The sequence below is a fragment of the Mustela lutreola genome, chromosome 13 (assembly GCF_030435805.1).
Source record: "Mustela lutreola isolate mMusLut2 chromosome 13, mMusLut2.pri, whole genome shotgun sequence".
Lineage (NCBI taxonomy): Eukaryota > Metazoa > Chordata > Mammalia > Carnivora > Mustelidae > Mustela > Mustela lutreola.
The window spans coordinates 23,307,483-23,451,661 of record NC_081302.1 but is presented as its reverse complement, the minus strand read 5'-3'; positions in this window follow the sequence as shown (position 1 = coordinate 23,451,661).

Sequence of the window (144,179 nt, the reverse complement as noted above, 5' to 3'; positions counted from 1 at the left end):
TGAGAAACTTGGCAGAAAGTTAAACTGCCTACAGATGCAGACAATCATTTTCTAAAAGCCTCGAGTGTCAATTCTACTTTGGTTTCAGTGTGGCACAGAGTCTGTCTCTGTTATTTGATGGATCTACAGCTTTCATATCCAGTAGCCTTCTCACCTGTACAAAGTGTGTACAGTGAATCCTGTTTAAAAGCATAAACTTGGGCGCCTGGGTGGCTCAGGTCATGATCTCAGGGTCTTGAGATCAAGGCCCGCATCGGGCTCTCTGCTCAGCAGGGAGCCTGCTTCCTCCTCTCTCTCTGCCTGCCTCTCTGCCTGCTTGTGATCTCTCTCTGTCAAATAAATAAATAAAATCTTAAAAAAAATTAAAAAATAAAAGCATAAACTTATCATAAGTTGATTTTGCCATATTTGTCATAATCCGGGTCCTGGGATCGAGTCCCGCGTCAGGTTCTCTGCTCGGTGGGGAGCCTGCTTCCTTCTTTCTCTCTCTGCCTGCCTCTCTGCCTACTTGTGATCTCTACCTGTCAAATAAATAAATAAATAAAATCCTTAAAAAAATAAAAAGAATTATGAGTCTTACTTGATGAATAAATGAGACATACAAATAGGTGTAATATAAAGTGAAAATATAGAACTATAATTAAGAGAAATAAGGTTCAGGAACATGACTATGTAATATATTTATTTCTTTCTGTTAATCCCCAAGTGAACTCCTTATCAGCAGGTAAGGAAGTAGAAGCATATTCGGTAGACATTTGGAGAAGGTAACTCTTAAACTATAAATCCTCTATCTTTACCTTATCCTACTTTTTATTTCTCTCTAACATCTTCTTTGAGCATCTTTGAAAAATTATAGTTGTAATTGAGAGGAGTGATTCTACACAAACATAGAAAAATGCAGATTATGCTAAAGTCAAAAGTCATTTTTAAACATGGATTATCTTTTGACTTCACAGTTTAAATAACATTTTATTTATTTAAGCAAAAAGAGAAAATTATCTAAGTCTTATACAGCCTCTTGATTTTTGTATTATTCATGTTATTAGGATATTTGAGATAATAACCCATTGTCTCAAAAATTTCATGGAAGCCATTTTTAGAAAAAAACACACCGAGTAATTTTTAGTACTCAATATTTATATTCTAAAATCTACTCTTTACCTGATGATACCTCGTGTTCAGTCGTACTTCATTTTTAACACTTTATCTCTAGGTTGGTAGACTGTACCAAGTGATGAGATAGTAAGCACCATAGAAGGTATTTAAAATTATGCTTAATTTGCCGCTGCCTTCAGCTCAGGTAATGATCTCAGGGTCCTGGGATCGAGTCCCGCATCCGGCTCTCTGCTCAGCAGGGAGCCTGCTTCCCTTACTCTCTCTCTGCCTGCCTCTCTGCCTACTTGTGATCTCTGTCTGTCAAATAAATAAATAAAATCTTTAAAATAAATAAATAAATAGATAAATAAATAAATAAAATTGTGCTTAATTTGAAAATACTTGCTTTTATAAACCTTAGAAGAAATAATAGAACATTTCTATGGCTGTTGAAGTGCTCATCGTTGACTTAGTCTTTGTAATAAAGACTAATAAAGTAGAAGTATTGTTTAAAGTTTGCTTAATATTTTACTTTTCTAGATTTTATAACATTATCTGTGGAAAAGATACATACTGCATGTTCTGTTAATACATATGAAAACAAAAATTCTTGAAAATGATAGTTCATAAAACTACTATTTATATATGAACTTTAATTTCCTTACATTATACTTATTCAACAAGTGCCAATGATATGGATGCAGCCTCAGGATACGTTAATTTTAAATAAATAATGTAATTTTCTCTAAATTAACTTATTTTTAAATGTTATTTTAAACATACTTCTGTAACAAAAAATATCCTAGGGCCTTAATGAACGACAGACTTTGGGAAATAAAAGATTTTAAGGCATTCTACAAATAGAATTAAAAACAAACCTATATCTATTAAAATAAAATAAAATGACATAGGGTCATTTTAATGACTTAGATAATTATAAAATGCTATAGTATACTTACTGTTTAAGGGCAGAGAGTACTGATTTAGACAAGAATGGTTTCAAATTCTTTTTCTTCACCTCCTAGTATGTAACATTCAACATTTTTAATAACCTCTGTATGCTTGAGCGTTCGCATTGATAAAATGAAAAATTTAGTATTTTCTAGGACATAAAACTTTTTCCGGATAAAATATGATTATCTGTTTTTTTTATCAACCTATCTACTTACCTACCTCTTGCTGTCTCTCTCTCCCTCCAAGTACAATGTGGTAAAGACTGCTAGCCTCTTCCAATATCTGTTCCTCCCTTTACTCATGGTAACAGGAATTCCAGCTTTCAGCTAGGTATATTCATTCAGGATAGAGATAAAATTTCCAAAATGCCTTTCAATGAATTTTGGTCATATGACTGGGTTCTGAATAATGGAATGCAAGTTGAGTGCCAAGTAGGAACTTCTGGAAGCTTTCCATAAAATATAGTTAATGCACAAGTTTTGTCTCTTTTATTCCTTAGTCTTTATTCTGTTCTCTTACCTAGAATGTGGATGTGATATTGGATCTTGTTCCTCTACTTTGGAAGAGGGTAATTAAGGTCATTATCTAGGATTAGTGGGACAGTCTAGAAAGAGTCTACATCCTTGAGGATTTATAGAACAAAAAGAAACACAATCCTGGATTTCCTACTTCTGGATTTTTATGTGAAGTAGAGAAAATTTTCTATTTTTTATAAGACTCCCTTATATCTGATTACTATTACTTACGGGTATTATATATAGTAATATTCCAGAGCTTAAACAGAGACATGAGTGTTTTGTGTAAAAGAATTATGATAAGCACAGGAGTGTTAAAGTGAAAACTCAGTTTCTCTTTCCATACAAGGCAGAGGTGGGCAATGAGCTGAAAAGACAAGAAAACTGTTCAACAAGTTTTGGATTTAGGATTTAAGGTGTTGTCTTTTATTTTCTGGCATTTCATATGTCATTTACTAATAATTATTTCTGCCATATTTGAAAACTGGGAAATGTGCTCAAGAAATGACTGAATTAGAGGTTACTGAGCTTGCTGAATTGGGCAGGGATACCAAACTGAACTTAGCAGTAAGGAATGTGGTTGCCTGGAGTTAGCTCATTGATATTCAGAGATATTAAAAAAAAATGGGGTGACTTTTGAAAATATTTATGCTTTAAGTTTCTTGGTAAGATCTTTTGAAGTTCTTGAAAAGATAAATATCTATAGCTTATATATCTAGTTTTTGGTGTTGTATATGTTTCGCACATGTTAACAGTGTATAATGACTCTGATCACATACCCTGTAGATTAAAAGTAGCAGTCTAGAGTGAAGCACTTAAGAAGGATTTTGTTTGTCCAGTGACCCAGGGATGATGGTGAGTTAATTTTCTGTTGCTAAGGTAACAAATTAGCACAAATTCAGTGATTTAAAGGTAAGGTAACAAATTAGCACAAATTCAGTGATTTAAAGCATCACACATTTATTGTATTACAGCTCTGGATGTCAGAAGTCTGACAGGTCTCACTCCTTGGGCTAAAATCAAGGTGTCGGCAGGTCTGTGCAGGTCTGCACTTCTTTCTGGAAGAATTCTCTTGCCTTGTTTAACTTCTAGTGGATGCCTGTGTTTCTTGACTTGTAATACCCTTACTCCATCTCCAAAGCTGACAAATCATTAGAGATACTCTCCCCAAATCAAGGTCTTTAACTTAATCACATCTACAGTATTTTATTGCCATGTAAGGTAATAGATACACAGGTTACCAAGATTGGGCGTAAATATCTTTATTAGGCATGAGTACTAAAGAGATTCATGAAACATTGCATTATTATCTCTAAGTTTCTTTCCGTGTATATATATTCTGATACACTATATATGACTCAGGGACCATTAAGTTTTGAATAATTATATATTTTCACTGCTTACTTTGAGGGCTTTAAAAAAAAAAGATTTTATTTATTTATTTGACAGACAGAGATCACAAGTAAGCAGAGAGGCAGGTGGCGGGGGCGAGGGGGTGGGGAAGCAGGCCCCCAGCACAACAGAGAGCCCAATGCAGGGCTTGATCCCACAATCCTGGGACCCATGATCTGTGACAAAGAAAAAGGCTTATCCAAACTGAGCCACCCAGGCACCCGGAGGGCTGTTTTTGCTACCAGGGAAATAGAACCATTCTTATCTAAAAACTGACTCTAAGAAGTTGATTGATACCTATTGAGTGATAATCAGAGATGATGAAAAAAAAATTCGAATGGTGGAGACTCTTCTCAAGCAAGAAGGATCATCTATAAATTCTGGAGCCCTAATAATTAGACTCTCCATTCACATTAACTTCACATTCCATATTCATATTTTTTTAAAGATTTTTTCTTTATTTATCTGACAGAGATCACAAGTAGGCAGAGAAGCAGGCAGAGAGAGAGGAGGAAGCAGGCTACCTGCAGAGCAGAAAGCCCGATGTGGGGCTCGATCCCAGGACCCCGGGATCATGACCTGAGCCGAAGGCAGCGGCTTAACCCACTGAGCCACCCAGGTGCCCCTCCATATTCATTTTTATAGCATTAAATAAACACATTTACATATGCTTGTAATTGCACTTAAGAATATCTATACATATGAATAACTATATATTTGTCACATCCAATTTCTTTTTAGGATCAACTTTATTTAAAATACATAAAACTGGCAAATTTATGTTTTTGAAATTTAGGATTCACTTTTATGGCTTACATACTAAAGGAATATTTGTGATTGCTATTACTGGTAGAAACATGTAATTATATATTAGAACATTTTACCAAACTATAGAGGGTAGTTAGAGTTATATGACTATATGTATAAAATGAAATGAAAGTATATAAAATGAATATATAAATGAAATATATATATAAAATGAAATGAAAGAAAAAGAAAACTTGGATGCTTTTGTTATTCATAATATAGTCACAAATGCAATAAAACTTGAAAGCAATTCAAGTGTTTTTTTTTTTTATTTTTTATTTTTTATAAACATATATTTTTATCCCCAGGGGTACAGGTCTGTGAATCACCAGATTTACACACTTCACAGCACACACCAAATCACATACCCTCCCCAATGTCCATAATCCCACCCCCTTCTCCCAAACCCCCTCCCCCCGGCAACCCTCAGTTTGTTTTGTGAGATTAAGAGTCACTTATGGTTTGTCTCCCTCCCAATCCCATCTTGTTTCATTTATTCTTCTTCTACCCACTTAAGCCTCCATGTTGTATCACCACTTCCTCATATCAGGGAGATCATATGATAGTTGTCTTTCTTTGCTTGACTTATTTCGCTAAGCATGATACGCTCTAGTTCCATCCATGTTGTTGCAAATGGCAAGATTTCATTTCTTTTGATGGCTGCATAGTATTCCATTGTGTATATATACCACATCTTCTTGATCCATTCATCTGTTGATGGACATCTAGGTTCTTTCCATAGTTTGGCTATTGTGGACATTGCTGCTATAAACATTCGGGTGCATGTGCCCCTTTGGATCACTACATTTGTATCTTTAGGGTAAATACCCAATAGTGCAATTGCTGGGTCATAGGGCAGTTCTATTTTCAACATTTTGAGGAACCTCCATGCTGTTTTCCAGAGAGCTATAGACCGATATCCTTGATGAACACAGATGCGAAAATACTCAACAAAATACTAGCCAATAGGATTCAACAGTACATTAAAAGGATTATTCACCACGACCAAGTGGGATTTATTCCAGGGCTGCAAGGTTGGTTCAACATCCGCAAATCAGTCAATGTGATACAACACATCAATAAAAGAAAGAACAAGAACCATATGATACTCTCAATAGATGCTGAAAAAGCATTTGACAAAGTACAACATCCCTTCCTGATCAAAACTCTTCAAAGTGTAGGGATAGAGGGCACATACCTCAATATCATCAAAGCCATCTATGAAAAACCCACCGCAAATATCATTCTCAATGGAGAAAAACTGAAAGCTTTTCCGCTAAGGTCAGGAACACGGCAGGGATGTCCATTATCACCACTGCTATTCAACATCGTACTAGAGGTCCTAGCCTCAGCAATCAGACAACAAAAGGAAATTAAAGGCATCCAAATCGGCAAAGAAGAAGTCAAATTATCACTCTTCGCAGATGATATGATACTATATGTGGAAAACCCAAAAGACTCCACTCCAAAACTGCTAGAACTTATACAGGAATTCAGTAAAGTGTCAGGATATAAAATCAATGCACAGAAATCAGTTGCATTTCTCTACACCAACAGCAAGACAGAAGAAAGAGATATTAAGGAGTCAATCCCATTTACAATTGCATCCAAAACCATAAGATACCTAGGAATAAACCTAACCAAAGAGACACAGAATCTATACTCAGAAAACTATAAAGTACTCATGAAAGAAATTGAGGAAGACACAAAGAAATGGAAAAATGTTCCATGCTCTTGGATTGGAAGAATAAATATTGTGAAAATGTCTATGCTACCTAAAGCAATCTACACATTTAATGCAATTCCTATCAAAGTACCATCCATCTTTTTCAAAGAAATGGAACAAATAATGCTAAAATTTATATGGAACCAGAAAAGACCTCGAATAGCCAAAGGGATATTGAAAAAGAAAGCCAACGTTGGTGGCATCACAATTCCGGACTTCAAGTGTTTTTTTTTTAACTTCTGTTATAATTTAATCAAGGAATCAGTAGATAGTCACTATATGATTAAAAAAGATTCCAAAAGAAAAAAGGGAAGTCATATGGTTGCATAAGCCTGTGGGTTCAAATGTTTACTCTTGTATACATTTCCAACAGATCCTTTATTTATTTTCTCTGGGTTCACTATCTGATGGCTCACAACTCATCTCTTTCCCAAATGTTACAATCGCTTTCAAATAATTGTTTTTGCTATCGTCTCAAAATTTGAACATATATATGATTTATTTTGATAAGACCAGTAATTAAAAATACTTTTCTTAAGCCAAATAAGAAGTGTTCACCCATTCCTAAGAATTGTACCTACACCTGTGCCTGGCCTTTGCCCTTTTTGGTGATCACTTTTTTATACAAATGTTTAATCAATCAAACAAAAAGGGACAGTCTCTCTTTGAAACTAAATTCTGTTGTTCTACAACGCACAAAGTTATTTTCCACACAAGATGTAACTATTTACAGAAGAACTATATAAATCAACATGCTTCTCATGTAGGCTTAGGTGTATTCATTTTATTTTTCATGCTTTTAAAAATATTGATGAGGGCACCTGGGTGGCTCAGTGGGTTAAGCCTCTGCCTTTAGCTCAGGTCATGATCTCAGGGTCCTGGGATCGAGCCCTGTATCCCCAGCAGGAAGCCTGCTTCCCCCCTTCCCTGACTCTGCCTACCTCTCTGTCTACTTGTGATTTCTGTCAAATAAATAAAGTCTTAAAAAAATAAAAATATTCATGAAATATAAGTCATTAAATATCATCTACTAACTAATTGATCTGTATTCTTATGTTTTAAAACCTATATGCAGAGGAGAATTGTGTTCCCCTCCTGTTTCTGAATTAGAGGCTTTTGGAAGATTCTTATTAAAATATGGAAAAGCAAGAAGAAAGATACCTTTCAGAGAGAAAGGTGCTTTATTGATCGCTAGATGACTTTTAGTTAGTTTACATTATATTTAGAATCCACTTATTTTTATAGGAAGCACTAAGCACATTATTTTCGATAGTAGTTGCCTCCTGTATTCATTGGGTGGTTTCCATGCCTACCTAGCATATTTGAAGAGGCAGCTGTAAAGCTCTTATGATCTTTCAGAGACAAATTACTTCAAAAGAAACATACTGTGTATGTTTAAGTGCACACAATAAGCCCATGTAGGAAGTCAGGTAATCTGCAAGAGAAGAGATATAACACACTCCCTGTGTTTGAGGTATATATTATGACCTAGTATGCTACTAAATCTTAAAATATCATCAAGAAAGACAACAGGATCAACTTGGGAGATACAGAAACAGCACATCATATGACTACAGAAAGATAAAGACCAGTATTATTTCTGTATGCATGAATTTGTACATGTATGTATGCATATTTATTTCTGTTTTATGTCTTTTGCCTATCCACCTTGGGTTTTTTACCACTATCTTCTGGAAAATTCATTATTCATTCTATGTCCTGTTGGGGTGGCTTATCATGTTTTCCAGGTTCTTGTGCTTTTGGAGTGGGTCAAGCGTATTTCTGTATACTTTTGGCCTTAGTGGTTGAGTTAAATTGCAGACATATATTTCAATCAACAAGAACATGATGTAATCAAAGCCAAATGGTGTTTTCTGATATTTTACTTGTTGGAAATGGAAATATAAAGTCCTCTTTCTTTTAAAATTGAAGTTATAAGAATGTGTCTGTTTTCTTGACAAATAGAAAATCTACATCATAATGAAGTAAAAGCAAAACTCAGGGAGAAGCACAGACAAGCAGGAAAGAGAAATTGAAAGTGCAAAGAGAATCCTGGTGTCGTCGTTTGGGGGCTCAACCTTCAGCAATAACTGAAAATCTACCCCCATTTCTTTCTTGTCAAATAGCCAATGTATTTGCCTTTAAAAATTAGGTTATCATGTGCTGTCACCAGAAGCCCAAAACGTCTTCACTAATATAGGACTTCTTATTAGCAGTGAAATGTCCAATTGCTTTACTGTAAATTATAGAATGAGCTGAATTAAATTAGGATGGATTGTAAGGGTTATACTGTTCCTTGCTGAGAAGTTACAATCACTGCAAAACAGCTGGTTAGTATATCAATCAGTTGTGCCTTGTAATTTAGACTGCATGCCTACCAAATGTGGAGCTCTTGGCATTTAATAGAACAATAGCAAGATGCTAAATTTTGTTGTTCATAACTAGGGACCTTCAGAAAGTTCAAATAAGTATGGGAAAAAATTAGATTCACGCTGGTCTATTTTTTAAACAAAAAAGGTAAAGCATATAATTCTGTTGTGAGAGATCATTACATTTTGTAGCCTAGGCAGCATACCAGAACAGCTAATGTGTTTAAAAAAAAAAAAATGTTCATCATCAAATGACTAAAAACTTAATAATTAGTAAAATCGGGACTCAAACATTTTCAGGGTAATAAAATTTTGTCATATGAGAACATTTATGAAATAATTTGATTTCTTCCTGAATAACAACAACAACAAAATAAGCCAAACAAACAAAAAAAACTTTGTTGAAAAGTTTAATGCAATGGAGCACGTCTTTGTGTTATCGGGAAATTTAGCTCTAATTTAGAGCCACCCAAACAAAGATGGAAAGAGTACCAAGTTCTGCTGGTCAGAGATATATACCACAAGGATGGGCTCTGGTTCACACAGGATTATATTTGTAAGAACTCTTTTACGTTGTTCACTACCCCATAAATTGTCCAGGAGTTAAAAATACCAGAAGCTGGGGCACCTGGGTGGCTCAGCGGGTTAAAGCCTCTGCCTTTGGCTCAGGTCATGATCCCAGGGTCCTGGGATCCAGCCCCGCATCGGGCTCTCTGCTCGTGGGGAGCCTGCTTCCTCCTCTTTCTCTGCCTGCCTCTCTGCCTACTTGTGATCTCTGTCTGTCAAATAAATCAATAAAATCTTAAAAAAAAAAATACCAGAAGCTACCTTAGATATTAATGTGTTTTAGTTGCTAGTTAAATCCCCAAACTAGCAATCAAGTTCCTATTATTTTTAAGGGTTTTTTTTTTTGTTGTTGTTGTTGTTGTTGTTTTGTTTTGTTTTAGAAAAACAAACAGCCCCCATTGCTGTGACAGCAAATATTGGGATGGTTATATAGCATCTTGCTCTAAAGAGAAATCTTTCTTTACCTCCCCTTTACCTCCCCTCCACAGTGAATAAAGAGAGATCCTCCCAGAGGAAGTACAGTTAGAAGCCACTTCTTGTTATTGTCCTATCCTCTGTCACATAATGATGATCCTAGACTTCTACTCCAATTTCTAGAAGAGGGAAGCAAGGTTGACATGTTGCCTAGCCCCCTGAATAAGACATGGAGTTTTCAAAAAAGAGGATTCCACCACCAAAGTAAGAGGAGTGGTAAACAATGTTAGCAAAATTAACAACAGCAACAAAAGCTGCTTATATCTACTGCTTTCTTTATCTTGGCTCTTTGTTATAAAGAGTATGGTTTCCCATACTATCCAAAAGTAGAGGATTCTTAGGAAATCTTCTGTGAGCCAAAATCAACCAAAGGGAAGAAGCAATCACCATTAATTTATATGGAAAAAAACCCGAGCTTTCCCAGACCCAAAAAATAACCTCTGTTAGGCTTTTGTGATACCTTCATGCACATCTTGCCAACAGATGTGCAAAATAAACTGAGATTAAGCACAGATGCTCAGAGACACAGTTCTGGAAGCTGAGATAATGAGTGTAATTCCAAGGGCAGAAGTTTGGTGGGCCATTCTGTCTGCTCAAGATGCGTGCTACCTCTACAAAGGCTAACTGCAAAATGAAGGCTAATTGCTCTTTTCACTTTTTATCTTTTTGTGTACAAGCAAAAGTCCTCAGGTCACCTGGGTGGCTCAGTCAGTTAAACATCCAGCTCTCGATTTCAGCTCAGGTCATGATCTCAGGGTCATGGCATCAAGCCCCTCACTGAGCTCTGAGCCCAGTGGCGAGTCTGCTTAGGATTCTCTCTCCCTCCGTCCCTCCCAAACTCCCTGCTCACACTTTCTCTCTCTCTTTCTCACCCTCCTCTTTCTCAAATAAATAAGTAAATCTTTAAAAAAAAAAATTCTCTTCAGATTGCTCTCAGTGAACAAAAACAGATACTAACATAGTTCTTTCATAAAAACGAAGTGCCGTAACACTAACTTCTGAAGAGTGGCATATGCCTGTATGTGTACCTTTATTTCTAGTTTCAATAAATACATTTTGATGAATATGTTTTGATACAAAAAAAATCAAACAACAGTTTAGAATATGGAATCTTTTTTGTTTGTTTTGTTTTTGGCACATGAGATAATTCTGATGGTAAAAAGCTCTGGCTGATTTTTAGCAGCTCTATGATAGCAGGTCGAGCACATATAATTTTATCAATTTTGATAATTTTTAAAACTTCAAATTGAGCTGATATTGAAGCAAGTTGGAATAAAAAGAGTACCTAAATTCAGGTTTAAAATATTATTTCCCACAGAGAGTTGTATATGATTGACAGGGAGAATTAAACCTTTTATTTTATTTTCATTTTTCCTTAATTAAGAAATAATACAGAGAGATTCTATGTACCATTTACTCAGTTTTCCTCAATGCCATATGTTACAAAGCTGTACTACATAATCACAACCAGAATATTGACATTGCTAAAGTCAAGATAAACTATAGTGTGGATTTGTTGATATTTGTTATGTTATAGTTTAACTTTGCAAGAAGAACAGGGAAAATACAACTACTTCATCTTCCTGGGAAAGAAACTTCCATCCCTAGGATTTTTAAACTTTTTTTTTTTTGATAGCCAACCAGCAAACAATGACTGGAATGTATGGTTTATTTATAGCCAGTATATGCATGAATCTCTAAATATTATAAAATAAAATGATTTTTTTAGCTTATCCATGATTTTAATTAGATATACTCTCTTTTCTGTAAATGCTAGATAGGAATGGATAATACTGGTATTTCTGTATTTGACAGTTTTTTTTCTGTATAAATTAGCAAAATTTGAAGGAAGATATTAAAGGTTGCCAAAATAACCTTACCATCCTCTTATTTTGAAAAGAAAGAAATAATAAAATCAAGATAAATATCTACTCTCTATTGTCATAATAATTTATTTCTGAATAAAAGGTACTTGTGTTTATCACCAAAATGTATATAGTCTATATGCAGAATAAATAACTGATATCTAGGATCTAGGATTTGTCTTGAGAACATGTATGAAATGACTCCTAATCTTCTTGGCTATATAAAAGGGTAAAATTTTTTCTCCTTTTATAATATCTTATATTAAAATCATGCAGACAAAATATTTCTTATATGTGATGCATTTAATGTTTCAAATAAAAAATCACAACATAAAATTTTATTTTATGATGGATCCCTGATATAGTAGCTATCTTGGCCCAAGTTGTTAAATATGGTGATCCATTTATTGCAATGCAATGCAAATAGAAGACACCACTCAACTTGTTTATATATTTCATTTTTATGGGCACTATAAAAACTCAATTTCACATAGATATTTTGAAAAATTTTAAGTACTACTCTGAGATTTATCAATTCAGAATATTTTGAGAAAACTAAAACAATGTAAGATTCAATACCCTCCAGTCTACCCATGCCATCATTTGATGATGCTAACCCAGGCATCTAGCTTGTGAAGGTGCTAGTCAAGGTGATTCTGTGTGTAGTGTACTAGGTGGCAAGTTATACTTTGGCTGGGCAGCACAGGGCTGTGACTCTTCCACAGGATCAACTAGGAGTTAAATTGAAAGTCAGATCATGGAGCTTTTAAAATTTCACTAAAAATGATTATTTGCATTTGCTAACTCAAGACCCATGCACATGAGAGAAAGAGAACTTGAGCCAGGTTGGAAAGGTTAAGAGGTAGTGATATACAAAGCAGAAATAGGGAAAAAAAAGACACTGACATTTAATAGGTTCTGAAGTATTTTAAACATACTGGCTTATCAATGATCACTGTTAGAAGTGAATATAGACTATAATTCAATTGCATATAATTCCTTTTAAAGATTGGCTCACAAATAAGCATTGTGGTGAAAATGCACATCTATGAAGAAGATAATAACATAGTAAAATACCACAAATTTTAAGGATGCGGTCTTAGGAGATAAAATTGTCCTGATTATTGTGGCTATCCTTTCAGTGATAATAGAGGTAACCTCAGAAGTGTACTTAAAAACTACCCTGATTCCCCTTTTCCATTGCAATATCACATGGGAACACTATTTAGTCATTGATATATCATTTAAAATGTATTATCATCCTTGATAAATGCCTTAAGACTTGAAGATATGAAAAATTCAATTTCCTGGCTAAATATTTATAGCATCTAGTAGTGTACATAAACTCCAATTGAACCAAATTAAGCATTTGTGATTCTGAACTAAATTTATAGATGTGATATTTTTAAATTCCTGGTGTGTCTTAAAATAATGACTATTATTGAAAATTGTTTATATTTTCAATGAAATTAATACAGCAGCATATTGATTATTTTGCACTAGAATTTAGAGATTATATAAACATTATTATAGTTTCAACATAAAATTTTCACTCTATAAAGACCATTATCACATTTTCAAGAATTATATAACAATATTTTTATTTAGTCACCAGAAAATCTGTAAAGGATGTAATGTTAAATAAGCCTAAGTCAATGATAAAGACTACTTAAATAGATATATCAAGAACAATGTTTAGGAGTCTTCTCACTGTAGACTGAATTAATAAAAGCCATACTTACCAATGTAGCTGTGAGTTTTCCTGGCCAAATACTAGAACACGAGTAAATATACAGATAGAACATGGCTATTTGGATTTCAGGTGTTTTTCAGCTGTTGCAGGGAAAGTATAAGGAGACAGTCAGCACTGAAATTTTCCTCCCAACATTAATTATTTCAAAGTGTTACCTTGGTGTAAAAGAATGATCAGAAATCATGAATAAAATTTTTTGTTGAGGGGCACCTGGGTGGCTCAGCGGGTTAAAGCCTCTGCCTTCAGCTCAGGTCATGATCCAGGGTCCTGGAATCGAGCCCCGTGTCCGGCTCTCTGCTCAGTGGGGAGCCTGCTTCCTCCTCTCTCTCTGCCTGCCTCTCTGCCTACTTGTGATCTCTCTCTCTCTGTCGAATAAATAAATAAAATCTTAAAAAAATTTTTTTAAAAATGAAAATTATTTGTTGAAATGCAGTGATACTCCTCAAATTTCTTGCCTAGTTTCCAGGTTAGTTTATTAGGATAGGGAACGGTCTTTTTTATTTATTTATTTATTTTTTTAAGATTTTATTTATTTATTTAAGAGAGAGCTAGAGCAAGTGAGAGAGAGCACAAGCAGGGAGCAGCAGGCAGGGGGAGAAGCAGTCTCCGGGCTGAGCAGGAAGCACGATGTGGGGTTCAATCCCAGGACCCTGGGATCATGAATTGAGTGGAAGGCTGACACTTAATTGAGCCACCCAGGTGCTCTGAGCATTCTTGAATGGAGCTAATAAACAATCTGCAGACTGAAGAGCTTACACTTTACATGCCAGTGGAGCCTATAAGTTAATAAACAATCATAATAAAGTGCACTATTTGTGACTTAGAAGTCTGAAAAGCACGTTAGAAAAGCAGAAATGGACTTGTAACAAAATTCATGGTAATAGATGCTCTAGGCTATAAACTCAAATTCTGTATACTTTGGATGAGAATACTTACTGATAATAGCTCATCAGTGTTTTATTTCCTTTCTTTGAAACTCCTATCTAAATAATTATTAATAATATATATTTTTACTCAATCATATACTTAAACTATAGGGTATTTTCCCCACAAAATTAACTGGAAGCTGAGAACAGAAGTCACTTCTTATATTTTTTTTTCCTTCTACCCTCAGATACCATGAATATTTAATAGGAATTACTCAATGATTTTAATGGGTGAATTAATCAGATGATGTATAAATGGGGTAATATACACTATAAAGTTATTTTTATGAAATAGTGTTAATCAAAAATCATATTTTCTAAACATTTATTTTTAATATTAGAAATTTTACCTAAGCTAACTTGTCTTCTATTATACCTGAATCTTTGTTAAAATAATCTGAAAATTGATAAATTTCTTGTAATAGATTTTTTTGACATTTGTTGTCACTGCTGATTTGTAACATTGTTTCCTATACTGTCACACTTATAAATGTTGGTGTTTTATCATCTATATGTCTTATCTATATATACATACATATTTATGTATGCATTCATATATGCCTATATAAATGCATATATGCACATATTTCTTAAAATTCTAAAATTCTAGCAATTGGTACTAGTTTCTCTAAAACAGTATACTCAAATATAACGTTATTTTTTACAATAAGACTTTTCCTAAACATTGTTCAAAATCATTGGTTTTGGGACACTGAGAATGTAAAAAATGTCAACAGCATAGAGCAACAAACATTTATTTCTCATTCATGAACTACAGATTGAGTGGAGTGGCCTGCTTTGTGTTTCAGATCTGCTTTACCCATCCTTCATTTTGGATTCAGTGACTTTCTTCCTCTGACAGGCTAAAGTAATACAAAAGTACAGTACAATTTTTCGCCAAGTTTACACCTTCTGCATGCCAGATGACTGGGTGGCTCAGTCAGTTAACCCTGCTCCTTGCACTTTACAAGCTAACATTGCAATGGCAAAAGAAAGTCTTGGTGAAAGGGAACACCAATGGGACAAAGACATATACCCTCGAAACTACTAAAAAGTCTCAAGACAAAGGAAACTGATTCACAAATCAGCAAAAAGATGGAGTGAAGAATAAGGAAGAATAATTAGATCTATCACAGCAACCTACAAAAACTTTTTAATACTGATTTTAAAATAGAGCTATAATTAACCCTCAACCCTGATACTTTTTTTTAAGATTTTATTTATTTATTTATTTATTTATTTATTTGAGAGAGAGAGAGAGAATGAGCAGAGGGAAGAGCAGAGGGAGAGGGACAAGCACACTCTACCCTGAGCATGGAGCCTGACTAAGGGTTTGATCCCGTGACCCTGAGATCATGACCTGAACTGAAATCAAGAGTCCAGCACTCAACCAACAAAGCCACCAGGCACCCCGCCTGATCCATTTTCAAATCACAAATCCCACCAATTAAAAAGAAGAAGAAGAAGAAGAATCATCAATGACCCAGTGCAGTGAAATTGCTTGACAATAAGCTTTTTAAAAATGTAACATAAGTGCCTGACATCAACTGTTTAATTGCCAAGACACTTGTTTCAAATACCTCCATCTTAAGTAAACATATTGCTAGCTACACAACTACATGGAGGTCCATGATGACCCACCATGAAATTCTTTTTTAAAAGCCCTATTTGACCAAGGTAACTGACCACTTGACCCTGTTTTTACTTTTTCATGCTTTCATTCCTGCTTTTATGTTTTAGATTCACCAATAAAGAGTGAACTCATGAAACTCTAGGTACCTCACACTTGACCCCAGTTCCTCCCCATCCTCCACCTCCTATGACATCACCCTGTAGCTCTGGGAGTCGACCAACTGTATCCTCCAGGACTTGTGAATAATAAACCTTGTCTTTTTGAATTTCACTGCACTGGGCCATTGATAATTTGCAATTCCTAAGTCTCATTGCTAACTTCTAAACACATTTGTAAACTATTCCCTCACCACCTTTCCTTGTGCTACTGTTGTGGTGTAGGCACTAACCATATCTTCTGGATTGCTGAAATAGTGAGCTGTTCCTCTCTGGTCCTTCATAACCCTGCCAGAACCCACCATTCAGTAAGGTGAGGATGACCATATCACACTTGCACACAATTCAGAACTTTGTGCATACCATACAGAACTCTTTATCATTTGATCTTTGCTACCTTTCCAACATAATTTCTCACCTCTATAAATGCAAAGGATTGTGAAAAAAAAGAAAAAACAAAAACAAAACCATAGGGTCCAAATGGAACCATTGTGGTAGGTCCAGTTACCAAACTGGATTTAGTACCTAACCCAATGCAATTTTCAAATTCCCCCAGAAATACAGTCTTAACTCTTTAGTGAGGAATTTTCTGGTTAATAACAATGAGATAACCTAACTCTCGGCCTGGTCTACCCCACCCCTGTGAGATGAGGTAATCCACCTAATAAATACCATAGCTCTTCCCCATTAGAGGAGGTGATCTCTCCTCAAATAATCCACCTTTTTTTTTTTTTTTTTTTGTAAATCACTTCCTTGCCCCACACTCCCTCCTATAAAAATCTTTTGTTTTGTTCAGCTCCCAGGAGCCCCTCTCTACTTGCTACATGGAATGTTACCTTCTTCATTAATCTATTAGTAAAGCCAATTAGATCTTCACATTTACTTGTTTGAATTTTGATTTTTAACATGATAATTTCCAATTGGTCAGAACTATTACTACTTTATAAGTTTTCTCAAACTCTCTCACATATATAATTCATTTTTCCCATCTGCTTAGAATTCCATTATTCTTATTCTTTATTTAATTAAATGTTATTTATCCTTCACCTCTTTCAAGGCTTAATACAGGTGTTATCCTTCTTATGAAGTATTTCTAACTACTGTACAGTACTCAAATCCAACTTATTGCACTGCATATTTTTAAAGCTCATCTGTTTCCTTTGTTTGAATTCCTACTGACCAAAATTGCACTGTCTAACTTGATTCCTGGAATATGGCACATGATAAATGTCAGTAGGATAATGAATGTTAAGTTTGAAATGTCTTTAGTTTTCCATTTTAAAATAGACTTACATTTTCCTAAAAGTAATTAAATTATCAGAAAAGTTTAAGTCTACACTGGCTTATATATAGTTGAGAAATTATTTTCTGAAAGTTAGGTAAAGACTTTTCTCAAAATAAAAATAACTTACATAAATATAGTTCTAGTTTTTTCTTTTAAAAAATAAGTTCTTATTTTAAAAATTAAGTTTGGCTTATTACAGGATGTAATTTTTTTGTTTGCTTGTGTTTACATTAGACATACCATACTTGGTTTATAGAAAGTACAATGTACAAATTAGGAATAATCAATTCTTTACATGTGGTGTTTAGAGCAAAGATGAGGGAAACCTCACAGAGCTACAGGATTAAAAGTTAACTAAGATGAAATCACATAATTAATGACAGTCTCAGTAATTATATAAATACCTTCTGTGTTTTAGGATAACATAACACAAATTTCTTAAATCTCTTTTGTAATTAGCTTTGTGGAATGAATAAACTGTGTTTTGGGAAATTTTATACAGAGTATTTTAATCTTTTTTTTTCTCTTATTAAAAATATATTTAAGAATAAAGGGAGCATGATGGCGGAGAAGCAGGAGACCCTGTTTCAACTGGTACTCTAAAGTGAGCTAATTATCTAGAAGAACACTCTGAACTCCCATGAAATCTGCCTGAGATGTAAGTTTATACACTTATGAATCTCTATGGGGGCAGAAGGCTCCAGTGAAGAAGTAAGACATACTGGGAATGATCGGACTGATATCAGAGGATAAACAGAAGGGGGAGGGAGCTACCAGAAGCTACCCATTGGAAAGTAATACCCCAATATGAGAGTGCCCTGTATTTGGAGACCAGAATTAACTTAGAATCTGGTTAAAAGCACTCAAAAAGAGTGAAAGATCTTAAGGGGCAACTGGTGGAATTGGACGGACATGGATATGGGCCTAAGTCCGTGGACCCAAGATGGCTACCACCCATGACTACCCATGCCAGAAAGAGTATGGTGAAGCCTCCAGGCCATGGCCACTGAACCCCCAGCTTTCCACTGCTTGCAACACCACTGGGTGAGGTGCACTCCCACCGGTGTGTGTGAGGGAGTCTGGGTGGATGCCTGTCAGCACTCTCTAGATCCCCAGCCTTTTGCACTCTGTACACACACTTTGCAGCTGGAGACTGAACCTTGCTCTCCATCTGCACTTGAGAGAACTCCATGTGGGCATTAGCCAGTGGTCTCTAGGACTGGCCAAGAGTCTGAACACTCCAAGCCTGGGCTTGAAAGTCTCAGCATGCTGTCTCTGGTTGGGATCTTTTGGGCAGTCTGGACCTCAGACAGCAGTCCCAGCAAAGGCAGCCACTGAAAGCGGGCTCCCTCTGATGAAGCTCTAGAACCTAGGTGAGGTTTGGTGGACTGAGGTCCAGAGCCAATGACCAAGAAAGAATTCTTGAGACATCTTTGGTGTAAAATGGTGGTTTATTAAAGCATGGGGACAGGACCCATGGGCAGGAAGAGCTGCTGCCCTGGGTTGTGAGGGATGGCAGGTTCTGTACCTTGCGACTGTGGGAAAGTGAGGGGAAGGGAGGTTTCACGGAACTTTCATATGCGAAAGAAGGCCTATAAAGTGCAGGGATACCAGAGGCCTTGAGGATTGATCAGTGTTGTCTTTTGGCAAGCCATTCACATTTCTGCTATCAAGCGTCTTTGTTAGTGAGATTTGGGTTTAGAAGCTATGGTCCATATATACAATGGAGTATTATGCCTTGATTAGAAAAGATGAATATCCAACTTTTGTATCAACATGGATGGGACTGGAAGAGATTATGCTGAGTGAAATAAGTCAAGCAGAGAGAGTCAATTATCATATGGTTTCACTTACTTGTGGAGCATAAGGAATAACACGGAGGACATTGGGAGATGGAGAAGAGAAGTGAGTTGGGGAAATAGGAGTGGGAGTTGAACCATGAGAGACTGTGGACCCTGAGAAACGAACTGAGGGTTTTGGAGGGGAGTTGGGTGGATGGTTGGGTGAGATTGGTGGTGGGTATTATCAGGGCATGTACTGCATGGAGCACTGGGTGTGGTGCATAAACAATGAATTCTAGAACACTGAAAGGAAACAAAATAAAATGAAAGAATATTTAAAAATCATATTGGATATTTTTAAACTTAAGATAATTAGCGTGTTTTGCCTTCAGCTTTATCATATATAGCATTGCCCTTGTTAATACTACATGGCCTAAAGAATGATTTAACATATTAAATACTGTTAAGATAAATTGTGGAGCCGGTTTTAAGTATAAGAATAGATCTCTTCAATCCAGAATTTAGGAAACTATATTCCAATAAAAGAAAGCTTCAAGTCCTATGGAATCAACTCTGAGAGAAGAGAGGATAATGATTTAGTCATAGTCTGTTTCAGGAGTTGGAGTTGAGTTGGAGGTTATGAACTCTGTTCCATGTTGAACTGGTTTCTTCAAACCCAACCTTGCCCTTCTACCAGGTGCCTTGGCAGGAGGGAAGGCCAGCTGGGTCATACTCCAGAATGAGCCATTAACACTTCATCTGTCATGAACTACTTCCATTCTCAGGAGAAAATGCTCTGATGTAAAAACACCATGTGACTCAAGATAGCAAATGACACTGCTGACTTGATACCTGATACTTGTTCATCTTATGGTTTATCACATTCAACTAAAAGGATCTCTCTCTCCCTTTCTCTTTCTCAAGTTAAAAGAAAGAAAGAAACAAACAAATAAACAAACAAAAACCTTGATTGTATTTAACTATAAAGAAGGCTGCAAAGACATAATTACTATACTTAAATAATCCAACAATATCAAAAACCCTTCTGCAATATACACATTTGCACAGATATTGTTTCTTTATTGTGATTACCTATCAACAAATGTGTTTTCATTTACCTAGTTTAAAACTTTCAAATAAACAGTGAAAACAGGTACATCAAAATCATCTTAAAGGAGTGGCAAAAAAATTGTAAACTAGACATCACACAGAATCTTAGAATTTAAATATATTTATCCCAAATACAAATATAAGTATAATGAAGTATTACATTAAAATAGTACATTGTGGAACAAAGGAAAACATTGGAAGAAGAGAGATAATTTTGATGGTTTTATAGGTTCAATATGTCTTTTACAGAAAATGTAGATGATTAAAATGACAAATTACCTTCTTAGGTCACATCCATTTCATGGCTTCAATATATAAGTGAAAATTGCTAAAGAAAAACGCAACCATTTTCATAGCAACTATAAACCTTTGTTGTATAGAAATAGCTATGAAATCTACTAAACAGAGAGAGCACTTAATGTTTAATAACATACTTTTCCAAGACCCTGGGTGGCTCAGTCAGTTAAGTGTCTTGTCTTTGACTCAGGTCATGATCCTAGAGTCCTAGGATCAAGTCCCACATCGGGCCCTCTGCTCAGCAGGAGTCTGTTTCTCCCTCTCCCTCTAAGTTTTCCCTCTCTCTCTCTCTCTCCTACTCCCCTCTCAAATAAGTAAATAAAATCTTTAAAAAAATGCACTTTTCCCTTTGGAACCAACCTTTTATTAAGATGTTTATATATATTTTATACAGTAATGTATAATTTTGGTTAAAGAAAATGAATATTCATCCTTTGTATTAGCTTAATAAGTTTGGTTTACAATGTGTATCTCAGAATCAAAGGGGTAATAAATTAATGTAGGTATTTTCAGAAAACATACTTTGCTAGAGTTAGATTTCTAGGATGTCAAATGAAATGTTAAAATCTCTAAAATTTAGTAAATGTTTTATTATATAATATTTAATGTAAATACTATTTCAAATAATTCATGTAAATGTAGTTTAATTGATACATTGATCTCTATGTAAAAAATGAAGTATGAACTTATACAAGGAACTCATAAGAAAAATGTCCACAATAAACATCAGAAATGCATACTTACATTATAATAATAAACTGCATGAAATGAGAATAAAGTAGTGATAATAAAATATTTTTTATGAAAGTCAGTAAGCAAAGTAAAAATGCTCAGGACGTCTTCAAGTCAAGGACAGCAGTACTTTCTACTACTAGGTGAATTTTAAAACATAGTAATATCAGTTCCTTATGTCAAGACATAGAGAAAAGACATTTTTGAAAAGCCTCGATATGTGATCATTAATTTTCCTTGTCATAAGGAATTGATGAATGCAAAACACTTCTGGATTTCTCCTTCCTATCTTAAGCCTTTCCAATTTCAATCGATTCAGTAAATGCTGAATATTGGGCAGAGATATTTAACCTAAATCATTAAACTTTTTAAGACTCATCTATCATAAAAGATATATCTCAAATAGTTTCTTCTGTCACAGATGTACTAAATGTGCTAGACAATTCAAAACCATATTGTCAATCTTGAAAACAATCTCACCACTCTGCAGTAGGAATGCCTTGGGAAATTACTTTCTCTAAAGCTTTCTTAGCCCAAACAGTTGCCCTGTGATCTAAGAGATGTATGAAAGGTCCCGTATGCTTTGTTTAGCAGAACTCATAGAACAAGCTGATGAGCACATTGTAACCTTCCCATAATCAGATTTTTCAATTTTCTGTAAGACCCCTTGCCATACATCACTTCCTTGAGAAACAGAGTAACAAAGATTAATAATTAACCTGAAGCACCAATAAAGGTGACAGCAAAAGCAGAACAAAGTGTGTTCATCTTGGAGCCTTGACCCTCTTGTCTTCTTTCACAGAAAAGTCTGGAATAATCTTTCATCTATCCATAAAGAGATTGCTGGTCATTCCTGGCAAAAGGGCATGTACAAATTAAAACTAAACTGGAATTTCATCTTTCACCTATCAGATCAGCAAAAAATTCATAAATTTGGAAACATATACAGGAAGAATCCTGACTAATGCAATGTGTATGTGTGTGTGTGTATGTGTGTGTGTGTGTGTGTGTGTGTGTGTGTGTGTGTGTGTGACTTGCTTGTTTTTTTTTATGTTCAGTTAGCCAACATCTAGTGAATCATTAGTTTTCGATGTAGTGTTCAACAATTCATTTGTTGTGTATAACACCCAGTGCTCCTCACGACATGCACATAATGCAATTTTTGAAACAAAATGTGAATAATTCATTTATAACTTGAATATAAGCTTTCAAATATTTTCAAATCTATAATTGTTAAAAGTCTAGACCTTGTAACTATGCCCCAGTCATCTCCTGCTTGTATAATTTGTGATTGTATTGAACCAATATTAGTTAAACCTCTGCCTTCAGCTCAGGTCATGATCTCAGGGTCCTGGGATTGAGCCCTGCATGGGATGGGGGGCGGTCTCTGCTCAGCAGGGAGCCTGCTTCTCTCTCTTCTCTACCTGCCTCTCTGCCTACTTGTGATCTCTCTTTCTGTCAAATAAATCAATAAAATCTTAAAAAAAAAAAAAAAGATTCAAGACATAAAATTCCAAGCACCCAACCTTCTGCCCAGGCTGGTTTCTGCCCACCCATTCATTGGTTTTGCAGATAGAGAAACAAATATATCACATGTGTTGTGTTTTACACATGGGAAGATGACTGGTATTAAAAAATCACGTAAGCTTAAAAAAAATCATGTAAGATTTAGTTCAGGAAACATATTAATGTCAACTGAGAGGCTTTCAAATGTAGTGGAATAAAAAATATTTCTAGTATTCTAGAGTGTATACATATTATAAATAGGCAGAAAATAAATGATTCAGTAAATTTATAAATTTGCCTATTGCTACATTCTTATTAAGTGATATATAAAATGAAGTACAATGGTAAAATAATAAGAATTATTCTTTTATGAATTTGGCCAAATTATGGATCTTTCTTCATTAAAGGTATTGTTCTAGAAAGTAAATACCAACAAATAGAAATACAGTAGATTTAATACGGGTAACTTCTATGAAAAGCTAAACAGAAGATAGAGTGGGAGTTAGCAGAGAAAGCCCTCATCAATCATGCAAGCCTGACATCTTTGCAAGGAATGGGGAAGGATGGACAACTGGATGGCTGAGTACGGGAGCATCAGATGACAACACAGCTCTGTGAAAGTCTTGGCCAGTCCAACTGCAATACAGATGCAAAGTTGGCCCATACTGGAATCACGGATTGAACAGAATTGGTCACCCAGAGACGGGAGCTACCTCAGGAAAGCATGGCCTCTGATCAAATGTGCTGGCAAATCCTGAAGACACCACAATTGGAAAGTTATTGGCTGAATTTGGTTCTCAATGTTTATTTGCCATTTCTTACTTAGAATTGCATGGCATGGTACCATGGCTGCCCCTGGGCCATTTACTTACTAATATGTAGAAACATAAAGAGATACATGATGAGTGCTGCATTTTACCCTGACTTCAGCAGAGGTGTTTAAAGATTTTAACTATTTAATTTTCTCCATTTGTTGTTTGGTTGTTTGGTGGATTGGTTTTTAATTTTATAGACCACCTTAAAAGAGCAATAGATTCCATGAGCGACTAGAGATGCATTACATTTTGCAATATTTATGACAATGAAACGATCTTTCCAACTTTAAGAAATATCTTTTTTTGAGAAGACAACTGGTTTAGTATGACTTGTTTATATTAAATATCTGAAGTCTATTATTAGCTCCTTCAGTTCCTTCAGTGAGGAATCATGTGTAAAGTATTGATATTAGCCTGCAGATCACCCGGCAAATCCTTTTCTTAAAAATTGTTAAGAGTTCTTGCATGGAGCACTGGGTGTGGTGCATAAACAATGAATTTTGGAACACTGAAAAAAAATAAAATAAAAAAAGGAAAAAGAAAAAAAAAAGAGTTCTCTTTTAAAAGCATTTTTCCCAAATCGTGTTTTTCAACCATCGAGTAGGCTATCAATAATACAAACTCACAGGTCAGAGCCAGGCTAATTTTTACTTTTCATTAAAAAATTCATAGTTAGGGTGCACCTGGGTGGCTCAGTGGGTTGGGTCTCTGCCTTCGGCTAAGGTCATGATCCCGGGGTCCTGGGATTGAGCCCCGCATCATCGGGCTCTCTGCTCAGCGGTGAGCCTGCTTCCTCCTCTCTCTCTCTGACTGCCTCTCTGCCTACTTGTGATCTCTCTCTCTCTCAAATAAATAAAATCTTTAAAAAAAATTTATAGTTAAGGTGTATCTAAGTGGCTCAGTTGTTTAAGCATCAGACTCTTGACTAACTCAGCAAATTAATAAATTTAAACATAAGGTAAGAGGACTATTTAAATCCTATAGTGTTAAGAACTGAATGTCTATGTTCATCCTTCCAAATTCATATGTTGAAGTCCTAATCCCCAATGTGACTGTGTTTAGACATGAGTCCCTTGAGAAAATGATAAGGGCTAAAGGCTAAAGGCTAAAAGGGGTTATAAGGATAGGATTCAGCACCTTGATCTTGGACTTCCCAGTTTTCAAAACTAAGAGAAAATACATTTCTTTTGTTTAAGCTGCTCAGTTTATAGTTTTTGTTATGGTGGCTCAAGAACACTAACACATGTAGTGAATTATTATCTAACTTACTTAGATATAATCTAATAAGATTTATTGTCCCTGACAAAGTGTTTATATTTTTTAACCTTAAAATTTTTCTAAATAGGGACTAGCATTATAATCATTATGTGATCTTCATAGCTTTTCTGTTTACCTTTAAGCTAATGAATATTTGTAATGTTTTTGCATATTATATTCAATACTTAAGTTTTACCATAATTTCATTTGCTTTTTTAAAATATCAAAATATCAGAACAAAGCATAAAACATCTATCTCATTTTGCTTGTTTGAAATGTTCAGGGCTCTTCACTGAACTAAAGCAGATACTCAGTTTAGCTCAAATTGCTCAGGCTTTTTTCTGAGCTACTTCTCTTAGAATTTAGGTTTGTATTATGTAATTCTATACACTAATAAAAATAAATGTTCCTGGAATGTGAAGTATTAAAATCATCTGATTTTTCTTTTAAAAAGTTAACATTTTGAGAAGTAACTGGATTCTCCTTGAGTCACTTTCTATACTTTTTTATTATGTGTAATATTTTATATGTATTTATATAAAATACACAATTAGTATATATTATTAGTACCATAATATATATTCATTTCATATGTATGTATTCAATATATATACATCTTATTTTTTAAATAAAAATTTATGGATTTAAGGAGTACATGATGCTTTAATATACTTAATATAATAATTACTATAGTCCACCTAATTAATGTATCATCTCCTCACAAAGTTACCTTTTGTGTGTGTGTGTGTGTGTGTGTGTGTGTGTGTGTGATAAGGGCACCTGAAATCTGCCGTTTTAGCAAATTTCCAGTATTGAATACCACATTATTAACAATAAAAATCATGTTACACATTAAACGTCTAGACTTACTCATCCTGTATAACTACAACTTTGTATCCATTGATCAGCATCTCTTTCCCCATCTCTCAGCCCCTGGTGACCATCATTCTATTCTCTTCCTGTATGTACTTGATTCTAAGATTTGAAATATAGTGAGGTTATGGAGTCTTACTCTCTCACAACTGGCCTATTTCACTTCATGTAATGTCCTCCAGGATGTTTCAACAAAGAAGATCTTTTGCCTTTAATTCTAACATTCATGTTTATTCCTAAATATTTCACTGACTGCTTTTATGTTCATTTTTGGAGATGAACTTCAAACATATGGAATTCATTTGGATGTTTACTAGTGTTTATTTTTTATTTTTTTAAATTTTTTTATTTACTAGTGTTTAAAAAGTGTTAAGTACCCATTAATATTCCAGAAGTATTAATCTCAATCTTTGGAAAAGAACTGCTGTCCAAAATTATTCATCTTTGATAAATAATATTAACTGCTCTGTTGTGTATTAACCAAGTAGCATTTTAATGCATAGAGTCTTCAGCAACTTGTGGGCAATTTCTGAGGTCTCCTGTACTAGCTAAGTGGCCTTATACATTTGATTTTTCTTTTCCCTGAAGTCTCCACCAAATCACTGTCTCCACTTCCATCCACATCTTCGAAAAACACTCCACTCTTCCCTCTTTTTTTAATGTAAACTCCTGGTTGTCCTTTGAGACTCATTTTTAATAACTAATAACTGATAACTAAAAACTGATAAAAAATGTCCATCATTCTTTGATCCAGTTAACTATTTCTTTTATCCAATCACTGAGTTATATACATTCTTTAATTTTATCATTATCACACTGTATTTGTATCTGTTTTTCCTAGATACATGAAAATTTCCGAGGTGGACATGAGATATTGTTATTTTGAAATCTCAGGGTATAGAATAATTAAGTTCTTGAATGCAAAAAAAAAAAAAAAAAAAAAGGAAAAAAAGGAAACTTCCGTGTATCCTCAAAGTGATTATCTCTTATAAAATATATCAAGAGGGGTTTCCAAGATTAGCAATAGAGATGACCTTTTCCACCAGCATCATTGTAGGAACAATATCTCATTGTAGATGAAATCTTTTATTTCTAACCACACATGAGAGTCAATAACCATTGCAGTGAAAGTACCCCTTGTCATTTGGGGAAATCAGTCTCAACACAGTGGTTGATTACAACATTATTGCGTGATCAGAAGCAAGTCTTTGATTTTGGATAAGCTGTATTTCAACATTTCTTTGAACCATGTTTCAAAAGAGAGAGGGTAGTAATTACTTACCTTCTCCTATCCTGGAGTAAGCTTTCTCTATGGTACAGTTGATATATTTCACAAATCTTTATCATTATAAAGGCCTCCACTCAGTTAGCCTCATACTTATACCAGCATTGCAACTTATTTTTAGGTGATGACAAAAAATATATATTGTATCAGTTTTATCTGGAAAAATATTCTGGCATTTCTAAGAATGCCTTTTAAATACTTTTACTGTCCGAGTCATTAAGTAGGGAATATTAGATATAGACTGAACCTTAGAAGTAACATAAAGTAATAAAAAATCTTGATACTGAATTTGAGTTAAAAAAGGTGAAATGGATTATTCCACATCTTTTGTTTTAATTTTTTTTTATTTTCTAAAGATTTTATTTATTTATTTGACAGAGAGAGAAATCACAAGTAGGCAGAGAGGCAGGCAGAGAGAGAGGGGGAAGTAGACTCCCTGCTGAGAAGAGAACCCAATGTGGGGCTCGATCCCTGGACCCTGAGATCATGACCTAAGCTGAAGTCAGAGGTTTAACTCACTGAGCCACCCAGGCGCCCTACATCTTTTGTTTTTTTTTTTTTTTTTATAGTAGAGAGTGACACAGAGACTTAGGACTGATTAAAAAAAAAAATTCTCAAAGAAAGTTCATTGCATGCTGAGGTAGAAGTTACTATGGCATGTGTGTGGGTTTGTTCTAATTATCACTTACTTATATATGACATATACCTCCAAAACACAGAATATTAAAAGTAGAAAAGAAAAACTAAAAAGTCTTCCAATTTTTGACTAAATTAAAATAAATTCTGAAAAGTAGGTATTTTAATAAATGCAAAGGCTAGCGTACTTTTTGTACACTTACTACATGCCAGACATTGACATTTTAGGTGGATTACCTTGGTTAAACCTGACAAGGGTACAATAAGCTGGACTTTACTTTTATTTCCATTGTGTTGTTAAGGGAATTTTCAAAAGCTTACATTATTTTCCACTCCCACAGCAGAATTAGGACCTATTATTGCTTACATGGAATAATATAAATAATATAATTTATTAAATATTTTTAAGGTGATGGGTGCAAGTCCTAAAATTGATTTCTGTGGGGAATTTTTTTTTAAGATTTTATTTATTTGTTTGTTTGAGAGAGAGAGAGAGAGAGAGTACAAGTTGCAGGGGAAGGAGAGGGGTAAGCAAATTCCATGCTAAGAGCAGAGCCCACACAAGGCTTGATCTCCTCACCTTAAGATCAGGACTTAAGCCAAAATCAACAGTTGGACACAAATCCCCCCCCTGGGGAGGTCTTTTTAAATCAATGCACTACGCAATCTTTATTTCATAGTCCTATCATCTTAGAGTTGTGTTTTAAGAGGAGTATCATGTGGAAATCGGCATTTGGAATGGTGCCTAAAACAAGATTGGATCTGTTTGCAACGCAAAAATCTCAAAGAATGTTTAGGGTGCTTGATACCATTTATACGAAGTTGTTTTCTACTGAGGGCACCTGGGTGGTTCAGTCAGTCCAAGTGTCTGACTTTAGCTTATCATGATCCCAGAGTACTGGGATGAAGCCTCTTGCTGGGCTCCCTGCTCAGTGGGGACTCTGCCTCTCCCTCTCCCTGATTGTGCTTGCTCTCTCTTTCTCTCTCTCAAATAAATAAATAAAATCCTTACAAAAAGAAAGTTTCTACTGCCTATATTAATACCAAGTCATTTAAAAAAGTTGTTTCAAAAAATTTAATTACAAAAAGTTGTTTCAAAGTATTTCAGTTATTAGAGATGAATTTAAACTGACAGAGTATGAAGATAGGAGTCATCTTTTCTCACTACTCAGACATTTTGGCATATCTGGAATGGCTGTTGGGAGAGTGTTGACCCTCCAGAGATACCTTGGTACTTATTTCTATTTAATTAAAACTGATACTCCACTTCACATGAATCCTACTTAAGACAGTGTTAATCACATAACAGACCACCCTCTTCTACCTTACCAGCTGTCCTCTGTACCATCTTTTTCTTTACAAAATTTATAATATCTTGAAATTATTTCATTGTTTTTGTTTGTCATTTATTTATTCCCACAGGAATGTAAGTTCTGTAATTTCAAGGACCATACCTATATCCTTAATGCCGTGGCCTGATATACAGTAGGCACTCAATAATGACACAGCAGAAACCTATTCGATATCATACAGCTGGTAAGTGGCTGAGAAAGGATTGTAAAGGCAGATGCTCAGTTAGGTTCATTGGGTAATTGATGAAAAACACTAATTTGTATCCCATACTATATCGAGAGCATTTGAGGATACCTCACATTTCATAATTTAAACTTAATCATTTTCTAACTGCATTCATTTTGAAATTTATATTATCATTTTTTCTCTTTTGTCTTTCTCTTTCCACTTTTCTTCAAATTCTACTGAGTTCCTTAAGGGATTCAAAGAAGCTATTTCTACATTTTCCAGTTCTGGCAAAGTTTTACTCTGATGTGTCTATCACATGCTTCTAACAAGTACTCTATTATCTATTCATGAAATTGGGTGACAATGTATTTACTTGAGTCTAGACAGGGTTGTTACCCAATTTTGAGTTATTGTTGTTTTCCCAAAGAATGTCTGTAAGTGCAGTTTTATTTTAATGTAGAGCAAGTGGCAGATATTAAACAATCTTCAATTCTAATATGTGTAATAAATATATCAACCTTCATACCAGATTTGTTTGAATTGATGTTTATGGAGAAGATAGAATACACTTAAACACACAATTTTTATGTTAGGCCATGTTTATGTGATCTCCAAAGCATCCCACTTCAAAGAATCAAAAGAGTTCTTTGTAAGTAAAGGCAGGCAAATCATTTCATTATCAGGCTATTACATCAACACATCAGGATTCCTTCTGAATGCAGACTGTTGATATCCTTCTGTCTCCTTTCCAGCTGGCAATTTTGGACACTCCACTGAATTTTTCAGTTTTTCATCACTTCAACAATACAGTCCATTTACCATCTCACATTTTTTAAATCTTTCCTGTATTACAGGCCCAAATGCCAAACACACAGGCAAATTCTCTCAATCTTACACTTCAATAGTATCTTTGGCTTTTCATTAAAGATAACTAAAAATGTTACATTATAAAAAATAAAAATAAAGATGTTATATTATCATTGTAATACTGTTATTCCACTGTAACATTCCAGCAAAAAGGCATTTTCTCTCTTAGGTAAAGAAGGATTATCATTAATACTTAGTTTGAAACACTGGCAAGGTGTTGGACACAGATTTTGCCTCTTTTACAATAGACACATTATAAGAGGAATAGCGTATTATCTCATCAGACTAGTAATAAAGAACCTGATGTCTATCTCAGCTATACTTAATGTTTTGTTACAAAATCAAAAGTATTGGAAAGACAACTGACTAAAAAAATATGGTGCTTTAAGCTTTGATTCTAGATGACGATATAGGATCCTATATTTTTGCATTGTCTTGTTGTGTTTGTATTTTATTTATCTCGTTTAGAAGAGGAAAGAACATTTTCTAGAAACAGATGTCAAATAATGAGGATTTTGGATAACAAAACATATTATACTGCATGGTCTTTCAGTGACAGCCCAATTCAACTATTTCAGTGCACATTTCATGTAGAGATTACATAGAGCAATGTTAAGATTTTGGTGTCTTTGAGTTTGAAACCATGCTCCCAACCCATTAAGTACAGTTGTGTTACATAAATTTAGACATATTTAATGTAAAAAATACAATGGAAAATAGTGATTATTCTCCTTCCAATTGAGTATTTATAACTCTTCAGAAAGCTCCATTATCAGTCATTATTTTTCACTATTCCTTCAGTTATTTCTTTAGTATCTAGCTTATTTCAATGTTGCATTAGTTGTCAGTTATTTAGTTGTAGAACACAAATATCCTGCCTGCATTGAATTTACATTACTTTATTGAAAAGTGATTGCAGAATGCCTTATAATGGGACTCTTGATTAGATGTTTGGATTTAGTAACTGTCGTGATTATTGGCATTTGTTTCACTATTCTGAACTCCTATGACATTAAGTAACCATCATGTATATATATGTATGTGTTTTGAATCTTATACCCTTGATTATGTGTAGCTTATACTTTTAATACTGATTTCCAAATATGAATTTCATGAATGTGTAAAATGGAGAAGTTTAAGTTTAAGCTATAATAAACAGTTAGCATCATTATAAAATGCATTATTGAAGTTAAGTCCTAGTATTTATTTTAAACCATCTGTTTTTTGGACAATAAGATATTTATAAATACATTAAACATAATTTTATTATTTCAGTTTAGAACTTCTTAAGTCCTATACCCTTGAGACCTTAACACATTTTCTAGTCAGTGAGATTAATGTATAACTTGACTTATAGGTAATAATGAGTTAGTTTCCAGATAATTTCTGTCTTCAGATGTTGACTCTCCATTGTAACAATTGAATTTCTAACTATTGTCAAGTTGTTTAATATTAGGTGATATATTAATATATTTGCATTTTTTAAACAATGCCATATTTTTCTGCTTATGGAGAGCAAGAACATTTCTTTCATTTCATTGAAAACTCATTCAATATTTTTTAATATGCTTGGACTCCTGAACATGTTTATCATCTGAATGAAAATGGACTGAAAAATATTTTTAAACCAGATGATATATACCATCTTTTCAAAGTATCAAGAAATTATGTCTGCATTGAAAGTTTTACAAATACCTCACATGTTATCAGAAAGTTTTAGCATGTAAAAGGGCTAAAATGTAAACAAGATGGGAATTTATAACATTCCTAAGAATGACATGTAAACCAAATTTATTTTTATTTTTTTTTTTTTAAAGATTTTATTTATTTATTTGACAGAGAGAAATCACGAGTAGATGGAGAGGCAGGCAGAGAGAGAGAGAGAGGGAAGCAGGCTCTCCGCCGAGCAGAGAGCCCGATGCGGGACTCGATCCCAGGACCTGAGATCATGACCTGAGCCGAAGGCAGCGGCTTAACCCACTGAGCCACCCAGGCGCCCTAAACCAAATTTAATTTAAGGTTTGAAAGTCCCAATGATAAATATGTGCCAGATTGAAATTGGAAAAAGATGTGGGACAAAGATCCAAAAAAAACAACTCCGTATGAATTTAATATTTTAGGAATCTGAAAGAATATATGACAAAATTGTTTAGTTAAAAATTAAAGTCATGCAAATGTGCACAAGGCATAGGTTAATGTGATTTTGAGTAAAAATCATATTAGAATTGATAGCTGTGGTCAAAATTAATTTATTATTTGATCAAATCACTCATTCTTTATTAAATACATGTTGTACACATATACAGCGTAATAATTTCTGTGATGAATGTTGTTAGAGATGCTAAGAAGAACAAACAGTGCTCATATCATCCAGTCTTAAAATATGAAAAGTGAAATAAGGCAAGTTCAAACCCTAATCCAACACTACATGTTGAGAGGACTAATCATTCTCTTGTCCTCTGGACTTCATGGGATCTTTTTCTTGTTGCCTTTCACACAAAACTCTATACATGTCATAATCAAGTTATCTAAATAGTGAATTTGGAGGGTGTCTATTTTACATGCTCTTTTTCTCTTTTGGGCTGTCTTTCCATCTTAAAAATGTACAAGTTTTCTCTCTCTTTAAAGGGTAGACCTGTGATTGTTCTACTCTGCTCATGAATGCACAGGTGATTTTATTTCAGAGTTTGGAGTTAGGAAGAGGGAAAGAGGAAAGCTCTCAGTGAGAAACAAAATAGAGAGGTCAAGAGGTATTGTCACATAAGACTTGGAATGCCATGTATAAAGTATTAAAGTGGGAAAATGTATGTGAAATTCAGAGAAAGTAATAGTCAAATTCACAGCCTCAAGTATGAAGCAGGATTGCAATATTTGAAAGTGATGTAAATAAAGTAGCTGTTACATATTTGAAATTTATTAATAAATGTTATATACATAATAGAAGTTATATATATATATATATATAAAACATATATGTATATATGTTTTATTTTTTAGATTATATACACTTTAAGGCTGTAAGCAAATCTGTCCTTAATTTTAGTAGGAAACATTGTATCTTTCAAGGCTATTTAATATGCAAACATTCTGTAAGATTCAAAAGTAGTCTGGAGTAAAATTCTTTAGTGCCTCTGTTGCAACTTGTGTGGAGATATGAGAAGCCCATGGATAATTGTCTCCCAGTAGATGATAGGGTCAGGGCAGCCATAGTAAATAGAATGGCCAGTGAGAGACCTCACTGGGAAGAAGATATTTTAGTGAAGACCTAGAGAAAGTGGAAGGGGGAGCCATGTAATATCTTGGGCACATCAACATGGAATAAAAAAGCATATACAGAGATATTGATGGGGTAGTGGGTTTTGCATGTTTGTGGAACAGCAAGAAGGCAAGCATGACTGGAAAGGAATGAGGGAGCTAAAGACTAATGTTAGATTAGTTCTAAAAGGAGTTTTGAATATAAATATTACCTTTCTGAACTCTCTTACTGTTTCTCATTTTTCCCCCTGTGGTTTATCTTGTCCTATTTATGTGAACAAATATTCTTCAGATTCTGAGGTTTTTTTCACTTTCTAATCCATAAGCTTTTATTCTTTTTCTCTTATTTTATTGCACTTACAGGAAATTCAGTATAATGTTAAATGGGCTTGGTAGTAAATCAGTTTCTTTTCCTTTTTTCCTGATTATAAAGAGATTGAGTCTATCATTTTGTCATTTAGAATTATGTTCTTAATATGTTTATTGTTGTTAGCATTTACTGGATAAAGAAGGCTCTATTTAATTCTTAATTTATAAAGTTTTTGTCATGCAATTATTTTAAGTATTGTCAAATATCTTCTCTGTATTTTTGAGAGCATATGACATATTCCTTTAAAAAAGTAATTACGGCAACATTTTTCAGAATTTATTGTATTATCATTGACTGACAAGAAGAAACTTAATTTTGTTAAAGTAATTATCTTTTTAATATACACTTGGATTTGCTTTTCCAATAATTCTTTAAACATTTATCCATATTAAAAGCAACACTGAATTTAATTTCCCTTTTTCATGTCATACTTGGCATTTTTAGGATCAAAATTATATTGTCTTTGGTGAAGGAGTTGGGTAGTATCCTTTATTTTTCTGTTAGAAGTATTTCTGGAAAATGCTTCTAAAAAGCATTCAGTAAGATGGGAATAATAAGATCTTGACAGTGAGACAGAACTTGCTTAGAAAACCACACAGTCTCAATGTTTTCTTTGGGTCAATATTTTTAAAAACAGCCCTACTGTTTTAATTTATTGATTTATGGGACTATTTATACTTTTTCTTTGTATTTGAGACAAATTTGGTTAAGTTAAAAAAAAATTGGAATGTGTCCATTTTTAATTTACTGACATTTATTTTTATAGTATTTTGTTTTAAATGTCTTCAGATGTATCTATGTTCCTTTTTATTCTTAACACTATATATTTCTGCCCCCTCTTCTTTTCTTGTTTAGGCTTATCAGAGGTATGGTTCTTTTGTTAAATTTTTCTAAGAAAAAAAATTAGATTCATTGACATTTTCTTTATATTTTGTTTCCCCACTTCACTAATTTCAGATTTTTAAAAATATTTTATTTATTTATTCATGAGAGATAAACACAGAGAGAGGCAAAGGCAGAGGGAGAAGCAGTCTGCTCATAGAGCAAGAAGTCTAAAGCAGAACTTGATCTCAGGACTCTGGGATCATAATCTGAGCCAAAGGCAGACACTTAACCAACTGAGCCACCCAGGTACCCTGCAGATTTTGTTTTTATTAACACCTTTACACATTTTGGGGTTTGTTTTTTTTATTCTTTTTGTCATCAAAATTTGCATAATTAGCTTTAAATTTTGTCATTTTTTTTAAATTACTCTTTTGAAATCTATAAATGTCTGTTGTTATCATCTCATTTTAATTTCTACACACATGGTTAAGAAATTATTTTACACAGTGGTCCAAACAATACTAAAGCCAAAATACCTCACACATTGAGGTTGGTTGATCCCAGGACAATTAATCTATATTCCTTATCCTGATCATGGTCTATCTAAGGAGATGTGTGTTTAAGAAATGAATATATATATTGGATGAGTATTACGGCATAAATAAGCAAATGATAAGGTGAAACTAGAAATACACACCAACACCCACTGGCTCAAAATAGGAAGCATGTCGGCTTACCAGAAAAGTCAACATCTGAAGAGCATTTTACACCAATAAAAGATGTTTTCCAGGTAAGCAAAATGATGTAGAAGGGAAATCCCAGAAGATTGAGATGGTAATTTATATCAAGAGCAGGGTCAAGGGGTAGAGCATTTCCAATATCAGGAAATGTAAATAATTCAGTGTGAACAGATGGTGGATACTGGGTTGAAGATGTAATACCAAGACAGAACGATTATGGATTAAATAGACTAAGACCAAAATGTATGGGTTTTTTAAAAATACTTTTTAGAGATTTTATTTATTTATTTATTTATTTATTTATTTATTTGAGAGAGAGAGAGTGAGAGAGAGAGCATAAGATGGGAGAAGGTCAGAGGGAAAAACAGACTTCCTGCAGAGTTGGGAGTGCCATATGGGACTCCATCCCAGGACTCCAGGATCATGACTTGAGCAGAAGACAGTTGCTTAACCAACTGAGCCACCCAGGCACCCAGCATATGGATCTTAAATGTCAAGTTCATCGGTTAGATTTATTCTGAAACTATAGACATACTACCAAAACATTTCGAGCAAGTGAGTTACATACTGAAAATTATATTTAAGAAAATTCTGGTAGATGTGTAGAAAATATTGGATGGAAGATATTTCAATAATCTAACCTAAATTTATTTATACACATAATTAGACTGTAACAGAGGGATGAAATAAATGTTATGCAGACATAACATCAGTCATACTCAGAACATGAGTATGTATGAGGGATTAAGGAGGGATGACAGAGAAGTAAAGTCTGTTTCAAGACCTTATTTAGGTTTGTGGCTAATGAATTATGAAATAAACAGTTGTAGAAGAGTCAGGTTTTACTATTAAAATGACGAGATTCATTTAGCCTTGGAAGTCAGTTGTCCTGGAATAGTAAACTGATGGTTGACACCACTGAAACTAACGGAGAAGAGAGTTTCATAAATGATGAACATAATATAATGACTAATATTAGGTCACTTTTTTTTTACTTATATGATATGGTTTGGGCAGGGTGGATTCCATAGCATGTGAATTGGAAGCAATGCTGCTGTGGATTGAAAAGTGAATAGCAGTGAGGGAAAAGCACCAAGGACACTTTCAAGAAGACTGGCTCCCCTGTTGACTGTCACTGTTTCGGTTATGTAAGATTAGTAAGTCCCAAGAGATACTGTTACAATGTAGTGACTATCATGAATAATGCTGCTCCACTTCTTAAGAAGATAAGTCTTATGTTAAATGTTTTTGTCACAAAATAATAACAAAAAAGAAGGTAGGAGGAAATTTGGGGAAGTGGTGAATGTCTTTATGGCATAGATTGTGGTGATGGTTTCCCTTTTCCCAAAATTCATCAAGTTGTGTATATTAAATACGTAAACAGTTTGTATGTCAATGACACCATGATTAAGTGGCTTTAAAAAGGATTGGATTTAAAGGAGTGAAAGAAAGGATGCGTAAGAATGAGGAGGACACTTTGGATTTCTGTTATTTTTTTAAATGGTAGAATATATTTGTTTGATGGTGAAAAAAAATAAGCAAAAATTAAGGCAAAATAAGTTAATATTTGATAATTCAAATAAATGTGATGAAGGCTAGGTTCTATATATCACTATTGTAGATTAATTCATGGATGAGAAAACTTAGGTCTTACAAATATGAGAAGATTTTAGAAAGTCCTTAAAATACCAAATTTGTGTTCAGAAAAAATCAAATAATATTGCACATGAAGTCTGGAGCATAATATTGATTGTGTATATAAGTAGATGAATAAAAAGGAACTAAATCTCATAGCCATACAGCTTATTTTTAGGTAATTCATTAGGGCATAGAACAATGATTGATACCAAACATTTTGTTTTGGTACATGAGATTTATTTTTCTGCAGCCATACTCTTTGGTTTTAATTCCACTCAGCTGCTTTACACTGGGAAAATTACTTAAATTTTACCATCTGCCTTCTCACCTGTAAGATACAAATAATACTTGCACTTCCCTCACAGATCATTGGGAAAGGTAAATGACATAAGACCTTATACAGTGTAAGATCTTAGTATATTGTGGCAGTTTAATAGTTATTACATGGTTTCCCAGATCTGTTTCAGTCCATTTTTTCCTTTTATATGGCTCTACAAATTGTCTTTATTGGTTCTCATAAACTGACTGTTGTCTTCTTAAGCAGACTTCATATTTCCAGTGCTTTATTACTACTTATGTAAGAAAATTATGTTTTACAGTTTTATTATGCTACCAGATAATGTATTATGCTTATGATAGGGTGTTGCAAAGTTTTTATTCCCTTCTTGAGTTCTTCTTGAGTTCACAAATAATGAGAAATGGTATTTGCTTACTGAGGAGCATTCCAGTCTCCCTCTCAGGGATCTTGATGCAAGAGTGGAGAGTAAGAACACAAATCATGAATCATCACACTACAAAGAATCTTCCAGCCACACCAGCTTTAAGCATCTTATCTGGCCAGCTGAAAAATTGAGAAATTAAAATTTTAGAACTGGTAGGACACTGTTTCCCACACTGAGCTTGCAATGTTGTAGTCTTGATGCTAGGCATTAAGGAGATTCAGCTCTTTGATTGTTTTTTTTTTTTTTTTCCAAATTAATTTCCTGTACAAGTGCTGTCCATTAGAATTTTCTGAGATGATGGAGATGTTCTCTATCCCTGCTGCCCTATGTGGTAGCCACTATGTACATGTGAATATTGAGCCGTTGCAGTGTGACTAGTATAACTGAGGAATTAAGTTTTAAATTTCATTTAATTTTAATTTAAAAAATAAGTTGAAAAGCCACACATGGCTAGAGGCTAGTAGGACTGCAAAGTTCTAGATCTATTTTCAAGTTTCTGAACTTTACTTCTAACAGTCATGTCATTTTTATAAACATGCCAGAAAGGAGGATTATTCTCTAAACTAAGAACCTTTATACCTTATATTTAAAGTCATGGTTACTGATTCTATGCAAGATAACTGATATGATTTTCAATCTTTTACACCCCAGTAAGGCCTTGGAATTTTATTGATGATATTAACTTTGTACATGAGCCCATCTATATCATAAGGAGCTCTCAATTTCTATGTCCACATTTGACATTTTTAAATGATCTTGGCCATTCTGTTGTCTGTGTATGTGTGTTCAGGGAATGTTAGGGGACTTAGCGATGTGGAGATCCAGGAAATCAACTACTGTTAAGACTGAATTTGTCTACGGAGATTTCACTGTCAAGAAATTGACAAAGAAAGTCGATGATTATCTAGGCTGTAAGAATATCAATTTCATGTTCTTTTAACATTTTATTAGTTATTTTTGTAAGGTCCCTTGTTCTTTTCTAGATCAAAGAGAAGTTTGTGAATTTATCTCTGGGAAAATAAGTCACAGAGTTTGTTAGAGTTAAAATTTATTATTAAATATTTTTGAATATTTTTCATTTTCAGAAATGTGAAATTTATTTATATGCTAACTCTCTAAAATTAAAACAATCAGAAGAGAATGTTCTGTCTGTTCCTTGAGGTCATTTCCTCTTTTGGTTTTGCTATTGCTTGTGCTTTACTCTGTAGCCAACTGCTCATTTACATTGCACCTTGCAGAGACAGACCTATCGAATTCTATACTTGAGGGTGTTTGATCTACGTGGTTGTGAGAAAATTGTCCATAGTCAGCATAGAAGGAACTACAACAGTGGAAGCCCTAGCACTTGGCTCTTTAACGTCAGTTTTGATTATTGTATGACCCAGCCTGATCTACAAGAGTGGGGGGACAGCAACCTAATTTCTCTTGAAAGCAGTAAATCCATAATTATTGCATCTGATTTGGGGTCATTGTAGGGAGAGTTAACCAATTAAAGTAAGCTAGATAGCCATTTGGCTTGTTAATTGAGAATATGGTCAGTAAAATCAGTTTAGAAGGAACTAATTAAGGTAATTCCTCTAAGGAGGTCTTTGCCCTGGCTTTGGCTTATAGAACTGGAGATCACAGAATGGTGGTAGAAACAAAAAGTAATTAAAAAAATAAGTAATTAAACCAACAAATGTAAAACTATAAGAGTGCTGGATAGAATAAAATAGTTTTGTGGGTGGGGAATTGCTGATGTTTTATAACCCTGAGGATGAAACCCTAAACGACTATAGGCTCTTGTCACATTCTAAATTAGATACTAGAATAATTTAGTATTTATATTTTCTATTTTAAATTTCTAACTTTTAACAACAAAAAATAAATGGTACATGGTAAGAAAAAGCTGATTGATAAAGGACACTGATTATAGTGATTTGGTGGGTGACTAGAATGCACCAAAAATTAGCAGAATCAGACTAAGGAGCACCAATAAAGAGCAGAATAGTGACAGGTCTTTGTCAGGGGGCAGAGGCCAATTTATTTAACCTTGTGTTCTTGCATGAAGTAGACTTTAAACAAATATTGAATTTGCATGAATGAAGATGCATAAATTGGCCTCTTTTGAGAAATGATAGATGGGTTTCTTTCATTTTCTTTGGTCTACTTTTGACATGACTGCATTTAGGCAACTGAATATATTTGAAAAAGACTTCTGATACTCTTTGGTGTGTTTATTTACAAAGATTCCATAAATATTCTCTGCAAGTGGAAAATATACCACGGGGATTGCATCAATTTAGCATTTTGCCTTTTACTCTCCTCCTGTCATCTCCCTTCTCATTTCAAGACTAAATTTTCATTGATTACAATTTTCCATAGCAGAAAATTATAGAAAAATACTGTAAATAGTACTATTCTTACATGGTGCTTAATTCTTTATGTACCAATGGAATATTCCATACTATGTAGGAGAGAAATAAAATATAATATGCCCTTGGCAGCCTTAAGAAGAAAATAAGAGAGCTATTATCCATCCGGTTCCATTGTTTCTCGTATCAGAATAATGTCTTTTGCACACGGTTATTTGATCATTATTCTTTTTGAGGTGTTTAACTCTGTTTTCTTCATGTGCAAAACCTGAAATATGAGCGTGTTTTTCCCAGAAAATAAGTTGCCAAATAAAGAAGAATATTTACGTTTGAAAACTCTTCTAAATTCTTTTAAAGTTGCTGAAATTCAGGAAACTCTGGTAAGTAGCAGCAGGAGGTGTACCCATTAGGATTAATACATCAAATAATGCCTAATTCGGACATATCTCCAGGCCTATACTTTTCTCTGACATGTCAAATCAATTATTTGAGACATGTCAAACCAATTATTTGAGGCAGGGCAGGAATCTTTTTCTTTACAAGTGTCTGTGCTACTCAAAATAAAATGTTAACTGACATATACAAAAAATATTTTAATTCATTGAGTGTAGTTAGAAAATTGAGCACAGAAGAAAATATTAAGAGGTGGGTTACCTGACAGAAAAGCACTTTGCAGTTCCTCATTTCACTGTGAATAATGTTCATTGATCTGAAATATTTCTACACAAGGAAGTGTAAGGTATTATGTAAAACAGCTGTGACTTTTCATAGAGGGAAGCAATAGTAAAGGGAATTTCATTATACAATTCATTAGTCTGTACTTGAACATTTACATTGTTATGTAGTTTGTGTCATATGATTTTCCTTTCCTTTCTACACTTATTCAAAGCTCTGGAAAGCAAACACACTGGAAGGGAATGAAACAAAGGTGACTTTAATTGAATTGGGGAATCCTTTTTGAATTCTCAAATACTTCCCATTCAGCTCAACCTGTCTGATGCAGTTTCAGAGTTTAAAGCCTATGGGGCAAAATTCTCCTCTGGTCTCAACTTTCTAAATACTTAAACACTTTAAAGGAGACAAATTGAAACACAAAGATATACATGAGTCAATCATAATTTCTGTTTTATCTTCATTATAAAACAAAAGTTAATAGATATGAATATTTATTTACACATCACTTGGGAAAGAGATAAGAAATTAAAATAATACCATGCCACCCATTCATATAGAAATAAACCTTGCTAAAATTGAGTACTTCAGGTAAGGAAATAAGTATTGATTCACCCGATATTTTCCCATTGTAGATACTGAAATTTGGCTCTTACATTGAGTAATTATGCACATTCCAGATAGCTGTAGAGTACAGTACATACAATGATAACTTTTATTCAGAAAAATAGAATGCTGATAAATATTCCTTATTGATAGTCTGAATATTTTATATATATTCCTATATATTCAAATATTATATATTCATATATTACTATATATGAATACTTATATATATTTGATATTGTAATATAATAATATAATGTACTATTATATAATATGTAAGCTATATATAATAGTAATAAGGAACTTGTGATATATAATTATAATATTTATTGTGAGTTCTTTCTTATAAAGGAATTAGGGAAACTTTTAATCCATGTGACTATAAAAAAGAATTTTTATTTCATCTAGATTCTCCTGTATGCTTTTCAAATTGCTTGTTTTAAACAGAGACTGGAAATTTTGCTTTTTGCTTCATGATCTGTGGTGGTGTTGTAATAGAATTAGCTTGAACTACATATCCCATAATCTTTTTGTCCATATGTCCTTTTGTTAATTTGGGCAACCAGAGAGATTCTTGCAGATTTGGGGTTTGGAAGTGAAGGAGAACCATTGGTAACATGAAGTGCTGGTTAGTCTTGTTATTGTAGGGCAGCAGCTGGGTGGCAATAGTTCTACATTCCCTCTGATCAGTGAGTTTTGGGCTAAGAGTGTGTTCAGCTCTGTGATGAAAGGACTGGGCTACTGAGGACCCCCCCCACCACCAATGCCAGAAGCAGTAATAATGGGCCTGAGTTTCAGGACTTCATGGTTTCAGCTTGTGCTTACTGGTTCCAACCTGCTCTTAATCTCTCCCTTTTTATAGCCATCTTCTCTTCTAAACTGATTGAGAACTTCAAACTCTAGCATCACATGTGAAGACAGCAGGCTTATTAGATTGTTTAACTAGCTCTCGTGATTGCACAAGTCCAAAAAGGTTGATTTTGGTAGCTGTCCTCTAAGAGAATCCTTAGTGTTCCCTGGTATTTGCACTTTTATGTGGGCCCATCCCACACTGCACCAGGATTTTTTTTTTTTTTTTTTTTTTTTTTTGACCAATAGAATGAGATAGGTGATGGTATATTACTTCCAAGAACAGGTTATCAAAGACTGCAACTTTTATCTTGGACAAGCTCATGTACTCTTTCTCACGGGTAATTCTCTTTGGGAAAACAAGCTACTATGCTGTAAGAAACCTTATAGAGACCCTGTGTATAAGGAACTAAAGTTCCTAGCTAGTAGCTATTGAGGGGCTAAGAGCTGACAACAACACCATGAATGAACTCATAAACAAATCTCTCCTAGCTGTGTCTTCAGATAGGACTTTAGCCCTGACCACCAATCTGACTACAATCTTATGAGATTCTCTGAGCTAGAACCACCCAATTAAGTTGCTGCCAACTCACAGAAACTGTGAGAAAATATATGTTTGTTCTTTTAAGTTGCTAAGTTTTGAGGTTATCACTAACACAGAATAATAAGTAACACAGGAATTTTTATCAACTTCAGCTCTCCACAAATGAATTTATCAGCACAACTTTTAAGGATTTGTTTTTATAGACGACTGATTTCTCTCTTGAATATACATTAATATTACACACACACACACACACACACACACACACACACACATACATATTTGTTATTGTCAGTTCCTAGTACTGAGCCTCTCCAAGACAAAAGCTGCAGTCTTTTATTACCTGTACTTGGGAGTACTATACCATCACCTATTTCATCACCCCAAGTTTATTTATTTCATAAGTCACTTCATCCTGTCTCAAAATTTTAAGCACCATCTATAAATTATCTTTCTCTAATATAAACCTTAGCTTATTCCATTTCTTTGATTACTAGATTTGTGGATATATAAGCTCTATATGAAATATCTAAAAAGATATCAAAGAGCCATCTCAAACTTAACATGTTCCAAATAGCCCGTATTCCATTGTACTTAACATCAAACAGTGAAAATAGGTTCTATTTATTCCTACAACTTCCATGCAATTATTTATTTTTCCTATTTGTGAAGGGGAAAAGATAGATATCATTAGCTTCTGAGCACAGAACTGTTTTTGATAATTAAGTCCCTTTTTTACCTCACTGCTTGCTGTTTCTGTTGCCCAAGAAGGTTATTAAAACATGAATTTCTTGCCTGCAATGTGCCATTCTTCAGCTTCATGAATGGGAACAAAGCGTGGAAATGCTAGCCGTGATGCCAATGGCTTCTCTGTCTGGCTTCCTAATCACTGCATTGTATCTATCTGCATCCATTCTCCAGCTTCTTTGGTATCTAGACACAGTAGCAGTATAGAATTAGTTGCAAATTTTTTTATTCCAAAGATGCCTTAAAAAAGAACTAGCAGCAGGGCGCCTGGGTGGCTCAGTGGGTTAAGCCTCTGCCTTCAGCTCAGTTCATGATCTCAGGGTCCTGGGATCGAGCCCCGCATTGGGCTCCCTGCTCCCTAGCAGGGAGCCTACTTCCTCCTCTTTCTCTCTCTGCCTGCCTCTCTGCCTACTTGTGATTTCTGTCTGTCAAATAAATAAATAAAATCTTAAAAAAAAAAAAAAAAGAACTAGCAGCAACCCTACTTAGATCATTTCTCAAAGGTTCTAGAAATTATTCATGGAGACCCAATCTAGAACTTGTTAATGAGGCTCTTTTATTGTACTTGCCTATATTCCTATTAAGTTCTTTACTGCCTAAGGTTCTATGGTAATTTCTGTGTGCTACTCTGAACTCAGACTTACTTTCACTTCCTCAGCCTATCCTTCATCCCAGTGTTCTTCATCTCAGGTGATTTCTTTTGTTCAATTGTTTAGTTATAAATCCTGAAGTCTTCCTGACTCCTACTTCTATCTCATCTTCATATGCAATACAACAATCAATCATGTTGACAATAACTCTCTGAAATTAATTCACTATTGCTATCTCCACTCCACCTCCAAAGTGAAAGCCAAACTCGCCACTATCCTTCATTATTGTATTGTCCCCTAACTGGTTCTCCTGCTTCTAATCATGCCTCCCTAAATCCCCCCTCCATATAGCATATAGGGTGGTCCAAAAATATCAATCATATCCCACAAACTTACACAAAACTGCAGCAACCTCTCACCACAGAGTTAAACTTCTAGCCATTTTATCTTACCTTATTTTTCTCCATAGCACTTATCACTTTCTAATATGAGAGTTGTTTACTCAGCATTGGTATATTTACTATCTAACCAATTTTTGCGCTCCTAAGCAAAAAAACCAAAACAAAAAGCAAACAAACAAACAAACAAAAAATCCCATAAGCCAAATGAGGAAAACATCTTTGTTTATTGCTCTTTCCCCATCATATAGAACAACGGCTGATACACATTAGGATGCTCAATACAACTTTGTTGAAGAAATGAACAGAAGCCCAACACTTAATTCTTCTAATAACTCCTCATCTCAAGAAGAATGAAATACATGACTTTTTTTTTTTTCCCCCCTGTTTGATGACCTACATGTTCTGGTCCTCTGCTAACTTTCTGACCTCATTACTGCCTTATTCACTCTGCTTCAGTCATAAAAACCTTACTATTTATACTTGAATAAGGCATGCAATGGTCACTTCTAAAATGTTCTTTCCGTAGGTATTCACGCACCTTACCCCACCCCCCTACATTTCTCTTTAATGGTTTCCATTAATGGAAGACAGTGCTTTAATATATTTTTTCAATCCTTAAGGAGTAGGCAGAGTAAATATATTCTGAATTTAAATATTGTTTTAATTGGAAACATATGAAATATCCTATATTATTTTCATACTGTGTAAGCATATAGAAACCCTCAGATAGGCTTAGAATGAGTGTCTCGGGCAATATATTCTGCAAAAAATGAAGACTATATATCAAATGGATTTTTAGTTTTGTGAAATGCCAAAGCAAGAGCTGAAACATTTGATAATTGCCAGAACCTTTCTCTGAAACCTCACCAGGACCATGAGTCATTGTTTAGGTGACAAGATATCAGGATATGACAAGATACTCCTGTTACATAACATGACAAGGAGTTTAACCCAGTTCTGATGCTGAAAAATACAAGTCAAAGTAAAAATAAAAATGAAATAGGTCTCCTTAGTTTCTTTGATGAAAAGATATCAAGGGACTTTATAAAGCACTTCTATTTTTAAAATGCACAAACTAAGAACCTGAGCCAAAAAGTAGGAGGCTTTATAAATGGAGATTCAAATGTTCCTTTAGTAGTGTATACAACAGTCTTAAGATAAACCTGGCAAAAGAACACAGGTCTGTCAGAGTGCCATATTAGCCATGAGGAAAAAGTGCCATATTGACCATGAGGAAATAGTTTTTATTAAAAACAGAACATTTTCATTGAATAAGAATTAAGAGTTAGGAGATATTGCATCTTTAATAGCTATACTGAATTTTTAAAAATTTATTTAAAACTATATTACTATGGGAGAGCTGTATTTTCCTGAAGTGAATAAGACAGTTTTTATATATAACTAGGCATACATGTTTAGACTGATTATATTTTTAAAAATATAAACCTTATTAGGAAAAATTCCAAGGAAGAGGGGTAGTCTTGTCAATGGAATCAACTACATGATTTGTGGAAAAAGAAATGACTTTGGTAAATCCATTCAGTTTGAAGATTTTCAAGCATCAATTTTGGCATAATGAATTAGTAAGAATATTCAAAGTTTACTGTCATTATTTTGTAGTAATTATTAGTTGAAAGGCATTTTCTGAATTTAAGTAGCAACTTCCATTGTAATTATCATAATTACAAATGAAGTAATTGAATAATTTACATTATACACAGAAAATTTCTCTGTTTATATGCTAGGATAATTCCAGATATTTATAGAAAAAAACTTTAAGTATATAGTAATAATCCATGTGAAAATAATGATCTATTAGATGAGTAAGTGAAAAGTTTAAAAAGCCTGAACATTTTCGTTGAATTCTGCAAGTATTCAATCTTATGAATTCAAAACTCATTCTCTGAAATACAATAATATTCTCAACATTTTGGAGTTTGAAGCTCATAGTGAATTTTTTCCAAACTTTTATCACCCATGGATAATATGGTTCTTCAAACACACATGAACAACCATATCATCCTCACAAATGTGGTCTTATTTGAGTGTCATGGGACAGACTCCTCATCCTCAAACATGGCCTTTCAAGAGGTCTGTGGTTCAATCATTAAAGATTTTTTTTTTTAAGTCCTTCCGTCAATAAAGATTTTATTTTATTTATTTATGTTGAAGTTTTAAAATATTTTTCCTTCAAGACATTTCCAGAGACCCTAAAAAAAAAAAAAATTACCTACCTACTGTAAGTACTCTCTTAAACTTTTTGCAACTGACACTTGATTTGGAAATAGTTTACAACTCGATGAGAGAAGGAAAGAGGGAAGGAAGTGGGGAGGAAGAAAGGGTGGGAGCAAAGAAGAAAAAAAAAATTTTTTTCTGCTTTCTTAGTTCACCCAGTAAAGATATTTCAGGACTCCCCTAAGCCTGCCCCCATGCTAGAAGCTAAATGATTCATGATACCTGCCTTCAGGGCCTGTGAGGAAAGGCAGATGTGTAGTATGATGACAGAAGTTACTTGAATGTGTGCACTAATGCCCTTTGCACACACGTTATCTTAAGTGTTCTCGCGATTTCCCTTTCTCTTGTATCATGTTCTTTCTATCCCTCTATCACCCCGTCAACACTCTGTGTTTAATGCTTTGTATTAGACTCTCAATACCTTTTGCTTTCATGCTATGACCAGCCCACTCAAAACTCCATTCCCATTTAGCTTCTCTGGTTTAAATATTAGAAAAATATCTGATAAAATCTACTAGAAATAAGTTATGAATAATCTAGAATATGTCTTAAAGTGTTAGATTTTTCCATAGTTGTATATATATATTAAAGGAGTTATTTGTTATAACAAAACAATGATGAAATTTCAGGGGATTTATCTAAAGAGTTAGTATTTCTACCTCATCCTTATAGTTCCGAAGCCTACTTCCCACCCTCCTTTCATTTCCACCTCAGAATTATGGACTCAACTCAGCCAGAGCATAGAGTCCCTTATCTAAAAGTTCTGTTCTCTAATTCACTGAGTATCTAAAATCTTTATTTCTGGATGTACTTACTTAGCACTGCAAATAAATAAGAATAGATTATATAAATATTTATTTATTATTGAATATATAGATTATATAAATATATAGATTATATAAATATTTATTTATATAATCTATATATTCAATATATATTGAATAATATATATACAATAATATTAAATATTAAATAAACATAGATTATATAAATAAAATATATGTAAATAAAAATAGATTAAATAATTCAAACTCTTTATGTAACCTAACAATAGTGTAAATGTTCTTTAAAAATACAGTAATAAAGGGGTACCTGGGTGGCTCAGTGGGTTAAAGCCTCTGCCTTCTGCTCAGGTCATGATCCCAGGGTCCTGGGATCTAGCCCCGCATTGGGCTCTCTGCTCAGCAGGGAGATTGCTTCCTCCTCTCTCTCTCTCTCTCTCTCTCTCTCTGCCTGCCTCTCTGCCTACTTGTGATCTCTGCCTGTCTAATAAATAAATAAAATCTTAAAAATATATATATAGTAATAAGGACAACAGCTGTTTAAAAAAAAAAAAAAGAAAAAAGATGGCAAATATGGTGAGACAATTAGCAACAGTCCAAGCTACTGCATGTACGGAACTCAGGATTCAAAGAGAGGTGTTGATGTTATCAGAATGCAGGAATCCTAGCCGCCTGGTAGATTCTAGAGTTAAATGGGGGTTTTTAAAAGGGACATGTAGTTACTATCAGAGTTGCCACCTGAAGTGGAGGGGGAGAAGTGTCTTGGCTTCTCCTCATGTTCTACCTTCACATCTCCTGCTATAATTTAACTGCAAGCTAGTTCACCAGGGGACCAGGAAATACAGTTTACAGGGGTCAGCCCCTGGCATAGAGCAGTGGTGGGAGAGCATTATGAAGTCTCAGAGCAAACAAGTGATTGACAAACTATCATTTTAAAAATGGTACTTTTTTCTTCTTGCTCCCTAAAATTGATTACAACGATTTTCATTTTGTTAAAACTGTCATAAATAGAGTCAACACATGCTCTGAAGTGAATTGTGTCTTGTTTCAAATTTAAAAAAAAAAATCTGTCAGCCTGATGAATTTATTAGCTGGTTTGGGACTACATACTCAAATTATTATAAATAGCACTCCATGTTGTTTACCCACGTAAAACTCAGAAATATTCCTCACTAAACTTAGAATGAAATAGAAAGCGGGTACCCTTTTCTACTGGGCCAAACATGGCTCCTCCTTGCCTTATGAAACCATGTCCTATTACTCTATCCTTAGACACTGGATCATCATACTTCTTCACCACAACATACTTATATCTATTTTTCATTCTGAATGGAATATTCTCTCCACATATATGCTATGGCTGGCTTAGCCTTCAGGCCTCTGTTGAACCTCCACGACCTCAGATTAGACTACATGTCTGGTCTACTTAAGGAAGTTCATCATTTACTCTTTTTTCTTAGCAAATCATTTTCTATGTAGCGCAAACCAATTTCTAATATTTTCTTGTTTAGTTATTTGTTGTTGTCTTCATTAGAGTTGAAAGTTCTTCAAAATAGAGGCTGCTTCTGTCTTGGCTTCAAAGGAATCTCTCCTCAATACTTAGGAAATGTTTGGCACATAAATATACTCCACAAATAATTATTAAATGGATAAATAAGTGAATGGATGAATAAGCTATTGTTGGATTTTAAGCTTCTACATTCCTTCCCACATCTGGTCTAGTTCAGCCTTCTCCCTTAAATGCCTACCACTTCCCCCCAGGGAAGTCAAGTTTTCAATTGATTGTTTCATTACTAGGCCACTAACTGGATCACATTTAATTGGTTCACTGATGATTCTTCCTTGAAGTCAATTATCTTGACCTCACCCTCTCCTTTTGCGTCTGAAATGGATAAATTCAGAAGATTCTTCACATCATACCTAGATTACCAAGATGAGTTCTATGGATCTTCTCCATAGAACTGGTAACTTAAATTCTGAGTAAATAGTAGTAAACCTCATGCAAGTATCTTGAACTCAGTCAGTTTTTAAAATAAAATAGTCTCCGAAACTGACACAAGTATTTAGGTGCTTGCTTGCTATCTCTAAATTGGTACTTGGTCTCTCCATTGGTCTTTTATCTGGATGTGTCTAACTTCTGAGGAACAGAATCTCCATTGTAAGGAAGGATAAGTGGTAAGATTAAAAACCTCTTTCCTCCCTTAAACTGATAATCCATTGAACTATATAATCCAGTATATTTTTACATTCTTTTCAAATTTAACCATAGTGATATTGCAGATTTAAAGATATAATCCATGTTGGTAAAATTGTTTGCTATTAAAAAAAAAAAAAGCCCAGAATGAGAAAATAAACATGAAATCATGATAATATTGAGACTAAAACTATGATAAATGAATGAACTATGAGGTTTCTTCTGTTTGGGCACTATATGCTTAGTTTGTATAACAATGGGAAGTCTGTTTTTTTTAATTTTTATGATATGTATCTTTAAGTTCTACTTATTGGGAACACGAAGCTCTTGTGGACTTAGTGTCAGGAGTTTATTATTTATTCACCCCTTCCCATGCCACATGTGGGTCCCATCTCTTTTGCCTTCCCAACTCTCTGAAACCTCCATTCTACTAACTTCCTAATAGTCTGGATTGTTTCCACTCCTCTTTTAGCTCTGGCTTGTGTCTTACTTTTCTTCTGGCTCCAAGCCCTGTTCCCACCAACTCAGTCCTTCAAACTTCAGCGCCTACAAGAATCCTCAGTACACTCTACCTCTAACTCCAAATTTATATTTTCTTCTGGCAAATATCTACACAAGTCTCTGCTCAATCCCAACTGTTTCATATTAGTGCCACTTAAATCTCAGAAACTAATCTCTAATTCTTTTAATTCTGCAGAGAATAAACCTTTCCAAATTATTTTTTATTACTGGAACTATTCTTAATATCACTTTGACTTCCACATGCATAGTTCTTTGGGAAACACACCCTATAACTACATATTGTTCCCCTTCCCTCCCATATCTTTCCTTTCTTTAAAAGATCCATTATTTTCTTGGCTTAGAGACTTCCAATTACTTCCAACAGTAAACTTTAAAACTTCTCAGACATATGTCTTACCAAAATTATTAGGCAAAATTGAATTTTTCCCAACACATATCTAGTCCAAATAGTACCTTGCTCCTTTCTATGTTCAAGTTCCCAAGTCCTAATAACAGATTTCCCCTTCCCACAAATACCATTCTTCCTACCATAGGTATTCTCTGTAACCTGGTAACTTCTTCCCTGTTATTCCCATTATTATTATTTTATTTGCACCATCCAACAAAAACAGCCACTCTTACTCTGTGGTTTCACAGAGAAGCTGCACTGTTCTTCTGCTTATTCATTTCTGTGCTAGTTTTATATTCCATAATAGAGAGGATTCAGTCCCACTTACAGAGTCTTCTTCAAGAATACCACATGCTTAATTATTACCCAAATTACAAATGTGTTTCATATGGGCTCCCACAGGGGTAAAAATAAGTCTTTCTCTTTGGAAATTCCTGTTCTACAGGATGGGGTCTAGTCAGGCAACCATCCTGCATAGATCTAAGAACAAGGAGCAAAACTCCTCATTCCAGAACAGAAGACTCTGCCTGAGGACATCTGTGGATCCAGGAATATGCCTGAATCTAATTGGGAGGTGCTGGAGAATTGCCACATGGGAACACTGATGGAATGAATTTAATAGACAGATAGTTAAGAGTCTTCACCTTTTATGTGAGACAGGACTAAGTTGGCTTTTATGTGCATTTCTGTAGAGAGATAGAGAGTTTCCTAGACAAGCAAAAACTAAAGGAGTTCATGACCACTATACCTGTCCTGCAAGAGATATTAAAGGGGACTTTCTAAGTGAGAAAGAACTTCCAAAAGTGACAAAGTCTAGAAAGCAACAGAGAAAATCTCCACAACAATGACAGAAGAAGTAATAAAATGCACTAAATTCATATTTATCAATAATTACTCTGAATGCAAATGGAATAAATGCTCTAATCAAAAGACATAGGGTGTCAGAATGGGTAAAAATACAAGATATATGTATATATTGCCTACAAGAGACTAATTTTAGACCTAAAGTCACCTGCAGATTGAAATTAAGGGGATGGAGAAACATTTATCATGCAAATGAGTGTTAAAAGAAAGCCAGTGTCAGTCCTTACTATCAGACAAATTAGATTTTAAACCAAAGACTATAACAAGATATGAAAAGGGGCACTATATCATAATAAATAAAATCTTGTCTATCCAACAAAAAGATTTAACAATTATAAATATTTATGTCCCCAACTTGGGAGTAGCCAAATATATGAAACAATGAATAACAAACTTAAAGCAACCCATTGATAATAATACAATAGTTGTAGTGGACATAAACACTCCCGTTTACATGAATTGTCAAATCATCTAAGTAGAAGATCAACAAGGAAACAATGACTTTGAATGACACACTGGACCAGATGGACTTAACAGATACATTCAGAACATTTCATCCTAAAGCAGCAGAACACATATACTTTTTCAATGCACATGGAACATTCTCCAGAATAGATCACATACCGGGTCACAAATCAGGTCTCAACAAGTACAAATAGACTAAGATCATCCCATGCATATTTTCTGATCACAACTCTATGAAAGTTGAAGTCAACCACAAGAAAAAATTTGGAAAGACCACAAATGCATGGAAGTTAAAGAACATTCTAAAAAAAAAAAAAAGAAAGAAAGAAAGGAAGAAAGAATGGGTCCAGTAGAAAATCAAAGAACAATAAAAGAATTAAAAAAAGAAAACATGGAAGCAAATGAAAATGAAAACACCACAGTACAAAACTTTGGGATGCAGCAAAAGTGGTAGTAAGGGGAAAGTGTATAAGAATGCATGCCTATTGCCTCAAGAAGCATGAAAAAAATTTCAAATATGCAATGTAACCTTATGTCTAAAGTAGTAAAAGAACAACAAATGAAGACTAACACCAGCAGAAGATAGAAAATAATAAACATCAGAACAGAAATAAATGACACAGAAACAAACAAACAAACAACAAACAAAAATTGGGATGAGAGGGGCGCCTGGGTGGCTCAGTTGGTTGGACGACTGCCTTCGGCTCAGGTCATGATCCTGGAGTCCCAGGATCAAGTCCCGCATCGGGCTCCCAGCTCCATGGGGAGTCTGCTTCTCCCTCTGACCTTCTCCTCGCTCATGTTCTCTCTCACTGTCTCTCTCTCAAATAAATAAATAAAATCTTTAAAAAAAAAAATTGGGATGAGATGGCTTCACAAGAAAATTCAACGAAACATTTAAAGAAGAGTTAGACCTATTCTTACAGTTCTCAAATATATAGTCCCCAAACTATATAGTTCTCAACTTTAAAAAAAAAAAAAAAAGAAAGAAAGAAAGGAAAACTTCCAGACACAGTTTACAAGTCCAGCAAAACCCTGATTGCAAAACCAGACAAGTAGTCCACTAAAAAAGAGAGCTATCCCGGATGAACGTGGATGCAAAAATTATCAACAAAATACTAGCAAACTGAATTCGACAGTACATTAAAAGAATCATTTACCACGATTAGGTAGGATTTATTCCTGGTTTGCAAGGGTGGTTCAATATTCACAAAGCAATCAACATCATATACCACATTAATAAGAAAAAAGATTAAAACAATGTGATCTTCCAATAGATACAAAGAAAACAGTTGACAGTATATAGCATCCACTCTTGATTAAAAAAAAAAACCTCAACAAAGTAGGGATAGTGGCAATATACCTCAACATCAAAAACACTGTATACAAAAAACACACAGCTAATATCATCCTTAACTGGGAAAACCAGGGAACTTTTCTTCTATGCTCAAGAGCAAGACAGGAATGTCCACACTCACTACCATTATTTAGCATAATACCAGAAATCCTAGCCTTACCAGACAGCAAAAAGAAATAAAGACATCCAAATTAGCAAGGAAAAAGTCAAAAAGAAATAAAGGCATCCAAATCAGCAAGGAAAAAGTCAAACTTTCACTCTTTTGCAGATGCCATGATACTTTATGTAGAAAACTCGAACAACTCCACCAAAAATTACTAGAACTGATTCATGATTCGTTAAGTCATATAAAACTAACAATTATAAGTCTGTTGCATTTCTCTACACCAATAATGAAACAGCAGACAGAGAAATCAAGGAGTTGATCCCCTTTAGAATTGCACCAAAACCCAAAAAGTACTGAGGAATAAACCTAGCCAAAGAGATAAAAGATCTGTATTCTGAGAACGATAGAACTCATATGAAATAAATTAAGAAGGACACAAAGAAATGTAAAAACATTCCATGCTCATGGATTGGAAAGACAAATAATGTTGAAATGTCTATACTACCCAAAGCAATCAACACATTTAATGCAATCCCTACCCACCTGTTCTTTTCACAGAGCTAGAACAAACAGTCTTAAAATTTGTATAGATACAGAAAAGATATCCAAATATCACCAGCAGTTTTCACAGAGCTAGGACAAATAATTCTAAAATTTATATGGACCCTAAATAGCCAAAGTAATGTTGAAAAAGAGAACCAAAGATGGTGGCATCACAATTCCAGAATTCAAGCTATAATCTTCAAGACAGTATGGTACTGGAACAAAAACAGACACATAGATCAATGGAACAGAACAGAAAACCCAGACATGGGCTCAAAACTATATGATCAACTGATCTTTGACAAAGCAGGAAAGAATATCCAATGGGAAAAAAAGATAGTCTCTTCTACAAATGGTGTTGGGAAAACTGGATAGTGACATGCAGAATGAAAGTGGATCACATTCTTAAACTATACCCCAAAATAAATTCAAAATGGATGAAAGACCTAAATGTGACACAGTACACCATCATATCCTAGAGAACATAGGTAGCAACCTCTCTGCCTTGGCCACAGCAATTTCTTCCTTGCTACATTTCTAGAGGCAAGAGAAACAAAAGCAAAAATGAAGAATTGGGACTTCAGCAAGATAAAACAAAGCAAAACAAAACAAAACAAATAAAACCCTTCTGCATAGTAAAGAAAACAATCAATAAAACCAAAAGGCAACTGATAGGTTGGGAGAAGATATTTGTAACTGGCATATGGATAAAGGTCTAGTCTCCAAAATCTGTAAAGAACTCCTCAAACTCAACAGCCAAAATATGAATAGTCCAGTTAAGAATGGGCAGAAGACAAAAATAGACATTTTTCCAAAGAAGACATCCAGACAGGAACAGACACACAAAAAAATGCTCAACATCACTCATCATCAAGGAAATGCAAATTAAAACTACAATAAGATATCACCTCATACATATCAGAATGGCTAAAATTAACAGCACAGGAAATAACAAGTTTGACAAGGATACAGAGAAAGGTGAGTCCTCTTGCACTGTTGGTGGGAATGCAAATTGCTGTAGCAACTCTGGAAAACAGTATGGAGGCTCCTCAAAAAGTTAAAAATAAATTGCACTGCTAGGTATTTACCCAAAGGATACAAAAACACTGAGTTGTAGGGATATATAGACCCTGGTGTTTATGGCAACAGTACCAACAATAGCCAAATTATGGAAATAGCTGAAATGTCCATGAGCTGATAAATGGATAAAGAGTTGGTATATATAAAGTGGTATAATATTATTCAGCCATAAAAATTTGAAAACTTGTCAATTTCATGACATGGATGGAGCTAGAGAGTATAATGCTAAGTGAAATAAGTCAGTCAGAGAAAGGCAAATACCATTTGATTTTGCTCATATGTGGTATTTTAGAAACAAAGCAGATGAACGTAGGGGGAAAAACAGAGAGAGGCAAACCATAAAACAGACTTAAAAGAACAACCACAGGTTGCTGGAGAGGAGGTGGGCGAGCAGATGATCGAAATGGATGATGGGTATTAAGAAGTATACTTGCTGTGATGAACACTGGGTGTTGTCTATAAATGGTGAATCACCAAATCCTATAACCTGAAACTAAAATAAATACATACATACATACACACACATGTATCAATGTATTTCCAGAAATCCCCAGTGAGATGGGGTTTCATTTAGCCTCAACAGTAACTTTCTCCCTACAGTGTGTTGTTTTGGACCCTTCCCTATTTTACTTCCCCATTTCTTTCCTGATGTTTCCTAATTCCAAAATAAATTGTCTGCACTCAAACTCTTGTTTCAGAGTTTGCTTCTGAATTCAGAGTCAGACTTCCATTTAGTTCCTGTCTTCCTCATTATTCTGTAACATACTGCTGCATCTTCAATAAGGCCACTATTGAAAGATTGGCTTAAAGTCTGGAAAATATCAGGCACAGTTAGAGACACATAATTGTACTAGTATATATATAAAGAAACAAATATTACTATTTTTCCTTCAAGGTTTGAAAACTTTACCCCTGGGACACCTGGGTGGCTCAGTGGGTTAAAGTCTCTACCTTCGGCTTGGGTCATGATCCCAGGGTCCTGGGATCGAGCCCTGCATCGGGCTTTCTGCTCAGCGGGGAGCCTGCTTCCTTCTCTCTCTCTCTCTCTGCCTGCCTCTCTGCCTACTTGTAATTTCTGTCTGTCAAATAAATAAATAAAATCTTAAAAAAAAAAAAAAACTTTACCCCTATTATATTTACCATTCTAAATTGCTCAGATCCACTGCTATTTATATTCATGGCCCTATTTATATCCAGCAGTCTGTAGATATTTATGGGCATGCTTACCATATTTGAAATCCATATTTGGAATCCAATATGGAATCCATTTTCCAGCATGAGAATTTGGTGTATGTATGGACCTTGTTTAATACAGATTTTCTCAGTAAATAGACACTTTGAGTACCTCATATGTACTGGCTGTTATTCTACAGGCTATATGCATATTTGCACATTCAATTCTCACACAATGCTATGGAATAGATATTATCATTATCCCAGTGGAGTCAACTAGGTGGAGTCAGCTAGGTGGACTCCAGCAGGTGGAGTCAACTAAAGCAAAAAGTTAATGAACAGTATGGTTCAAGGGGTTCCAGTCAGTAAATGACAAAGCCAAGAATTAACATCCCAACTCCCTACCTTTTTGCCTAGCAATTTCCCTTTAGTATTCATTTTCTTAACCATAGTGTTGTATACTATATGTTTTCTAATCAAATAAGCCCTAAGATATCCAGTAGAGTCATCGGAGTCATCCAAATAAAGAGATTTCTTATTAGTGTATTGGATAACATCAATAAAACTAATTTAGTTGTCATGTGTTCTCTCATCTATGTTTTTTGTTCCAAAATGCCCAGAATTTAGTCCTTACTGAGTTACATTAAGGAATGCCAACCCTGGGGCACCTGGACGGTACAGCTTGTTAAACATCTGACTCTTGGTTTTGGCTCAAATTTTGATCTCAGGATCCTGAGATCAAGATCCTAGTCAGGCTCCACACTTGGAGGAGCATGCTTTAGACTCTCTCCCTCCCTCCCTCTTTCATGAATTCCACTTATTTAAACCCCTTTTCTTCATGTAGTACCCATCCCCTGGATCTCCTTACCGAAGTATCTTTGAGGTCTCTAATTCTTCCCAGAAAACTTAGAGTAATGAATTTATAAAACCAATGATTCTTCCAAAGAAGATTGATTAAAAAATGATAAACAGAAGCAAAGCACAACAGCAATGATAACAAAACCCTCCAAGTTGTTACAGTTGGAATGAGAAGCAGAACAGTATAAATATAGTACCTACTATGTGCCACAGAATGTGCTGTTTATTTCACAGATACTATCCTACTCAGTCTATTTTTAAAGATTTTATTTATTTATTTCAGAGGGAAAGAGAGAGAGTGTGTGAGAGAGTGAGTGTACATGAACAGAAGGGGAGAGAAGCAGACTCCAGGAGGGAGAGAGAAGCAGATTCCTCACTGAGCAGGGAGCCTGAGACAGGGCTCAGTCCTAGAACCTAGGATCATGACCTGAGCCAAAGGCAAACACTTAACCTAAGGAAACTCCCAGATGCCTAATCAGTTCTGATTAAGTTCCTTTGAATTAACCAGCATTACTTCCATTTTCCAGAAAAGGAAATTGATGGACATCTAGGTTCTTTCCATAGTTTGGCTATTGTGGACATTGCTGCTATAAACATTCGGGTGCATGTGCCCCTTTGGATCACTACATTTGTATCTTTAGGGTAAATACCCAATAGTGCAATTGCTGGGTCATAGATGTCCATCAACAGATGAATGGATCAAGAAGATGTGGTATATATACACAATGGAATACTATGCAGCCATCAAAAGAAATGAAATCTTGCCATTTGCAACAACATGGATGGAACTAGAGCGTATCATGCTTAGCGAAATAAGTCAAGCAGAGAAAGACAACTATCATATGATCTCCCTGATATGAGGAAGTGGTGATACAACATGGGGGCTTAAGTGGGTAGAAGAAGAATAAATGAAACAAGATGGGATTGGGAGGGAGACAAACCATAAGTGACTCTTAATCTCACAAAACAAACTGAGGGTTGCCGGGGGGAGGGGGTTTGGGAGAAGGGGGTGGGATTATGGACATTGGGGAGGGTATGTGATTTGGTGAGTGCTGTGAAGTGTGTAAACCTGGTGATTCACAGACCTGTACCCCTGGGGATAAAAATATATGTTTATAAAAAATAAAAAATTAAAAAAAAATAAAAATAAATAAAAATAAAAAAATAATAATAACTCTCTAAAAAAAAAAAAAAAGGAAATTGAAAAATCTGACAGATTTGTCATTGTATCTGCCTCTTTCCACTCTACTACATAGGAACAGACTAACTCATTGATAATCCTCGTGTAATGTGCATAATAATAATCCTTAACTAACCAACTAATTATAGTCAAGCAGCTTTATAAAAGCAGGTAGAGTTTCCAGGAATTCCCATGTTTATTCTAGTGTTTTTCCACTATATCACACTAATTTATTCTCTCACTCTGTCCTTTGTAAACATAAAAGGAAAGCTTTATATACCTCAGCAGATAACATGATTATAATTCTGAAAATTAATATTTAATAGAAATTCAAGGGGATGGAAGCAGAATTAATAAATAATCAATTTAGTGATGATTATTAGTTATAGAAAATTGATTCTATTTAACTATTAAGACATTGTGTTTTTATTATGGATGCATAAAGGGAATAATTAATGCTCACAGGCATACAGCCATAGTGATATAAAATATTCCTAAGAGGTTCTTATTTTATTTACTATTTCTGTAGTCATAACTCTATGATTTTATACAGTGAATATATTTGAAAAATAATTTATCAGGTCATACACAATCCATCCGGAATAGAATTAGAATTTAACATAACTTTGCTAAATTAAAGTAGTCAAGATGAAACACAATTATGTCCAAAATGAAAAACTGCAGTAAATGGAGTAGAGTTATGGGGAAAAAATTAAGCATCACAGTTATGTAACAAATATGTACAGATTGGCATTAAACACCAAAACTGTCAGAGCAAAAGAAAAAAGTAGCATGAGCAAGCAGTCTAATGTTGTTGCTTAAAAAAGAGAAGTAAATGTTACAGTCAAATTTGCATCGTCTTCTGATGGCCTACATTTTGTGCTGACTCACGTTCCACTGTATATTGAAGGAAGATGATCCCTCCTGCTCACGTCTGCCCTGAATGACTGTTGTGAGTCAGATGACTTAGAATAAATTTATATACATAGTATATAAACAGATGGTACTTTATTCTTTTTAAAACTCAAGAACTAGTTTCAATGTATGAAAAAATAGAAATAGTTTACCCTATATTATAGAATGCTTCAATATGTATCAAAATATAAAGTATGTGTCCTTTTAAAAAAATCTTTATTTACTGTGAAAAGATTAAAAAGCCAGAATTTAAGGATATTCAGTTATTATGGATAATTATATCCTCACAACAGTAATGCTAAATATATTATCAGAAACTCATAATTTTTGTTTTATTTAAAAATCCATGGGCTATTATAACAAACATAGTAAGTATTTTATAATAGCATTTATTTCTTAGAAATTGCATAAAAATAGGGGTGCCTGGGTGGGTTAAAGCCTCTGCCTTCAGCTCAGGTCATGATCTCAGGGTCCTGGGATCGAGCCCCACATCGGGCTCTCTGTTCAGCAGGGAGCCTGCTTCCTCCTCTCTCTCTCTCTGCCTGCCTCTCTGCCTACTTGTGATCTCTATCAAATAAAAAAATAAAATCTTAAAAAAAAAAAAAGAAAAGAAATTGTATAAAAATACAGGCAACTTTTCATTCTATACACTGGTTACTGTTTTAAGATATTTTAGTTGTATTACAAAAGTAAAATTTTAACCAATCCTAGCCTGAATAAAATACAAATGAAAAGATCTGTGTATAAAATATTTTGCCATCTGAGTCCAGTTAGTAGGTCTGGGCTGCGAGTGGCATTTGTATTGAGGTGTTTTAACTCAGTTGATCCAGGAGACACTTAGAACAGATGAGTCTGGAGGTTTGTAGTGGAAGGAAGCAGAGTCAGAGTCATTACAGGGAAGACTGTGTGGAGCCTTGATTTGGGGGATGTGGGGAGGGAATGTGAGAAAAAAACAGCAAGATGAGAGCCAAAAGTCCCAGAACAAGGGTTGAATTCTTGGTGAACCTAAAAAAAAAAAAAAAAATTTCCGTGGAAGACTGGAACATCCCAAAGCTTCTTTTTCTGAGAAGTCCAGTGCCTATTCATTAAAAAGTAACAAATCAGGCCAAACATGCCAGATGAAAGAATCCCCTCAAAGATGGTAATTATTGGGACACATGGGTGGCTCAGTGGGTTAAAGCCTCTGCTTTTAGCTCAGGTCATGGTCCCAGGGTCCTGGGATGGAGTCCTGCATCGGGCTCTCTGCTCAGCACGGAGGCTGCTTCCCTCTTTCTCTCTGCCTGCCTCTCTGCCTACTTGTGATCTGTCTGTCAAATAAATAAATAAAATATTTTAAAAAATTTTAAAAAGATGGTAATTATTTATACAATATGGTTCATATGGGTTGATTTTGCCTCACACACAGCTATGGACGAATAGCTCATTCTCCTACACATCATGAAATTGGCACTAAGTTAGATTTTGTTTACTAGTTTGTTTCAATCTGGCAATACCTACTGACCACCTGTTTAATAGTTGTGATTACAAATGAATGAACAGGTACTTTTTGTATGAATAGTTTTTATTTCCTAAGCTTTAAGAACTTTAGGTAAGAAGTTCAAGAATTTCTAAAACTTACTTGAACTTTAGAGAAAATCGATGCTTCATTTCTACCTTTACTATGTATATTCTACCTTTACTACCTTTTCTACCTTTACTATGTATATAATACTTTACAGTATTATAGAGTACAGATGTGTTTGTACCTTACTTTGAGGAGTACGGTCAGATGTGCATAATAACCTATCAGAAAGAGGAGTGAATCATTTCCTCTTAAACAGACTAGGGTCCCACTGAACAGTTAGGACAAATAACTGGATCTTATTTTATATTTTGAAACTCCTTTATCATGAATCAAAATATGTGATATATGGGCAATCATTCTTTCACACTTACATTTTAATTTTATTTATATTATTCCTAACATTTGTATAACTTTGTTGATCCTCATAGCATTGCAGGGTTTCAGGCTCGCATCATCTCATGCCTCCACTTTTTCACATTTTCAGTCTACATATTGTCAGTCTGCAGATAGCCTAAAATACCAAATTCTAGGTTCCATTTCTTGAATGATTTCCCTTTCCCACATCAGTATTAATCCTACTCTGTTCTGTAGGTCTATAGTATTTCAAAGAGATGCTTGGTTCACACTCAACACCCAAACAACTCACAAATACACGTGGACACTCACATGCATCCCTGCATATAGATGACCCAGTCACCCCTACAGCACTCAGGATGGATACACTGGCAAATGTGCATCGTCAGCCTTACCCACTCTCACAGTAACATATGTGCTCATGTTCCCTGACTAACGCACATACTCTTGCACACATGCACCTACAAGTACTTGCGGTACATGAGCAGACAGATACACACCTGCACATATTTACATGCGCACGCGCGCGCGCGCGCACACACACACATGCAGTATGTACTGATAAACAGCAAAGGTTTATAATAAGGTCTGAGTAGATTTCTTGGAACATTTTGTTTTTCTATCACTTATAGTGGAGAACCATCTAATATTTTCTTTGAATAGCTTGTTAATTTTCAAACTTTGATTTAATAGGACAGATTAAAATTCCTTATGATCATAATACAGGTATTACCAATTTATCTTTTTTCTCATATCTCTCTTCACTGCTCCTCCTAATCCCAAAATAAACTGTAGGACTGCTTATTATTCAATTTGAGTTTAGATGAATGATTCAAGTATTCATTTTCCTCTGTTGGCTGGTTACACAACCTTTATTAAATTAACATGTATTTTTCAAGGCTCGTTTCAAATGTTACTTCTATGAAAATTTACTAACCTCCCTAGAAAAAAATTCATTGGTTTATCCCTTTTGATGGGTAGAATTTAATTCATCCCTTACAACTATTTCGATGTTGAATTTAAATCAATTTTATATATTTGTTACTTTTGCTGGATTTTAAACATTTTAAGAACTATATCACTTTTTGTAGCTTCTGTTATTTAGAAGAGTATTTTAAAGTATTTAATAACTATTTATTAAAATAATGGAACATTGCAAAGTTTGTTGTTTAAACTCTATGCAGACTTGTTTGTTAAAGAAAAAAAAAAACTCCCCTTTTCCAGAAGATCCAATTTCAAATATGGAGACATTATATTTGTTCTATCACTTTGGTAAGCAAATCAGTCCCACTTCAAACATGTGTCCCTAGGTCAATTATATAAACATAAATCTTCCTCAGGTGGGAATCATGTTTACACTGGGATTTAGACACTAATTGAACACATACTGTGTCTCTATACATGAAAAAGAGTGAGAATTAAAGTGCAAAGCAGAAATGTGAATGTTCCTGGTTGAGGAAAGAGTTTTACAAGTAAAGTTGATTTCTTTAGCACTCAATAGAACATGACCACTTTTACAATCTGTTCATTCAATGGCTTTTTTTTTTTTTTACAATTTTTGTCTTGATGTATATTAAAAAAGAATGGAATTAGTGATATTAACATCAAAATGATGTAAAACAGAAATAATGACACAATAAAGAAGAAATGGAAAAAAGAGGAATTGCACTATGCTCTTTTTTTGGGGGGGGGTACTATGCTCTTAATAATGTTTTAATTGGAAGGGAAGGTGAACCATGAGAGACTATGGACTCTGAAAAACAATCTGAAGGGTTTGAAGGGTGGGGGGTGGGAGGTTGGGGTACCAGGTGGTAGGTATTAGAGAGGGCATGGGTTGCATGGAGCACTGGGTGTGGTGCAAAAATAATGAATACTGTTATGCTGAAAATAAATAAAAAATAAATTAAAAAATATTTTCCTTAGCACATTTTACATTAGAAGCAAAAACATCTTAACTCCAATGTGCTCTAGGGATCAACAAAAAATTATCAGATACTTCATATTTTATAGGCCTGTAACATTTTTCTGATACGATTTTTGTTTAATTTAAATAAGTTTCAAGGATATGAATAGAAGTTAACAGCAATCTAATTTATTAAAACTTTTTGAATTAGATTACTGTATCTATAATTCCACTGAAAGTGATGTAGCCTCATAAATGTGTTCTCATGTGAAAGCCTTTCAGAACTCTTAAATCACTAACTCTTAATTATCTGGCATAGATTATTTATTTTCTATACTCAGTACTGCATTTTTTTTTCTGCCCCATAAAAAAATGTGTTTGGAAAATGGACTAGCTAATTATATAGAGTCTTCATATCTTAATTTTTTAATTTCATTTTGTGAATCGTAATTAACATCCTTTCTGTCAGTGCAAACACAGGCTTCCAAAGTTGTTTTGTGATTTTTTTAAAATTTCAATGAGGCTTAGATTCTTGTGTAGTGGAAATCATTCAATTAGTTGACTTATATTCTAACTGAAGGAAAACTATAGTAATAACTAGTGATTTACTGAATGTTTCTTAAGTTCTTTGTGCATTAATTATTTTTATGTAAAATGTCTCAGAGATTGCTGCCACATACTCAACTCCACAGTTTAATGCTAAGGAAAAATCAAGTTAAATTATACAAGTCATCATGATAGATTTGCATCCCTTTTCTTTCTGACCTCGGTATAAAATGAAAGAAAATTATGTCTAAGCATATGCTTATCTGCATGTAATTGAATCAATGAAATTATCACTGAATAAGTAGTTGATTTAAGGTGTTTTTTCCATTTGCCATCCCCTGACTTTTATCCATCTTTAAAATAATAATTGTTTTTCTTAAAAATAGATAATTCTAGAGAACATAGAGCAAATTATAGATTTTGAAGTGATACAGAGAGTTTGCATCTGAACTTTCATATTTGCGCCATGAAATAGTTATTTAATTTTTGGAAAATTACTTAAGTCTCTGTTTTCTCACTTATAAAATGTGGCTATTAATGAATACCCTACAGTATGTGGTGATCAAAATAATATGGTAATTCAGGTGCTTTCCAATTGTCACTTGGAAAATCCTCAATTATGGCAAAAATTACATTTCTATAAAAATTGAATAGATATTTATAATACTTTTTTTTAGGAAAAGCAAACTTCCATTAAATCAAGTGATATGTTAATATTTAATAATCTTGTATATTATTCTTAAATATTTTCTAGTTCTTGTTAGGAAACAAACAATTAATGTTTAAATAGTACGACCTAGGGGGGCCTGGGTGGCTCAGTGTGTTAAGCCTCTGCCTTCGGCTCAGGTCATGATCTCAGGGTCCTGGGATCGAGCCCCACATGGGGCTCTCTGTTCAGCAGGGAGCCTGCTTCCCCCCTCTCTCTCTGCCTGCCTCTCTGCCTGCTTGTGATTTCTCTCTCTGTCAAATAAATAAAATATTTTTAAAAAATAGTATGACCTTAAAATTGCATAAATCTGTCCACTTACACTTCACTTGCCTCCAACTGTCAACAAAGATGAATGGAAAATGCAGTGTGGAGCTGGGAGACCATTTTTCCAGTTGTAGGTAATACTCAGTTACCAAAGCGGAATATTCAGACTGAATCCTGGGGATAAATGGAAGGGTCTCTCAAAACCTACATACATCTATGACCGTAGTAAGCTTGCAAAATTAATTTTGCATCTTATCTCATATTTAGCCATATTATAATGTGATCATTATTCTTTTTTTTTTTTTTTTTTTTTTGGAAATACATAATGGTTTAATGAACACTTTCTGCAATTGTATATTTTGTCTATTTGTATACTTTCAAAGTTTGAATAACAGAAGGTAAAAATGCTAATACAAATGGTAAAACGTGAAAGATCTTGATGGGTATTCTCAAAATATTTTCTTTTTTTTTTTTTTTATACTTTTTTAATTTTTTATAAACATATATTTTTATCCCCAGGGGTACAGGTCTGTGAATCACCAGGTTTACACACTTCATAGCACTCACCAAATCACATGCCCTCCCCAATGTCCATAATCCCAACCCCTTCTCCCAAACCCCCTCCCCTCGGCAACCCTCAGTTTGTTTTGTGAGATTAAGAGTCACTTATGGTTTGTCTCCCTCCCAATCCCATCTTGTTTCATTTATTCTTCTTCTACCCACTTAAGCCTCCATGTTGCATCACCACTTCCTCATATCAGGGAGATCATATGATAGTTGTCTTTCTCTGCTTGACTTATTTCGCTAAGCATGATACATTATTCTTCTTGCATGTGCTGGCTTGATAAAATTCTTCTTCTCACTCCTTCTCCAGGTAATACGGATATATTGGGCTCTCCCTACCAACAGTTGTTTTTGTTTTTGTTTTGTTTTGTTTTGTTTTTATCTTCACTCTTCCTGCTCACAGTGAATGTGAAACCAGGCTGTCCCAGGACAGGCGCATCTGTCTGTACAGTCATCTTTTCTGCCCCCCTCTGAAAACATGTAGAGAGGTAGCTCAGCGAGTCTACCTAGTCTTTACCTGGAGGCCCTGTGTTGATTTTATTTATAGATTTCTTGTTCTGCATGCCACAGTGTACCCACTAATAGCTCCTGTCATAAAATTTACCAGAAGAAATAATCAGCGGAAGGAGCTTTTCTTTCCTATTAGAGACTGTACAAGTTCAGGTCTTGCTCCCCATTAGCTTATCTTGGATTACACATTGGCAAACTTGCCAATAAGCTTTGAATCAAAGAATGTGGAATTATAGGCATCCCCCAACTGATAAACACAAATTCATCTCTAAGAAGTCTCTAGGTGTATGTAGATCGTATATTTATATGCATATAAATTTTATTTTGTTTTATCTCAGGAGAGTGCTGAGCATTTTTTTTCTCTTAAGTCCATAGTCTATTCATATTTTCTCAGGTTTGCCCTAATGCTTTTTCTTTCCCTTTATGATAGCATTTTACATTTAATAGACATGTCTCCTTCAGCTCCTCTTGGTCATCAGTTTCTCAGACATCCCTTTGTTTTTGATGAAGTTATGAATTTGCCAAATTAATACTTGTTAAGTGGAACAATAGAGTGCTGGATGGTGAGCTAAGGGTTAAAAACAAACCACAAGAGAGACTTAAATAGAGAAGTTTATCACTCCAAGGCCCCCCAGGGAGCTGCCACCCTGGAAGGTCAAGGTAAATTGCAAAGGAGACAGAACCTGAGGCACGTGGCCTTTTTTTAGCATACCTGTGTGGAATGCTTTAGGATTACCAACCTAAAGCCAAATTTTTCAATTCAACCAGCAGAGCAGGATTTTGATAAACACCAGGTTATATAATGAGCCAAAGGGAAGGCATATTGAGGGAAAGTACTGAGAAACAGGGGCATCTCTTGAGCATAAGGGCTCATGGCCAAGTCGTATTAGGGACTTATATTTGCTTGTGATCTGCAGGCTGCTATCTAGGGCAGAAACATGCCTGAGAAGCTCAGGCCAGTCTGAGGTCCCTGAAGGCCACTTGGCCAAATGAAATGGGTGCCAAGGCAACAATACTATGGAGTAGTTTAGCAAAGTTCTCCAGAGATGACTGACAGTTTTGGGGATTAGTGGTGAGATATTTTGTGGAACACCCTTCAATTTAGTTTTGAAATTTAATCCCCTTTAGTTTGTTTTCTGTTCTATCTCCATCCGTCTTTCTATCCTTTGTCTTTCCAAAATAGCACTTTTAATGTGCCCAATGTATATTTTTGCTGTTCTTAGTTGTTCTTAACTTTGTATGTGTTCTTGTAAACTGTGTAAATGATGAATATTTTATATTTGATCAAAACATATTTTTCCCTCTGTGCTCTAATTTGTATATTTTCTACTAATATATCTTTCAATACTGTTTTAAGTTGTTTTTCTGTGTGTAAACTGCTGTTAAATACATGTCTTAAGTTTTTAATACTAGTTGTTGATTGTTTTCCCCAGCTTTATTGAGATTTAATTGACAAATGAAAATTATATATATTTAATATGAACAATGAGATGATTTGATACATTGTGAAATGTATCATACATTGTGAAATGATTACTGTAATCAACTTTTTTTTTTTTTAAAGATTTTATTTATTTATTTGACAGAGAGAAATTACAAGTAAGCAGAGAGGCAGGCAGAGAGAGGAGGAAGCAGGCTCCCTGCTGAGCAGAGAGCCCGATGCGGGACTCGATCCCAGGACCCTGAGATCATGACCTGAGCCGAAGGCAGCGGCTTAACCCACTGAGCCACCCAGGCGCCCATTACTGTAATCAACTTAATTAATATCTGTCACCTCACATAGTCATAGTTTTGTGTGTGTCCTAAGAAAACTTAAGATCTACTGTCTTAGGGGCACCTGAATGGCTCAGTCAGTTAATCATCTGACTCTTGATTTAGGCTCAGGTCATGATCTCAAAGTCATGGGATCAAGTCCTGCATTAGGCTCTGCATTCAGCTCAGAGTCTGCTTGTCCCTCTACCTCTACTTCTCCCTGCCACTTGTACTCTTCTTTTGTCTCTCTCTTAAAATATCAATCAATTAATCAATACAATCTTTTAAAAATCTACTGTCTTAGCAATTTCAAGTATACAATGAAGTCATTAAGTATAGTTACTATGCTATAGAGTCCCAGAACTCATTTATCTTATAACTGAAATTTTGACAAGCTTTTCCTCATTTCCCTTGCTCTCCAGTCCCAACTACCATTCCACTCTGTTTCTGTAAGTTTGACTTTTTAGATTTCAAATATAAATGAGAGCATACAGTACTTATTTTTCTCTATCTGGCTTGTTTTTCTTATATACTGATTCCTTCAAGATCCATGTTGGTACATATAGCTGAGTTTCCATCTTTTTTATGGCTCAATAATACTTTATATAATATATATTTAACATTGATATACTTATTAATATATATTATATATATATAATATTGTTTAACATATCATCCAACTGTGGATGCTTAAGTTGTATCCATGTTTTGGCTATTATGAATAATGATATAATGAATATGAGAGTGCAGGTACCTCTTTGAAATACTGATTTCATTCCCTTTGGACATGTACCCAGAAGTGGGATTGCTGAATTATATAATAGTTCTGTTTTTAGTTGTCCTAGAAGGTTAATTCAAAAATTATTCTTTTAGTCTCCACTCTGGGCCTAAAAATATAAAATAAAATTATTCTTTTAAATTCTGTGTCTACTCATACTCTATAACTTTTCCTCTGTTTTCTTGAACATATTAATCACAAATATTTTAAAGCCCATGTCTGAGAAATCTAATACTAATAACACCATAAGATTTTTTTAAAAATTTTCTTGATCCTTTTGTCACAATTTTATTGCATTTTATTTTATATGATAAAAAAATGTAGTTCAGAATGTTATCTTTCAGCAGAGATGATTTTTTCCCTTTTGACATGCAGATTGAATAAGGACCTCTTATCAATTAGAAGTTGAATGGTTTTGAGATTGGATTTCAGTCTTTGGAAGGTCTCTTCTATTTTCAATTCACTCTCATTCAAAGGCTAGAGCAACTTAATTTACCCAACTAAAAACAAATAGTCCAATTAAAAATGAGCAGAGAATATGCATAGATGTTTCTCTAAAGAAAAAGTGCATATGGCTGACAAACACACACAAAAAAGATGCTCAGTATCTTTCATCATCAGGTAAATAGAAATTAGAGCTACATTGTGATATCACCTCATGCCTGTCAGAATGGCTAAAATGAAAAATACAAGAAACAACAAGCATTGGCAAGGACAAGGATGTGGAGAAAAAGGAACTCTTGTCCACTGTTGGATGCAAACCAGTATAGCTACTGTGAAAAACAGTAGGGAGTTCCCCCCCAAAAAATAAAAAAATGGAATTACCGTATGATCCAAAATTTCACTACTGAGTTTTTACGCAAAGAATATGAAACAGTAATTCAAAAAGTTATGTACAACCCTATGTTTATTGCAGCATTATTTGCAATACCAAATTATGGAAGTAACCCAAGTGTTCATCAAAAGATGAATGGATAAAGGTGTGGTATGTATATATAGTGGAATATCACTCAGCTATAAAAAGGAATGAAATATTGCAATTTGCACCAACATGTATGGATGTAGAGGACTTTGTGGTAAGTGAAATCAGTCAATAGGGCAAGACAAATACAATATGATTTCACTCACTGTGGAATTTTAGAAACAAAACAAAGGAAAAAAGAGAGAAACCAGAAAACAAACTCTTAACTATAGAACGCAAACTTATAGTTACCAGAAGAGAGATGGATAGAGGGATGGGTTAAATAGATGATGGGGATTAAGAGTACTACTTTCATGATGAGCATTGAGTAATAAATAGAATTGTTGAATCACTCTTTTGTACACCTGAAACTAAATCAACACTATGTTAACTATACTGAAATTAAATAATAATAATAATTTTTAAAAAACAGAGCAAAACATTAATGTAAATGGCTTAAATATGATTAGGAGAAAATCATATTTGGCAGAGAACATTTTCAAAGTATCCCAGTGCTAATTTTTAAAATTTGCTTCAAAACAGTAACTTAGCTCAAGTAAAGTATAGCATTTTAAATAATATAGACATAGATAACAATGCATGAGGCTTTGATCCTAAAAGAAGTAAACCAAGCCATTTATGGAATTTAGATTTCTATGCTAAAAATGTTTAAGTGTGTTTTACTGAAACTATGATGTTAGCTCATTGTTATTTCCTGACTAAAAATATAAATATTCAGCACATTCTTTAAGATAAATGAAATTAATAAAATTAGAATAACATAAAATATTGTGGCTGGGGTGAAGCCACACTGAAAAAGCCAGAGCTGACTGAAGACTTGAAGAAACTGATGGTTGCCTGAGGGGAGTGGGATGGAAGGAGGGGCAAAATGGGAATGCATAACTGGGAATGCAGGCTTCCAGTTATAAATGAATAAGTCACAGGCATAAAAGGTACAGCATAGAGAATCTAGTTGATGGTATTGTGATAGAGTTGCCTGGAGACAAATAGTAGCTACACTTGTGGTGAACATAGTATAACCTATATAGTTGTTGAATCACTATGTTGTTGTATTCCTGAAACTAATGTAACATCAAGTATCAACTATACTCAAAAAAAGAGAGAGAGAGAGACTTGAAGTAGATAAGGAAGTGAGCACTATGGATAGTTGGATGGGGAGGTATTTTTAGGCAGCAGAAACATAGGATTATCTTTTCACTGAGTGGCTTTGTCCTCCTCTAGAAACTTTGATCCCTTTCAATTCTGGTAACCAATGGGGAAAGACAACACCTCTGCTTATTAACCTTTTATAAGCTAAAATAACATATGATTCTGATCACATTTTTTATAGCTAGGCACATGGTCCCTTATATTGTCAGAGATGGGGGGAAATATACTCTACTTTTGTTCCAGGGAGGAAGGCAGAGTGAGGTAGATGTTTGGTGTAGTTCACAGTGGTCTTCTCCATATCAAGAGAGGTATTGTTTTTGTTTTAGTGTCATGACATTTATTTTTTATATATATTTAAAATTAGAAGTATTTTTGATTTCAGAAAAATATGCAAAGATAAGCAGAGACATTCTCATGTACTCTCAACATCCAACATCCCCATTTGTTAGTATCTGTCTTACATCACTATGGTATATTTGCCACCATTAATGATCAAATATTAATGAATAATAAAGTCCATATGTTATCCCGATTTCTTAAGTTTTACTTTTTTTTTTTTTTCCCTATCACGGGATACTATATTACCTTTTTGTCATGTCTCCTTAAATTCTTATGATCTATTTCTCAAATTTTCCTTGTTTTTGATGATGTTGATAGTTTCAAGAATCCTGGTTAGGTATTTTGTAGAATGTGAATTTTGGATTTATCTGCTGTTTTTCTCATGATTAGATTTAGTTTCTGAGTTTTGAGAGAAAGACTACAGCAATGATAAATTGCCATTCTCATTCCCTCACACCAAGGGTGCATACTTTCTACATAACTTGTTATTGTTTATGTGAACCTTGAGTACCTAACTGATTAACCTTTATCATCTGGCTGATTTAAAATAAAAAACAAAACAAAACAAAAAAAAATAAATGCTAGCATATGTCTAAGACATTTGGAAAAATAGAGAAGAACATGGAAAAAGAACGATGCAAGAGAACAAGGACAGATGATATTGACCTTGTCCAAGTACTGAAATTTTGACATTTACAAGAATCAAGGACAGGTATTTCTTGGAAACTAGAGAAAAGACTGTGTACGGAGGCGAATGTTGTCTCTTTTCTCAGAAAAATAGAAAGTAAAACTATTAGCTGAGAGCGTTGAAAGAATAGTATGCTGAAAATTTGTTGTAATGTTGAGAAGTGTGAAAGCATATGTAATTTGTTGTTATTTATGAATGGGCACATGTATCAATATTTGCATGCCTTGCATTTATCTGTCACATGTTGGTGCAAATATTTCTGTATCCAAAACTAAAAGCTAAAGTGAATCACAAGTATGCTTATTTTTTGTGTTTTAACTCATTATCAATGTCTATATTCACATATTCACATGGGTGTGCATATGTGTTTTATACATACTCAATGTCATGTAATGGCAGCCATTCAGTAGTCTTTTACCTGTCCACCTGACTGAAAATGAGTCTTTGACTTATGTCTATAGAAGAAAAGGCAAATGTGTTGTAATAAACAAGATAAACCAATTCCTACATTACTACACAGATGCCTACACCCAAATATCATGGACAAAATACTTTTTATTGGGGTGCCTGGACAGTTCAGTGGGTTAGATTTCTGACTCTTGATTTTGGCTCAGGTCGTGATCACAGAGGTCATCAGATTGTGGGATCAAGCCCAGCGTGGGGCTCCATGCTCTGTGAGGAGTCTGCTTATCTTTCTCCCTCTGTTCCTCCCCTTGCTCTCACTCTCTGTCAAATAAATAAATTAAATTAAAAAATACTGTCTGTTGTTGTGTACATATAGTCTATAATGTCTTATATGTCATTTATGTAAATATGAACATTTATATTATATCAAAGAATTAATGTATAGTAAACATTTAACAGTGATACACAAATGGTATGGAAATTTAGAACTAGTTCTAATTCATCGCTATAATTTATATATACTTTCACTTTTGAAAATAACACTTTTATTTGATATTAAAATGAAAACATATGGTTATTGTGACTTCTGGAGAACCCTTGCCTATTCATATGGAGCATCTGTTTTACAAATGAGGCTTCTGTTGCTATAATCATGGTAGTTTTCCCCTTTTATATGAAAGGAACTATAATATGAGCTGTCAGAAACTAGAGGTGAATGAAACAGCAACCATAGATTTCACCTGAATTTATATAATCAAAATAGATTTCAAGGACATAAAAACTTTAGGTTGCTTAGCTACAATAGTTTACTTTTTACTTTCAAATTATAATTTTTTTTCAAAAAGTAAAAAAAAGAAGTCGTACTTAAGAAGGTATTCTTTTCTGCATTTAAGAAACAGAGAACATTTAATTTATGAGAAGAGACAGTAGTATAAATTAATACCTTTCTTCCAATTGTGAAAAAAGTTGCCCCAATTATACAGATATAAGTCACACAGAAAATATTTATTTAATATTTTAAAAAACACTTAAAAAGTATGTCTATCATATATTTATGTCATTTAATGAGAAGTTACAATAGTTCTTGTCCATTTGAAATGTAAATTTTATTAGATGCTACTTGATGCCAACCATATCCATAGAGTTTTGTCTTTAATACAATGTTGACTATCACATTAAAAAAAAAAAAAATGTGTTGAGGGTGCCTGGGTGGCTCAGTCATTAAGCATCTGCCTTCGGCTCAGGTCATGATCCCAGGGTCCTGGGATCGAGCCCTGGATCAGGCTCCCTGCTCAGCAGGAAGCCTGCTTCTCCCTCTCTCACTCCTCCTGCTTCTGTTCCCTCTCTTGCTGTGTCTCTCTCTGTCAAATAAATAAAATCTTTAAAAAAAAAAAATAAAAGTAGAGTTTTTTTTTTTTTTTAAAGAGAAGAGTACATTAAATTTATTCATTATAAAAAATGATACTGGAGTAAGTGGCTTACATCTGTCACAAGGCAGGTGGCTTCCTATAACTGAGCCACAGAACTGGACATACATTTCCCTATGCAGTGCTGCATAGGGACCATCAGTAAGTTGAAGGACTGTAACACATATGTGTCTGTTGTCTGATAAACTCTTCCTGTCTATGTGTAGTCAAGAAAGGAAACTTTCAAAAACAAAAACAAACAAGCAAACAAAAAACTGTATTGGGGCACATTCTTAGAAATGTTGTTAGGATTCCTAAAGAAGAAAGTGCTTTGATGGACATTATGCTGTCTATATATATTTTTTTTTTCTCTCTCTCTTCAACATATAAACTGATGCCCTTGTGGTATATACCAGACAGCATCAGACACATTATCCTAACCATAGCAGGTATGTTACCAATAATCCAAGGCCAAAGCTTTGTATTTAAAGAGGCAAACTACTTATATTTGCATTCCACATTTGGAAAAAGAGACTGTATGAATGAACCCAAAGATCACGTGCCATGTATTGTAGTTGAAGCAGCGCTACCAATTTCCTTCATCAAATTATAACTCTTCAACGCTGGCAAAAATAAGGATATGACAATCTTCCTTTTCCTTTTTCACAGAAATTCAGTGCTGATTCATTGTAGTTCTTTGTACCTTTCAGAATGACTTTGCTGCTGCTTTATTGTCATATCTAAGCTCCCTTCAGTTTTCTTTAGGGCCCTTGATTGGAAAAGGGAATTTCATCAGTCTTTAAATAGTATCAGAGGGAGCCATGCCTACTCTACCTCTATTTGAAATGATGTGTATATGTATACTCTGACACAGGTAGATCACGGAGTTAAAGATGGGAGATACATTCACACACGTGTTATTCCGGTAACATCACACATGGCTTGACCACTTACTCCCTATCCTGGGAATGTCCCTCAGCCTGAAGCTGCCTTTTGTAAGCTGCCACATCATGTGCTTTATTTTGTTATTCTTCTTACAGGACTGGGGACAAGTGAGAGAAAGAAGAATGAAAAGAAACTGGAATCTCTTATGACCTTCTTCTGGGCAGCAGGTATTGTGCTAGCTGCCTAACAAGCTACATTTTATACAGTAGTGCAATAGTTACAAAGGGTAGAATTCTTGTATTGATTTAATTATGAGAAAATATTAGGTTTATTCACAGTAATTTTTTTTTTTTCCTGGTCACACAAGTCTCAATTACCCAGATGCAGGAATCAAATCCAGGTCTTACTGATATGTAACATTGCTTTGCCATTATATCATCATTTAGAATGTGGAGATAGACAAAAGAAAAGAAAAGAAATATTTTAACAAATGTCTCAGTGGAGTAGGTGAGTTATGAAACTCTGAAAGAGGAAAGTGAAGAAATTGTCATCTGCCTTTGTCTTTCTTTTCATGGTAGGGGAGAATAAAAGAATCTAGTGGTTATATTACAAAGCTTGCATGTGTTTTCTTGTAGAAAACTGTTACTTTTTATTTTTTAAATATATATTTACTTATTTTAGTGGGGGAAGGGCAGTGGTAGAGAATCTTCAAGCAGAATTCCCTACCGGGCAGGGAGTCCGATGTCAGGCTCCATCTCACCACCCATAAAATATGACCTGAGCCAAACCAAGAGCTGGACACTCAACCCACTAAGCCACCTAGGTTCCTTGTGGACCATATTATAGAACGCTGTATCATTTTAGTTCTTTTTTCTCCTGTTTACATTAATTCCTTACACTCTAATAAAGCATTTAAATGAAGAAGACATGGATGGGGCTTTAAATTCACATCCTTTTACTTTACCCTCACCGCACTTCTTATTTTCCAACATAGCAATCACACTCTCATTAAGAGCTGTTTGCAAATCTCCCACCAAATCCTGAACTTCCTCAGCACTGAGTCCAGTGCATTTTAGAGAGTAAGGGCTTACTATATAAATACTATCTATTTGTTGAATGATTGAATGGCCCTCTGAAATTTTCTGAAAAAAAAATTATTTCTTCCTTCTTATAATTTATTGAGTTGTGATAACTAGACATGCTTTCCTTTTTGAATAAATCCAAAGTTCCCTCCTGAAGACAAATCTTACCTTACTCTACTCCTGTGTCTGGGAAGCAGGGGAGAGTAGTTTTCCCTTCGGCTGAAAATACTGGGGAGGCTTCTCCTGCCAATATTGTGATCTGCCCAACTGTTTTCCAAAGTACTTTTGTTGCCCCCCTCCATCCACAACTCAGAATTTCAGCAATCCAGGACTGACTGGAGCTTCCAGTTATCTTATTCCTAACTAAACCAGAATAAGAGAATTGATACCTATAAATATTGAAGATTACTTAAGAGACCCACAATTTTACATTTTATGTTTGGATCAAGTTTGATCACATTCATTTAACCCTTCATAATTGCACCTTAAGATGTGTTTTATTATTCCCTTAGCTATTGCTCAGGAATTTCACAATACACAATAACCCAGTATGCACCACTTTGGTTAGTATAAAGCTATTTTTGAAGATATTGCTTATTACTTCAGTCAGTGTTCATTATATATGTGACATTTTTACTTTAAAGTATTTTGCAGTTCTTAAAAAAGTTTATATTTCCTAAAGTGCTGGTGTACTTCCTTTTTTAAGATCAAATGAGCCATATAAATAATAGGATTCCTTTTATTTTTCTTTTCTTCTAAGAAAATCAAAGCCAAATGTGAGATTAAGGCACAGTAACTTTCCCCTTTCTCATGATTTGCTACTTCTATTGATTTTTTATTACCTAATTAAATCTTTTTGCTTTAAGTTGTCTCAAATTTCAGCCTAAAGAATTGGGATACAATGTACATACATAATAAACAAAGTAATAATTTCCAATTTGTTCTTGAACAAAGCAAATAAATTCTGAGCCTTATTGTTCTCATTAGTAAATATGTTTTTAATTTACTGTTCAAAATGTTGTGGAAGCCTCATGACATTTAGCATAACACCAGTTGTCCATATGAACTTTTATTGATAAATTGATATAAGTTTCTATGAGGATATGATTTAGCATAACACAGGGTGATAATTTTGGAAGCTACTTTATTAGGTATTTACTAAATAACCATGAATAAATAATGGTTATGTCTCCTTTTTATTAATTAAATAAATTTATTTAATTGTTCTTATTTAGAAAATACTACTTTTGAAGTGCTAAAAATACAATTAAATCTAAAAGAGCACTTACGTGAAATTCAAAAAGTAAAGAAGTTTGGAATTAACATGCTCTTGTCATGGTGCAGAAAATGAGAAATTGAAAACAAAAATGAAATTAATTATAGGATTGTGCATAATATTTCTTTGTCAAAATGGTTACTGATCGTAAGTAACTTCAGTTAATTATGTTTAATATACATACTGCACTGTACAAACCAGATTCTTCAATGGACATCATGATTAAGAACAATGTCTTTAGAGTCCGGAAATTCTGGGTTTGAATCCAGTGTCTGCCACTTACTAGCTGTATGACAGGTAATTTATTCATTTTCTTCATCTATATACTAGGGATAGTAATACTCAAATTTACAATTGCTATAATGATTAAATGAGATAATGTATGTTTCCTGTTAGTAGGGTTTCCCAAACAAGTACTACAGAAAGTAATTAACACTAAATTTTATTTTCAAAATAAAAAGCCTTCAACCTTACCACTCCCCATCAGCTCTTCATAGTACAATCCAGTGAATGTATTGAATTTCTTAAAGGTATCTTGGATTTTACATTTAAATGTGCCTACATTTGCGAAGCTTCACCAAATGACAACAACCATGTTCTATTCTTACCTCTACTGTTGATACTTGTTTTATAGGCAGCTGCTTATTGGTGTCAATGATAATGCCTATTGTTGAAAGCAGATCACCTAAGGAAGGGAGGTAAACTAAAACTTGAAAATCTAAATCGTGACATTAAGAAACCATATTTCTCACATATTTCCAAATCTGACTGAAAATATTCTAATAATATTAATATGCTAACTTCTTTATTCCTTTTGGGGGGATGCATTTTGATTTGTTTATTAGAAAACTACTCTTCTTTGTTATGTTTTTGTATTAATATTTTATTATCTATTATAGTAAGCTAGATTAAAAAGTCAGAGAATATTTGCTAAAACAACCCTTTTAACAATAACAATATCATGAATAAATTCAGTTTATAAGTATCAATCTGCTATGATCAATCTTTTTAAAAATAATATTTAAATAATATTATAAGTAATAGAAATTTAACAAATATTCATTTATGTCCATGACTTATAACAGATCCTCAAAAACTATTTTTAAAATAATAAATGGAAGCATGTATGAATAAAAGCTTCTTGTTTTAAATAAATTGTTTATATTACATTAAAATACATTGCTTCTGAGGTTATTTTACTTCTAAGACTCATAAAAAGTTTATTATTAAAAGGGATTTAATAATAAAACTTGGAATTAGGTATCTGACATATCAATGGCAAATTTTTTTTCTTTAAGCATAAATAATTCAGAAACTCAGAAATATAGTTTTTTAAAATATTCATCAAGCATCTCTCATATTTATCAATTAGCATGTTATAACTGTTTATCTGCTTGCACATATCTCCAAGGCATACATGACAATCCATTTCATGCATGAGTATATTCAGATCAAGGTCACATACTGGTAGAACTCTACTTGGTATTCAGGTTTATCTGGCAGTAAGCCATGCACTTTGCTTTGCTCTATCCTAGCTAAATCATCTCAGACAAGAGAAGTATTATTTTAACCTTACTTTTCTTGAAGGATAGCATGAAACAAAGTCTGTCACTGCAAGCAGATTATTTAGGAAGAAATTTCAGCAAGTAGGAGTTAGAATTTAGGGGAGAAAACAGTGAATAGGAAAAGTCAATAATAAGTTGTACTATCTAGGTAACCAATAGAATGATTGACTTGATGCTGGATCCTTCGGGAATTTCTCAGGCATTTATAAAACATGTCTTAGTGCAAGCTGCCTAGAATGGAAAAGGAAAGCACTTATCCCTGTCTCCTCTTCACCTTTTCAAGGATGACCTTATGGAATTAATTGCTGGGTCACTTCTAAGTCACATCAAAGTGAGTGTGGAGCAGCTTTCAAGATCTCTATATGTCTACATCAGAGAAGCCCCAAGGCAACATTGGCCTTAAGTGAGGTGATTTTGTCTGCTGCAAAGTCTGTGTGAAACTGATGCCTTTCTCCACGGCTGGAGCAAAAGTTAAGGCCAAAGGATTTTGAAATGATGTACAAAAAAATATAAAAATATAGATGTACTTATTCCACTCTTAATATAAACTTATTAAATTGAAAGATAGTCTATGATACGATTGCTTATCTCTTGATGTACTTGTTTCATGTGATTCAAAAAATTTTAAATGAAACCAGGCAACATAGTTCATGACATGGCTTGACTAATTATATAGAAACAAGTGTAACATCACCTTCCACATTTGAACCAATTAGAATCAACATAAAGACCTAAAAACCACAGCTTATTGGATTGGAACTGACCTAACACAATAGTATTTCGATAGCAAGGCAAATGTAAAGAGTATTGGAGAGTGCTTTGCTCATTGCTAGTATCAGACATTCTCCTCCACTGTTTCTTGGTCGAAGGTCTGGGTTAGCAGTGTCAGCTCAATTGCTTATGCAATCGTTAAATGACTTTGCTCAAAAACCCCACTTCCTTTCTCAAAACAAAATAGCTTAGGCAAACCCTTTCCTCAAGCTCATACACTTCTTTTCTTTTCTTTTTAAAGAAATCTATAGTTCTGATCCATATGACTCTAGTTTATTTCTTTCTAAAATGAATTCTAATGAGCTAAGATACTAATGCCAGGGTTTAATAACAGACATTGGTGGTGGATTTCATATGGTTGTTTCCACTGCATAGACCGATTTAAACAAAAACAGATAGGTAATTTTTTTTTTCTTCAATGTAACATGTCCCTTGTGAAAATCATTCTCAGAAGTTAGTCTGTAAACAATTTACTTTTTCCTATTTTTTTTCCTGATCCACAAGTATGAATGTGGCTTTATCTTCTTTTTAAAAAATTCATCTTTTTATACCTGATTTTTTCTTACATAGCCCAGCTCCAGCATTCATACACAGAGAGTGATTAACTAAAAGTCATATTCAGGATAACATTTACATTGTCAGCAACTTAATTTGACTAGGATTTATAAGTAGGAAGGTTTAAAACAAATAGCTTAGGTCAAGATAAGCTGATTTTATTTGCTTATTTGCATGAGGTAAATATAGTTAAGTTGAAGAAATAAACTAAATTAATGTGTACTTATTTTCCAAATATATTTGTGCAAGTTTTACAGTGCCAGATTTTTGGAAAAATACTTCTATCTTTTTGTTGTTGGGTTTTTTTTTTTTTTTTTGATCCAGATATTATTTTTTTTAAGAATTTCAAATCATGGGATGCCCAAATGGCTCTGTCTTTGGCTCAGGTCATGATCCTGGGGTCCTGGGATGGAGCCCCACTTAGGGCCCCCTGCTCAGTGGGAAACTGTTTCTCCCTCTGCCCCTCTTTCTTTCTTTCTTTCTTTTTTTTTTAAGATTTTATTTATTTATTTGACAGACAAAGATCACAAGCAGGCAGAGAGGCAGGCAGAGAGAGAGGAGGAAGCAGGCTCCCTAGCTGAGCAGAGAGCCCGATGCAGGCGCCCCTCTGCCCCTCTTTCTGCTTGTGCTCTCTCTCTCACTGTATCTCTCTCTTGTCAAATAAATAAATAAAATCTTTAAAAAATAATTTCAAATCATATTTTTAAAATCTTGCTGCCTTTGATAGTAGAGAAGTCCATCCTAAATCAATAAAAAATGTATCCCTTGGGGTTCACAGAAATATGATTCCTCAAAGATGCCATATCCTGATGCCAGAGATCTGGCAATATCCTACCTCGCATGGCAAAAGGGACTTTGCAGATGTGACTAAGGATCTTGACATGGTGAGCTAATTCAGGCTTACTAGGGTCCCAAAGTAATCACAAGAATCCTTATAACGGAAAGAGGAAAGCAAAGAAATCAGATTTAGAGGAGGAGATGTGGAGGTGAAAGAGGAGGCCTGAGTGTTGAAGGGATTTGAGCCAAAGAATGTGGGCAGGCTCTGGAAACTGGAAAAGACATGGAAATGGATTCTTTCCAGAAGGAGCGGAGTGCTGCCTGTCCAGTTTAGACTTCTCATCTCCAAAACTGTAAGATAACACACGGCTATTGTTTTAAACCACCACACCTGTGGTAAATTGCGAAAGCAACAATGGGAAACATACATTCTCATTCCAAGAATTGTTGGGATGGCCCAGTAGTACTTAACAGGTGCTTACAGACAAGTTTCCTGTTTTTGGTTCTCCCAAACCTCACTTTATCAATTTCAATTGAGTTTGGTACTAGTGACACCCCTCTATCGTACAGAATAAGGTTTACTGGTCAGCAATGCTGCTCGGACTTGTTATCTTGGTCATTTATACATCAAAACACATGTTCAGAATCACAGATGTGCCCTGACACTGTTAGTTCTTCCCTATGTTCCCCTAAGTGTTTCTCCTTCTTTCTTACTATCTTTGTTACTCTACTTTTTATTTTCCTTAATCTATGGGCAAATAGGCAGATAAATAAAACCTTTATTTGCTCAAAAATGACTGCACCTCTTCAGTGGACATAAGTGAGCTCAAGATGAGACTATCAGAGGATGCATACCCTCCCTTGAACTTCTACTCATTTGGACATTTATCTGATGCCACACAGAACACAAATATAATGTCTCCCATATGACAACTTCCATCATACTTCGTGATGTGAATTCAAGCTTCCACATGAGCCCTAATTGCTGTCATTGAGCATGGTTTACCATCCCTTTTCTTCAAGTGCAACAACTGAAGGAAAGACAATGTAGGTATAGACTAAGCCACATGCAACAGAAAAAAACTTTTATCTCCATTGTTCTGAACTGTATAATCCCATTAGTATTGCAAGGTTGCATATGATATGGATGATGAAGTTGGATTTTTTTTTAAAGATTTTATTTATTTGTTTGACAGGCAGAGAGGTGGACAGAGAAAGAGAGAGGGAAGCAGGCTCCCTGCTGAGCAGAGAGCCCACTGTGGGGCTCCATCCCAGTCGCCTGGGATCATGACTTGAGGCGAAGGCAGAGGTTTTAACCCACTGAGCTACCCAGGCACCCTGAAGTTGGATTATTAATCAGATGGCTTTAAGGTCAACTAAATCATATAATCTTTCATAAATATTCCAATTTTGGTACTTCGGTGTTGCAGAAATTTGTTTTGTCCTTAACCTAATATGGTAAAGAGTGTTCTAGAAATGAGGAAAATATTTGGTGCCATTTCTTCCACTGTTGAGGAGAAATGATTGAAATCTCTATCTTTCCAATCTCTTTTATAAAATCAGTAAATTGAATGTAGAATTATTAATTAATAAACAGGTGATTATCAAGATGGTGGTTAATTTGCCTTCTGCCTTAAGCCAAATACATGAAATATAATTTAATTAATAATTTAAATGAATTATTTTCTAGAATGAGAGATTATTGAATATTAAGGATTAGGAAAACCCAATTAATAGCAGTACTGGAAATTGAAATCTTTATAATGGGATCATATGTTAAAATTATTGATTTTATTGAAAATATTTGATGAACATACTAAATAGCTTACATAAATATGAACTTATCGACAATAAGATAACTAGATAGTTAAAATCTTCTAACAGAATTCAAATTTTTATTTTATTCAATCATTTTATAAAAATAAAAAATGAAATTAGGTTTGATTATTTTTGCATAAGTTGTATAAATATATGTTTAATATTTTATACATATTAAAAAGCTTAGAAAGAAGACTTCTTTAGTATGAACAGCCTCACATTATGGATGAAGATTCTGGAATTTAGATGAATTAAGTGCCATTCTCAAATAGACAGGACAAGGGCTTTTGATTTTTATACCTTTGTTCTATGAACAACATAATCTCGCTGACTTTCATTATTAAGTGAAATTTCTGATATGAGGTTATCTTCTTGCTTCATTGTTTTTTCTCTTAAGTGAGAGGTAGAACAAATTTCTAAATAATGCAAGAGTTTTATAACTAGAATCCAGAGTAATTGAGGTTTTTTTATGATTAATGGTTTTCAGTGACATATTGGTTAAGATTTATTTTTAATGCAATTTTCCAAATAGTATTTCTGCTGAAAAGACAAACGCATAACTGTTTTTTTTTTCCCTGCAAAGCTGGCCATAAACATTTAAGTATTGTACTCAGCAGGTTATATATGGCAGTGCACTATATTAGAACTTAACAATTTTAATACAGACATACTTGCATTCATTCTCACCAAAAATGGAAGCCAACTTTGTGACTTTTAGAATATTTTTTGTTTGCGTATTTTTCTACTTTTAGAAGCATCTTTGTGAATCTATGCTCTTACAGATTCTGTTAATTCAGTATTTCTTAAAACAAAAAATTAAAGGTTATCTTACATTACCTGTAATTTCATGGCTGTAAGAGTGAATCGTCACTATAATTTCCTAATCCATTTTTCTCTCACATCCCTCAAATTCTTTTCCAAAGCAGTTTGAAGAACACAGTGGGTTAAGTTTTAATCTTTAAATCTCATCCCTCAAATTTTTTTAATCTTTAAATCTCATTCCTCAAATTCTTTTCCAAAGCAGTTTGAAGAACACAGTGGGTTAAGTTTTAATCTTTAAAATAACCATTTTAACCTCCAAAATACCTAAGTAAATCGATTCATTTCATTTTCATATGGCTTTTCAATGCCTACTGTTGTGCATTTTCTGAGGACAGACTAGCTGAGTATGAACCTTAGCTCCATCACTTTCTCACCATATGACCAAGTCACTTAACTGTTCTGTGCCTCAATTCCCACATTTATAAAATGATGAAAATATTACCTATCTGACATAGCAAGGTTGAGACTATTAAATGTGTTAATTACTTAAGTTCCTGGGAATAGTACCTAGAACATAAAAAATATTCAGTAACTGTAAGCAATTTTTGGAGGAAATAATATGTAGTTTAAAGTAAATGGATTATAAGTGTGCCAACTTGCAATATTTGGGAAGTTCTGGAAAACAATAGCCTAAATGAACAATAAGACGTACAATGAGATGAACAATGAGACTTTTCTGATTTTTTTTCTCATTAACTATCTTCTGGACCCTAGAATATATGAATTCATAGTTCTTCAGAGTTTAAAACAGGAGGCAAAATACAGCAAAATTAAAACAATAAATCAATTGTATTCTACAAGTTAGGCATTAAATTTTTTAACTAGTGTAAGTGATCTGCAAATGTATAAATACTAAGTCAAATAAGTGAATGAAAATAACAAGAACAACCAATCTAATCTCACCTAATAATAGTAGCACTGAAATATTATCAGTCTTTATACTGAACTCTCACCTCAGAATATTTATAATTCCATTGAAATACTTGAAAATCAAAAATGGTGTCAGTATTTATTCTATGCATTCAGAAAATTGCACTTTTTATATTAGACAAGTAAACCATAGGATTTCTATATAAATTGAGGGGGATGTTTATCATTCCACATTTAACCATTAAAGAAATGGCATTTAAGTACCTTGAGGAGCAAACTATTTTAACGTCTCGATAATTCCACATTCAAGTGCATTGGGGTCTATTCACAGTGAGGAGAAAATGAAGCTGACTACAGCAGACCCTGCTTGCCAGCATTCGTGTGTGAGACTCACCAGAGTAACTACCACACCACACTCTCTCCTTAAAACACACAGACCAAAGCCCTTGACATGTTGAGTGCTCACTTCTGTTGTTTCTATGAGAAAAAAAAAAAATAGGTCTAATTGGAAATTGTTTGATATTGCAAGTAGCTGGACAGGCCACAACAATGATAACAACAACAATTTTTCTATTAACTGTGAGAAAATTCACAGTGGGGTTGGTAGGAAGGTAATATCGAGGAGGTTAAATACTTTCTGTTCCTAGTGCTCATGAAGAAAAGTGAAACTGAAAATTGTAGACCATGTATTACAAAAGTAGTGCAGGTAACCATAAACAAAGAAAAGGATAGTAGGGGGAAAAAAAAAAAAAGCCCCGTATTCAATGACTAAGTTGTCGCAATTTCATATTCAGGTTAAAATAAACTAGTACTGCATATTTATATGACATTTTATATGGCATTTGCGGCACCCTGGGAGCTGCTCTGTGTCCTGAGCAACATTCCCTACTTCCTTACTTCCCCACTTTAAAAAGGGGTTTTGATCAACCAACTAAGACTGACTCCTAATTATTTCATATAAAGAGGTTTCTGTTATATTTAAAACATGAAGGAAAACTCCACACCTGCTTATTATATAAATAATTCAAGAGTATTTCCTTTTCTACACAACAATATGGTATAATTTCAGAATCATAGAGTAGCTGTACGTTTCAGATGGTAGAATGTGATGGAAACGAGGCTTACCTATCTCATTTTTAATGTGTGCATGAATGCTAAATTTAGTCGATTTATTGCCTTCAAGTAGAGGACAAAATAATCAGAAACCCTGAGATGTTCTATAACTTATCCTTTCAGAAATCATTTATTTAGGGTTTCTAATTACTGGAATTTGTCTTTTGAAGTAATGCTTTTGATTTTATTTACACTTAGTTTTAGCTTCTTCCTACTCTGGTTACACCATCTTTCCCCTTTTCTCTTAGTGGCTTGGCATTTTTCTTTGGTTGTTCTTCTCATGATTTGACAAATGTAGCAATCCTAGGATTTACAACAAACAATGACCATATCCAGAAACAAAACAACAACAAAACAAAACAAAAAGCTTATTTTTATCTATTTTTTAAATGTGAAATAACCACACAGCATAATGATCGCAACCCTCTATCTCTGAAACAAATATATTGTCACATTTATTTGACCAAAAATGTTACCTTAGTCATCCAAATGTACCATTTTCCAGAAGAATGATGACATTATTGATTCAGAATAAGTCAAATTTATCCTTATGTTAGAGATAAGGGACACCTTTGACTCTGTACACCAGAAGGAAAAACGCTGGCTGTTACCAAGGAAAGAGGTTGAATATTTTGTGTGTAGACACTCAATAACGTGTGTTAAAATAGAAGACAAATCTACATTATTAAAAACCGTAAGTGATTGACATGAGGATGTAATGTACAGTATGGTAAATAATATGATATTGTATATTGGAAAGTTGTTAAGAGAGTAAGAGGGTAGATTTTATAAAAACCTTCATACAAGAAAAAAACTGTTAACTATGTAAGATGATGGATGTTAAATAGATTTATTGTGGTCATCATTTCACAACATATACAAATACCCTATCATTATGTTGTTGTACACCTGCAAATAATTTAAATGTTATATTCAATTATACTTCAATTTTAAAAATCTTAAATGATGTAATTTAAATTAAAGCTCAGTTTATGTTGAAGTGATATCGATTCTACCTTAGACGATCTCAACTAAAGGGAATGCAACATTCCAAAGAGAATATAGGAGAAAATATTCACTAGTTCAAATAAGCGGCCAGCAATGCAGAAGTTTAGTGGACAAGATAGAATATCATTTGACAGGAAGTTCTATTGGGAAATAGGTAATGCATATTCAGAAATACTGCTCAGCAGAAAATATCAGGAGAGGATAGATTTTAGGACAGTTTCCAAGTCTCCTGTGATTTCAACAGAGGATAAGTCAGCACAAATTAGCAAATAGTTGCAGATAGACAAGGAATCTTGATGCTGGTATTTAAAATGTGAGTGTAAGAAAAGGAGAGCAAGGAAGAAACTTAAATTTTTGACTGATGGTAATGAAAAAGAGGGAACATTAATTCTTTTTTTTTTCTTCCTTTCTTTCTTTTTTTCTTGGGGGGGGGGTGTATGGAGGAAGGGGCAAAGGGAGAGGAAGAGAGAGAATCTTAAGCAGGCTCCATGCTTGGCACAGAACCCAACATAGGGCTTGATCTCAGGGCTCTGAGATCATGATCTGGCTGAAATCAAAATTCAGACATTTTACCAGCTGAGTCGCCCAGATGACTTGGGGTAACCTTAACTTTATAGCAGACACAAAGGTCAAGAAAGAAGCGATAGGTGGATCTGAGTAAATTATCTGAGATCTTCAAGTGATCTCTGTTATGGAGATCATTACTATCTCTGTTAATAAAGAGTGGAGTGCAGGCTCCCGATTAAGGAAGAGGGTAACACTTGACATTATCATTTTTATGACTATAGCCATGAGTAGAAATGACTTATAGAAAAGCAGATATTGCCTAACTGGAAGGTAGTGCCTGAGATGATGAGAAAAATTAGTAAGCATAAATTAGAGAAGAGAAGCTCAGAAAATGTGTTGATTTAATTCAGGCTTTATTGTTGTACTTCTAAATGATTTCTTTGGGATCACTGGGAATAAAAAGTAATAAAACTGATATGAAGGGATGTATACATATACACACATTTACATACATGCATTGTTTTCAAGTAGAATTTCTTTTTAAATATGTACTTGGCTTTCTTGGACAATACAATTTATAAGCAGATCTTAGATAACCACAATTCATCTTTGATAAGGTTGAAAAGTGTATTATGTATTATGTGTTATGTCAGAGTTAATCTTACAGATAGAACTTAACATTTACAAAAAATACTTGCACAGACTTTTGACATACTCCAAATATATAATACATTCATATCACATGATCTCCATCCCTTTAATACAGTATGATGCAATTCCAAAATTTTTCAACTTCTTCAGAAAATGAGTACATTTATAGACAATTGAATAAATGTAGTTTTTAATTTAAATATCCATTCGTAGGTTTATGATAACATATGACTTAAGTTGTTACTTCAGCAAAATTAAGAATTTCCACATGTTTTAAAAACTTAGTTTCTCTTCTACTTTTTTTTTTAAGATTTTATTTATTTATTTGACAGAGAGAGATCACAGTAGACAGAGAGGCAGGCAGAGAGAGAGGGGGAAGCAGGCTTCCCGTTGAGCAGAGAGCCGGATGCATGACTTGATCCCAGAACCCTGAGATCATGACCTGAGCCGAAGGCAGCAGCTTAACCCCCTGAGCCATCCAGGCACCCTCTATTCTACTTTAATGTTTTATTAGGTAGCTTAGCATTATATTTATAAACTCAAATTAATTTTCTGGGTATTTTGCACATAGGATTATTTGTATTTGTATTTTTTTACACTAAAAAATGAAAAGGCAACTTTTGCCATATTAAAAAAAAGGACAATGTGGTACATTTTAAACAAAGAAAATTAATACATTAGAATATAATACAGAATATTATAGTATAAAAATATCTCTTTGAAAATAAGTAAGCTGTGCAACATGGTTATTTCTTTCTTTATATCAAGAGCCAATATAGTCTTTGGGAATGAGGATTACATATAATTTTCTGACATCCATAGGACATTGAGGACCAAAGGGCTTCTTAGATATCAATTATCTTACACCACATACTTCCTCTACCCTGGCAACAGTTGGCTGAATCAGAAAGCACAAGACCATCTCTGCAGGCTGAGCAATGGCTTAGGTGCTGTCACAGAAAAGAGTTCTATCTGACTGCATATTGGTGTGTAACCTTATAGAGAGCTTCCCAGGGGTAATCTGAAACTGGTCCCTGTGCTTAGAGGACAGGGAGAGACCAAAGAAAGAGGCAGGCCACTCCAGGTTGGTTGGTGGCAATTTTAATAAGTGAAAGGAATTTCCATTTGAAGCTTATCTTGGGCAGGAGCAAGTTGATTGGATCCCTGCAACAACCTGCCAAATCTTAGAAATATATAAAGAGAACTTCACTGAATTCAGTCACCTATACTGTGCAGGTGTTCTCCACGCCACATGACTGTCTCAAGCCTGTCTCCTTGGAGAACCTCTGGGAGTGGGAAAGGCAAGTAGAACCCACATTCCAAGGATGGTAGCTCCAGTGCCTGGGTCCAACTTGCAGGTCAATCGACTATCACGTCTTTTTGAAGACATTTCCAAATGCTACATACATCACAACATACACACAACTGGTTATGACTGGAATACACTAATGGCTTCTTGGCTATATGAGACAATCGTAGAGAATGAAACTCAGCTGAAAAGAGACTTGAGCAGACAGATACACAAACAACAGTCACGGAGAAAAGGTCATTTCAAAGAAGAAGCCACATGGAAGCAGAGGCTGTGATGTAAAGGGATATTTGTGGCAGCAGAAGGAACCATCACTGGTCTCCTAGAAGAGGAGACAAAGGATTCACAGCATAAGCAGGGTTATTGGAGCAGGGAGCAATGTGTTCTGCCTGCTGAGGAAATGAGAGGATGACCAGATTGTCCAGCTGGACCACAAGAGATGCTGCTGCACCCTGGGAGCGGCTCTGTGTCCTGAGCAACGTTCCCTACTTCCTTCAAGTTTCAACATGAGACAGTTCAAGCCATGACCTACTTTTCCTTACGTCCTCATCAAAAATCCTTATCAATTGCAGCTTTACTAAAAGAGCCTAAATCTAACACAGTCAATATATTTTTTTTGTGATCCACATATTTCCTCAAATGACACAGTAAAATTTGTAAAACAGGGCTAACCTCATTTCTAAGTTTAAACATTGTACTTAACTCGAAACTTACCATGATCAGAGCAAAAAACAGACATCTGATGGTATAGGAATGTCTGCATAATTCTTATTCTCTTGTATAAGAAACAATATATGCTATTCAAGGAAAGGTATAGTTTTTGCTCATAGAAATTTTCAAGTCCAAAGTGACCTTCTACAATCAGCATTAAATCACAAGGTATATATGATGTCTTTAACAGAAAGTTTGCAGAGAATCCAGAAGTTTTTTTATGACTCTTTCCTGTGATCACCCATGATAAAAGACAAGGAAATAGTATTGAAACCACAGAGCCTGTTTTCAATTTACTCTATATTTTGGTCTCCAATCTTACTGTCTTTGAAAGGTATTTCAGAACACATTATTTTCCTGTATTTAAATGTAGAACAAAGCTATTCCTCATATTTCTAGTTTTATTTCCCAATTTTAACTATAACTTAATAAAGTTTGCTTACTCTTATAATGATTTTTTTTCCTTTGCCTGAACTTGAGTTGTCTACTATTTTCTCTAAGTCAGACATTACACACTCTATATATTTTTAATGTATAGATTTAGTTCCCTCAGAAAGCCATTTCCAAAAAAAAACCCTTCAAACAGTACAATTTAAGATGTCCATATTTCAAAAATGAAATAACATTTCATTTTAAATGAAATAATATAAAAATATAAAAATAAATTAAAGGAAAAATAAAATAAAAAATATAAAAATAAATTAACTAAGATATTAAGAACAAGACAAACATTTTTGACAGCTCACACAAATTATCTATTACTGACGTCTCTCTCGATTTCATCTCTAAAAGTACACTACATATTCTTAAAACTGTCACATAAAGATTTTGATTTAAATTTTTAAAATCTCTTTAATCAAATGACCGGCAAAGAAAATACTTTAGGTTTTAGTGTTGTCATAGCTGATGCCAAAGTCTAAGAAATTGTTTGTCACAATTAGAAGCAAAATCCTACTGTTTCTTATTTTAGCTGTATGTTTTCAAGCCTTCTTTCTACCCAAATTTGCATGCTAACATTTGATTTAAAATGCAATTTTTATGCAGTTGGCATGCTGGATGGGGGGTGGGTGGAATCTATTATTTGTTAAATTTCAGGCTACTGTAAATCCAGCTGGGGAAGTGATTCGCACTGTGGTGTTCTAGAAAGATCAAATAAAATTCTGGATAGAGTGACCTAAAGAATAGTCAATCTGAAAGAGATGGTAGAGAGGGAAGTCTAGATACAGCACTTACATGATTGATTTTAGAAAAGCTAAAATGTGGGAATGGGAAGTAGAGCACAAAGTAATTATTTTTTAAGATGGTTTGACTGAAGAGAAATCTGAAAGAATGTCCTTAACCTTGGGCAGTAGTAGAGATCAGTTAAAAATACAGAGACTATTGGGGCACCTGGTGGCTCAGTCCCTTTAGCAACCAACTCTTGGTTTCAGCTCAGGTCATGATCTTGTGGTCCTGAGATCAAGCCCTTTGTTGAGCTCTGACTGAGAATGGAATCTGCTTGGGATTTTCTCTCTGTCTCCTCTTCCTCTGCGCCTCCTCTTCCACTTGTGTGCTCTCTCTCTCTCTCTCTCTCTCAAAACAAAACAAAACAAAACAAAACAAAAACACTATAAACTACAGGGATGGGGGGTAGAATCCTTATTCTGAAATCTCAATGAACGTAATTAGCAACGGGCTCTCAAAATTCATCTAGAAACAGATTATTGTCAACTTCAGGGCTGGTTATGTCTTGGTTATATCTTCAAATCAGACTATGTCTAGTAATCTGATTAAACATTAGCCCTTGCACCTAGATAATGTAAGTTCTGGTAATGGCTTATTTAATTCAAAGTTGCTGGTATTACTGCTTAAAAAAGCATAATTAAACTATTGTACAATTTTCACAATAAACTATAAGAGTGAGTATTAGAAAGCAACACTAATTAAAATTCCTTTGCTTTTTGGAATAAAAAGAAGAAAGAATGAATATGCACTGTGGGAGTGGGGGTAAAAGTAAAACAAGTATGAGAAACACTGGTAAACAAACTAAGGTTTCCTCAAGCTAACTTTCAATCATTTATGGTTTGCTCAGCTTGCAATTTCTTTTTTCCTTCTTTTGTATTTAAAATAGACTGATGAGGGGTGGCACAATAAGATATAAAATACAGTAGTTTGTATTTATATATCATATAAATATTTATCAGTGATGTTATTTTATTGGTCATCATATTTTTAAAACAGCGAAAAATGTTGGCATAGAAACAGCAAAATAATTTCTATTTCAAGGTGGAATTTTTGGAAAGTTTATGTTGCACTCAGATTCTCCCTATTTCATACTTGAAAATTACCTGTATTACAGATGAGGACAAGTCAAAAAATATGTTCTGGTATGCTAAGAATAAATAAGTTAAAAAAAAGAAAAACATGGTTTTAATATATTAGATAAAGGAATAATTACTTTTAGAATAGAGAGCCCAGAAATAGACCCTCAACTCTATGGTCAACTAATCTTCAACAAAGCAGGAAAGAATATCCAATGGAAAAAAGACAGCCTCTTCAATAAATGGTGCTGGGAAAATTGGACAGCCACATGCAGAAAAATGAAATTGGACCATTTCCTTACACCACACACGAAAATAGACTCAAAATGGATGAAGGACCTCAATGTGTGAAAGGAATCCATCAAAATCCTTGAGGAGAACACAGGCAGCAACCTCTTCGACATCAGCCACAGCAACATCTTCCTAGGAACATCACCAAAGACAAGGGAAGCAAGGGCAAAAATGAACTATTGGGATTTCATCAAGATCAAAAGCTTTTGCACAGCAAAGGAAATAGTTAACAAAATCAAAAGACAACTGACAGAATGGAAGAAGATATTTGCAAACAACATATCAGATAAAGGACTAGTGTCCAAAATCTATAAAGAACTTAGCAAACTCAACACCCAAATAACAAATAATCCAATCAAGAAATGGGCAGAGGACATGAACAGACATTTCTGAAAAGAAGACATCCAGATGGCCAACAGACACATGAAAAAGTGCTCCATATCACTCGGCATCAGGGAAATACAAATCAAAACCACAATGAGATATCACCTCACACCAGTCAGAATGGCTAAAATCAACAAGTCAGGAAATGACAGATGCTGGCGAGGATGCGGAGAAAGGGGAACCCTCCTACACTGTTGGTGGGAATGCAAGCTGGTGCAGCCACTCTGGAATACAGCCTGGAGGTTCCTCAAAATGTTGAAAATAAAACTGTCCTATAACCCAGCAATTGCACTACTGGGTATTTACCCTAAAGATACAAACGTAGTGATCCAAAGGGGCACATGCACCCGAATGTTTATAGCAGCAATGTCCACAATAGCCAAACTATGGAAAGAACCTAGATGTCCATCAACAGATGAATGGATCAAGAAGATGTGGTATATATACACAATGGAATACTATGCAGCCATCAAAAGAAATGAAATCTTGCCACTTGCCACAACATGGATGGAACTAGAGCGTATCATGCTTAGCGAAATAAGTCAAGCAGAGAAAGACAACTATCATATGATCTCCCTGATATGAGGAAGTGGTGATGCAACATGGGGGCTTAAGTGGGTAGAAGAAGAATCAATGAAACAAGATGGAATTGGGAGGGAGACAAACCATAAGTGACTCTTAATCTCACAAAACAAACTGAGGGTTGCTGGGGGGAAGGGGTTTGGGAGAAGGGGGTGGTATTATGGACATTGGGGAGGGTGTGTGCTTTGGTGAGTGCTGTGAAGTGTGTAAACCTGGTGATTCACAGACCTGTACCCCTGGGGATAAAAATATATGTTTATAAAAAATTAAAAATAAAAAAAAAAGTAAATCACTCTTTAGGGCCTAGATGTATACATTATAAATTGTTTGTGGTGGCTGCAGGAGTTTTTTTTTGTTTGTTTGTTTGTTTTTTTTTTTTTGTAACTATCCTGGTAACTAATAATAACTGATTTATTATTAGTAACTAGTAATTTTGGGGTATACAATTTACTAATAAACTTACATAGTATTAAAAAAAAGGAATAATTACTTTTAAATTAAAAGTTTTAGAATCAAATGGAGCAGCATGATTTTTAAAGTAACTTTGAACCCCCAGATAATAAAAATACTGAGTGTATAATACACTCATAATTGATAGAGATGTCTTTATTGCAAAAGACTGATTGTCTTTTATGGCATCATCAGTCAGTGTCTGAAGATGACTTAATATGTGCTTGTTTCGCTTTATTACTATTAAAAGAGGGAACATTAAAATCAAAGTTTTTCCCCCACTGTGGTTAATGATATTATATTATCAAGCAAAAGAACAAATTCTTTTATTATTTAATTTCTTCTGACTTTTGACACCAAATGCTGTTCTGTTTTTCACTAATTAAAGCACATTTGTAGCATGTTATATGAAAACCTGTTTTTCAAGTTATTAGTGTTTGGTAAAGCAAAGTTTAATACATTACAAAGACCCTGTCTTTATAGGAAGGCTACCTTTAGGCAAATGTCATATGTAATAACCTTTCTGTGACAAGAACAGAGTTTATAATGCTTGCTTTCTGTGGCAATTTAATTTAGAGTCCATGTATTTAGATTTAATATATTGGACCATACTACCCATAAAGAACAGGAAACATCAGAGAGACAGTGATGAGCTTTTATGAATGGTTTTTAATTCTTTTTATGATAGTCTTCTATTTTTCCATCTCATTTTGAGTAATATTATAACAAAAACTTTGGTTTTTATCTTTTTTAAAAAAATCATCCTTTAAAAGCAACTTCTATTTCACCAACCATTCTGCAGAAACAAAAACAAAAACAAAAACAAAACTAATTTGTTTTCTTCTCCAGTGTCCTGGCACAGAAACAATTTCATTAAAAGAAGCTTTTATTTGAAATAACTCTGTAATAACAATTTGCTGACTCTCAGATATTAAAAAAAAATACACTATACTTCAGATGTTGAAAAATTAATGCTATAGAATCTTTGAATTTCACCAGCTAACCTTTCAACTATTCCCATTAACATGCTTTTCCTAGGGTATTTTTACATTTGTGAAGTAAATTTATAATTACTTCACAATAAGAGATTATGCCCATATATTATATTTTATATTAGAGGTATTATTTGCATGTACAAATATAAATATTATACATTTATATCCTTAATATTTCTAATGCTTCCATAAGGAAGGAGATGAGTTATAGAAATCTATATAATATCAAAATACTGGAAGCAAAAATTCTTCCAGCAAATATTCACTGGACACTTACTGTGTGTGAAATTTGAGATAAAATCTTTGTTCAAGACTTTGTTCACTTTCACTCTAGAATTACATTATAAGGGCAAAGTGCAACCTCGAATATTTACAATATCAATAATGTGTTCATGTGTCAATGTGATTGCCAAGGTGGAGGGCAAATTAGTGTAGGTTTTGTAAGTAAATCATTGCTTTTGGAACCAGAGCACCTGATGAGAATGAAGACAAGAAATAGAATCTTTTGTTTCTGATAGCTCCTATTTTTCATATTATTTCTATATGGGAAAATAGTTTTTAATCTTTTCTTATATTAAGCATTTCTTAGTCTTACTAATTTTCCCAGAACTAAATTTTGTTTTCATATTTGAGATACTGGGACTCAATCGCAATACAAGAAAGATTTTATTATTTTATTTTATTTATTTATTTGACAGAGAGAGAGAGCACACAAGCAAGGGAAGCAGCAGGCAGAGGAGTGAGAGAAACAGGCTTCCCACTGAGCAGGAAGCCTGACATCAGGCTTGATCCAGGATGCTGGGATCATGACCCAAATGGAAGGCAGATGCCCAAACATCTGACACACCCAGGCATCCCAAGAAAGATGTTTTATACATTAACTTTGTTTTACCTGAGAGTCTTCACTTTTGTTATTCACATTGTTTCTTCTCGTTTTTTTGTTTGTTTGTTTTTATTTTTGTTTTTGTTTTTGAGGAAGAAACAAAGGATATAAAAATTGGGGGAATTAGTTTATCAAACTTTTTTTTTTTTACCCTGCTTAACTGATAATTTAGCTTAAATTAGTGATTCAGATAAAAATAATTGATAATTGATCTTAATTGATAATTTAGATTTTCTAATTTGAGTATCTTATGTCCTCAGAATTTCAAGGACGATGATCTAACTTCCCAGGTGGTTGTTTAAAAAGAATTCTTACTGAAGATTATTTGTATACCTCTATCCCCTTACTCAAGGCTTTATGAGTTTTCTGTTTATTTTCAGTGATCTGAAATTTCACAGTAATATACTCTGCTGGGTATCTGCTTTATTTATATTGCTAGACACTCAGGGAAGATACTGAAACCTATTTTCTTCAGTTTGGGGAATATTTTGTCCCCCCTCATCTTTTATTTTCCTGAAGTTAATGTTATTTGGATTTTACACTTCTTAAAATATAATTTTTAAAATGTATCTTTCTTCTGTTCTTTTTTTTTTTTTGCTTCTTCTTTCTTGGGCATTTCCTCAACTTAAGCTTAGTTTTGTATTTTTTTTTTTTTTAATTATCTGAATTGATTCTATTCTCTTCAAGTTCCTTTTTTAGGCTCATTTGTTTTCATATTTTTTTTTTTATTATTTTGTCACATTTTTAAAAAGTAGTCCCTACACCCAATATGAGGTTGAAACTCACAACCCTGAGATCAAGAGTCAGAAGGTCCACCAACTGAGACAGCCAGGCACCCCTCATCTTCAGTTTTTGATGTTGGAGGCTTTCTTAAATATTTTGAGATCATTGGTTATATATTACTCTGTACAAGACATCAAACGTTGAACTAAAGCCCTATATGTTTCTGCAGGGCTTGTGACTGCTGGATTTCTTTGCATGGTTATTGGGTAGGCACACTGACAATTTCTTTAAGGGCTTTGCCAATGACCATATATGTAGTGTATTTCTGGCTGTTGATGTTCTAGGAGTCTAACAGAAATAAGCAGAGAATGGTCCTCATGTCAAATTTATTGACTCTTGTTAAGGTAACGTATCACTACCCTCAACTGAACCTGGTGCCCAAATTTTGCTTGTTTCAAGCTTCCAAAGAATAAACTTCTGGTGCTAGACTGGAAGGGGGTAAGAGTTACTGGCCTGAGGCAAGATGTGGGCAAAGAAGTTTCCAGGTCCTTTGAAAGGCCAGTTCTTCAGTATCAGCTATACTCTATTCTTGCATTTATTATAGATATTCTGTGTCTCCAATTACTGAATTTCTGTAAGGACAGGTTTTTTTTTTTTTTTTTTTTTTTTAAATTAAGATTTTATTTATTTATTTGTAAGAAAGAGATCACAAGTAGGCAGAGAGGCAGGCAGAGGGAGAAGAGGGGAAGCAGGCTCCCCGCTGAGCAGAGAGCCTGATGCGGGGACTCGATCCCAGGACCCTGACCCTGGGATCAGGACCTGAGCGGAAGGCAGAGGCTTTAACCCACTGAGCCACCCAGGTACCCCTGTAAGGACAGGTTTTAAAGAGAAAATGATCTGCCTCTTTTATTAACTTTGTTCACTCCAGGTTTAGATTTCAGCTTTATGTTTGTTTGTTTAAAAATTTTATTTATTTATTTGACAGAGGGAAAGCACAAACAGGGGAAGCAGGGGAGGGAGACACAGGCTCCCTGCTAAGCAGGAAGCCTGATACGGGGCTCAGGACTCCATCTCAGGGTCCTGGGATCATGCCCTGAGCCAAAGATAGATATTTAACTGACTGAGACACTCAGGCGCCCCTCTATTTTATGTTAATTCCTAAAGCCCATAACCTACCAGTTTATTGAAAAACTAAAAATGTTTTTCTTTGTTTATTAGAGTGAACAAAGATAAACATTTGTGTCCATTATGCCATGTTTTGCATGCCCTATTGTATTTCTTAATTTATTTATTTTAAGGTATGTTCTCCTCTAACATGGCCTCCAGATCCACTTCTCTGTCTTGTGCCATATTTTAAAATTTTCTTCTTCACAGGTCACTAGAATTGGCTCATTTTTATTTTCAATACTTTAAGTATTTTACTTCCTAATTTTATAGGTCACACACACTTGAATGTTATTTTATTATTTTGATGAATTGATTTGCCATAAGCAAACATTTGAGAAAATGTTTGCATATTATTAAAATCAAAACCCAGAAATAAATCCTTTATATGTTATTTAAATAATTTTATCTTTGAAGCCTTGAAAAATATGTCTACCTAATTTTAACTCCTTCCTCAGGGCCTGCATGGAGACACACACAAAATTTCACTGAATCTTTGCTTTAAACAGTTAGGACTGAACTGAATCTTTGAAAAGATTCATCCCATTTTCAAGTTTCTACTGCAGTAATCAGACCAAATATGTCTCAACATGGGTGTTAAAAATTACTATGTTTGAGAGAAGTTCCTTTTATATTTAGACACCTTTAGCTGATAAAATACTTTTTTGTATTAATTAAAGAAGGGGGTAGGTCAAGTATGGAGCCAGTGAAACCAAAAAAATACGATTATTATTATTGCTTTGTCTGATTAAGTTGTTGGAATTTAGAGCAGAGATTGGGAGATTATATACCATGGATCAAATCTTCTTGGCCTCCTGTTTTTGTAGATAACACTTTATTGGAACATGTCCTTGTTCATTTGTTTTGTTATTTACATCTTAAGTATTTCATGATGTTATAATAATTACCAAATTAAAATTAATTATCGGATAATGCTAAAAGTAATTATTAAGTTTGTGAAGCTCTTGTATGGTTTAGAAGAATTTGCTACCTGAAATGTATTCCATGTAAATTCAGGAAAGTAACCTAAAGCCAGTGTGACTGAAGGTGATTTTCAAAAGAACAGTTTGTGGTAAAAAGAGAAACAAACTAGGCATAAGAGTTATTATACAGAGAGCATTATGTAAAAAGGGCAAAAATGCTCAAAAGGAAAGTTAAAATATTTGTTGCACCATGTATGATGTAATCTTAGCAACTAAAATTGTCTTCTATATTAGGTAGCACTTTCAATATGGATGCTTTCTTGTAGAATTCATATATATTGATGTTAAAGCCTGTTTCACCAGACAAAATGAGCAAACAGATATTGCTTTCATTGCAGTACTATTTTCAGCATTAGGGGAGAGAGCAATGTGAGGTCTGGATACCGAGCTCTGTTGAAACAAGCGGTGGAAGAGTTTAAGAGCTGGGGTGAAGGATGAGACCGTGTGTTCACTTATTTGTTTTACCCAAAGGAAAAGTAAACTTTCTTCTCTCTCCATGACAGGAGATAGTTTTGCCTTTTGGAGCATGGGCCAAGGAAGTTAGGCTTCCAGTCTATCCACAGAGATTGGGAGATGGGGAACCATTTTCTTTGATGATTACATTTCAAAGAGGTGGCTCCCAGGTCCTTGAGAAAGGTATTTCCAGGTTGTAAAACTGGCAAGAGCCCTTTTAAAAGATTTACATCTCAAAGGGACAGGAAAGGAATGTACAATTTTAAGTTTTCTAAAGTAAATGCTCTAAGAAAAGAGAGGTCAGCCATCTGGAGTCAAGAAGAAGCTTGTCTATTTTTATTCATTTGCATGTAGATATCCAGTTTCCTTGGCACCATTTGTTGAAAATAATAGTTTTTCTCCATTGTGTGTTCTTGGCAACCTTGTCAAAAATCAGTTGATATATATGCATGGACTTATTTCTGGACTTCCTATTTTGTTCTATTGAGCTACACGTTTATCTCTACAAAAGTAGAATACTGCTTTGATTACTATAGCTTTCTAATATATTTTGAAATCTGGCAGTGTGATGACTCCAACTTTGTTTATTCTCAAGTTTGATTTGGCTCTTAATGGCCTTTGGTGATTCCATATGAATTTTAGAATATTTTCTATTTCTATAAAAATGTCCGCAGGATTTGATAGAGATTGCATTGAATTTGGAGATCACTTTGGGTAGTATAAATATTTTAACAGTATTGAGCCTTCCATTCACAAACACAGGATGTTTATGTCTTATTTAATATCTTTCATCAATGTATTCAGTAGACAAGACTTTCTCCTCCTTGGTTAAGTTTATTCTTAAGTATTGTAATATTTTTGGTGCTACTGTAAATGGGATTATTTTCCGAATTCTCTTTTCATATAATTTGTTGTTAGTGTATAGAAACACAACTAATTTTTTTAGGTTGACTTAATATTCTGCAAATTCCCTGAATTTGTTTATTGGTTCTAGCCGGTTTTTTTTTTTTTTTCTTTTTTAATGGAATCCTTAGGGTCTTCTATTTATAAGACCATGTTGTTTGCAAACAGAGATAATTTTACTTCTTCTTTTTTGATTTGGATTCTTTTATCTTATACTGTATGTAAGAATTTACTCAAAATGAATGAAAAACCTAAAAGTATGAAACTGAAAACTCCTACAAGAAAACATAAAGGAAAATCTTCATAACATTGGCTTTGACAATTTCAAAGATTTAATACTAAAAGCAGGCAAAAACAAAAACAAAACAAAAACAAATAAGTGAGACTACCTCAATTAAACACCTTCAGCTCAGTAAAGGAAACAACCAACGGTGAAAAAGCAACAAATAGAATGGGAGAATATATTTGCAAAACATATATCTGGTAAGGAATTAAAGTTACAAACATAAGGAATCCCTACAACTCAGTAGCAAAAAAGACTAATATACTGATTTTTAAATGGGCTAAGTACTTAAAAAGGCAGTTTTCCAAAGAAAACATAAAATGGCTAGCATATTCCATATTAAAAAATGCTCAAGATCACCAATCATCAGAGTGTGCAAATCAAAATGACAATGAGATATTACTCCACACCTTACAGGATAGCTATTATTAAAAAAAAAAAAAAAAAAAAAGACAATAGCAGTTGGTAAGGATGTGGAGAAATTGGACCTCATGTACACAGTTGGTCGGAATGCAAGGTGGTGCAGCTGCTATGAGAAACAGAATGGAAGTTCCTCAAGAAAATGAAAAACAGAGTTGTAATGATCCAGCAATCCTACTTCTGGGTATTTATCCCAAAGAATTAAAATCAAGATCTCAAAGAGATATTGACACTCTAAGGTTTATTTAAAACAGCATTATTCTCAGAAGCCAAGATGTTGAAATAAACTAAATTTTCATCAACAGATGAATGGATGAAGCAAATATGATATATTCATATAATAGAATTTCTATTAAGTCTTAAAAAAAGAAATGGAGATCCTGTGATCTATGACAACTGGATCAACCTTGAAGGCATTATGCTGAGTAAGGTAAGCCAATCACAGTAAGAAAAATATTACATGATTCCACTTACATAAAGTATCTAAAATAGTCAAATTCATAGAATCAGAGAGTGATTGTTGCCAGGGCTACAGGGAGTGAAAAACAAGGATTTGCTAATCATTATGTACAATCTTTCAGTTAAGCAAGATGAATAAGCTCTAGATATCTGCTATGTGACATTGTACCTACATTTAACAATAACAGATTTCACATATAGGAGTTTGTTAAGAAGGTAGATCTTGTGTCTAGTGTTCTTTTCACAATCAGATAATTAAAAAAACATCAAGAAACTCTCTATAGTTTACTCACGCACAAAGGAACATTCAAACCTTCTTTTTTAAATGTTTCACAGGAGTTCAGGCTAGTATTTATGACTGATATAGGTTCGTAAGGCAAATGCTGTAAGTATATACTTTTCATGAGGCAATATGTAGCCTTTGGCAAAAGAAGTCTTCAGGAGAGACTTCAATTTTTAAACTGTGTAGTCAGGAAGCAATAGTTGTTCTAAGTATTGTATGGTGTGTTTCAACTGAATCAGTTTCCTTTTTAATTACCCTGGTCTTCTGTCTGGGTAGAAGTAAAGTCATAAAAAGTCTTTCATGTTTTCTTATAAAACATTAGAATCTAAACAGCACTCTAAGTTGGCAAATCCTCATCAGAACACTATGATACGCTCCATGTATCAAAAGTAGGTGAAGGCAGAAGAGGCCTTAATGAGGATTAAGCCACAGAAATGCCCAACATAGGACTCAATAGATTCTCTGACATACAGAAAAAAGTGTAGAGTCCAATAAAGACAGTAATAATAACATCCATCACTATTGGCTGGTGTGTCAGTCTATGTATAAAAACTGTATAGAATAATTAATGTGTCATGCTACTTGGTACAGTACTTGGGTACAGATGTAAGTCCCAATACTTGTAGGATGTTTGACCTTTGGAAACAGAAACAATTTGTCTTGCTCACAGTGTCTTTTGCTGTGAAATGTGGATTAACAATAAGTAGGTAATTGTCCTTCATGAAAATTCATTTAAAGTGAAAGTATTTAGTGCCCAATATGTGGCCACAAAATTCAAAAATTCATTTAATCCATAGAGCTGCCCAGAAGATGGTATACATATTATCCCCACTTTATAAATATAATAGAAACCTATGGAAATTAAGTAACCTATAAAAGGCAGGTGGAGATTAAATTTGGCTGTAAAGCTGTGCTGTTCAACATATGGACACTACCACATGTGGCTATATAAATTGAAATTAATGAAAATTAATAAAATTAAAGATCTGATTCTTTAATCAAACTAATTCTTTAATCAAACTATTCACTAGCCACACCTGTGGCTAGTGACTACCATATTGGGATTGAGCAGTACACACCAAATTTATCTGTCTTCTCAAAAAGTTTCAGTGGACACCATTGATAGAGCCTATAATGATAGCAAAATTCTCTCCACAATGAAAACAATCAAGTGTCTAACATATTCAATAAAGGTTGGTCTCCTTTTTGTTTTTCAGGAAAAAAAAATGAGTCTTATCAATGAAAAATTTTTAATAAGTTATATATTTCCTAAGCCTCTGTGATTTTATTAGTAGAGGAAACTCAAATTTCTGGAAAATCAAGTTCATAAAGCTTCCCCAAGAATGCAAAACTCAAGCAATTTATTTTCTGTGTAAGAGTCCACAGCTAATAAGAAGCAGTGGTTTTTAATCCAGTCCTCTTGAGTCCGCTGGAATCAAGTGAACTTTTGTTAAGTATTTCATTCAATAGTACAATAATTTCATCAAGCAACATCTGCCAAACATTGCCCTCTTTACTATTATTATTATTATAATATGTAGAAGATGAAATTCCTAATATCTGTCTCATCCTATTCAGGTTTTGGACTTCAAAAAATTATGTTTATTCAGCTATTTGCTATCAGAGCTAAATATAAATTTGCTTGAAAATTGAATAACAGAGTGTTTTCCTTCAAGTATGGGAATCTGACTTATAAGAGCCAAATAAGAAATATTTTAGGTCAAATTCTAGTGCAGAGCTAAAGTCTATTGCTGTGGGCTCAGCAACTTCCCATCAAAGGCAAAAAATTCAAATTTTCAGTACACCAAAATAATTTCCCCCATATCTACATTTTTAATTCTCTAAATTGCTGACTGCTGTTACCCTAATTTTATAAACTGGAATGATTCCTTAAAACACCATTTATGAGATAAAATTTGGGCAGCCAATAAAACTATTAGTATATTAAATAATTGTAGTGTAACTGGATCTTTGGTTAAACGAATAACTTTGCTGTTTATTTGTGTTTCTATGAAATCACACTTAATTTGCTTCTACAAAAGAAAATAAAAAAATATTGTTATTAACTTCTCCCTTTTTTGAAATTAGTTAACCTAAACCTTAAAAAACAGAAATTAAATATTTGAATATAAATTGGCCTACTTATTCCAACCAATAAAATCATACATTTCAGGTTATTGATATAACTTATGGTATCATCAATTTAAAAATTACCTATTTGAGCGTTTGCAGACATTATGTAAGGTATAAATGCATAGAAGTCTGAAAAAAATAATTCATATTTACTTTTTTGCAAAGCAAATATTTGAAAATAAATCGTATATCAGTAATTTTCAATTTCAATAACAACTGTGAAGAAATTGGCAACATAATGTTTACATCTGTGTATCTATACTTCAAAAAAAGATGGAAACTATCATTTATCCTTTTTGCATTTGAATGTTTTTTAACTCTTGAGTGTTATTTGAAAAAAACAATAAAGAACCTACAGGGGTTACTTCTTAGCTTTACCTCTGTGCTTTCACAAGGTCAAACAAGGCCATACAAAAAACTTGAGACTTAAATGTGACGGTTTTCAGTCCAAGGTCTTAAATCTCTCCAAGCTTCTTCTCCTTTCCAATTAATTATGGAAGAAGACTAATTTAATAATTACCTATTAAACCTAGGTGCAAAGTTAAACTCATAGCAAAACCAGAACGTATTACTCTCCAGTATCAAAAATAGAATAATATTGCAGAACTCTGTTAACTAATACGGATCATTAAGATCAGATTTTATATTAAGCATCAAGTTTTCTCTATATGGGAATATATCTTTTTTATCTTTTATAGACTTTCTTTAACATCCGTACTTAAAAAGGGAAAGCAAATATTTAATCCCTGCTTGAATAGCCTCAAATGAAAATATCAAGGCAGCATGGATGCTTCACTCAGTAGTTTTAATGTCTTGAACTATATAAAGAAAATAGAGGATCCTATTGGTAAAAGTTTCTTTTTCCTCAGTCTGAAATGTCAGAAAATAGGGATTTTATTGCTAGAAGACATTTTTGAAGTTCCATAACCCAACCCTCTCCTTTTACAAATAAAAATATTGAGGCCAGCATGCTTCAATTATTTTAAGATTATAAAATGCCTCTGTTATTTTCAGTAATTCCTATTAAGAAGGGAGTAAATATCTGCATACATATACACCTCCTAAATTCTGGTGTTCAAGAAAGTAGAGGATACATAAGGGTTTTTGATGCTCTAGCTGGTTATAAATTTAATTTTTGAAGAAAGCTCTTAATACATTTGTTGGGGGTTAGGTAGTGGAGAAACGATCATTTCTGAAATGGACCTTGGCAACAACCAGCATTCTCATCCACAGTATTATTTAGGCACAGCTTGGAAGATAGTCAATCAGATTTTCCCTTTTTTCCCCCTCTAGATGCACCCATCTTAGCAAAACCTAACATATTTGGGGGTAAAAAAAAATGCTTGTGCTCTCTTAAGATTCATACAGTATGAACTTCCTAATTAATATATGATTTCTTTTCTTCTTTACAGCACTACCTTTTTTTTCTTCCAAATTTTTACTTAAATTTAAGTTAGTTAACAAATAGGGTAATATTGGTTTTAGGAGTAGAATTTAGTAGTTTATCACTTACGTATAACACCTGTGCTCAACACAAGTGTCTTCCCTAATACCCATCACCCATTTAGCCCATCACCCACCCACCTCCATCTATCAACCCTCAGTTTATTCTCTATAGTTAAGAGTCTCTTACGGCTTGCTTCCCTCTCTTTTCTTGTTCCTCTTCCCCTATGTTCATCTGTTTTTTTTTTTTTTTCTTGAAATCGCATATGAGTGAAATCATATGATATTTTTCTTTTTCTGACCAAGTTTGCACAGCATAATACACTATAGCTCCATCCACATTGTTGCAAATGGCAAGATTTCATTGTTTTTGATGGCTGAGTAATATATACATATATATATATGGCACATTATATATATATATATATATATATATATATATATATATATATATGTCTGTGTGTGTATATATCCTCTTTATCCATTCATCAGTAGATTGACACTTGGCCTCTTTCCATGATTTGGCTATTTTTGATAATGCTGCTATGACCATCAGGATTCATTCCATGTACACTTTTTAAAAAAGGAAGTCCCATTCAACTTCAAAGAAAGGATACACCTTAAGACACATAGAATGTGGGACATCTAGGTGTTTCAGTCGGTTGAATGTCCAACTCTTTTCAGGCTTAGCTCATGATCCCAGGGTCTTGATATCTGTCCACCAGGCCGAGCTCTGCACTCAGCATTGAGTCGGCTTGAGATTCTTTCCCCCATATCTTCCCTCCCCTTGAACTCCCCTCACTGGTACTTGCTCAAGCTTTCTTTCTCTGTCTCAGATAAATAAACAAATAAAATCTTATAAAAGATATAATATGTATTAATGACTCCACCCCAGGATTTATAAATTCATTTGTGTATCTTTTGACATTTTTTAACACCTTTAATGTTTCTAGTAATTTCTAGGATCTCTGAAAACAAACATGAAGTAATAAGATCTGGTCCTTAAGTATATCACTGCAAAGAGTGGGAAAAGAGCATCAATTCTGCTAAGATATTGGGTAAAACATAAAATAAATGTAGCTTTTTATACATTTAATATGAAGAATATGAACAGTAGAGGTTATATAGATTTTATTTTTAAAGGATACATTGAAAGAAGGCCTACTTATATTGAAAGAGATTGTCTACAATGTCCCCTGAGAATGACAAGACTATAAAAGTGTTACTTATTAAGGAGCACAGCATAAGGAGAAATGGGGTATGAGTAAGCTTGATTTGAGTCACCTAAGAGACTGAGAGCATTAAAAACAGAATGTATTATAGGAAATGCCTTTGTCATGTGTTCTTGGTAATCTTAATTTATTCAAACTTTTTTTAATATAAGGACTTGAAAACTTGTACAAAAACAATGATTAATTTAATGAACCGAATGTACTCATTACCCAGCTTCAGCAATTATCAAATACGTGACCACTATTGTTTCTTCTATATCCCTACCCATTCAACTGTCATAATTTTTGTGAAGCTAATTTTGGACCTCGTGTCATCAGATTTCTATTTTTGATGGCTGCTAAATAATGTATTTCTTTTATTTGCCACAATTATTTTACTATTTTTGTTTTATTAGATATCATAGGCAATGTCAGTATCCATTATATTTAAGTATTACTATTTGAAATCCTTTTTGAATTTAAAAGATGGAAAGGCAGAAATGTTGGTAAAAAATGCATGTGTATTGGACTGAGACTAATATCAATCTGAGTATTAAATAGTAAGAGTTTGACATTGGAAAGGTCATCACCATAAGCCATAGTACTTTAGAAAATGGAAATTTAAATACTGACCCTATTTAATAGAATTGTTATAAATAAGATTCATACATACTTACTAGCACTATCAGGAGATCTTCCCTATGGAAAAATTTTGTCTTAGATTCTCTGATCATATTATTCATGGACGAAAACAGTAAATATGGTAAGAAAACTTTTATTACTCAGGTTGTGGGGAAAAAATAACATAACTTTTTATAAGTATATTTATGACTTTATAATATAGTAAGCAGGAATAAATTTATCTTTATTCAAACACTTTAAAAACATTTTTGGTATTCAAATGTAGCCCTATATATAAATTATTCTGAGTGATGCTTCATAGAATATTAAATATAGAAGTGCTTTATATTTAAGTTCATACATTATATCTGATAGAATATTTTAGTAATTTATATTTTTATTTGATGTTAGGGAAGAATAACTATAAACCAGACATATTGCCATAAATTATTTTGAATTTCAGTCTATTACCAGAATTCTTAAATTTAGGAAACATTCCTCTATAGTTATTTCAGTAAAAATATTTTATGACACATAAAATAGTCATTTGGAAGTTTTACAAATTGTAAAATAGGCTTTTATGTATGGAAACAATGTCTAATATGATAAAATTGGTAATTTGGAGGGCACTTTATTAAAATGTAAATGTGCCAATGATTTTTTTCCTGAGTAGTAATAAAAACAAATTTTGGTAAATTGATTTGATGTAACACTTTTAAAGGAACAAAGAGTGATATTATTGAGCATAATTGGCCAAATTATCTTTTTGTCCATTGTAGAATGTGTTATTACAAAGGCTTGCAAGTAATTTGAAATATTTATATTACACAGAAAATGACTAAAATACATTTAGAAATGGTAGATATGTCAAGTCAAGGACAGCCTACTGGCTCAAGACTAGAACACTGGTTCAGTCCAGACTAATGAAATGGCTGTAAATAAATCATTTATACTGTCTCACTGCCATTTATCCTTAAAAGGAGTAAGCCATTTAAATACTCTTTTAAGACCTTTCAACTATCAAAATTACAAAGTTTTGGATATTTCTTATCCATGCCTGAAAATTATTCTAAGTTTTCCATGAAATACAAATCCTCTAAAACTTCAATAGACAATGGTTTTTGGAAGTCTCATGAAAGATTAATAAGGGAGAATGGCTCAGACTGTTTCTGCTGTGATTGTATTGATGGTTAAACTAAAGTCCGTGTATGATCCATGCTTAAGTCTACCTAAACACCCCCAAATGTTCAATATTTTTTTCCTTAAAGGGGGTTCCAGTTTTGTAGCAAAGATACCTCATAGATCAATATGAAACATCCCTCACCTAGTACTCTGACCTACAGTGGGAATTGAATAGGGATACATTGGGAGCACTTAGGTGGAAAGTGGAACCGTCTGTGTCCCCAAGGGCCCAGGGTCTGGTGTTCCTTCTTTGGTTGGATGTATTTCTGTCATAGGAAGTAAATAAGAGGATTAATGGTCCAGAAAGGAGCATACAGGGAGACAGCAACTTCATTCCTGGTCTAGATCCTGTCCTGCATCACTGGAGATGGCCCTTAAGATATTTACATTTTGCCTCTAGTCCCCTGGGGTAGAAAATCAGGAAAGGCTTTGGTCTATACATCCAAGTCATAGACACTGATTAAACATTTGGCCAGAAAATTTGTCATAGGCCATCTCTTCCAAATTAGAAGAAAGTCAGTGTTTTCTACACAACATAATTTTTTTAAACAAAGACAAGTGATGTTTCACAGAATATATCAAACAATAGAAAAAACAACAAGGCTTTAGGTTTGGTTTAAAAAAAAAAAAAAAGAATAAACTAAGTTTAGAAGCAAGAGGAGAATGTTGTTCATAGAATTACCAGAAGACAGGATCTGCCACTTAAGAAGTAAAAGTCAAAAGGTAAATTATTTCTTAATAGTTTAAGTTCCTGTAATGTGTTCAAGGGGACTGGTCACCATCAAAGAGAAAGATGTCAAAGAGCTATGATTAACTGGTCGCATTTGTGGAATCTTCCTCCGAGTGCCAGTATCCAGCAGGGTTTAATCTGTTCATTCTCAACTCAATTATTTCTCTCAAAGATCCAGGAAAGACTTCGGTATCAGACAATGAACATGTACATAGCCTCACAGTCCAATATAAAACTGGATGATAACTTGGATTAAATGTTGATGTTAGGGCTAAAACTCATACTGAACTATTGTTCTGTTGATTCCTGTTGTGCAAAGCACAGCTTTAAAGGTCTGACTTATGGGTTATGCAGTGTAATTAATAAGCTTCTTTCATAGACTCAGTTACACAGGCAGCTGAAATAAAGGTGCGAGACATTTAGTATCATAAAACAAATGATTTAAAGACTCGGCAATAATGAATTCAGAAACAGATACTTTTATGAGGCTCACTATTTTAAAAAAAAATTCAATCTTTGGACTTGAAGATCAAATTCTCATCTCTTCTGATTTGGACAATTGTATCATAGTATGTCAAATATGGGGATGTCCAAGTGCATAGACAAGCAGGATAGGTTGTTGCCTAGAGAAGGTTTTGGAAGAGTTAAAAGTGAACATAATGCATTATTTTTAATATTAGCTTATAATTTCTAGAAAGTAGAAGTACATGTTTATGATAGTTGTTTATACTACAATTCCTACAAATATTACTATAGTAAATGTGATATTAGCATATGATATGATTTCTAGAAATGTTATTTTAGTAAGTAGACTGATTTTAAATTATCAGATTCTAGTTTCTCAGTATATACTGGATTTCTCCATACTATAGGGAAAAGATTATTCTTTTTTTTTTTTTAACTCAGTAAAGGCATCATACTGTATAGAAAAATGAATAAATATACTTCAACCAGTAATGATATAGTACATAGTATATGAACTGCAAAGACAAAAAATAGAAGCCATGTCCTGGGTTGTTATGGTGTGCCCTAAAACCTTATGCAGACAAGCTACAGAAAAATGAGTCAGAAGATATTTATTTGGGACTTACTATGTGTCTGGCTGAGTATTTACCTCTTAATCCTAGTTACAAGAACCAGAGTCTCAGGAAAGATATGCAGATGGATACACAAGGAGAAGACATATTATTTATATTGTTTATCACAATATGACTATGAGCTTACACACATTATGTTTTCTTATGATGCTGGAGGCACAGATCAGGGGTTAGTTACAGAGAATGAATACAACCTAGTTAGTTTCACAGTACAGGGATTTCATAAAGATTACAAAAATATTTACTGAATTGTTGGGAGAGCTGAAGAGAAAAATGGCTGGCCTGGACTTCCAGAAATGATTCCTAATGTCTCAGTATTGACCAAGATGCTAAAGAAACTGCTGCTCCTGCTAAGACCAAAAAAATTGCCAGATGACTCAGGAGACTGCTTCTTCAGCATCTAGCTCTGGAATTCTGCATTTTTTTTTCTTTGCTGACCAAACATAAAAGGCTATATTTATCACACACCCCACCCCTCTCCCAAAAAAACCCAGTTTTAATTCAAGTTTCCAGTGAAGGCATTGCTGTGCCAAAATTTAAATTAGATATGTTTCAAGAACCTCTGACAAATGAAATCTTTAATGTTCTAGTTGCTCTACTACAGAAATGCAAACGAAAGGGAGTTTTGAAGCGAATTTGCTTTAAGGAAAACAATCCACATATTCTTCTCAGCAAAATAACTTGAATTAACTATATGGCAGGAAGAATCATTTTACCCTTATATACAAATCTAGACTACATCCTAAGTCTATCTTCAAGATTCTACTGACATTGAAATTGATGTCGACTATTATTTTTAAACAAGAGGAAAAAAAATTTCTCATAAGATTAAAAAAGCATGTCAAAGATAGTCATTCAGTCCTTTTATTTTTGATGTCACATTTGGTTTAGGAGATATTTCAAGCATGGGATTGTCTCCCCAAGTGAGAGCCACCCTCAGGCCCATATTACTGCATAGACTATTAAGTGATCCAAATTAGAAAGGATTCAAGAACAAGAATGGAAAGATGATTCATTGAGCAACAAAGAGAGCTACCAATGTATTTCTATTTTTTTTTTTAATCCTCCCTGTATTTCCCTAGGAATTCCATCCTACTGAATAATGGCATTTACCATTTACATATGGGATTACTCATCCTCCAGGTGGCTAGAATAAGGTAAATAAAACAAAAAACCCTAAACTTCACATAAAGACTTTAGTGTTTAATAAACATAGGAGTCAGTAAGGAAAAGGTAATATGGAGATATTATCTTTTATTAAATAATTTTAAATAATTTATAGAAATTATTAGAATATCAGATAAATTTCAAGAATAAAACATTGCATTAGAACCACATTATTCTTACAAAGTTCTGATGGTACATCATCATTTCTCTGTTAAACATATAACACATGGACTCTAATAGAAGGCAGATATTCACATTATTAAATACGAAAATATTAACAGTATTACCATCAAATTCATATAGAATCACTAAAAAGTGAATGATCATCTTATATTTAAAATCTCAGTTTAGGGGTGCCTGGGTTGCTCAGTGGGTTAAAGCCTCTGCCTTCAGCTCAGGTCATGATCTCAGGGTCCTGGGATTGTGCCCTGCATTGAGCTCTCTGCTCGGCAGGGAAACCTGCTTCCTCCTATCTCTCTCTGCCTGCCTCTCTGCCTACTTGTGATTTCTGTCTGTCAAATAAATAAATAAAAATCTTAAAAAAAAATAAAATAAAATCTCATTTTAAATTTTTTCCACTATGTGCCTGCCATATAGTGGATGCCTGATAAATATTTGCTGAATAAATCACTGATATACAGAAAATATAGGACTCCTAGAAGTGATTCACATGTTTGTTGAGTGTAACATAAACAAATGTATACAACTCATAAAGTAAGTATTAAATCATCATTATGTACAAACTTGTATTGTAAACCTCAATTACAAGATACAGAGAATTCGATTATGTGGCTTTCATAGTTCAAAGTGCAAATAGCAATAAGAAGAAAAGTAAATTTCTAGGTCCTGAATTACTGCCATTGATACTGAACAGTTAAGACATTTGTGCAGTATGTACAAATTAAAGAATATTCAAAGTTGCAGTGTTTAAGTATTCTTCTAGGTGTATCCTTCATGACCTCTGTGTTTTTCATCCTAAGGAGCCTCTTGGAAATTTGCCACTTTGGGACAACTGAAAACAGTTAGAATTTCTGTTAGTTAGTCTAGTCCATTGTCTCTCTAAGCCTCTATTCATATTATGAAAGGTATCACCAAAATGTCCATGAAACTGTACAGTTTCTTTCTTCTTTCTTTTTTTCTTTTCTTTTCTTTTTTTTTTTTTTTTTTTTTTTTTCCTTCAGGATTCCCATCTGTCCTGTGGAGTTCTCTGTTACATCCTTAGGTAATCTGGGAACCAACCTATTTTCTGTAACAAAGGCTAAGACTCATTCACTATTATTATGCAGGCCTGATCTGTAATTTAAGCCTCTTCTTGTGAATCCCCCCAGGTATTTTCTCACCGTCATCACTGAGGTGACTTGTTCTGTGTCCAGTTCATTGAAATTCCCCAGACCCAGATGGTCTGATAGCCCGATATTTAAGAATTTTGCCCTTATTTTCTTTCATCTGTCAAATAGAGCTAGAATAGTTTTCCCCCACCTTTTTCAGGAATCATGACTGTGAACTGTGACAATAGCTGCTTAGTGGGAGAATACATTAGAGATATAATATTTTAAAAATTCTTGTTAATAATGTGAATTTTGGTAAATTGTAACATTGGCGAAAAATACTATAAATGACACGTCCTTTTGTGTTTCTTCCGTTAATTAGAATGAATCGTTTAGACTTCACAATAAAAAATGTGAAAGCATACATCCTCAAAACAAAGTCCATAAATACTTAACACTGATTAGCAGGTGCTTAGAGTATGGTTTTAGATTATTCCAGCAATTTGTGTAAAAAGTAGCACCTACCATTACATTTCATAGTATGATTTCTTTCAAAATTATCCCATGATTCCTTCTCTCAGTCTCAAAATGCCTCCATTATCAATATTAAAATAAGAAGAAAAAGGAAAAGATCCTGAAATTAAGTCTGTCCCGAGATTTTAGAAAACATCTCCATCATTTAAAATTTATTTATTTATTTATATCACACATTTATTTATTTATTTAAATTTTTAAAAAATGTCTCCATTAACTCATTTATATTGAACTTTATGGAATCTAGGATTTATTTATACAATTGAGTTGTGTTATATTTAATAAAGGAATAGTTTTTAATTGCAAATCTTAGTGATCTATTAACAACTCAATGATTAAGTATTAACAACTCAATGATATGTTTGTTCAAGACACATATAAAAATTAATTTTGTTTCACAAAACTGAAAACTATTATCTAAAACCCTCACTTTGTAAGAAAATTTAGTATAGTAATTCAGTGATAATGTTTTGGATTTTGATACAACTGAGCAACTAAAGTCAATTCTGGCTCCTCTTTTTTTTTTCTTTGTGGCTTTGAAAATATCATTTATTTTCTCTTATCTTTTTCATCTGTAAAGTGGGTATCATAGCAACATTCACATTCCAGTTTTCTGTCAGGTTTAAATTCAATATTGTAAGTGAGCACTTTATGATTTGTTGTATATTTAAGGTATTCCATAATTATTAGATAGTAATATTTTTATTGTCAAGTTCCTTCAGGCTCACTCTTTACTATTAGTGTTCTAAGGAGTGCTGTCTTTCCAATCACTGTAACGTAACATATTTTTAGAGTAGAGAGGACAGCTAATGTCTCCAATAATCTTTTTATAAGATTATTGGAGACATTAATCTTCAACATTTTGAACTGGCTCCTCATGCCTGGGCACCCACTTTCCTGGGTAAGGTATAAAGTTTACTTTTATATGGTATTACTTTTATATCGTAGTAAGCTGACACACTAGCTCATAGCACAGGATATAATATTGTAATTAAAATATTTCTAAACAAGTCACAACATGAAATGTAAAAACTGTTACTTGGGTTGCCTGGGTGGCTCAGTGGGTTAAGCCTCTGCCTTCAGCTCAGGTCATGATCTCAGGGTCCTGGGATCGAGTCCTGCTTCGGGCTCTCTGCTAGGCAGGGAGTCTGCTTCCTCCTCCCTCTTTTTCTCTCTCTCTGCTTGCCTCTCTGCCTACTTGTGATCTCTCTCTGTCAAATAAATAAAATTTAAAAAAAAATAAAACAAACAAACAAACAAAAAACAATAAAAAACTGTTACTTATGTAAGGAACTGAAAACTAAAAGTGAATGGTGTCGTTCAAACCTGGATATGGGTTCACCTCAATGTGAATTAATGTGGATCTGTTTCTTCAGATTCCATTTTTCCCTTGCCTAAATCAACAATACTGGGAAGTCCACTCTTGCTTCAGAAAGTCTTTATTACTAATAATAAATACAAAGTGTTTATTACTAATAAGCAAAATGCTATGATTTCCTTTGTACCTGCACAAAGGGCATTGAGTACTGATTCATGATCAGTGGTCAGCTATGGGATTATTTGCCCCTGTCCAATTTGCTTTACCAATTTCTGGCTGGTTGCCTTATTTTTTAAACATGCATGAAATAGCTTACCTCTTTTTCTAACATGATAGCTCCTTGTGCAAATGTGCTCTATCTCTAAATCCTATGCTCTTGGCTGCAATCATTTTTTTTTGTTCTGTGCACTGAGGCACATAGAGAAACTTGTACAATCGTTTTTAGCAAAACTGATAAAGGTGTAAAGTGGGAAAAAAAAGAGTCTTTCTTCCCAGCGTACCATGGCATTCAATACACAATCTGGAATAAATCTCCATTTACCTCGACTAAATCAGTTGATCAACCTGTTACTATTTAATCACTTTATATGCAGTATTGCGTGGTAGCTAATTCATTAATCTAGTCCCCTTTCACAGGTATGAAAACCAACTACCCCTCTGACCTCTCTACTTTTGTTAATATCACCACAACTGCTGTAGCTTAGCAAGATTAAAATCTCTGAGAGAACTTTAGGATTTCTAACAGCTTTGAACCATTTTCTTTTTATTTCAAAATCCTGATGAGGTTTTCTTTATGATATCTTAATTTCCATTTCCACAGAACCACCTTAGCTCTGGCCCTTCCTATCCCCTGCCTTCACTCTTTAAAAGTGTTACAGCCTCCTAATTAGTTTCCTTATCGACAATCTTTCTTGTAGCCAGGCATAATTTTTTTCTAAAATATTCCTTGAATCATAGGTTTTAGCATCAGTTTTTAAACATAGTACTGAAATGCTTGGATGTTCAATGTTTCAAGGAGCTTCTTAAAAAATCCTATTTTTCAGAAGACTGCCCATGCTGCCCATTGATTTGTTTGTCCTTTTAAAATGTCTACTTTGGGGGTGCCTGGGTGGCTCAGTGGGTTAAAGCCTCTGCTTTCAGCTCAGGTCATGATCCCAGGGTCTTGGAATTGAGTCCCGCATTGGGCTCTCTGCTCCACAGGGAGCCTGCTTCCTCCTCTCTCTCTGCCTGCCTCTCTGCCTACTTGTGATCTCTCTTTGTCAAATAAATAAATAAAATCTTTAAAAAACATAATAAATAAAATATCTACTTTGCTAAGCCAAATAATTTTTCAATTAGATATCCTATTTTCCTTAAATATGCTCTATGTTTCAACTTAAAATTAAGCCACTGATGACTATATATATATTTTTATATACACACATGTATACGTATCTGAAGTATATTGTTTATCAACATAAATATGATGGAAGCTCATGACAATTATTTTTTGCAAAATTTATTATATTCAATTAATAAATCAGTTAAAGTACTGGGATTACTCCAACTGCATGTTTTGTTATTATAAGAATAGAAATGAGGGAAGAGTTAGAAGTGGTATTTAGAACTATTTTCATAAAAAACATTTAGTGTTATGTACAGACTTAAATACATAGGTAACATCATTCATTACATACCTTTAAAATAGAAAATGGATTAACAGTAGAACCAAAAAAAAAGAAATACTATGTAAATGTAAGTGCAAAAAGAAAGAATTACATACAGATTGTACATCTATCACATTTTGGTGTACTCCTTTAAATATTATTCTTATTTTTAGTCTGTTTTGAAGAGCAAAATATTCCAGAAGGATTTGCACGGCAGCTTTTCTCCTTTTGGCATCAAGATATGTATACTTGGAGATGAGAATAAATTGCATTCCACTGAAAGATATGTTTTTTTTTTTTTTTTTTGCCATTGCTAACTTGAGGTAAATATTTACAAACATAGTGCATCTCATGTTTGACAGTAAGTTTTCACTTCCCTGGTCTGTGCTCTTATAATAGAAAGGAAACCAACTAAAGAGGCACATCTTTTATGAGAAGACCACTAGACAAAAATTACAGGCTTTAACCCGACTTCTATTTAAATATTTATTTTGAAGCAAAGAATGAATCTTAGGTCTTGGAGATAAAGCTAAAAATTTTAGTAGTTCTTTTTAACTTTAGTAGATTTTATTAAATACAAAATGTTGCAGACGATTTTCACATCAGAAGGATGAGAGAGAACTTTTAAAATTCCAATTACAGCCTAGGGGGGAAAAAAAGCATTCACAAAACATAAGTAGTATAGTTGTCTGGGCACTGTAGGGAAGGGCTTCTAATTTCCTACATTGGTCACTTTGCTTGCTGTTGTGTAGATAGAAATTTGACTGAAACATATGATTTGCTTGTAAATAAGGATGTTGGATAGCTATAGCCCAAGAATAAATTCTTATAGTCTGGAAAGGAACAGGAAATATTCTTCAAATATCTGCATTATATCAGACATGACATGCATTTTCACATATATTGTCTTCTGTTACAATAATAAAAAGAAATAAACCAAGAAGCAAAATTATAATTTACCCACTTATTCATAGGTATTATTTATTCAGCAATTAATAAGAACCAGGAATTTTATATACTTTATCTTACTAAGTAATAGAACCACCCTTCTAGATTTGCATCAGAACAACCTTACAGTGAATGGACAGAGGTTCCATTAGAGATTGACTTAATTTTTTAATATGATTTATTATTTGCATATGATTTGTTTATTTATTTGCATAATGCTATATCAGGAATAAAAACTTTTCATCTTTTACCTCCAAAGCACAAGTTACTTTTTCAGTATGTGGCTACTTTTCAAAGAAAACTATTCTATTAATGAATAGAGCATAATAAAAACTTCTGTTATTTAATTATTTTAGCTGAGACCTGTGAACTAAAATTATAGACAATTCAAGAGATAGTAAATAAGAACTAAAAATAAATGGAATTCTCAAAGCAAACAACATAGTCTAAGCCACTATCATTTCTTGTTTGAACATCTAACAAACTTGTATCCTCCTATTCATTCTTTTCCTATTTCACACCATTCATTTTCTATTGTACTTATGTTAAATTTTTAATTTTAATACCTTTTAAAATATTTAAGCCTTATCTCAGTAATCATGTCTTATTCACCATAATGATACCTGCAATTAATAAGTGCTAGTTTAGCAACAAATATTTTTCAGTTGATTGTTAATTAATAAATTTATTCACCAAGTAAATATCTCAGTAGAAGTATTCCATGCCTTTAGAAAGTGATTTTTTTCTAATTTTCTTTTCTACCTTGACCTCTTAATATTATTTATCACAAGGATCTTCTCTACCGGAGTAATTAGTCTGGGATACCTTGACCTACGGCCTGAGAAAAAGTCTTGTGTACAGGTGATTTATTTATAATTATAACTCCAAGATACAGTTTAAATGGGCTCTTGGGGACAGGAGGTCAAAAAGATACAGCATATAAGGATGCATTATCAAGTTGACTACGGTTTCAAGTACCTAGATCTCTATCCTATAGGACCTCCTTTTTTTTTTTTTTTTAAATTAAAGACTTTATTTATTTGAGAGAGAGAGAGCACAAGTTGGGAGAGAGGCAGAGGGAGAGGGAGGAGCAGACACCTGCCAGAGCCCAATACGGGGCTCCATCCCAGGACCCCAGGGTCATGACTTAAGCCAAAGACTTAACCAACTAAGGCCACCCAGGCACCCTCCTCCCAATAGAGCATTCTAAAATGCCCTAAGAAATGTGCCACAGCACTCTTCTGCTAGGGAATGAAAGTGTGAAGCATTTTTTTGTCAACACTCATCCTTCCAAGTTTCCTTCATGTCTCAGTTGCCCAAGTATGAGTGTCTAGTAGGTTTGTCAATGTGGCCCACTTTTTTGTACTAGGTAAGCCTGAGAACAGGATATGCCCATGCTGCAGATGGTGGTGAGATGTTATCAATGTGCAACTGTAAAAAGGTGGTGAATATAGGTAAAAAACCAACGCACCCACCAGGTGTAAGAGGTGGGACAGAAAATATGTGGAGTGATACACAATAGGAGAGAGATCCCACATTTGTATCACTTCCCTTTACTTAGGCATTACACTTCCCATTCATCACAAAGTCCTGGTTGAGATGGTGGCTTTCCCAATCTTTAAAAAATTAAATAAAGGGGCACAGAGGTGGTTCAGTGGGTTAAAGCATATGCCTTCAGCTCACATCATGATTCCAGTATCCTGGGATTGATCCTTTTGTTCGGGCTCCCTGCTCAGCAGGGAGCCTGCTTCTCCTTCTCCCTCTGCCCCTTCTCCCTGTTCCTGAGTTATCTCTCTCTCTCCCTCAAATAAATAAAATCTTAAAAAACAAAAACAAGGGGCACCTGGGTGGCTTAGTGGGTTGAAGTCTCTGCCTTCAGCTCAGGTCATGATCTCAGGGTCCTGGGATCGAGCCCCACATAGGGCCCTCTGCTCAGCGGGGAGCCTGCTTCCTCCTCTCTCTCTGCCTGATTGTGATCTCTGTCTGTCAGATAAATAAATAAAATCTTTAAAAAAACAAAACAAAACAAAACAAAACACAAAAACTAAATGAAAAAAGGGAGGGATTAATGGGACAAGGAGCAGATCCCTTTTACTCGCAGCCTGTCCTGAGGCCTGAATTTAGAGCGATCACCTCAGGTCTTTTCCAGCCATTTTAGAGTCACCCTCCCCTATGATGAGGACAAAGCAGAACCTGGTGCCTTGCACTCCCTCTTCACCCACTCCCCTCCATATGTGTAGCATTCCTCAGGCACCCCTGACTGCCATAAAACGATAAATAGTTAACTTGCAGGGATCGCAATCCTGCAGAACAGGAATCTCCCTTGCCCTACAAGATGTCCTAGAGACCTAAACAGAGAGGTTACCTTATCAATAGCACAAATTTCCAGAGGCAAATAACTCTTGGTTCCTGAAGCCCTAATGTCTCCCTCCCACCATAAACTGGAGGAGACTGAGGTAGAAGGGAATGTGAATGATAGCAGGATCATAACACCCCACCAAGAATTTCCCAATTATCTTGATGTTAATGCCTGACCTAAAGACGACATTGATCAAGCCATAAGGGCAAGGACTCCCCCTGGTACCTTGTAGGCCCTCCCTAACATGTGAGAACTCTGTTGAAACCTCCCATCCCTTCCCCTCACCTCCCCCCCAACCGTGGGGTATATAACATGCCTACCCTCACAACCCGGGGCAGCAGCTCTTCCTGCCCACGGGTCCTGTCCCCGTGCTTTAATAAACCACCATTTTGCACCAACGACGTCTTAAGAATTCTTTCTTTAGTAGTCAGCTCCGAACCTCCTCACCCCACCGAACCTGACTTAGGTTCTGGGACTTCATCACCTAGACTGCACTTTGATGGCCCCAGTTGCTTACCTGGTTGGATCACTTAGACCCTCACCCCTGAGTACCTTAAACTTTAGTTTCCCTATCTGTGTCAGGTCTTGGTTGTTGCACTTGCTGTTCATAATTATTGTTTGGCAAGGAAACACCAAGAAACACCCCCATGAATCCCTTTCATTTCAGACATACAGCAGTATTTTCTTATAGAAACAACTAGAATGGCATTGAAATCAGGGTCCCTGGTGCCATCACTGTAGAAGCTCCTACATTTACCTGCTAGTCTACAAGCAGCTGGAGACAAAAGTGATCCAGTAGTGGCTGTACAAAATTTATTTTGTATCCTTATCATATACAAGAAATGTCTGCATAAACCCTAGAACTTTTATGTACTACATTGACTCATAAGTAAATTCAAATTTCCTTTAAAGCTCTATCTTGGTTGTCTTTTGGTTCATGAAATGAACATTAAGAATATAATTTTTTTAGAGATTGTTATAGTTTCATTCTCTTATACAAAAGATTGGAGGGAAATCTGTTTTTAATTCCCAGCCATTATATGACTTGGATCTGTGTTAATTAAGCAAGCTAAGCAGTTATCATGATATTTTACCTATATTTGCCCAAGAATATATGTAATACAATTATTGAAACTACCTAGCTATTGTGGGTTGTCCATCATTCATTGACTCAAGGACCCATTCCAATAATTATCTTGTCTTTTCCCACTGAATCTTTTTGGCACTGAGTGATCCATAAACAATTCAGTAAGATAATGAATGATATAGATAAGGGAGTTCCAATTAAAAGTATTTGGCCATCATTGATTCCAAATAACAAAAATAAAATTTTGACTCATTTATGTATTTTATCAATATATACAATTCCTGTTTAAAAGTTGACTCAAAGTTGTGTGATTGATTGTAATTTGATTATGTACATTCCATACTCTATCTCTAAACATATCTCTACACATTTATTTTAGAGTCTGTTAATGGATTGCAAAATCAATATGTTTTACAATTTAGGGACATATTGTGTTTTTAAAAATTGTTTAATTTTTCTTTTCTCCTTTGATCTAGTATTGGCCATTTGGTCACTACTCACTAGAGTGGTGATTTGCAACAGTGAGTAATTTTGACTGCCCAGCCTTACCCAGGAGACATTTGGCAATGTCTGGAAACAGTTGAGATAGTTTTGGTTGGGGAAGTGGTGCTACTACTGTGAGTGGTGCTACAGGCCTTCAGTTTAGTTGAAGCCTGTGATGATGTCAAACATCCTATGAAGCATAATACAGCTCATCACAACAAAGAATTATGAGTCTCAAGAGGTCCCTAATGTCAAGGTTGAGAAACCCTGAAGCAAAAAGAATTAAACAGAGATATGAAGCAATTATGTTCAACTGACTCATCCCCTTCTTAACTGACACCCCTAAATTTAAGAATTCTGGAGAATTTATCTTCCAAACTTCTTTAGCATCTTTTACATTTAAAAACCTTTCAGATATTATTAGACCGATAGTTAACCTCTAAAACATGCTTTACATGATCTAAAAGTATATAATATTATTGTTATTTTCAAATGATTCTAAATTTTTGTATCTAGAAATAAAATCTCTAACTTCTATCTCTCTCTTAGGAGAAAAGCAAACCTATCTGGCTATGTGATACATCCCACAGAGATTTTGTGAAGTAATTTTCTTTTGTTTTTCTTCTTATTCTTGTTTTTTTCCTTTTTAATTGTTTATTGATAAAATATCAAAGGCAATTTAAAAAGCTTTTATACTTAAGAAGGAGCAGTTGAGCATTTGCATATTACAAGCCTGGGACCCGAAAAACTTTGCTATCAGCAAGTTACTAAACTCATCAATAATTTAGATGCAGCCTAAAGTCTATGCATAGGTGAATTTTTGTTATGAACTGCTGACTTGTTGAAAAATAAATGCATTCTGCCCCAAAATGCTTGCAAAGCTTCAGCTTGCAAGTCAGGACTTAGTGCTGACAGTTGGAAGCAGTTACCACTATCTCCACACAAACTTCCTTTCTCCTTCCAGGCTAGAATGGCCTTTGGAAAGCAATACATTCTTTCCCATACCTGAGGCCAACTTTTCTTTTGCCTTTAGTTTTAAGATTTCAGTTTTGTTGTTTTTCTCAAAAGAGCTGCCCAGCACTCAGGGGTCCTAGAGATAAAAATAGAATATAATCACAGTGAAGTTATTGAAGCTATATCCGGGTTTGGTTTCAATGTTCTGAATGCTGAAAGATACTTTATAGAAAAGTTACATTTAGGCCATTCTTAGGGGTGCCTGAGTGGCTCAGTCGTTTAGCGTCTGTCTTCCACTCAGGTCATGATCCCAAGGTCCTAGGATCAAGCCCCACATTGAGCTCCCTGCTTGGTGGGAAAGCCTCCTTCTCCCTCTCCCACTCCCCCTGCTTGTGTTCCCTCTCTCGCTGTGTCTCTATCAAATAAATAAGAAAAATCGTTTTTAAAAAAAGACATTTTTAAAGAAATAATTATGTTCCATAGTGGAATTGAAATAGCAAGTATTCATTTTTTTATTTCTTCCTTATTTTTTATTTCCAAGATTATTTCTGTAAATGCTAAATATATTGAAAATATGCACATACGCCACAATTTTTAAAATTAGTATCAGACTTGATCATAGTAAATATCAAAAAGACATTCTCCCAAAGTTTTATGACAGTGAATACTCCATCTCTCAGACTTCTCCATAATTAGAAAAGCCTACAGGATTGAGAGAAAAGTGTAGGTTGTATATAGGGGCTGTGAGCAACAAAGAAATGCTCATCTCTTGACCATTATGATAATAAATGACTTGGAATTGCTTTGAAGACCACATAAATAAGTTAAAAATATGAAATTAAGTAACATCAGTCTTAAACTTCATTCAATAAATGTTAGGGAATATAATATAAACAACTGAACTAATTAATTTTGAGTAGGTCTGGTTTATTGCCCTTATACGGAATGGTGGCCCAGCATGCTTTACCATCACTTACTTCTGAAGAAGATTTATCTTTAAATGTCAGTCTCAAGTATTCAGTCACTGGGATACTCTGTTGTGTAACTTTAGTCTGTACCAAATCAGATTAAGTATACATACGGACCATTCAGGAAATAAAATTTTAAACTGATCCTTTTATTAATTTGTTTTTCTTGGTACCTTGAGATCTAGAAGAATATTCCTCAAATAGCAAACATTTATATGCTAATAACTGGAAAGATATGGACACCATTGTACATTAATAAAAACATTAATCTTCTTTATAAATTAATATTTTCACAAAAATATCAGCGCATTTCCAGAAATTAATTGTATTTCTGAAAATACACTGTTATTCTCACTATTTGAATTTTTTGTTTCCCATCACTTGATAAATACCATCAATAGGCATGCCTGGGTGACTCAGTCAGTTAAGTGTCTGCTTTTTCAGCTCAGGTCATCAGCCCAGGGTTTTAGAATGGAGTCTGGCCTCCTGCTCCTGCCCATGGGGAGCCTGCTTCTCCTTCTGCCTCTGCCTCTCTCTCTCTGTCTAATGATTAAATGAGTAAAATCTTTAAAGATAAATAAATAAGTGCTATCAATAAATGCCAGTGTTTTTTCATGTAAGGAATTTATACAATAAAAGTTTGATGTCACATTTCTCTGCTGTAGACATATATGATAGATGTATGGATGTCTGTGTAGATGTATATGCTGGTGCAAGATAATTACATGACTAATGGCTCACTGGCCAAAATAACTGTTAATTTCAAAATAGGGTAGACTAATCCTTAAACATATTGGTCTTTGAACTTTATTCAGGTTTATATATTTTTGTTGTGTAGTCAATGACCCTAATAACTAGGAGCTGAGAGGTTTGGAGAATAGTTCTGCATCTTTGCAGAGAACATGTTCAAAACAACAATTACAGGAAAACTAGTGACACTTAGAAAGACAAATTGTATTACAAGGTTGAGACTACATAAAAATAAAAAGTTTCTACCCTGTGAAAGAAAAAAGTAAACTAAAAGGCAACTTACTAAATGAGAGAAAATATTTGAAAATGACATATCTGATAAAGGGTTTGCATCCAAAATATAAAAAGAACTGATACAACCCAGTATCCAAAAAACAAATAATCCAATAAAAAAACGAACATGAACAGACATTTCTCTCCAAAGATATACAGATAAACTACAGACACATGAAAAGATGCTCAGTATCACTTATCAGCAGGGAAATGTAAATTAAAACTATAATGAGATGTCATCTCACATCTGTCAGAGTGGCTAAAGTAAAAAACACAAGAAACAACAAGTGTTGGGGAGGGAGTAGAGAAAAAAGAAGCTTTATGCTCTATTGATGGGAATGCAAATTGTCACAGCCATTATGGAAAACAGTATGGAAGTTCTTTGGAAAAAAAAAAAAAAATACCATATGATCCATGAATTGCACTACTGGGAGTTTACCTCCCAAATTAAAAAAAACAAAAAACAAAAACCAACCAAACAAAAAAAAACCCACTAGTTCAAAGGAATTCATAAACCCCTATGTTTATTGCAGCATTATTTACAATAGACATACTGTGGAAAGACCCAAGAATCTATCAATACATAAAAAAAGAAGAGGTAGTATACAAATATACAATAAAATATTATTCAGCCATGATAAAGAAGGAAGTCTTGCCATTTGCAAAAACAAGGATAGAGCTAGAGAGTATAATGCTAAATGAAATAAATCATCCAGAGAAAGACAAATACTATATGATCTTACTAATTTGTGGAATTTAAGAAACAAAAGAGCAAAGGGAAAAAGAGAGAGAGGCAAACAAAGAAGCAGACTCTTAACTATAAAGAACAACTGGTGGTTACCTCAGGGGAATGATCTGAGGAGATTGGAAAAGTTGGGGATGGAAATTAAAGAGTACACTTAACAAGATGAAATAAAATAAAATAAAATAAAATAAAATAAAATGATTCTTAAAAACAAGGCTAAATTTATTGACAAAGATGATTAGATATTAGTCATTATCAACCACCTGAAAAGCCCAGTTCTGGGACCCTTGTATGAAGAATTTCCTTTTTCTTTACCTTTCTTTTCTTATCTTTTCTTTCTTTCTTTCTTTTTTTTTTTAAATTTTTAATTTAGTTCAAATCACTAAAGGTTTTGATGGTTGAGAAGATACTGAGAATGCTGGACAGTTGTCAATTTGACTAGAATGACAGATATTCTTAATCCATTCCAGTATTAAAATACATATGTAGGGTGGTTTATGAACAAACAAGTTTATTTCTCACAGTTCTAAAAACTGAGAAGTCCAAGATCACTAACAGATTTGGTCCCAGGTGAAAGCTCTTTCCTTGGTTTTTAGACTGTTATCCTCACATGAAGAAAGCAGTAAAGGAGCTTCTTGAGATCTTTTTTAAGGACACTAATCCAATTCATGAAGACATCACTTCATGGCCTAATTTCCAAAGGCCCCACTTCCAAATAACAATCACATTGAGAATTATGTTTCAATATCCAAATTTTGGAGGAACGGACCTTTCAGTCTATAGCAATAGAGAATAAAATCTTTTTACCCAAAATCTTCTAATGTCCATTATCTTTGCAATGTTTTCTCTGATTTCTTTAGCATGACCAATATAAATTATTTTAGCGTGCTGTATTTCCTTGTAACTATAAATTATAACTTTTACTTTGTCTGTATTAATATAGCACTCATTTTCTCCATAGGAGTAATTTGATATTATGCATAAGTAGGCAGAGAGAGAGGGGAGGAAGCAAGCTCCCCGCTGAGCAGAGAGCCTGATGGAAGGCTCGATCCCAGGACTCTGGGATCATGACCTGAGGCGAAGGCAGAGGCTTTAGCCCACTGAGCCATCCAGGTGCTCCTACTTTCATTTTTCATGAAGGATCGGTTGAATGTAACTTTTCTACCACTTACTATTAGATAAAAAATTTCTATTTTTTAGAAAGGTAACTTAGATAAAAATTCTGAACGTTTTTGTTATAGCCAAAATGCCTAAAATTATTGTCTTCTTTACTAGGAAAATAACATTTCAAATGATAAGATATGAAATGATGTTCTGGCCAAACTAGTAGCAACAAAATAAGTCGTGGTTGAATGATTACTACTGTTAGATCATATCATTGAGAGATAAACATATATAATACATGAAAAAATGAAATATTTTCAGAATCTGTGTCCTTTAAATGTTTTTACATTTTTACAATTTTACATTTATTCATGGCTTCTTCAATAAAATAATTCTTTGGATGGAAGAGCTTTGGCTCCCCAAAACTAATTATTCATTTCATATTTGTACTTAAGTTAAAACAAGAAAAACTACTTATTTCTAAATTGTATATAGAGAGTTCTAGAAGATATTAGGTCTTGTAAATCATAAGATCTGATATTCCTAAAATTTTAAGATTATACAGAAGATAATCCAAGGAAATATGGAAACAAATTCTGATATAATCTGAAACTGTTAGTATTTAAGTTATAGCAATAATGTTGTGTAGTTCAAAATTATCATTCTCATCACCCATATTAGTGTGAATCCATGACATGAATTAAATGTAGTCATCTTTGTGACTCATTTTATATACTCATGTTACTATACTTTGTTTCAAAACAACTGAATGCATATCTATGATAATCTTAGAAAATTAGTTAAAGATGGTCCCCTAGAATTTTAGATTTTGACAAGACACACTGCTTAAGGACATGTTATTCCAGAGCATGGCCTCTTGGCATATTGAATATATTAACCTGAAGAAATCTGAGAAAAAAAGCAAGAGCAGGAAGGACGTTGACCTTCTCCCACTGTTTTTTTTTTTTTTTTAAATTTTTTATTTTTTATAAACATATATTTTTATCCCCAGGGGTACAGGTCTGTGAATCACTAGGTTTACACACTTCACAGCACTCACCAAATCACATACCCTCCCCAATGTCCATAATCCCACCCCCTTCTCCCAAACCCCCTCCCCCCGGCAACCCTCAGTTTGTTTTGTGAGATTAAGAGTCACTTATGGTTTGTCTCCCTCCCAATTCCATCTTGTTTCATTTATTCTTCTTCTACCCACTTAAGCCTCCATGTTGTATCACCACTTCCTCATATCAGGGAGATCATATGATAGTTGTCTTTCTCTGCTTGACTTATTTCGCTAAGCATGATACGCTCTAGTTCCACCCATGTTGTTGCAAATGGCAAGATTTCATTTCTTTTGATGGCTGCATAGTATTCCATTGTGTATATATACCACATCTTCTTGATCCATTCATCTGTTGATGGACATCTAGGTTCTTTCCATAGTTTGGCTATTGTGGACATTGCTGCTATAAACATTCGGGTGCATGTGCCCCTTTGGATCACTACATTTGTATCTTTAGGGTAAATACCCAATAGTGCAATTGCTGGGTCATAGGGCAGTTCTATTTTCAAAATTTTGAGGAACCTCCATGCTGTTTTCCAGAGTGGCTGCACCAGCTTGCATTCCCACCAACAGTGTAGGAGGGTTCCCCTTTCTCCGCATCCTCGCCAGCATCTGTCATTTCCTGACTTGTTGATTTTAGCCATTCTGACTGGTGTGAGGTGATATCTCATTGTGGTTTTGATTTGTATTTCCCTGATGCCGAGTGATATGGAGCACTTTTTCATGTGTCTGTTCACCATCTGGATGTCTTCTTTGCAGAAATGTCTGTTCATGTCCTCTGCCCATTTCTTGATTGGATTATTTGTTATTTGGGTGTTGAGTTTGCTAAGTTCTTTATAGATTCTGGACACTAGTCCTTTATCTGATATGTCGTTTGCAAATATCTTCTCCCATTCTGTCAGTTGTCTTTTGATTTTGTTAACTGTTTCCTTTGCTGTGCAAAAGCTTTTGATATTGATGAAATCCCAGTAGTTCATTTTTTCCCTTGCTTCCCTTGCCTTTTGCGTTGTTCCTAGGAAGATGTTGCTGCGGCAGAGGTCGAAGAGGTTGCTGCCCGTGTTCTCCTCAAGGATTTTGATGGATTCCTTTCGTACATTGAGATCCTTCATCCATTTTGAGTCTATTTTTGTGTGTGGTGTAAGGAAATGGTCCAATTTCATTTTTCTGCATGTGGCTGTCCAATTTTCCCAGCACCATTTATTGAAAAGGCTGTCATGGGAGAGGTACTCTTTCTACACGCAGAATAAAGGAATATCCTTATCTCGATGACAGAAGAGGATACTGAGAAGAATCTGAAGGAACAAACCCTACTCTGCTTTCCCCAGTTAGCTCCCTTAGCTCACACTCCTTTAATCTATCACATTTTCCCAAGACTTTCCACTCTTCATCGAACCTAGCCTAAAATTGTTCAAATTGAACCACTTTTTTGAGTCCTCATTTCTTTTTGAAGGATTCTGTGTCACATAAGACCTGTATTAAATATATTTCTGTGCTTTTCTCTTGTTAATATAGGTTTCCCCTGCTATCCAAAAGTAGAACATTCTTCTGAAAACTTTTGTAAACCGACATGGCTTAAAGGAAAGAAGCAATTAACATTAATTTACAGGAAACATTTTTCAAGCATTCCCAGACTTAAAAAAATAACCTCTCTCAGCCCTTTCTCATATCTTAGGACACATCTTACTAACAGATGCACAAAATAAATTGAGATAAAACACAGATGCTCACAAACACAGTTCAAAGCTGTGGTGGTTTGACTGAGATGCTATGTGTAGTTCCCAGGGAAGGAGCCTAGTGGGGCTACTCTAGCTGGTTGGCCGCATGCTGCCTCTACAAAGGCTAGCTGCAAAACAAACACTAAACATTATTTTTGTTTTTTGCCTTTTTTCATAAAAGTGAAAATCCTCTTCTGATTTCTTTTGGTCAGTGAAAATAGGTACTGATGTAGGTCTTTCATAAAAGCAAAGTGGTATAATGCAAACTTTTAAAAAGTGGTAGATACCTGTATGTCTTTTTATAGAGTCCTCAACCAAGAACTTGAAAGTGTAGAAGTGAAAGACATTTTTCTCCCTACAACTAAAAAAATAAAAAGTCAAATCCAGAAAATTACAGTTGCATTAAGGTCGAAAAATATTTGATTTTTTTCTCCATCATAATGAGATCTTTATTTATGTCTAGATAAGTGACAGGGGGAAGCTCTGTTCACCCTTCATATCCCTGGAATGCTAATATTCTTTTTTTTTTCCCCAGACAGAGATCACAAGTAGGCAGAGAGGCAGGCAGACAGAGGGTGGGGGGGAAGCAGGGTCCCCACTGAGCAGAGAGCCTGATGCTGGGTTTGATCCCAGGACCCTGAGATCATGACCTAAGCTGAAGGCAGAGGCTTTAACCCAGTGAGCCACCCAGGTGCCCCAGAATGCTAATATTCTAATGAATAAATGGAATGGCTTTACTTGTATGCTTGTTATATGAGCAAGATGAGGGCACCCAAAGAAATCCTTTTATCACATTTATGCAATACTGTAGGCACTAGTAGAGTGCCTTCACTGTTGTCACTGAAAGAATATGCACTGCCTGAGTGCAAAGGGAGAGAGACCCTTCCATAGTCAAAGCATTATCCTGAATGAATGTGTATCTGTGTATCTTTGCCAGCATATTAAAGCACATACATATTTATATCTAAAGATTTTGACAACTGTAGAGATTTGGTACCTGAAATTGTGAGATCAGAATGAGTTTTCTTTTTCTTTGCAAATTCATGACTTGTCTAGAGATAAAAATATTTCAGAGGTATTTCCAGAGTCACATATAGTGCAAAATGATTAGTTTGAGATGAATATTGTAGATACTCTGTAAAAACAGATTTGTGGATTCATTGCATCACCTTCTAGTTGTAGTAATATTAGTGCATAATATAAAACCGGAATCAAATGAAGAACTGACTTTTAAAAATGCAAGTATCTAACACCCTTATAGACTGTCAGTATCCGTACTGTATTACTCATTACAAATAGTTTAACTATTATTACTGATCACTCTCTTATTTCTATACTTGCATCAATTAGAAAACAATTCCTAGGGAACCTTGGGAATTTTTAGCCAGGATTCCTGGGTAGTTGATTTTGAATTTAAAAGTGTGATATTTTGTTTTCCTCTCTGTAAAATAAGAACTTTATAAAGACACAACTAATAGCTCAATATTTAGTCATGATAATATTGCATTTTCTGTACTTTAATTTCTGCCTGATTTTTAATCAACAATGTGTTGAAACACATTAGCTTTAAGTTTTTTCCTGTAATTTGTACATAAACGCCTGAGATAATTTTGCTACTTTTATTTTTTCTTACTTTAAACATTATGAATACTAATGGATCTATTTCCTAGTTAAGATACAAAACATAATGATTCGACATAATAAAAGACATAAGAGAGTTGAGTACTTCTCCACAAATTGTTTTGGTGTTACCCTTGTCAGTTTGGTTTGATAATTTTTCCTCTGAGTACACAGACCATACTTTGATGTTTTGTGGAATATTGGGACTATGTGAATGTGTATGACACATGAATACCCATAGTGTGTGAACCTCCATTATGTGGATTGCCAAGACGCTCTTAGGGAAAGAATTTAGTTAGTACTTACAGGACTGGATGTTTACAGAGTGGTAGGCCTAAAGCTGAGCCTTGCCTCCTTCCACAAGTCTGAGAAAGTTTACTTGAATATTTTAGATTCTAGATTGGTTAACTACTCTGTAAATGAGAATTATGATCTATGGAAATGGCAGATCCATTAAATGATAAAAGAAAGAGAAAGGCTTTAGCCCGTTGCCTCAGGCACTCAATAAACTTGAATTACCTTCTTTAACATCTGGGTTTCAGATTGCTGGTTCCTTTGTAAAGACTTTCAGATTTAGGATTGTCTTGGCTATTAAATTAGATTTAGTCCTTGTGCCAACTCGTTTAATTTATTTGTTTTCCTTGATATCTCATATCTTATAATTTAACAATGATTTAGAATTCTGACATCTGGGCATAAATTGACATTTCTTTGACAATCACTAATGGTAAAGAGTACTTTAGATCAAGAGTAATGTTTCAAAATAGTATTGTCTTTTTATGTATCACTAAACATGTTTAAATTGTCTACCATAAAATTCCCTTCGGTTGTAATATAATATTTTGTGTGTGTTGTGGACTACTGCTAAAAACTGTAGTAACAACATTTTGTTTTTATTGTTTGTGAATTTTATAATAGTATAACAACTTTGATTCCAATTAGCCAAAAGATTTTGTCTCTTAATTTGTTCATGAAACCATTGTAAAACATGAAATAATTATTTTGTGAGCATCATCAGTCTGATTATTTTACACTGAACTGGTACATTTGCTAAACCAAGATAAGTAAAAATGATTGCAAATCACTATTTCTGTTATCTCTTTTCCTTTTCATGGTGAACTTACAAAAGTAAACTTTTGAAAAAAAATTTTTATTAACATATAATGTATTATTAGGTCAAGGGATACAGGTCTGCGAATTGCCAGGTTTACCCACTTCACAGCACTCACCAGAGCACATACCTTAGCATATATCATAGCACATACTGAGTGGTATTAGCTAGATTGAAAAATCTGAATTGTTCCTCTATGTTTAATATGTATCAAACACCCAAAAGATTCCTAGACTTTTTAAAAATTAATGCAGTAAATTACAAATAGGACAAAGTATCTTGTTTCACTTGTGGGGGCAATTTAATCAGCGCCTGACTTCTATAACTACTCTAAATCCAGATTATAAGCAAACAAACAAAAAATAAATGAAGATGAAAGGATAATAGACTTTATTGCCACATACTAATCTTGCTATACTTAGATATAGATTTATTGTTTTTCTAGTTCTTTTTTTCCTCATTCAGGTATTTTCACATATTGTACATCCAAATGTAACATGCAATGCTTGTTTTTATACTACTGAGAGAGGATTTCTTTCCCAAATAGAAGAGACAGGAAGAATCAACTTTCCGAAAAAAATTAAAATAATAAAAAATATAATGAAATAGACTCAAGAGAAAAGGATGCCCTTGGTTTTTTCCTAAACTTAATCAATTTCTTTGCTACTATAATTTAACTATCTTTCCATTTTATGCTTGTTTGAAACTAAAAGCTGCTGAGGAAATAATAAGAAAATACAGATGTAGATACAGATGTAAATAAAACACAACAAAGGAAAGAAAAGAACATTTCATGTTATGTTTAATTTTATCCAGGGCAATGAAACTTTAAGATACAGAGTTTAGTGACAGAAAAAAGTTAAATATTACAGCATCTTCAAAATTTGTTTAAGGCAATATAATGGGATAATTGTATTTTATCATTAATTGTGCCCACTCATATACACTTTAGATTGCAAATAAAAATTTTAAATATAGCATAAGAACCATTTTAATCTGTGTAGGATTGTTTTAAGTATGCTAAGTACCATTAACAATATTCTAATTTTTTTCCAAAACCCAGTAACTCATTTGGTGCTTATAACTAAAACAAAATATATAGAAATGCTAGAAGTTCAAACCAGGGTTTTTCAAGTAGAAGAATAAGAGAAATTTTCTTGAAGGTTTTATTCCATAAAATTCGTGTTACGAACAACTGAAAGACCAGAGGAATTATTATTGGCCTGTAGAGCCCTCAGTAGGCTGATAATATACTTAAGTATCATCAGATGTCATACATCATGAAATTTTCATAGCACCTTGAGGCCCTGCTGGGAAAATTATTGTATGTTTCACAAAAGTTTACAAGCTTTGCTTTATTGCCCTCAGCTCTGCAAAGATTTGTCCCCTCTCCCTTTCACGACCTCTCCAATATCACACATATACACAACATTTCTTTGATTTAATGATCCTGGAATGTACTGAAGCCCACCAAGAGAACTTCAGTAGAAAAGCTTTGGATAAGGGATTTGGACATTCTTTTTTTGTGCGTGTGTGTGTGTGTGTGTGTGTGTGTAATTTCTAGAAATAATATATTTTCTCAAGAAAGATGAAGGAGCATCAGAATATAGAGGGAGATGAGGTATTTAGATTTGAAGTGGGCTTTTGGAGGGCTGTTTTAAATGGGATGCTCAGGAAATACTTTTTCAAAAAAATTTCTGAGCAAAGACTTGAAAATGCTTAGGAGAAAGCGGTAAGAAAACTGGAGGGAGAATATTCAAGTCAAAGTAAGTAGTTCTGTTCAATAACTTGGAGGTAGAAATTAGCTTAATGTACTCAAGAATAGCCACAAGAGAAAAATTAGCCGAATAGGTAGGCAGGGGCCAGATAATATAGGTTTTTTGTAGACCATGGTAGGGAGTTCAGGCTTTATTTTAGTTGTAAAGAAAACTGTTGTAGGATTGTGCTAAATTGAATGTTATGACAGGATTTATATCAACAAAGAGCTCTCTGGATACTACAAGGATAGACTCTGCAGAGAAGAGACCACAGTTCAAGTACGGAGATTTTACAAGTTCATTACCATGGCCTGAGAACCAAAATAATGGTAGCTCACACTCCCACGTACAAGAAGAAGAAGCAAGTATTAGATGAATTTGGGATATAATGTGGTCATCAAGATAGAGAATGAAGTTGAAAAACAAATGAGGTCTGAAAAAAAGAGGTTTCAATAATAATTTTAGTCCTGAACAACTAGATGAATGGTGGTGTTATTTATGTATATGAAGATACTTAGGAGGAACAGGATTATGAATAATCTGTGATTGATGTAACTACTATACATCAAAATGGAGAAGTCTGGCAGAAGTTGGTTATAAACTAAATATGTCATACACACAGACACACACACACACACACATACACACACACAGAGTTCAGCTCTGGAGATATACATTTGGAAAGATGATATTTAAAGTGAAGGGATAAATGAAATTTATTCACCTATAGAGTGATTATAGAGAACAGACGTCAACTAATCCTGGATCTTCAAACACTTAAGAATGAGAAAGCAAAGCAAGAAAAAGCAAAGAGATCAAAAATGAACACCCAGTGGAGTAAGGAGAAAGCAATCAAGAAGACTGGAATTTCCTGAAAGATGAGCTTACATATTTCAAGAAGATCCAGAGAGAAGAGGAGTGGGCATTGACTATTCAGTTTGGTAAAATGGAGGTCATTTCCAAATTTGACAAACACAATTTCAAGAAGCAATGGGAACAAAACCCTGAATTTTCTCAGAGTAGGTTGAAGGGAGAACGACAATCTAGAAAACAGAAACAATAACCAAAGACAACTATATCAAGAAGTTCTAATACAAAGGGGGTAGAACAAATGGACAGTGATTGGAAGGGATCAGAGTCCAAAGTAGGAATTTTGTTTTGGAGTTTTTGTTATAGTTGTTCTTTGGTTTTGTATGGGAGTTTGTTAGAATTTGGAATGATCCTGGAAAAGTATCAAATCAATGCTCCTATAGGAAGAAGAAACAGGAAGATTCAGTTAGCAAAACAGTATTTTGCAGAAGTGAAAGCCTGGTTTTGAGGTAGGAATAAAAGCAACGGATCAAAAGGGTTAGGTAGAGAAATTGGATATTGAGGCTGAGAGGTAATTAAATTTGATGGTAGGAATTTGAGCTACTTCACTTCAAATTGCTTCAATCTTTCAAGGAATGAAAAAAATTAGTCATCAGATAAGAAGTTGGACCCAGAGAAGGCAGGAGGAGTTTGAAAAGGGGAGGAGAAGATGTGTCCTGACTTTTTCAGAAGATGGAAGATAATATTGACAAATGTAATAAATTGTATGGTTAGTTCTTAGGACCTATTTGAAATTTAAGATCATAAAGTGGGGTCAGACAAAAAGGCTGTGTATGTTTCTTTAAGCCTTGTCCAACGCTCGGGTGCATGCAAGCAGAGTAGATAAAAGAGGTTTTTCCAGGTGAGTGCCATAAAGGGGCAGATCTACAAGGGTGTTATGCTAAGAGTGACCAGGTTATGCTGCAGAAGCAAACAATTCCAAAATGCCAAGGTCAACATAAATATTTACTTCTCAATTATGTTTTATGTGCCACACATGTCAGCAAGGAGCTGATCTGGCTAATGATCTAGACGCCTCAAATTAATACTACATCATCATTTTTTGGCTATACCCTTTGGGGTACAGCCTTGTCTGTCACCACAGAAGGGAAAAAGAATCACTAGGGGATCCCACACTCACAGTGAAATCCTTCAGCGGGCAAATTACACATACTGCTTTAGTTTACAGCTCATTGACCAGAACAATTCATTTGTCAGCCCCATCACAAGACCCCTGGGAAGTGCAGTAGTTGAAGAACTTGCACAGAGGAAAATCGAGTATGAGCACTAGTAATCACAGCCGTTGAGAGAGTATACAAATAGGAGGATATCTGTGATACATCACTAATTAAGGACAGGAAGACCATCCTGGAATGAACGAATAAAATGGTGTAATCAGTGTATTGGCATTTCCCAAAAGGATAGACTAATGTAGTAGCAAGATAGTTATTACCATGAAAACAAAACAAAACAAAACAAAACAAAACTATGTAGTATGTTCAAATTTCATATACTGGAAATAGTGCAATTGTGGTAAAACAGGTGTAGGAATTTACTTCTTCAAGATTTGTCTCTTCTACTTAAATCCTTTGTGACCTTAGTCAAATAATTGAGTAATTCTATGTGGGTTCAATGATGTGTAAGTTGAGAATTCAAGGAACTTTCTCATATGACTGTTGTGAAGATCAGATAACAAACAAAAAAAGCTGTATATTTTATTACGTAAATCTAAATGAAAAGTAAAATTCATTATTATTGATAGAGGTGAAATGGCAAAAACCTAACTATATGGAAAAGCTTTGTCTAAAGATAAAGCTGGAAACCTAGAGACACCAGTTTAGAATGCCCTTTAAAAATACTGATATTTATTTTGAGATGAAGTCTATAAAAATTGGAAAAGTGACTGTTGGAGGGGTTAAATATCTAGAGTACTGATGAAAATGGATTGTTTTAATTTGCTACAATTGACAATCCTTAAAGGTACTTGTCATTTTAAAATTAGGTTCTTTACACAACTTTTTTTGCTCATAATGCAAGTGTTTAGAAAATTTGTATCTGTTTAATTTGTCTTCTCAGCTCATTTAAAAATCTTTTATATAACACTGAACATTTTGTCATTTAGCAGGAAGAAGGAAAGGGTAACATTTGTACAAGTGACTATCTGTTGTTTTCTATTTATCACTGAGATTATTACTCTTCAGACAATTGAGTTTATTTTTCTACGTTAAGAAATACCTGCATGCTTGTGTGTGTGTGTGTGTGTGTATCTGTCTCTGTGTTTGTGTCTGTATGCTGACAAGAGTGTACATGCTTGTTTTTTGATAAACTACTTGGCAATATTTTCCTTTGGCTAGTTCTGCTTTGCTCAAACATTTGTTAAACAAACACATGTCATTCTATAGACAGCTAAGGAATCTACTCAAAAGTCTCAAACAAAATCAGAAAAGGAATTAAAGAACAATATTGAATCTAATTCACAAGTATTTTATAGAAAAAAATATGAGGAGAGTCAGATTCAGAAAATAAAGCATGAGAACAAATAATAAGCAAAGTTTTTTGGAGAACATTGTTGTTGATTATATTTTTGAGGTTATTTTAGTTTGAGTTTCTCCTGTGTATACATGAACATTCTGATCTTATTCCCTTGTTCAATTCAGTTCTTCTCCATAACTTACACCCAGGCACCGAACTCTCTTTGGGGCTACATTGTTCGTATAAATAAACAATTAAAAAATAAAGTAAACAAATAATTAAACAATTATTTATGTAAAGTCTACTCTTGTTAATTTTTTGATGTCCATATAAATACCCATGGTTCTTGAAATCAAAGAACTTAAAACATCTAGGACAGTGAGCCATAATTTAAAAGATGAATTAAATATAAAAAATGATATAATTGAATGAAAAATGGAAGATGTGGGGCGCCTGGGTGGCTCAGTGGGTTAAGCCGCTGCCTTCAGTTCAGGTCATGATCTCAGGGTCCTGGGATCGAGCCCCACATCGGGCTTTCTGCTCAGCCGGTAGCCTGCTTCCCTTCCTCTCTTTCTGCCCGCCTCTCTGCCTACTTGTGATCTCTCACTGTCAAATAAATAAATAAAATATAAAAAAAAAAAAAAAAAAAAAAAAAAAAAAATGGAAGATGAAATCATTAAGATTGATTATGAAAACTAAAATCCATTCTGAGCTAACATAATCTGTGAAGGACTTTTGCTGAATACAAGATTTGAGATAATACCTGAAAAAATAGCAGTATTGAATGAGTGAAAAGGAAGTAAAACACGAGTTAATTTGCAAATTATTTTTTCTTCCATTACAAAACGGCACTCCATTTCTGGCTCTTTCTTGTTTTTGCAGATGACTCTGTTCTGTATTTCCCTACCATGTTTCACCCTACACCATGCTTTTCCTTTTCTAATAAAGCCCAGTTTTTTTTATCCCCTAACTATACTGAATAGTACCTTGTTCTATTGGGTAAATCCTTTCAGAACAATAGCAGTATTTTTTAAAATGCTACTGGGTACAAACAAGGAAGCATATAAATAACTTAATGAAAATACTGAAAATACTTGACTATACAAAGTATACTGTTAACTAGAATTTTTCAGAGGACTTAGAGAATTTATATATTAAAGATTAGGATTATTCTCTTAATACTCTTTTTATCACTGACTCACAACTCTTGGTGTTTTTTGTTTTGTTTTATTTTTTTTAGATTATAGTTGTCTTCCTAACTTCTTATTAAACTATTTGTTCTTGAAATCAAAAATAAATTATTTCTAGTACATTTATATTAAAACTTTGTCAAAAAATTATCTGAAACTTGAACATAGACAAAAATTCGGACCACATCGTTTCAGTGTTTATGGAGGTTAAATCTCTCCCAAGGATTATCTAGATTGTAGGAGAGTGTATTTAGTTCCATTATTTAGTTACTATTAGTTAAAAGCTTCAGCCTTAGAAAACACAGGTTAATTTGTAGATTTTTGTACGTAAAGATGCAAATAATTGGTGTCTAGTGGAGTAAATAGTCCTGGATTTAGTAATTTATAGCCTTTTTGGACATTAAGCTGCTTTTTATCTAACCCAGCAATTTTACCATTTATAAAAATTTTAGCCTTTCAAATGCTCTTTGAACCAACAATTAACTAATGGAATGAAATATTTGACATGTGTTCAATTTATATTTATATGCGTCTTATAATCTGATCATCTTGACAATTATGTTAATTATATTTTAACACTTTTTAACAGCATTCTTCTCTATAATGACTTTTCAGGATCCTTGGCTCCTCTCTTTGTATGCTATAATTTAGAAATGCTAATCATTTTTATTATAAAAGTCCTTGCATTTGTTTCCATAATTTGAATTTTGGATGTGAGAGATACCACAAAGGGACAGTGGATACTGCCCTAAACCATTAATCTGGCAGGTGTTGCTTCCATCATAAAACACATCTATTGCTCCTGAAACTTTTCAGTTGATCACAAGCTTAGAAGAGAGATGGAAGCTCAAGGATTGTGCAAGTAAGAAACACCATGCGCCTGGGTGCCTCAGTGGGTTAAAGCCTTCGGCTCAGGTCATGATCCTGGGGTCCTGGAATCAATTCTTGCATCTGGCTCTCTCCTCAGCAGGGAGCCTGCTTTCCTCTCTCTCTGTCTGCCTCTCTGCCTACTTGTGATCTCTGTCAAATAAATAAATAAAAATCTTAAAAACAAAAAACAACAACAACAAAAACCCACCATGCTTCTGACAGTGCAGACCTTCTGGGGAGATTGTGTGTGTTCAGAGGGTCTTCATAGAATTCCACTGACTTTTCTTTTGAACCCAGGGAATTAGTCCTCCTTCATCTCCTCTCTACCCAGCAGTCTTTCTCTTCTCCGGGTCCAAACACACAAAAATAGGATAATATCCCATATTTTCCAACTTTCTTGCCTATCACCAAGGCAAGCATACAGCCATTTTGTGATTATTCTGATTCCTTTATTATAGCCAGTTATTTGAGAAAGAGCCAGGAAGGAAGAAAAAATGTATAAAGGGTTAAAAAAAAAAGTCTAATGATAAAACAGTCTTTGATTTCACTTGAATTCTATAGATACCAGGACCAGTCACTTCTTTATTCATATAATTGTCCCTTCAACTATCTTTCCTCTTGAGGATCATGACCAGAATTTACTTAACAGATAACCCTATACCACTAAAGCACTCACTCTGATGCAATGCTAGATCTCTTCAGAAATGAAGAATTTATTGTCTCAGTTGGTGAGAATGTTGTCAGAATGCTGCAAATTATTTTTTGGTCTTCTGAGATGCCTCTGCTAAAAAGATCTCTCTTAACTCTGCCTGCATCACATTTAATGATTGACCAGTGGAGAGCCATAAAGATCAAGCCATCTAGATCAACTCATGATGACACTGAATGTCTGTTTCATTTCCAGAATATGGTAAAAAATTAGCCAACGTCATGGTTGGAATTGGATCACAACTCAACTTCTCCCTCTACACAGGATATTTCTCTTCCACCCCTCCCACAGGTGTTATTTCCAAGGGTATTCACTTGCAGTACTCACTGCAGTATCACTTTCTAGTAATCTTTATCTCTTAGGTGATTTCCAGCAGAATCCAACCTGTGACTGCAACACAGAATGTATAAGATAAAGATTGTGTAGTAATCATGTTTGGCGTTTTCATATACAAAGAACGAAATTAGAACCATTTGTATTAAAAAAGAAAAAAAATAACAACTATCCAACTTCCTTTCTCTTCCTTTTCCTTAAAGTGATGGCTGAACTGGGCATTTTTCCACAGATGTTCTATGAGGATCTTGAGATGGTGACAAAATAGAATAACCAGAGGAGGAAAAGGCAGAGAACAGGAAATGTAGGTGAGAAGAATGCTGTGAAGTGATGTCTAGTGTTGACAGGAAACAGAACAGTAATTGGAGCTTAATTGTCTTTTTCGCTCAGTTATTCTCATGTAGTCCTTGCTATTACTACAAAGTTACTCCTGGAGTCAGTGTTAAAAAAGTTAGAAATAGATTTTCCATCAGTGAGATGAAACTTTGAAGATGAGGTATAAAGAAGACAGAGTTTTCAAGCAGTGGGAGAACTGTCAGGAGAATAAATAGAATTCCCATCATCCTTAGCCTAAAGGAGGCAATGAAGGAAATAGATACATTTAAGACATGTATTAGTTGGAAAAGATCAGAGCCATCTATGTTTTTATCTGCAAGAATGGCAACATTATACCTTCTATCCAAAAAAACCTAGCAAGCTTGGCACCATTTTGTGTGTGTGTGTCAATGAAGAGGAAATGAATTTCACATGAAATAATATCTGAATATGCTGTTACTCTGAGATACAGACTTTGATATTGGACTTCTGCTAAGTGGATTCATCAGGCCAGGCAGCATTCACCGACTTTGAAGTTCTGAGAAAGGTATCAATGTATAGATATCCTCTCTACTTTAGTCATTGTTGCACAGCTATTATTTTATCATTTACTAATCATAACTTGCCATATGATCAAGTTCATCATGTAGAGGGTTTGTTAGTTGCAACTGGATTTGTGCTTGCTTGTCATACTGGCATTTTTCCATACAGAAATGATTCATTAATTGGTATTTTTCTGACTAAATTATCTGCCTGTTTAAGAAACTCCAAAAACTTGGAATAAAATAAAAACTTCTAACTATGCCTATAGGCTAATTTGAGTGACCTGTGAATATTTCTTCAAACATGTATCCTTCAGTTTTCCTCTGCTTTCTTCAGCCACATTAGCCCTCTTATTTTTCTTCAAATATTCCAAGCTTCTTTGTATATCTGCTTTTATGTCTGGCCATAAAGCCCTTCTCCCAAATCCACATGTTTACTTTTGCCATTATTGATAGCATTATTATCACCCAAAAGGGGGTTTCTCTAACCATCAGGTAAGCATTTGATTTTCTAACTCCTTACTTTCTTAAAATTTATTTTATAAAATTTATCATGACCTGAAATGCTTATTGTCATTTGACTCCACTACACTTTTGAGAATAGGTACTCTTCTGTCATGTTTGTCACTGTCATCAGTGCCAGGCACATAGAAGTCAGTCAATGACTATATTAGTCCAAGTTCTCTAGAGAACGGAAATCACTAGCATGTGTTTGTGTATACATATAGATAGAAATTTAAATAATTGGCTCACATGATTGTGGGGGGTGAGAAGTATTTAATCTGTAGAGCAGTCCAATAGGATTGAAATTGAGAGAAGATTTGATGTTATAATTGTGAGCCTGAAATTTGCAACTTGGAAACCCATGAGGGATTTCTTCTGTCTTTTTTTTTAATATATTTTTTTAATTTTTTATAAACATATAATATATTTTTATCCCCAAGGGTACAGTCTGTTAATCGCCAGGTTTACACACTTCACAGCACTCACCATAGCACATACCCTCCCCAATGTCCATAATCCCACCCCCTCCCCCACCCTCCTCCCCCCAGCAAACCTCAGTTTGTTTTGTGAGATTAAGAGTCACTTATGGTTTGTCTCCCTCCCAAACCCATCTTGTTTCATTTATTCTTTTCCTACCCCCCAAACCCCCATGTTGCATCTCCACTTCCTCATCATATCAGGGAGATCATATGATAGCTGTCCATGAGGGATTTCTATGATGCATTCTCGAGGTAAAATCATTGCTTCTTCAGGAAACTTCAGTCTTCTCCCTTAAGGCTTTCAACTGATGAGATGAAGTCCACACATGTTATGAAGGGAAAGTCTACTGATTTAAAGGTTAATCGCATCTACAAAATACCTTTACAGCAACGTCGAAACAAATGTTTTTTCAAACAGGACACCATTGCCTAGCCCAGTTCACATATAAAATTAAGAATCACAATGAATACTTTTCGAGCATGTGATTTTAAAGAATTTATTATTTTTTTATTTTTAAAGATTTTATTTATTCATATATTTGACAGGGAAAGAGAGAGAGAGAGAGCTCACAAGCAGACAAAGTGGCAAGCAGAGTTAGGGGGAGAAGCAGGCTGTCCACTGGGCAGAGAGCCAGATGCAGGGCTCAATCCCAACACCCTAGGATCATGACTTGAGCTAAAAGCACCCGCTTAACTGACTGAGCCACCCAGGTGCCCCAAGCGCACAATTTTTATTTTAATTAATTAATTAATGTATTGTTAATGTATTAATGCATTAATTAGTGTATTAAACATTCAATCTCATTTCTTTGTAGCCTTTATCAGAGTATATAGATAATGCAATTAAGTCTCAGAGGCTTAAAAATGTGAAATGTTCTCCTATGTTCAAGTGTCTGCTTATCATGTTGATTTGTAGTGTACTTTACTTAATGATATGTGAACAAGGAACTAGAAGTTAAATCCATACATTGACTCAACCTCAATATGTCAAGAATTATTCTCATCATCAATAATGATATTTATGTCTTGATACTATTTCTTATTTCACAGTACAGAACATTTAGCTTTGCTGTTTTATAGCTCTGAACTGACCTGAATGTAGGCAAGTGGAACAAAATTATTATCTCTATATAACATATGGATATAAGATGTATTGTCATCATATTTTCAGAATGCTTTTAAATAGACTTTATTTGAGGTACCATAAAGAGCTTCTATTTATAAAAGTTTGACCAAGAAAGTACAATCATGATATTAAACAGTGGATTTTCTAAAAATTAATTTTACTCTTCAGAATAAATATCGTCACTTCTTTTAATGTGTTCATACCAAATAAATACACAGTTTTCTAATTATTCATATAATGTTTACTATTACCTCATTTGCCTTAAGTTGAAAGATATTGTGAAAATAAGCTTTATAATACTTTATGATACACGGCTTTATAATTAAGTTTTTGATAAGCCTCTCAAGAAGCCAATATTGCTCCCAGTGCAGAATCTGGCCACCAGATGAGGTTAGAGCAGAAGAGAAGATTGGCCAGATTCCAGGTGTCTTCCTGTAAAACAACCTGTTTTGCTGCTGCAAGCATCTGGGCTCAGAACAAGTAGCTTCCTCTTTTCCTAGTATTCAGTGGTTTCCTGAAGATTCTCTCAGGAGGAATAAGAAGAGACTGGTAATTGAGTGAAAATTGGGAGATTTAATAGACTACCAGTAGGAGAAAGTACTAGACATGAGGAAGGTTGCCATATTGATTGCTACGTTGTTTGTAGAGTTGACTTGATGTTGGGGATCAACCTAAGTTTTCCTTAACCTTCACCAAGCACTACAACACATTTTTTTTTTTTTTTTAAACAGGACATATGTAGGTAAGGCCTAGTTAGTATCAAAAGAACAAGGTAAACGAGAAGGGGAAAGAGGGTGTAGAATCAGCTATGCTCACTTACTCAAAGATATTGGAGAGCACAGCCAATTTAGTCACGGGAGAGATTCTTCGTAATTAATGGCACCCAGCAAACATTTAGGAGTTAGTGACTACTATTTCAGTTTTCAGTATTCCAGTATCCTGGCAAACTAAGTTATTTTAATTTATGTTTAAATTACATTTTTATAGTATAATTTACACACAGCTTAATGTACCTACGGTCAAATCTGTGCACTTATGTGTCACCACAATTAAGACTATTTCAATTATTTTAAAGATATTTCATCTGCCTCCTTGTAGTGAGGAGACCCAGGTCCAGCCCAGAAAAATGAGTGATCTCCTTTCTGTTATTAAAGATTGGTTTGCCCATTGTAGAATTTTATGTAAATGGAATCACACAGTAAGAAGTCTTTTTTTGTCTGAATTTAATTCAGCACACTCTTTCTGAGATACAGCTATGTTGTTGAATCTATAAGTACTTTGTTCCTTTGTATTGCTGAGTCGTATTCTACTACATGAATATGACACAATTCATATATCAATTCACTTCATTTATTAATCCAGTGGGTATTTGAGTTGTTTGTATCTTGTTGCTATTATGAATAAAGCTGCTATGAATAGCAGTTTTTTACAAAAAAAGAAAATAAATAAGTCTCACTATATATATCCTCAGTGATATTATATTTTAATATTTATTACATAAAATGAATGTATGTTCATATACCCTTATTTTCAGTCACAATTGCTATATTAGAAATTATAAGAAAAATTATTTATGTCACTCTTAAAGTATTTATCTTCATCTTTTGGCTGTATTGATCTCTAGAAAACCCATCTCTATTTTTAAATATTACCAGAGTGCAAATAATCAAATATAAATATTACCAGGGTGCAAATATATATATATATATATATATATATATATATATATATATATTTGGATGAAATTAAAAAACGTTCCATCCCATAAAAAATGTATATAATGGAAACTCAATATATGTCAGATACTTTTCTATGAACTGAACACATATCAGTGAATAAACAGGCACAAGAAAAAAACCTTCCTGTCCTTATTAAGCTTTCTATCTATGAAGGGGATGCAGACACTGAAAGAAGAAATATATAAATATCAGGTGGAGAGAAGTAATATGAAGAGGAATCCCTAGAATTAGGTTATAAGGAGACCAAGGGAGAAAGTTGACATTTGAAAAAAAGTAAGACGGGTTGAAGGAGTGAACTATGTAGCAATCCAGGGAATAACATCTCAGGTAGAAGAAAGCAAGTGCATATAGCAAGGAGGTTAGTATGACTGGAAGCTATTGTGACTATAATACAATATGGAAATGAATAAGACATGAAGGCAGAAGGTTAAAAGAGAGATCATATAGTCCTGGTAAAACCCAATAGTTAGACTTTTACTCTAAGAAGGAAACTCGTTGGCGTGCTTTGAGCAAGAAAGTGGCATCTCCACTCTATCACTCCACTCTATCTTATCACTCCACTCCAATCTTTAAAAAAATAAAAAATTAATATTTTATTTATTTATTTGACAGAGAGATATCACAAGCAGGCAGAGAAGCAGGCAGAGGAGATGGGGGAAGCAGGATCCCCACTGAGCAGAGAGCCCATGCAGGGCTGGATCCCAGGACCCTGAGATCATGACCTGAGCCGAAGGCAGAGGTTTAACCCACTGAGCCACCCAGGTGCCCCCAAAATCTTACATTTTAGATATAATTAGGAACTAGTTTGGCGATTTATTTATTTATTTTTTTAAAATTCTTATTTATTTATTTGACAGAGAGATCACAAGTAGGCAGAGAGTCAGGCAGAGAGTGAGAGGAGGAAGCAGGCTCCCTGCTGAGCAGAGAGCCTGATGCAGGGCTTGATCCCAGGAACCTGGGATCATGACCTGAGCCAAAGGCAGAGTCTTTAACCCACTGAGCCACTTGGATGCCCCTAGTTTGGTGATTTAAATGACAAAATGTTTAATTACTTCAGATTCGGTTTGAAAAAATAAAATATAAATTGTGTATATTCAATATACATAAAATTGATTAAGATAATTATATACTTTATACATAACATATGCTTATATACTTTATACATAATTTACTCCTTATGTGTTGCCAAAGGAAATATAATGGTGATTTTGAGTTTGGCAACTTTGGAATATTGAACAACACTGAACATACTACTTTTTTTCAATACTATTAGAATGATGACTATGTGAGTAATACCATTACTTAGTAATTATATATGAAAATATAAACACTTCTTAAGTTCAAGTTAAGGGTACTAAAGTAAGGTTTATAAATTTTGGAATTCAATTAAGTTGCATATTA